The sequence below is a fragment of the Zosterops lateralis genome, assembly GCF_965231275.1.
Source record: "Zosterops lateralis genome assembly, chromosome: Z".
Lineage (NCBI taxonomy): Eukaryota > Metazoa > Chordata > Aves > Passeriformes > Zosteropidae > Zosterops > Zosterops lateralis.
The window spans coordinates 58,083,421-58,227,599 of record NC_139800.1 but is presented as its reverse complement, the minus strand read 5'-3'; the positions used below and the strand labels follow the sequence as shown (position 1 = coordinate 58,227,599).

At 38.4% G+C, this 144,179-nt stretch overlaps 1 protein-coding gene across 1 annotated transcript; it reads right to left on the bottom strand.

Moving 5' to 3' along the window:
• Nucleotides 1-71,232: 71,232 nt before the first annotated feature.
• Nucleotides 71,233-143,688, bottom strand: DTWD2 (DTW domain containing 2; the record flags this gene model as incomplete). The annotated part of the gene is made up of 6 exons (XM_083883606.1): nucleotides 71,233-76,659; nucleotides 78,817-78,945; nucleotides 103,529-103,718; nucleotides 112,977-113,071; nucleotides 118,803-118,893; nucleotides 143,546-143,688. The coding sequence occupies 6 exons, from the start codon at nucleotides 143,686-143,688 to the stop codon at nucleotides 76,489-76,491; spliced, it is 819 nt and encodes a 272-aa protein (XP_083739732.1). The 3' UTR covers nucleotides 71,233-76,488.
• Between the last annotated feature and the right edge of the window lie 491 nt (nucleotides 143,689-144,179).

Sequence of the window (144,179 nt, the reverse complement as noted above, 5' to 3'; positions counted from 1 at the left end):
CACAAAAAGCACTATTCCTGTAACTTGAAACTGATTTTGTTGTCACCTATCTCAGTTTTGCACAGGAACATTCCCAGTAAAGATAGTTGGTTTTTCTGACGCATGAAAGAAGAATCATTATTATATATACCAGCTGAACAAATCAGCTGTTAGACAGTTCTAAGTTGAATCAGCTTTCATGGGAAATGTCTTGAATCACACAGACTTACCTGCATATATTTTATCAATATAAACTGTTAAAACAATTTTCAAGCACTTGCGCTGGTCTACCAATATAGGTAAAAAACATGGCACAATACTGTCGAATGTGCTATGTGAGTTCATTATTTATGCCAGCCAAGGAGTAGCCTCTTTTGGAAATAAACAGTCATTAAGAAGAACTTGTCCATAATTGTCATGCACTCTGCAAAGAGGATATAATAGACTTCAAACACCTTTTCTGGTTTAATCTTCCTTAATATCTCTTGCATTTCTGTAGTAGAAAAGGCAGAACATTGGGGTGAGAAAAATATATATGTAATGTTTTTCTTCAAACAGTTCATAAACTCATTTTCTTGCTCCCTGTATTTGACAAAGTTGCCCAGTTGGCAACCTAAATTCTGGTTTACAGGAAAGGTCAATTAATTACAAGCAGATATTTTATAAAATATAGAACTATCTCATCAAAGGCTCAAGGAAGTTGGAAGCTTAAACATCAGCAAAGCTTACAAAATAAGGCAGTGATACCAATTTTAATCACTATCACAGTAATTTTTCTTCTGAGTATTGACTATTTTGTGGGCCACAAGTAAGATTATAAATTTATAGGTGTTCTGCATTCATTGTAATACTGGTTTTATAGACAGATTAGTAGTCAAACATCTCATCTTCCTCTATTGCATGACTCCTCTCCTGCCAGGCAAACAGTGCAGAGGAGAGAAAGTACGTTGAAAATAATTCTGCAGTCCCTACTGAACCTTAGCAATTCCTCTGAGGTCAGCAATTCCTCTCTGAGGTCAATTCCTCAGTCAGCATACTCCCATGGAATGGGTGTGAACAGGTCTACAAAATTTCAAAATTCAGGATGAATTTTACATCAAGATTAACGCATTTAGAAATAGTGGTTCTCCCCAGACATCATATGTCTGACTTTCAAAACAGCAGGTTTTAAAAATATTCTTTAAATGGTGGCAGAAATATTATTTGATGGTTGTTTATTTTCCAAGTGTAAAGAGTAGGAATCATTTCCTCTATGACAGAAAAGAGGAAAAAAACCCAACCAAACCATGAAGTCACTACAGGGTGCACAAAGAAAATGAGGAAATTTTATTAAATTAATATTTGTAGAAAACTGTGTGTTTATCCAATGATACAAAATAAATGGAGCAGAAGTAGCAACATCAACCTTTGATAAAGTGGACATTAATAAGAATACAAAGTATAAATAAAAGGAGATAAAAACTTGGAAATAGCCCAGAAGGAAATTGCTGAAGTGTCCAGAAGCAACACACCATAACCCTTTCTATATTAAAATACTATATCATACCTGACAACAGACCAAGGAAAGAGAGAATCACAGGAAATGCTTTTTCAGATTTGGTCTTGGTTTTTTGCAATTATCTGTGGCATGTAGGAAACACTTCATGCAAGAATGTGCATCCTGAAATTTAAACTGGGCAAAAGTATAGGAATCATACCTTTATTTAAGCAGAAATCTATGTTTTCCCCTCAACCATGTAAGCACCATTCTAACTCCAGTGTGTAGATCGTATGTCACTGAGCTTTAAAAGTAACCTATATATAGTCTAAAACAGAAAACAATTTGAAGGGCACACCCAAGATAATTAATTTTTCTGCTTGAGAGTCTGAATGTTATTCTAGAGCCATGAACACATAGTGATTAAAGAGTTTGAAAAGAACGTCACTCACCTGGCAGAGCAGTGATGATACCTTTTAAAGGTCTCATCCAAAAGGCCCTGCACTAAGCTTCACACTAATCCTTTCTTCTTTTGAAGTAATCTGAGCTGAACCCACTAAAATGTCAATGAGAAGTCCAAAAAGTGCAGACATATTTTTGAAGGGAAAGCACAACTAAGTCTAAGTAATGTATAAGCTTTTATTTGAATCTCATCTTCATTGTTTTTATAAAATTACTTTTAAAAAGCAGGTGGCCATCTCAGCATTTTATTGACAAAACAGCTATAGTAGTACACAAAGGGAAAAATAAAAGACATAAACCCACACACCTGACCAGAACCTGTGTTGCACTCAGTCAATGGGAATATTGCATAAATTTCAAACACTGAATATAAGATGAAATTAAAAGTTGAAGGCGGGGGCATTCTTCAGCTTTGCTTAATTTCTTCTTGTCTTTAATCTTCTTGTTTAAAAAAATATTAAAAGAAATATCTCTGATAGTAGTAATATTTATATAAATGCAATTACAAGAAAAAAAAAACAGAAATTATTAATATGAAACAGAATGGACAATTAATATCCATTTTGTGCTAAAAGCAGAATCCTCACAGTTCTGAAATGGTCTGGGTTTCCCAAACCAAGTGTTTGTCAACATCCTTAAGTCTTTCTTTGCTCAAGGATGGCTGTGAAAACTTAATTCAAAACGTATCTGACATCTCTTTAAGCCTTCTTCATTAAGTCTATAGCAAAGTTGTGTTTTACGGTGTTTGATGACTTCCATAATTTTTAGGATTCAACTCTTTACCTTAATTCCAACTGGCCAACTGTAAATTTGTCACAAATTATTTTTAATGTCTCATAGTATTTAAAAGAAAATATTAAATAAAGATTCGGCTCAAAATAAGTCTAAAACATACTCACATGGAATGGGTGTGAACAGGTCTACAAAATTTCAATCCAAAATTATTTTCATACCCTAAGTTTTCTAGGCAGTTTCACAAAGTTGGGACATGCTATTTTTCCAATTTTTGTTTTATGTAACAGCTGTGGCCATAGTGGTCAGAAAAACATTCTGAAACATCCACCTCTTCATCGTCTCTCCTGAAATTACTCTCAATTGAATAATCTTCTAAGTAAAAGTGGATCTAATAAAAGGTCTTAGTCATGAATAAAATTTTAATTGTTGCCTAAATTAAACAAAAATATGAGACCAAGCATTGCTGTTCTGTTTCCCAACAGTTGGATCAAACACTTGCTCCAGTTTCCTTGCTTCCTCAGACACTGTACATTCCATACATACCTATGGCAAAACTCTCGTGACTTTATGTCTCAGCAAAACAGAACTGCAAGAGTAGGAGACAGATGAGATGGGTTTTACTACAAAGGATTTTTAAAGTCTATGTTCGAACTTGAAAACAAAAATGGCATGACATTTGAGGGATTTAACCAACATAAATCCCAAGGCAGCAGTTCAGGGCAATGTGTTAATTTGACTGGCAATTTTAAAAGCAGTTAAATGGCAATAAGAATTAAATGCCGTTGAACTGGAAGGAGATAATGGGCCTAAAAGATTCAATATTCTCTGGGGAAGGGGTTGTCCCCCCACTATGTAACACAATAACAATCTTTCAGTTTAAAGGCAGAGAGTGATAGTTCAATTACTTCACACTTTTCTCTTGTACTGTACTAGCTGAAAAGTGATCATTAGAGGATTTGTGGGGTCTGAATTTTGACATCTCTTCTACTGCATGAATAATAGTCTCCATTTTCCTTTTGCAGTATAGCACTAAAGGCCTGAGTATTGCTGCTGATATAAATCAAGTGTGAGCCACACTGGTTTACACTTGCTGAACCCTCATGTTGGTTTTGTAAGAGTTTGATGGCAGGTGGGGCTACAGGGGTAGTTTGTGCGAGAAGCTGCAAGAAGTTTCCCTTATGTCCAACAGAGCCAATAGTGCCAGACAGCTCCAAGATGGGCCCAGCTCCAAGTCTGAGCCCACTAGGAGCATTGGTAGCACCTCCAGAATAACAGAGTTAAGGTGGGGGAAAGGTTACAGCACTTTTGCTTACTGCAATTGCAGCCAGAGAAGAAAGAAGTAAGAAAATGTGAGAAAAACAGCCCTGCCAGCACCAAGGTCAGAAGCAGGGGCAGGGGGTGCTCCAAGCACAGAGATTCCCCTGCAGCCTGTGGTGCAGACCATGGTGAGGCAGTGTGCCCCTGCTGCCCAGGAATGTCCACAGGGGAGCCGAGATCCACCTGCAGCCCAGGGAAGTCCACAGGGATCAATATGGATCCATGGTAGGAAGAGCCCACATTTTAGGAGGTTTGCTGACAGAACTTACGACACCCTGGGGAATCCACACCAGAGCAGTCTGTTCCAGAAGGACTGCAAATTCTGCCAAATACCTTTCCCGAATAGCAAAAAATTTGTACTTGTTGTTCTAAAAAATGTTACTAGTCTAGAAAGCACCAGCAAGAAAAGTGCATTAACAAATTTGTAGGGTTATACTGTGTTAAAAGCATCCAGATTTGAAAAATCAGAGAGTTGCACTGTAGATTCTCTCCTGGGATGCAAAGTAATACAGTACACATATGGATTCCTATCAAGACATGGTTCCTCAGCATAAGCACTCTGGTGTTATATTCTGAGGCATAGACTCCTGAGAATAAGAGCAATGATAGCATCTATAAATCTGCATTCCCAAAGCTGATTGCAGTACTCAAGAGCCTCATCTTCCAGAGATGATACTTCGGAGAATAAGTGAGAAACATAATAGATACTTAAATCAGAGGATATCTCAGCAACATACCTGCTGTCCAAGAAAATGAGGTGTAGCCTTGGTTGGGAAATTTTCTGAGGATATTTTTTGAGTTAAACCTGCTTTGCAAAAATTAATTCTAGATAAAATATAAATGACTTTTCGTGTATCTGTAACTAAATTAAGTTCTTTATAAGTCCAGCCTAGAACACAATGCAAGTTAAAGAATAACTTATTTCCCAATTATGTCCAAGGAAGACAGACAACTTTCAAATATTGCTAAAAATGTTGTTCAATTTCCACAGTGAACATTTGTTTCTTTATTAGGCACCGTTAGAATTATTTCCTCCAGATTACTTGAAAGAAATATCATTTGTGTACCTATTTGGGTTTTTTTGTAAACTAGCTTTAAAGTTTGTTTGATTTTTCTCAGAATGCACTACCACACTCTTAGCATCTGCATAATGTTACTGACATGGGTCCTTTGTGTTTAAATCTCTCCTCCTACTCCCACCTGAGCCTTCCTGAAATGGAAGACATGTTACCTGAAAGATATGTTCCTCACACATCTTTGCAAAACATAGGAAAAAAAAATTCTGCTATTTAAAGGGAGGAGAAAAGAGAAGATGGACAATTTTTGAGTTGGTTTCCTCTTTCCTTAACAGCAATGAACTTCTTAAAACTGCCTGAGCATGGGGTGGGATGGGTACAATTTCTCATGAAGCTCAGCTTCATAAAGTGAGTTCCTCATAGTTCAAATTTTTTAGTGCTCATGGAAACAACTGGTTCTTTCTCTGTATGGGAACAGAGCTCAATGGAAACAGGTAGAAAGAAAAGACTGAATGTCAAACTACAGGTCTTAGACTGTTCCCCCTCAACTTTGCAGCCCAACCCTTTTTTCCAACTCATGTTGTTCCATATTAAGTATACTACAAAGAACTGTTCTGGGCACTGCATACATTTTAAACATTATCCACCAGCCAGGCAAAGGGCATTCAAAGGTTCAACAGCACAAATATACTTAGAAGGAAGGAATTATCTCTTGCCTCCAAGAGAGGGGTGCATCTGTAGGGTATCATACTCTGGAAATAAAAATAGGGTATACTGCAGAGATAATTTTCCAGCAGCACATGAATACTTACCCAATTTATTAAATCAGCTTCAGAATCAGACTTTTTTAATACAATTTTTACAATTGTGCTTTATACTTGACACATACAATCATAGAATGGCCTGGTTTGGAAGAGAAAGATCATCCAGCTCCAACCTCTCCACTGTATGCAATGGGATGCCATCCACTAGGCTCAGGTTTCCCAGGGTCCAACCCAACCTGGCCTTGAACTTACAGGGAGGAGAAATGCACAGTCTCTCTGGGCAAACTGTTCCTGTGCCTCACCACCCTCGCAGTAATGAATTCCTTCCTAACTTCTTATCCAAATCCCTTCTTTAATTTTAAAAAATGTTTCCCCCTGTCCTATCACAATATGCCTTATTAAACTGCCTCTTCCTCTTCCTTTTAAGTCCCCTTTATGTAGAGAAAGACTGCAACAGCTTTCAGTAGAACATCTTCCAAATTGCTGAACATCCCCAGATCTCTCAGCCTGTCCTCACAGCAGTGAGGCTCCAGCCCTCAAATGACCTTGGTGCTCCTCCTCTGGGTTTTGTCCAATGGGCCAATGCCTTTCCTATGTTGAGGACCACTGGGCTGGATGAAGGGTTCCAGGTTCCAGGTGTGTTCTCACCAGAGCAGAGCAGAGGGGCAGAACCCCCTCCCTTGCCCTGCTGCCCCACTGCTTTGGATGAAGTCCAGACTACCATTGTAGGCTGGCTGGCCCTCTTGATCAGCATAGTCTGCTGGTAAAAGACTTTTACGTGTCAGTGAAAAGATATGATCTGCATTAACTTGCATTGCCAGTTTCAGAGTCTACTTCCATTTGAGGAACAAGATTCTTGACACTGCAACTGCAGATCAGTTACTAGACTGTGAAATGTCTTCATAGACAGCGTCTCGACAGCAAAAAATCAAAACCCAAGCAGCTGATTTATTCTATAAGATTACATATACCTATAAAGAAATGACTGATGAAAAGAAGTACAACAAGAGATAAATATTGCATTAAAAAGCAGATGGGACTCAGATTCTTCATGCAAAAATGACAATTCCTTATTCACATAACTAATTTTTATACAGTTTTCACAGACTCCATGTACAACCCTAATTGGCTAGTAGTTTTCTTGCCACTTAATTCAGTAGTTAAAAAGTGCTTTGTGTGTATATGCTAAGACTCTGGTATTTTACTTGGGTGTTCACATTTTTCCTTTGTGGATTCTCATGGGACAGATCTTTTGTTATTAGAGATGCAAACAGTTCTGTTACCAGTCTGTTGTGTTAACTGACTTTTCATTCCTTTGATTCTTTCTTCTGGGAATTTACAGGCTAGCTGGTAATTCAGCAGAGCAAGGTCTGATTTTATTAGGACTTTCTTTTATAATATCTCCACCTTTATGTAACAGATAAACACCCAACACTAGAATGAATGGCTATTAGCCAGAAAATCTGTAAATGATCAGTTAAAAAAAGATGAGAGTCAAAAAGAAACATGAGAACTAGAAGAGGCTATCCAGCACCAGTTTTCTAATGATTTCAATGATTTCCTTCTTTACCAAACAAGAAGCATTGGTAGGAACATACTACAGCTTGAATTCATATGACCTTGGATGCAGCCTTGCTCGTGGAGATTGGTGCGTGCCTGTGCCATGAGAGATGATGTTGGCACTGCGCAGTATGACTGAGCATGGCACTGCAGAGTCTGACAATGGGGAAATAGAGACAAATTGAGCACAATTATCTTGGGTCCTCAAATTAAGCAAAGGACTTTTGACAATACTGAAATACAATTACTTTGATGTCAGTTTGATTTTAGTAAAGTTGCACCCTGAAGCATATAAGTGCCACCTTTACTATGCTTCTCATGCTGATGGAAATCAAATTGTTTCATCAATGAAACAAACTGCAGATTTAAGAAAATAAATGTACACCAGGCTTAAGAGATAGCTATGCACATATTTTAATAAAGATTAAATGGAGAATGACATTCCTTTGGATCAGAAAATAGCTCACATCAATCCCTTTCCGGATCTCAAGCTCCATATTTCAGTGCATGATCCTCTGTCCCCTTCATAAGCAGCCACTGCTGGTCAGTGTTGCAGACAAGACTGTACGTTAAAATGTGCCTTTGATTAGATTGAACCATCTCTGACATTTTTCAATATCATTATTTCAACAAATACCTTCAGGGTTGAACTGCTAAAAACACTCTTTGATTCCATTAACTGAGAAATTACTTACAATCTGTAGAACTTAAAAAATTTCCTAAAAGAATAGAGGGCTTAAGTGCATTTTTAAAGGTTTGGGTTTTTTTTTAAAGTATGCTATACAGCATTCATGTTCCTTTGGATCTTATTAAAACTCACTTTTTCTGAAAACAGGAATTAGCTCCATTTTGCTGTTTCATAAATCAGACATTATACTTTGCCTTCTTCCTGATAATTTAAAGGTTAAAAATAAATAAAAAACCCCCATCATACCTAATATAGGTAATAAAGTAATAGTTCACTTAAACACTTGCATGTATGTGCCATATTTTTAGAGACTAATATTAATAATTACCAGGCAGTAGAATCTTAATGATGTCCAGTAAATAGTTGTATGAGAAACTAGAGAAATAGTAAGGTGGAAGAATTATGATATGAAGAGAACCCATAAACATGTTATTTCACTGAATTCACTGTGACAGAATGACACGTCACCAATATTTTAAGATGTGGTAACATTTAACAATTTATCTGAGTGCTGCCTTTTCTTTCTTAGAAAGTTCCCACTCATCAATTTCTCTAAATACTTGGGGTTTTGTTTTTGTTTCTAAAATCCTCATTGAAACATTTAGAGTATTTAATTTTCATATGGCTGCCTATTTAAAGTCTGAACTTCAGGCAGTCACATTCTTCTTTGATTTAAAGCACAAATGAAACTAGTTTTGATCCCTGACAATCAATGAAACTTTTATAACATCAAATTTCTGCTGTGGAGCTGGCTACTGATAATAGATTTAAGCTTCACAGTCTGCAGTAAACTTAAATTTTGCTTGATATATTTTTTGTTCACAAGCTCACACTAATACTTACAGAAGCCAAATACAACAGAAACACAAACTCTGGCATTCAGCTTTGTTCATTACTGGAAATCTTAAAGAACCTAGTTTTGATCAAATACAACCAGGAAAATTAGCTTTAAAATGTAAATGAATCTTTAATTCACATTTTTAAATCCTTCTATGAATACTGAATTGGTATGAAGGGATGCAGTCCTATTAGTACATCACCCTATTCAGACAAATGGAATATAGGCATTTCAAACACAAGAGTATTATTTTACAGACTATCTTGTGTCATTTATTTATGACAGCTTCTCAACACTGGAAACAACAGAGGACTCCTGGCTGTCGGTTAGCACCACTGTGCATGAATATCCAAAACTAAGCCACACAGCTGGTCATAACCTGATAAAAAAATAAAATTGTTCTGAAGTATAAATGTTATGTTCCCTGGCATCATACACAACTGGGAAAAAAGAAAAAAAAAAGGCAGCTTCTGCTGAAATACTAGCATACTTTATGGAACAGCCTTCCTATTTCTTTGAAGAACATATTTACGCTATTTTTCCTGGATGGAAACAGATTAACAGCGAAGTACTTGCATTTTCCAAAGTGCTATGCCAGTTGCAGCGCTGTAATGAGAAACAGCTGTTTCAGGATGAGTTTTCATAGTCCTGAAATAATATGAATACAAGCATGAATTTGAAAACCATTTTAAAGGAAACTATAACTTTGGCAGAGAAGTTTGTCTCATAAATTGTTTACATTTACATATATTTACGTACATTTATGAATATATTCACTCGAACACCCCAAACTTTATTTTTACTTACAGAGAAACAAAATAATTCTGGTACTTTGATGTTACTGAGTATTTGAAGGATGGTGGTGAAAGTAATACTTTATGTAAGCAATTAATAAACATTAATTTTGAGAGTTGCAGCACATCAAGTTTAGAGGAAAATGTTAACAAAGAAAGCACTAAAAACATGTTTAAAAACCCAAACAAACAAACTTAATCAAATGGTCATTGTAATTTTATTTATGGATTCCTACTATCCTCTGTTGCAAATACATATATGAATGTTAGCTGCTGATATGCACATTAGTGTGTGATAAAAACCATAAAACACTCATTAAATCCACAAAAATTGAGAAGAAATGAAATTTACTTGCCATATCCATTTAGAATTCCATTATTTTTGTAACTCATTAAGAAGCCACACAATTACATGTGCGTTCTGCCTCAAAGATGTTACAGATGTCTGCAACTCTGGAAAAGACAGGGGCTTAGTGAAAAACAAAGACTTCTACCATTTTCCAGAAATTTGACTTTATCTATCAATCAATCCTTTTCCAATTTTCAGTACAAATTATTCTCTTTTTTTTATGTTGACTAGTTAAAATTATTAGTTTTTATTTAATTTAGAGTAAGACATATGTATCCAAACTTTCTTTTCAGCAGTTCTCGTATAAATGCTTCATAATATTTAGTCATTTATAGATGAGATAAATTGCGAAAGGGAAACACTAATTCTGTTTGCTAGTGACATATTTTTGATAGCCTAGGAAAAAAAATTCTCTACAAAGGGTCCAAGGTACAATTGCACCCATTTCCAAAAAAAATTCCTCATGGTTATGCCTTCTCCCTGTCATTTCAAGATTAATAAATGTAGCTGCAATAATTTTTAAAGTATGAGAAAACAGAATAAAAGTTAATATTTCATACAGTGAAAGGAACCTGTAAGTCTCTGTGACTTAGTATTTAGCATCATTTTTGCTACTACTATTTTTGTAAAGACCTGGAGAACAAGACAGGTATGGTGAGCTTACACTCATCCTACCTCTGAGGAGACTGGCCGAAGGTTTTATTAGTCAGCAATACTGACACAATTCTTGTGATGTAATAGCAATAATTTACTGTTTTTAACAAACAGCAGCCTTTGTTCTGAAGGGATTTCTGTCCCCGTTGGCTCTGTGACTTATCAAACAGCCAAGACATCCAATAGTGCTTTAAAATGCACTACTGGACATGCCTGATTGCCAGAAGGTGGATTTTTCCTTATAATATGTAAATCCTCCGCTCACATTTTGTGCCTAGTTATTTCCACATATAACATTTTACATCCTTCTTCACTATACAAGACAGATAGAAAGTGTATCCAAGGAATAGTCTAAGCAATCTCATGAACAATATTTATACTAATGAATACTTTATTAAGCTACTTTTACCCAGCTGTAAAGTTAACTTATAAAACAAATAAAAAAGGTTCTATAATGTATACATAATTTATGGTGAAACATATATCTATTATACTTTTTAAACACCTAGCTTGTACCTCAACACCTTTAAAATTGTAACACCTTCAAAGCAATAAAGTGCTTTGATTCTCATAGACATATCATAGGACTGTAACTAAAGACATCCAGAACAAGCAGCATTTTTGTTTCTCCCAGAGAAACTGCCTACAGACTAACAACTGAAGTGTCACTTCAGTTTAATGTCTGTCTGCTTTCAAGGATTTATGTCTTTCAGAATAAGGTCATGATCTAATATGCCTTTCCTACTGATATTTTTTTTTTCAAGGCAATTTAGGCTGTCTGGAGGTTTGGGGATGTTACAGATTCTCATTTCATAAAAGTGGTAACACTTTAGATAGTATCAAAACACCTGGATTGTTCAATGCCAACACAAAGTTCAAAGTATAAAGATACTGTGTGTTTTATAGATGTGTAGGAATGGCATATTCTCAAAATTCTAAGTAAATAACATTGAAAGGTTAAGAGTAATAAAAGATGGCAAAAGGTTCTCTCATTTAGTGGAAAGTGCACAACTCACTGGATTTCTTCCAGTCCTAACTCTTGCTTGACTGCAGCCATCTATAAAGCAGCTGGGCCTTGCAGCTATACAGTCAACTCTTGCAGACAGTTGTAATCCTCAATATAATTCAATAACAAGACCTTTCACTGTGCACTGGGAATCATTCCTCAAAAAAATGTTTACTTGATAAACTCTAGCTGAGAGACATGTTTATGGTCAGTGATACAACTGCATTTTTATAAAGCTTAATTAATAAAGCAATGTCAAAAAACTTCCTATTGATTATATCTCAATTCAAAGTTGTCAAAAGCGTTAACATTAATAACTATTAAAACACCTGAGGTGTATATTATCCACCTAGCTGTATAGATCGGAAACTTGAGATACAGGCAGGTTGAATGATTTTCCCATCTGTTCTCTATGTGCTCTGGAGCATAACCTAAATATAGACATGTGGAAAAGCTCAAGTAAAATGCTAGCTCCACAAAAAGCAAAATCATTTTTGTTCTTTGATTCAATAGAGACATAATTCTTAATCCTCAATTCACAAGAAATTTCCTGACATTAAAGAAAATCTGGTGACCTTCCCAATTATAACTCCACTGGGTACGAGACAGATGCAACTCAACATACGGTAGTGAATAGGTTGATATAATCTCAGTTTTTTCTATGGCAACATTAAATTTCTGGGGTGAGTGGACATGGAAGAGCTTCAGAACAGACTTAAAAAACTCTTTACAGGATGTGAAAAATTATGAAATGTAGCATGACACAGACAATAGTTCAGGGTGGCACACATCTAGACTGGAATTAATAATTTATAGAACGATCTTTTAGTGTGGTCTAGAATATAAATGAATATGTCCGTGTCATACCTGCACCTATTTTCCTCATTTGCAATAAAATTATGTTTAGTGACTTTGAATTCAGATGCCTCTCTTTCCTGTTTAACCTATTATCTAGGGTAATATAATCCTGTGGAGCACATGGTAAGTCACTTTTCAACCATCAATCATCCCTAAATAGTGCTTTCTCATTTTAAATCAAAAGACTAGAACAGATTTCCCCTTTTCTCCATCTCAGAGACAGCAGCAGTCAATAAAGCCATCCACTCCAGGATTCATAGCTGTCAGAATTTTCATACCATTTACTCTGTATTTCTAAATACAATATTCATATTGGTAGAAAACATGCACCAACCACCTGTAGTAGCATCTAATGGGATTTTAACAAAAGCCTGAATCTTATCCAGGTGCCTGCTAATTGACCTGCAGAGGATGCATTTCGTTGTGTGAAGCCAGGCAGCCCTGTTTAGATAAATCAATAGAGAAAAGAGGATTTGGGAGTTTTTAAGCAGGGGTCAGGGTTAATCTGCAAATGTGTTTTATCCCTTGAAGGATTTATATTAATCTGGTTTTGTCTCTGTTTCCACTGATTCAAAGCTTACATTATAACTGAAAATCTTCTCTCTGGTGCTTTCTTTTTTTTTTTTTTTTTTTTTAATACTCAACTACCTAAATGTGTGCCTGCCAACGAAAGAGCAAGGAGAATCTCCTCGTAAATCTTTAGGTAAAACCCACATACTTTTTAATAAGCAAACAGATACATTTACTGAAGAACAGAAGCCCCTGGCAAAAAAAAAAAAAAATATATTCCTGATTTCATTTCTGTGCTGAGTTGGAATTTTTTTGGTCTGTGTTTGCAGTTTGGTGTTTTCCTTTTTTATTTTCCTTACTAAAACTTTGCCTAATATTCTTCTACAGCAAAGAAAAACCAGAAGCTGTTCTAAAGTAGGGATATACTCCAACAGCACAGTCTTTGACGGTACTCAGGCACATCTCAAAATCCAGGAGAGTGAGACAAAAATCCGGCTGATATCCAGGATTTTGTGGGGTAGAAGAGAATTACTGTTTCAAGATGAACCCCAGTAGAAAGACTATATATTTTAATATCAGATGGTGGCTGTTGCAGTTAGAAATCCCTATTTAAAACCGGGCAGGAGACTATTAAAAATCCTAACTTTCCTAATGAGGTCCTGAAAAGGACCTTACTTCCTCTTGGAGAGTATCTCACTGCCTTACTCTCTGGGAAGTAAGAATGCAGCATCCTTAGCTGCTGGTCCAGGTGCCACAGAAATGCCCTGGGGTACTCCTGTCCTGGGGTAACAGCCACACCACAAAGGCAGATGGCCTCCCAAGCACTGGGACCATGCACAACTACAGCTCCTGAACCCACAGCCTCCTGTGCAAATCACGGGTGGCACTGGTGGCACTCGGAGCAGAAACACTTGAAATCTCTCAACAGCAATAATCTACCATGTACAACAGAGCAGCTTTCATCATCAGCCACATATTTGTGCTTTATTCAGTCTGTTCCAATGCAGTAAAAGATGGCACTCTGCCCCATTTCATCAATTCATACATTTTATAAAGCACAAAATGCCCCAAAATTCCCCAATATATATATATCCATATATATTTTGGATATATCCCTTATTCAAGGCACTGTAATATAACAAGACTTCTGTTGCAAGATAAATGAAGTACCACTGCTCCTTCACTGAACAGTCACCTCAGTTTCACATTATTTCAGTCAGTCATGTCTCCTGCCCATAAGTTGACATTAATGTCTTTCCTTATCATGACATTTATGGTTTCCATTATCTTCTGCAGCACTCTATTGATTTTGAGATCTATAGCTCCTACATGAACTGTCCTTCAGAGCTCTGTCATTACTCCTGCTTGTACAACAGGTACAAGCCCAATGATTCAGGATCAAATACAGCCTAGACATGTGAGGGCTAAAGAAGTGAAGGTACTCCTTTTCCCTCAGGTGAAATCCAGCTTCCTTAAAATTGTAAGAATATTGACATTGTAATGAATAATAAACACACTGACCATCATTATATTGACTTTTTTTTTCTCTCACTCCTAAATACTTCAGGCCTTACAATGGACTCACAAACTAATTTAAAAAATGTTAAAAGCATTAAACTATAAAGCCTCCATATAGGAGTAACGAGAGCAAGAATTAACAGCACAAAAATATGATGGTCACAACTAAAACGGCCCTCTGCCAACCCAAGGCAAGATGGATTTCATTGCTGTCCAGATGAGCAACAGAACTTTGTTAAAGCTGGTTCTGAAGATGGGATTGTGTTCGCTCCTCTCCAGTATCTCTTCTCTTGTATGGTGTTGCTGTTTTACAGCTGAGCTTGGGATCCCTTTGTTGGTGAAGGTGAGTACAACAATAAAGTTCAATACAGAGGATTTCAGTTTAGGCTTCACTGACACCTGACTCCACATACACACAAAAGAAGCCAGTTTTCAGAGAACAGTCTTCTGAAATACTTTGATTAAACCAAAATCTCACAAAATCATAAAAGTATTCTATCTTCCCTTGGTATTGATGGCTAAACTGAAAGCTTACCTATCCAGGCCTGCTTATGATTGGCAAGACTAAACTGGATGACTGGGTGCTCCACAGCAGATCTTTGTACTATCAGCATTCAAGACACCCTGTGGTATGACACTCTGCAGAAACAAGATGAGTTTACAGAATAACAGACAAAGTCTTGATGTCCTAGCATATGGGGTCAGGATTCTTCCTGAATCTTCAGTCTATGTTCCTTTTGTGTATCTTCCCGGTACGTGTATTTCTGCTAAGACTCATCACACTAGATGGATTCTTTTGAAAACAAAAGGCTTCAGTAAGTCCTGAACTCCAGTATGTGGGTGCTTGAAAAATGACCCTGGACATATTGTCTTGGTTTGAAAGACAGGTGTCTGCTAAGGAAGGCAGGAGCCTCCCTTGGAATGGAAAATGCAAACCCCCTCCAAACTATTATAACTCTGAAATTAAGGGGCTATCAGGCAAAAGATATGAGAATGGGAATAACAGTTCCTGTGTAACGAGGCAAACACACAGCACCAGCTCTGGCATTACCAGCAAACAACCCCAGGAGCCCCGTGACCCTTCTCGGCCTGGGGCCCTTTCCTCGGGCGCAGTTCCGGTCACGGCCAGCAGGGGCGCTGGTGGCTCCCGGCGGGCAGGGTGGGGGCGGGGATTCCCCCGCGCCTGCAGGGGGCGCTGTGGGCTCGGGGAGCGCGCGGCAATGGCCGACAGGCTGGGACAGGAAGGGATGGAGGAGAGGCCTCGCCTCACAAACCCCTGGGGCAGTCTGGATGGGCTGATCCCAGTGCCCCAGCAGCAAGCTCTCAGAAGCAGCAGGCTGGGCGGGCAGGACGCCTTGGCAGGCAGGGGGCGCAGGGCACAGCGCAGAGAAAAACTCGGGGTGGTGCCGGAGAAGCAGCGGGGGCAGGGCAGCGGTGACCCGGCTCCCAGCAGGGCAGGGGGAGGTGAGATCAGGATCCCGGGCACCCGAGCGGATGGGGACAGGTCTGGGGTTTTTAGTGAGGTAGGTGTTAATAAGGTCCCGGTTCAGTGGCTGCTCTCACAAGCAGAGGCTCACCCCACAGCACAAGAAGCAGCTCTGGGCTGGGCTCTGGCGGCAGCAGTGAATTCCCTTCCCCCAGCAGCAGTTCTGACTGTCCTCTTCCGAAGCCGAGGGAGAGAGAGCGCTACAGCTGCCCCAGCCCTGTCTTTTGCCAGCCCAGTTCGCATTGTATCCTTGCCCCTCAGAGAGAAACTCCCAAATAACAGAAGTGCAACCAAATGCCCTCCTCCCCTGGGCTTGGTCACTCCTTAAAAGTACCGGTTGTTAATGTTTTGTAACAACTTATGGGGGAAAAAAACTCTATAAGTAAAAAGGAACAAAGGAAGAAAAACCTAACCCCCAACACATATTCCCAAGAAAATTATTTTAGTATGGTGATCTCAGTTATCCTTCTCAAAATATGGTGGTTCAAAATCATTTTCATAACATTTGTCATACAGCCTTAATCCCATAAATTTTTTGGCATCCCATTTGCTCTTATGGCAATTTATCACTGTATTAAAGCACCACCCACTAGCAAGAGGGTTTATTTGGACATGCAGACAGGTAAGATGTCCATTGCCAAGGGCAGCTGAGCTGTACTCAAAATCCTTCCCCAGCCTTCCTCTATTTTGTGCTGTCAGAAAAGAGCTGTGCCTTTAGATGCTCTCATAAATAAGACAGAGAAAAGAAATTGCTTTCTAAATTAGCATAACTGATGATATCTGTGGCCAACAATTAAAGCAGCACCACATATTTGGACCCATTGCAGGACTTTTGAGCCCATTAGCTCCAAGTGTATGCCATAGAGTTATGTACTTCCCCCTTTATTTCAAAAACAGGTCATCAAATTGCAATGTCAGGCCTAAATCTAGGCTTTGTTTCTCTAATAAAATATGAGTTTTTTCCTAAGAGAGCCTAGCGTGGAGAGGCAGCCCTCCTCAGGCTCATTTCCCGTGTGTGGCTGGCAGCGCTCACTGCGGTGCTCCACCGAGAGAAAGGGAATTCTGTCATCATGTTACTGTGCTAATAGTGTCTGCTGGCAAGCACCAGTAGGCTCTCCAGAAATACGACGCAGTGAGATAAAGCTTATACAAACTGAGAGACATAAACATAACCTACTTGTGTTAATCCTGTAAAACCACAAGTATATGACAAGAGGAGGCAGCACTACAGAGTGCTGTGGTCTGTGATTCTCCACTGCAGGCTTTCACTCTGTAGAGAAAAGATATAAATGCAGGTGTTTCTTCTGTTACAAAGACCTCGCTTCCCTGCTCAGGGTAAGGCTTCTTTGTATCTCAATTAGTACCCCTACTAACTAGGCTGGTTAAAACCCACTTTCAACATACACAAAAAATAACACCACATCCATTATGTTAGCGATCAAAGCTATACAAGTTTCTAGATTGTTTCAAAGATCAAAGGCAGTCTGTCAAACTTCATTACCAAAAGAAAAAAGGGACTCTGACTTCAAAAAGCATTGCATTGTCCTTTGTTTCCTCCTGAAAAATAATTTTGAAGATGGTGAACAACCTCAGAGCAATCTAAATTAACAAGCTTTTTGACTGAACCTTTTAGCTCTGGCTGCAGTTTGATCTTCTCATTCTTTTTCCTTTTCCTTTAAGTCTATCTTATGTAGATACTGATTGTTTGTCCCACTGGCTTAATACTGCTACATATTAAGGAATAAAAATTGAAGCACTTCATCAATCTGCAAGTTACCTAAAACTGATCCCACTGCCTCCCCTACTTGTTTTGTCTTGCTCACTGCAAAATTTTCTGCAAAAGGTTATTTGAAAATATCTTTAATTAATTCTTCTATTTCCCTGACTGAAGTGATATCTCCACTCAAATTCACAGAACTAATTATACTAGCAGTGAATAAAAATAGCATCAAGATTAGAACACTTTGATGCTGCTTGAGCTGCAATTCTTACAGATACCTTTTTGGAGAGGAGTTTGGAAAGCATTCACATTCTCCTGACTGCTTTAATATTTTTAAACTATTACATAAGGGAATTTTTAGAGTTTTTATAATTACCCACAAGGCAAAATACTCAGCCAACCACACGATGATACAAAACTGAATACATCTGTTCATATGTAAACACTAACACTAGCAAAACAGTGTAAAGATTTTCCTATACCCAGGGCCCATTTACACTATCAGTGAGGTCTCCATTGAGAGTTCCCACAGCCTCCATCATAAATAAGTTAACAGAGTTAAGTCAACAGCACTAAGGAGCTTACTCATTCTAGTGCAGGATGAAGAATAGGAAGGATCTTCATCCAATTCTCCTTCTCTGCAACTAAGAGTCATCCAGATACCACTGAAGAAGCGTGGCTTTTTTTGGCCTCTGGGATCTAGTTTTACATTCTAGAAACTGTGAAATGGGTGACATAAACAGGTTTTTCTACTACCTTTAAATACTTAGCTAAAATATTTAATGGACAATGTGCCAATTTACCACCTCTTGGACTCTTATCCTCATAGGTGATGATCACTCATCCATCTGAAGTTACCCTCTAGATCTGGTAACATCTCCTTCTTAACATGTTATTCCTATTCCTGTTACTCTGTTGATTAATATCACTGTAAATAAATTCCCAAATTTACTTCAAGGTAACTCCTCAGGCACAGTCGATATTAATGATTTCAAAACTGTAGTGGATAAATATCATCTACACATTTTCATTGAGAAATGTAAATGCTTGTAGACACTTAAGATAAAACTGATGCCCTAGGCAGAGTGTGCTGGACAGACACTGCAGAAATGGAGTCCTCAACCAGCAAAGCCAGTGTCTGAAATGCACTTTATATGTGGTAAAGTGGTACTTAATAACAAATAGGTCCACAAATGCGCAGAGGAGATAAGGAAAACTAGAAAAACATTCACCCAAGCTGTTCCTTTCTCCTTCCTTTTCCTTGAATTTTTTCTTTTACCTAGCATTTAAAATGTCTTATTTTGCACAGGCATAAAAACAGCATTGGTATGAGGAGGGGAAGTCTCTCTCAAGCCACCAGAACTCCCTTCTTTTAGACTACATAGATCATAAATCTGGTTCCTGGCCACTCCATAATATACTTCTTAATGGTTTTTCCCATTCTAATCTCTGAAGTATCATCTAAAATTTGAAAGGCATAAACTAATTAACAAGATTAATAACAAACAGCCAAAATGTGAGACTGCAAACAATGCCTGAAAAGAGATATTTGGTCTATGACCACTTTTTGCCTATTTTAATATCCCTGCCTTTGTTCTTTCTCAAGTTTTCACATGGAGATGGACCCATACATACTTTTTTCTATAGATACATATAGAAAAAGCATATATGCACATAAGAATATATTGAGATGCTACCACATTCATTGAAAAAAATATATATATATACAGATATAAAAATTAAGACTGTTCTCTTCAGGGTTTTCTCTAAGTTCTTCTTGCTTAAAATGTATCTTCTCTGTGTAGGATGGCTGGATGAATTCAAAAATTCACTTTTTTTCCTGATTACATTTTTTAAAGGACATTTCTGAAATAATAATTGTGAGCTGCAAATGTGAGTAGTATGGAGTTCCCAGCAGGCATGGCAGAGTGAGGAGGCAGACTGCAGCACATGGCAGTATCCTGGCTTCCTTCATAAAATGCCCATACCAAACCATGTCAAGAGGGCAAGAAGGTAACCTCTTTGACAGTCAGAACCTGGAAGTCTGCTAGCTGAGACTTCTTGGCATTAATATATTCATAAAGTCAAGACACAATTTTAAACTCTTCACAGCTCTCTTGAGTCCAAACAGTAAAATTTTATCCACTTTTAATGACTTTTAGATTTGCTCCCTCACAAAAAAGCATAGACAGAATCAATAAGAACAGAATAGCAACAAGTGTGGGATTCAATTTCATCTCTGCATACACACACACACACACACATACACTTCTGTCTTAGGAGGTCTGTGATTTGGCCTCAGGAAAAGGAAAGCAAATCCACAATTTAATAATCGACTTCCTCATGTCCACATCGTGAATTTTATTGACAAACCTTGAAAACAACCTGTCCATGAAAAAAAAACATGAAAACTTCTCTCTATAATGGGCAGCATCCAAAAGTCAGGCAGTCTGCAAAAATTTTCCTGCCTCAGCTTGCATAAATAAAGGTCAGCTTCTCCAACAAGGGCGATATGAGGATGCTCTGCAGCAGTTCATTGCTCAGAAAGTCACTTTGAATGCTGGAAGTGACCTTGACACCAAAGCTTTCAAGGTAAGAGCGTAGTTTGTGAAATACAAGAACTAATGGCTTCTTTTTTATATATGTTCCATAAGCAAAGTGGGAAATTCTTTTTCTTGTCCAATTTATTTCTGCCTCCCTTTGCATATAATACTGCTTTGCTCATGGAAAAGGATGAGTGCAATCAACCACGTGAACTAGGTAACTTTAATGATTTTGCAGCGTAGCATGGGCCAATGACTGGCTATGCAATTAGTGAAAGCAGTTCAGTAAGTGCTTAAGATCCATTCATTTGAGAACACGACTTAGACATTTATTTCTCTGTAAGAATATATTTCAGGTTTTTTGAAAAAGTTGCACATAAACCTAGTCTTATGAAATATTCTAAAATAGGATATTTTCTTGATTTAAGATCTAGTTTTGTCCTTCATGCTTGCTTATAAAAGCAACAGAAAGTTAAAGCTGAACAAAGACCAACTTTGGACAGCAATACTCACAAAAACCATCTGCACAAAGGAAGTATTGTTTTTGCTCCCGCTTACCCTATTCCTTTTCTTCATTTTATTTTTTCCCACTCACTTCCCCAGCTAGCTGGCCTGACTGGTAAAAAAAGAAACCTGACTTCATATCTTGTCATCTTTAGGTTTTACAGCAGCTCTTTATGTAAACAATATTCAATTCCCAAACACTTGTAACATTCCTAAGGACCACGGGCATTTTGTATTCATCAACACAGAGCAATGAGCAGAATCCTAAGCTAATGGCCACCTTGCTCATTACACACAAGCTGGCTGAATGTAACAACCTCGTGGGAGCAAATGCTGTTTGCTGCCTGTTAGATAATACATTAAAACACGATTCTAGTTAGTAGAGGACATTCAGATGCCACACAAGGGACACTGTACACCTGCACCAGTGAAATGGTCTCCTATAAAGTACTCACAGTTTTTTTAAATATGGAACTGCTTCAGGAAGAATATTGTTAGTGGTGAAGGCAAAGGAGTAAGTAAGGATTTATAAAGAAATTTCTTTCAAGGTCTGCAACAGAGTTTCAGATCCAGGGCAGAAGCAATTCTGTGACTCACCCAGTGATCACAGTACAACACTTTGGTGCATTTGGCTTTATGCTGTACAGGCAAAAGTTGCCTCCCTTTACTTTCCATTTATGCAGAACAACTTGTGTTGGGTGACAGCTTTCTGTGAGAGAGAAACTCCTTGTGGTCTCTGGGCACAGGAGAAGAAAGCTATTTTTCTCCAAAAATATCTTAAAAACACCAGATGTTTGAATAGGAAATGCTGTAAACAAGGACCTCATCTACTTGGAAAGGCAACTGGGAGCAGCTCATCACAGATGTGTTCTGGATATTCAGAGGTACCACTTGCCATAAAATCTCTTTCTTTTCGTTTTTGGAAAAATATTTCTAATCAATCCCTTAATGTGACTCTTACTAGAAGATCACTGTTTGTCTCTTTCATGACAGTAAATATGGTCCTGTCATGTGACACATATGACCTTTTTTGACAATTAAAATAATGAACCTTGGACTGAAAAATACGTTGAAAATAATTTTAGAGACAAGCCAGTTGGCAGAACACAACCATCAGAAAATATCTCAAAAAATATTTCACCTACCCACACAATCTCCCTATGAGACTGTTCGGGGAAAGATGTTACACATTGGTCCGTAGCTATTTATGCTTGGTCATAAAAGTAGAGTAGTGGGGTTCAACAGACCCTGTGGAAAGATTAGTAGCGGGGGGGAAATAACAAAAGCCAAAGTGAGTTAGTTGGTTGTTGGCAAACTTTGTTGATGGTTACAACTTATAGCTTGTACAAAACTAGGCAGGAAGGACAGGGTGATCTCAGAATAATTCTATATGCTTTAATTTTCATGAAATTCAGCAGTTATTTCACCAATCTAATGTAGCTCATTAACACAAATACATGTCTGCACAGATAAATTTAATATAAAATAAGATGTAGTAATTTTGCTGATCATTTATTTACAGGAAAAATGTGCCTGGTTTAGGTGCCTATTAATTTTTGTTTTCTTCTGCTTGTCTGGGGCATTGCCTTGAACTTGAAGAAATGAATAGTCTGAAGCATCCTGACCAGACTATCAGGGAGATATGACAGGCAAAAAGAGCTGTCATTGAGGGTGTAAAGACAAGAAATGGCATCAAAAATAAAGGCCAAACTTCAAGAGTACTGTTCCTACAAAAACCTTGTTGCAGACTCACATTGGTGACTTTTACATATCAATAGTCAGATTTTGCCCCTAGAGCTGCATTGCTGCAGGAGAAATGCCTGTACTAGAGCAAGTGGTTGGGTTTACATTGTAAGTAGTAGCCTTCCTGCAAATAAAGTTACTACTGAGTTCAGCAGACACTCCAGGCACATCTTCCTTCATACATTAGAGCAGTACTACAGAACTTCATGTAAGATTGTGATAACAGTCTTCAGATTTTCTTTTAAGCCATGAAATACCAATAATTTGTTTTTCAATATTAACAGGTATTTTCTTTATCTGGATCAGGAATAAAATGAATATATAGGTTCTAAAGAAAAAAAAATGCAGATAAGATCTAAAAATGTCTGTAATTTTCTCAACATTATTAGTAAAGTAGTTCACTGTATTCTCATTCATTAAGGTAACCCAGGACTTCTCATTCTAGGGCTCTCTCTGTTGCTTAACATTTTATACATGCTTGAGACTCTGTATATGCTTAGGATGACGTTTCCCCTGTAATTTCTAAAACTTAATTTCAGCTACAGAATAAACAGTCATATTTTCTGAATAGCAAATAATAGTAAAATCCTAATTGCTTTTTCCAAGCAAAAACAAAATAAATTTTGAAAAAAACTATCTAGTAGTGTGCTCAAAGACTGACGTGAGTATACTGCAAAAAGAGGTGAGTTCAAGTTCCCCAGGCAAGCACCACTTTGGCATTTTCTAATCCAGCTTCCCATTCACTTTTCCCTTAATGCCACTATGAGACAGCAAAGTACAAAACACATACACAATGTTTAGCATAGGGTATTTCCCCTTACCGTTTTCTTTAAGCAGAGGTGTATTTATTAGTGAATGGAGACTTGAGGGCTTGGTTAACTCACTGCTGGAGGCCTAAATCTGGATTTGAAGTCTTAATGGACTGCTAGTGTACAGTAAATCCACATGCAAAGGCCAATTTGAAATTCACAGTTACACTTCAGCTTGTGAAGGTAGTACATACAGTGTCTTGGGAGGGCCATATCAACAGCTTCAGTGGGCACAAGGGCAATTTTGGTGGGCTGTTTTCTCATGGGCTCTTTGTCCTGCAGCAGTAGGGGTAGGAAATGGAAGAAAATCTCACTGCCATTTCTTGTTCATTACCTCAAAGGATAAACAAAATAGCAGAACATCTCACACAGTGACAAGCCATGGAAATTAACCTAGTGTTTATGCAGAACATTGAGAAGAAGCAAGTTTTGGCAAGATGAGAGAAAAGAATTTGATATTTGCAAGTGAGTTTGATTTGAGCTCAGAAAAATGTGACATGAGAAAAATGTGGGTCTTTGCACTTGAGGGATGTGAACAACTTCTCAATCCTGTATCACTGGCAAGATTTGATTGAAGGCAATTCGGAGTAGCAGACAGGTAAGGCTAGAGAAACCTTTATCCTGGATCTCTAGGTAAGCCAGACTCCGGAGGCTAATCCACAAAACAGAGCGTGCTCTTTGTCCCCCTGCTTGAATTAAGTGGCTTTTATTTACTGAGCAGAGGCCCTACTTGATCAAACCAACATGTGGTCAAGCAAATTGCTAACATGAAAGGGGGAACTAGCACCCTAATTTTTAATTCTGCCACCCAATCACCTCCAGAGAAAGAGGGATCAGGTCCTGTGAATAGGCTTCATAAATTGGAGGGAGCATGGAAGGAGCTGGCCATGGAGTGGCACCACCATTTGGCAGCACAGGTGCTGTTTATAGCAGAGAGGCACTGGCAGCTCCTTGGCATGCTCCTCATACTACAAGTCTGTGCATGTGCACTGGGCTGCCTTTACAACTGGAGCAAGATGCTAAATCTGTCATTGTCTGTCTCTGACTCGACTCCAAATGCTGTCTGCTGGCAAATGCTGATACACAATGCCTGAATGAGGGCTCTGTGGAGTGTGCACTTGCATGGTACAGTCCACCCATCTCACGTTTCAGATCTGATGAGATTTGGAACAGTCTTTCAGGAGCTATAGGTGTTAGATGAGATAAGTCTCATCAAGCACAGCTGGGAAATCTCCATTTTAGGATCCATATAAGAATTACCAATCAACAACTGTTCAGATTATAGCAAAGGCAGTTTGTTCACGCTCCCTCACACGAAAATATACATATTTCCCAATGCATCCAGGGGACTCCTAAAAATTATAAAAAATAGGAGAAAACCTTTCACAATGGGCTCATTGTGACTGATGTGCTACTAAAGTGTAGAAGATTGAAACTGCATGGCATATTGTGCCATAATATCTGTATCTGGATTTTTCCCTCTTTCAGCAGCTATCAAATATGGTTTTATCTTCTTTTTTTAAAGTAGTTTTTGCTGAGTGAAACTAATACAGTCCCTCTGAAGCTTATGAGGCTTATAAAAAAGGTGCTTTATTTTTTCATTTGTGCGAACACACTTGGGGTTCCTAGAGTTTGTACTCAATCAGTAAAACTGAATGGAAATAAAAATGAAAAATGAAAGATGTAAAGCTTACAGATTTATTTTTATCTTGAGAACCTTCAGGAAGGATTTTTCAGCTTCTATTCTTAATGATACAGCAGTTAAAAGGAGTGATTTTCTCTGTGAGCTTTACACATTCATTAAGCTGTATTGTATATTTTTAGTTGAACTAGTCCTTGTTACTACCTCTGTGAATCACCCCTTCAAAAAAAAAAATCTAGTTGCAAAACAATGCTTGATTTAAACAAAGCAATTAGAAGAGTCAGCAGTCTATATGAGAATAGCTGATTTTATAGTCTATTAAGAGCAAAATCTTTTCCTGCAAAGTCCTGATCTATCTGTTTATAAAATAAGTGTTTTGAAAGAAGGAATTAATTTTAGATTATTTTGTGTGGGCATCCTAAATGCTCAAGTGCAGCCACAGAAGCTCTAATAACAGTTACAATTTTACAACAAAACACAGTTCAACATATGTGCATTTATTGTCCAGATCTTTTTAGGCTGTCAAATAGTTTGCAAACAGTATTCAGCACATCTCTCAAACATCCCAGTACTGTGAGGTGACTGGTGCTGCATTTCTCCTTTTACTGAAATAACAAGGTCAAAATGTTCCATTTTGTGTGAATGCTCAATATAAGACAACTGAAACCTTATTTCAAAAAGTACTTAGTGTTCTGTAGAGCTTCATGTTGAAAGCACAGTTCAAGGAACCTCCTGCAATTTAAAGGTCTCTGTCAAGCACAGGGAACAGATGCCAATCATCTGTGAAAAATATAATCTAGGTCCCCATGGCAAAGGCTGAAATAGCCACATCTATATTGCAGTGCTTCCTGCAAGAGGCTCATTTCCTTCCCTTAGCCAACCTCACCGTATAAGCTGTCTGGATTCTGCAGCAGGGGTCGTATGGCTCCCGCACAAAACAATATATTTAGCTACATACTCTCTGTACATGGGCTCATCTTAATTAAAGCAGCCATTTGAAGTTCTTCCTGCAGCTTATAACTTTTCAGCTTTTCAACTCCTGGTGTGGTCTGGAAAAGGGTGCAGCCTGAAGATTCTTTGTGCCACTTGCCATTGCTTACTGTTCTGCATTGTGGCAGTCTGATGACACACATAAAGGAAGCAACATTTTGACATATACACATCAGTAACTGCAGCAATGGCTGATGTTGCCTATGACTCCTCTTATTCTTCTACAAGCAGCTTCCCCCCTTCTCCTACCATTGTACCACTTGGCACTAGATCACCTCCCTACCCTGGAGCCTTTGGAAGAACTGTGTATTTCTATTTCACCCACTTTTCATAACTCCTTTTCATAACTCTTTTCATAACTCCTACCATGTGTTAACAGTAACAGGACATCAATCTTAAACTAATTTTTTTTCAAACTTCTTTGAGTGTTTGGGTTGAACTAGAAGCGATGATACAAGAAATCACTCCACACATTCTTAGTAAAAATTCTCTTCTATCAAAAAGAGTAATTTAAAAATATTCATATAGACATTACAAGAAAGATGAGAAAAAGAAAGGAGGTGTTTTATTGCTATCATATTCAGTGCACAACTTTCCATTTGGAACACCCTAAACCAGAAGTTACAGCTTGAATGCAGAATTCTGCTTTACGTTACTGCAAAAAAAAAAACACGGGGCCTCTGAAAAAAGAAGTGCCCAAAATGTGAGCAAGCCACTTTGGTGAGCCACAACTCTACAATACCCAAAGCTGTAACTATGGTTGCAACCAGCTGTTGGCTTGATAGCATTTTAAAAAAAACTCTCAGTATTCCTACTGGATTTTCTTCTACAAGGGGCATCTAATGCACATTCTATCATTTTATTTATGTTGCCCTCATTGGTGTAGTATGATGGGACACTGCAGTCATGCCAGAACAGGAGTGCTTTGTTTTAATGTGGACTTGTAACATGGGCTTTTTATCCTATAGTACTGATGGGAATCCTCTCATGTTCTTCAGAGACAGGTGCTTCATTTTATATATGCCCGAAGCTGTGCTTACTATTGGGAAATATGCTTCCTACACGAAAAATCCTGTTGGGACTGGAACAAAGACAAATCAATCATTCCAGAGACTGGAAATGGATGTTGGAAGCAGAGCTGTGTAAAATTATGAATTCCAAGACTGAGCCGATAAATCCAGCCCCCAATTTATTTAGCAAGTCTTTGTATCTCTGGGTTTGCATCATAATTTGGGTTCAAGCCTCCATAGGGTTACTGGAGCAATGTCTCCATGCATAAATAAAAAGCCTCAAAGTGGTTTCTTCTCATGGAGTATTTTCCTCTGACAACATACAGGGGATTTTTTTGTTTGAATTTAAACAAGTTTCCAAATGCATTCCAGGCAATTAGCTGCTTATTAGTGAAAGCATTGCTTTGTGAGTTTCGTGGCAAGTAATTTATTACACAGTAACACAGACAAGATTAGTATGTCTAATACTCAACATCTGTGAAGTAACAGCCCCAAGATAAAAATGGGCCAGTTCATGACAGTGATGCAAAGGAAATGCATGGAAAACATCATGTATATGAAAGCCTGTGGTACAAATCAGCTACCAAAGAGCAAAAAATCTGCTCTCTGAGCACAATGGTCTTCAGAGGTCTTTGGAGTCTCTCCTTTTCTTGTCCTTGGTGAATCTGCAATTACACAAATGAGGATTCCATTTAGAAAGATAATTGTATATGCCTTCTTTCCCACTAGAACCTCAGTGACAATGAATCAACTCTTTATCTACATAATTCCAAATCTTCTTCAAGATCTTCAGTAATTCAATAAAAAGATAGAAGTAGAATTATCAAGAGACTAATCACTATGAGGCCCTGCTCACATTACCTAAGTCCTTTGCTTTCCAGCTGTCCAAATCCCATTGCTCTCTTTTGATTTCCACCATTTCAATTAGACAAGCACACATTTTAGACATTGTGGAGGGTACCTAACATACTAAACCCTGATATACTGAACACCATGAATATAGTACCTCTTGACACCAGTGCCACTCTAGACATTTGCTAAATTGCTCTTAACTTGCCATGTAAGCAAGGAAAAAAAAATCAACTCCAAAAAGTCTATACTTAAACTGGTACTGAGCCACCCCATTATTTCCTGTGCATTTTTAACAAACACCTTCTATAGCTTAAAAAAATAATTACTGAGAGATTTGGAAAAGATATTGCAAAACAGTAGGATTGCAAGAAGACAAATTATTGTTAACAATGACGAAGTTTGCATTAACTGATTAACTATGTTTATGACTTCCAAACACGTAAGATTCTATTACTAACCCTCTGAAATCAGAATTTCTGATGACTTAAAATTCACAGAAATGTTTCATTTTCTAGCCTACCATTGGTAATATGAATAAGCTGTAGCTAGCATAGGAATAAGTGAGATAACTTGGGAAAGTTAAAACTGCTTTTTCTTACGTTTCAAGATAACAAATACAGAAAATGAAATTCTTGTTTAGTATTTGACCATTTTAGTCAAAGTAGGAGAGCAATTTTCTTTACTCCTTGTTTAATAGGAAATGGGAATTTTGAAATCTCTGCTTTTACTGAAACCAATGTGCAGCATCTTCATTATTTAGTCACTGCTGGTTGAGTTAACTCTGGCTAAAGTATGACCGCTATAGAAATTTTTGTGTCTTGTGTTACATGAAACAGAATAGAAAGAAGAAATTGTCAAAAATATTTTTAGCACTTATAATTTGCAAGACCTTAAACTACAGTCAAGCAGAAGGAATTGACAGTGATGTTCAGAGATTATTATACAGATTTTATAGCTTTGCCCTTTATGCTCCTGACTCCAAACAAGATTTCAAACAATACTAAGTAGTGATTAAAGAGGACTACATTTTGTGAGAACATCAAGTAATTACTACACCCAGTTGTCCTAATATTTGAAGTATTGATGTGGTATCCTCTGTCATTTTTGTAGGAGTAGAGGAGTTAACAGCATGAGGTGTTCTTTCTGCTTTGGGTATCAATGCAAATAAAGATTGTTTCAACACACAGCTCACTCCCTTTGAATGAATGACCATTAAATTTTACCTAGCTGACCTCATAAGATGTCTTAAATCAGGGATTTAGTGTCCAACTAAAGCATATTTTATAAACATTCTTTCAGTCTAGAGCCAAGAACAACAGGACAGGGAGTATTATAAAAGAAACACCACTTCCTTTGACAACTTCTCCAAGTGATTCATTCCCCTCTTTCAAAGAGGACACAAATTCCCCTTCCTACTTGAATTTGTCTAACTTTTGGTTCCACACATTTGCTCTTCCTTCTAGTCTGTCTCATGAGGGTTGAGTATTCTGCCTTTCCTTCTCCGGAAGCTGCTGTTTGTTCTCTCTCATTATGTTGATCATTTCTTTGATGATCTAGATGTATTGAGGTAAAGACTCTCACATTAATGCATTTTACATTCCACCCTCCACCACATTCCAAGAGATTTTTGTTATATTGTTCCATATTCCTTAACTCCTTTTTCAGAACCAGACTACAGAACAATACAAACTAGCATACAATACAAAGTGTTCCATAACCAGACATACACTTCCCATTTTCTCCCACTCAAGATGACTCATTTCAGAAAAGCATGTACAGATGTTTTGGGGATGGAATTATTCACTGATAGTTTTTTCTGAGTTCATGTCTTCTGCAATGTTCAGATTTTTTTCAAAACAAGTTCAGTTTGGTTCTTTTTTTTTTCCCCCTTTGGAATAGAGAAATTATCTGAATTTAAATCAAATATGCTGAAATAATACAAAGTAGGGTCATTAAATCAAATTTTTACTCTTCTTACAGTCTTTGTCATCTTGTAGTCAACAATTTCCTTACTGGTTTTGTGGGTTTTTTAACGTAATAAATTCTACCTAACACTTTAATCAGTCCAGTGCATAATTCAACAAATCTACTAGAAATACCACTATTGAAGGTGATTTTATGAGACATCTGCTATCTGACTTTAAACTTATTTAACACACACTTGATTTACTGATATTATTTTAGTGTCCTTTTAAAAATGGAATCTCATTCAATGAATGCCATAGTTTTTATGTGGCTACCTTAAGCAACTGAAATTATAATCTGCTTGAACAAGACCTGTTTCCTGTAGAAAATTGTGATACTTACTACTTTACAGTTTTGTTTAATCTAATCCAGTATCAGGCCTTTTTATTACAGTACCTAAAGCTGAGCACAGTTTAACAAGTTTCCTGTGCTACACTTGTCTGCTTCAAATACCTCTCAGAAGTGTTATAATCTTCCACATTTATTAGATTTTAGGTTAGCAAGAAAGACATCTTAACCACTGGTAATAAGCTGTAGCAAATCATCCAGGCTTTCTGGCTGAAGTGTTTATCTTTAAACATTGTTAATTAATACACTCCTTAGTGGATGAGAATGCAGTATGTCATCCTCATGTGATAGTGGCACATTAGCTAATTCATTTTCACATACAGAAGAGAAATGGTTATGAACACTTGTCTCTTCCCTGCATCATCTTTTTAGCACCTCCATATATAAATGGACTTTGCCATTCTTTGTCTATTACATACAGGAAATTTTAAATATTTTTCTGTTCTTGTCCTTTTTAAACAATTATTCTAGACTCCCTCAAGAGTGTTCTATATAACACTAATTTTTAAAGTTTTTTAGTCATTCATATTCCCCTCTTAGATATTGCTTCGATTGTTCTAGCTGAAAATTTTATTTCTCCAATGAAACAGAACACCTCCATTAAAGCTGTGCTCTTCCTCAAAGACACACTATTGCAGTTTTCCCTCTTCCACATAAAATATAAGATCAAAACTTTTATTCACATTTTTCCATCTAAGTTTTATTTATAGTTGTACTTATCTTTGATAAATAAAGCTTTTTATATCCTAAAATAAATATTTGACTGCTTGGTGTCTTCCCTTTTCCTTACAATAAAAGCAGACAGATAATAGTGATTGATACACAAACTACCAGCCAAATTCCAGTCCAGTTATAACATTATCTTAATCCATCAATTTAGGGCTCTAAATGTGACAAATATATTCATGTTTTATCATTAGAGAAAAACATCATCAGTAATTGTTATAGACTTCAATGACTTCATACAATGACTGTTTTCATCTCTCTTCCAAACTGAAATTTTACAGTAACAAAAAAGTCTCATTTTAAAATATTCAAAGCAGTGTTTGAAGAGTAACTTGTCTTTCTTTTTTTTTTTTTTTATTCTGACTCAAAAATCATTAAATATATCCAGAATTCCAAAATTTAGACTGTAATATTTAACCATAATTATTACAGCTCTACCTTATATTTTTACTGGTATATTGATTACATTTAATCAAGCAAATGGGTTTTATCATAACACCACGTTCCCCTTAGTGTATCTCTAAACTACTCCAAATGTCCTAAGTAGATCTGTAGATTTTAGCCAACAAACTTGACTGGCTTGTAATTCTCAGTACTGACAAATAGTTGCAAACAGGTATTAAGAAAAAAAATTCTTACCAGTTGTATTTACAATTTCTCTTGCTTGTTGTTATGGCATTTTTTATTTCTATTTTTTAATTCATATTTTTCATTAGTTGCAATTAGTCAAAATTTAATAGAAATTTATGAACAATATTTTTCAACAAATTGATTTTATTTCTTTTCATTTAACGAATCGGTTTGCCTCTTAGTCTATGTCAGACTTGCTGCTCTGAAACACTTCCTTCTAAACTATATCATTAAGGTTTTTTCAAATAGTCTCCAGATGAATCTAGATCACTCCAAAATGCAGATCACAATCCCAAGTCTTGAGGAATACTTGTCAGAATGGCTATCCGAACTCCTAAATGTTTCCTACCTTCTCTCTTTCTCAGAAAACAAAGTTGACTACTCTCTCTTCTGCTGTCCTTTGCAATTTCAGGGCTGTCTACAGACAGCAGTGTGCAACTATCATGTAATTTTCTCCTATTTAAATAATTGATTTGATGAAATTTGCTGAACATTCCACAGCCTGGCCTAATTGTGTAGATGTAATTTAAGACTTTCACTGAAGAGAAATTTATAATCCTATGCAAAAAAGCCCTCTTCTGAATTCTCAGGTTTTTAGTGACAAGTCATCATGCATTTCAATATTAATAAGTTTGTTGTTTCATCAGGTGTTTACTTCACTCAGAGGTTAAATCATGGTGCATTTACAAGAATAAATATTCCTAGCCAGGCTGAGCAAATTCTGGTTGTCATTTTTATCACCATAAATCTCTAGCCTATTAATTTAGTCTTAACTATTTAATGTCACTTTAGTACAATTTTATTGTTTTTTCAAGTTACCCATGGCAATATCTCTTTAACCTTTGTTTCTGTGAATACTGCATAGCACAAGAATTTGCATTTCCAAAATAAACATTGTCTCCTACAGCTTCTGGCACAACTTGCTCTTTGCAAACCAGAGCTTTGGTCTGTCTGTGTTTCAGAACAAGGAACACCACAAAAACATCAGGCCACCCATCAGGAGTATATTAAGAGACATCTGCAGGATCCAAGCATGATAAGAGTGTTCAAAGGAATCTTTCTTCCCAGTCACAAACATCAGTCAGAAAGCATGTTTCAACAGGAAAGGCTTCAGTTAAACAGATTTTCTGTAATTAAAGAATTAGTAGGGAAATAATTTTGAGATAAATTACAATATCAGGTTAGACACTATACAGATGCTAAACATAAAGTAGTCCCAACAAATACCTGCTGTTAAGAAGATCACTAAAACTGCTGTGAACACTTGCAGGAAACAAAAGTTATCAGCCAGGCCTGCCTTGTTTTCCAGGGGACTGTGGTGTCCCGAGCATGGCACCCTTCATCCAGGCAAACAGCAAAGTTGAAGCAGTAGTGTCTCTGATATCAGTGAAATTCTGATAGACAAAAACATAAGAGAAGAGATATTTTATTTTGAAAATATCCAGTGAATGACCTTCCTGAAGTCATTCTCCGTTTTCCAAGTAAATTAGTCTATTTATCAAAGTACTATCTGAAATATTGCCATCTCTGAAACTTATTATAAAGGGGGAAAAAACAAAGCATAGAAATGGATACATGGTGGTCCTAATATTTTAAGATTTTTCGGTTTGTCTAAAACATTTGGGTACCACACATCTGTAGTTATCTTTCTACTGGATGCCTCAATCAAACATTTTCTAGAGAAGACAGTAAACATATTTCCACTTTTCAAGGTGAATTTTCATTGCTTTCAAATTACGAATTTCTAAGTGAATCTGATTCTTTTTCACCCTATAAGAAAGAGTCAAACCTGCACATTCATTTCAGTGGCCTTTAAAGAATGCCACTGCAGGAAAATAAATCCTGAGTACTGGTCCTCCTTTGCCTGGGATCTTCTACGCATGTACAAAGTGGATGTGAAGTACTGCCATACTCAGCCAGAGAAAGTGGCCATACAAGCAAAAGCAGGGACAACTTGCAGCCTTTGAAAAAAGGGAACCTAAGTACTGCTGAAACTCTGCAATGGAAAGGAATATTCCTTCCTTCTGGAAAATCTCTACCACTGGGACCATGCTAATGTTACTGCTGATCAGACACGCACTTCAACAATTTTAGCCTACCAGCAGTATTTTGCTCCCCTGCCTTAAAACACTGCACATGTAAGATAAATTTCCCTGCAACTCTAAAGATGTATTTCACCCCCTCATAATTTTATCATTATGTCTTCTTTTTCTTTGTCTTTTCTCATGCATTTTTCCACCTCCCAACAATATCTGAGCAAATTAAAATGGAGTTTGTTTCTGCATAGCATGTTTCTTCTTCTTCCTTGACAGTTGTGCTTTAACCCAGGAAAGATTTTAATCAGACTTCTGAAGCAATAGGCTTAAATATAAGCACACCTTCAAGAGAGGAGCACATCTCTAATGAATTTTGAAAGTAGGCCATAGGTGAAATAAAATACATGAACTTTAAAAAACACCATGCTTCTTAGGTTGGGATGCCACATATATATATACACACTTTAATGTGCATTCTAATACACATTCGTGAAAATACATTCACCTCATCTAAGATTTGAAGTAGGTAATTTATATGTTTCTGTACACAAAAAGAGTCTGAAACACCCACTAGACCTCACTACGATGACAGTTGGGTTTTTTATTTTCAGAGGAACTGATGGGCTATTAGCCAGGGAATAGTGGAGCCTGTAGGCTCTTTTAGTTTACTTTGAAAGTGTGACCTTTGAGTTTTAAGTTTTATGTGTGTACATCTATCTCTCACAAATTAACTTCAATTGTGAAATGGTTTTCCTCTGTGTATACATAGATAATGAATTCTTCCTGTTGCAAAGTGACCTCTAGAGTCTGAGAAGTCAGTTTCATTTCAATTTGTGTCAATGAAATACTTGACAAATTGCTCTATTTAGAGTCACATATATCCTGGATTTCAGTGCTGAGCATTGCTACCTCTCTGACAAAGATAAATCAGCCTGTAAGGTTTGCCCTGTATCTTCGTGTCATGGCTGCAATTACAGATGTGAGTCCAAAGTGTAGTCTCTGAACAAAGTAGGATGCATCATAGTGACACAATATTTACTTCCACAAAGATAGAAGGCATTAAGCAACTTGAAGATTTTAGACAACACTTTAAACAGAACATGAGAACTAATTAAGGAAAACCAAACACTTTACCTATGTAAGTGTATATAGATTTTCTAGGTAAGTGCATAAAGATTTTTTGTGTGGTTTTTTCCCTCTTTAAATAAATACTAGTTAGATTCACTGTCAGCTCCGTTTAGCTTTGAGGCTATTGATTTAAGACTCTCTGTGACATAAAAAGCATTTCTGGAGGAAAGCCATGTCTTGGCTTCTTTTGACTCTGCAGGATTCTCCAGAGGAGGAGCCATAACCCAATCTTCTTTATTAACCAAAAAAACCCACAACAAAAATTGTGTACTGTTGTTCTGAAGGCAAAGCCTTCACCACAGAGATGATGAAATCATGCACATATGATTTGCTCTTCCATATGCTGCACCAATACAAGCCAATGATTCTTGGAGCAGCTGACACTTGTTTCTTTTCTCCTTGCTCCTAAATTATTTCAGCTTCACCTGTTCCTTTCTCAAATTAGCCTCAAATCATTTTTCATTTCTAGGTTTATGCCAACAGTAATAATCGTACCAACTGGTACCTAGACCTGAGATCCGTGTTCAGCTCCTTTCTGAAATAGTGTGTTCTTAATTTCTTTGAATGGAATCAAAGTTTTGAAAAATTACCCAAAAGATTCAAAAAAATAGGTAGTTTCCCTGAGCAGTATATATGCAGTGTACTAGCATATACTATTATGTATCTTAGGACTGAAAAAATTCATAATGTCAGGTTCAAAAAACTGAGTGATCAACCAAAACACAAAAAAAAGTGACTAGATTAATTAGAAGTGGTCTGACTCCAAAATCAACAGTACAACTGTTACAAAGTTGATAAAGCTTCCAAATACTCACAAGTAAAGTGAGTATTCCAAATACTTCCAAAGACACAAGTAAAAACTGGAATATTTCACTGAAAACCTTTTCTCTTTTTAACAATTTTTAGCACGTTAAGTTCTCACTAACTCTAAAGCCATCTACAGATTTTACCTTGACAATATCCATTTAGGTCTTATACACAAATTATTAGTTAAAATGACAGTCAAGGTTCATGTTTTATAACAATTAACTACTTTTGTTCAGTGAGAGAAAGAGGGCAGATACGTTCATGGTTTGCATGCTTCTAACCAAAAGTGAGAAATAAATCTTTTCTGGTGTTTGTGAAGACCTGAGCATGCAGAGTTTGCAATGTAGTGGTATCTAGTCTCCTTGTACTTTTATATTATCAATTTTATTTACTGAGAGAATTTTTGTGGTTTTTTAGAGTCTACTCTTTCTCCTCAGCATCTGTTTTCCCTACAGATTGCTGTTGCTCCACATTTGCAAAACAGTCTTCTCCCGTTCTGCTCTTCAGTGTGAGATAGTGGATTCTAAACTTCCCATTAATGGTATTGAATTCAACTCTCATAAGTCCTTCATTACTGTGTTCAGTAAGGACTGAACACATCTTAAAACTTTAAGTCTCATTGACTGAAGGTTACAAAAATAATTCAGTTCCATCTATCATTTATGATTCAATATGACTAAAAGACATCAACCACAATTCAGAATCTCTCTGACAGTTCCTAATGCAAAAGCCTTAATCAGCTTCTAAAATAATTATCAGTAGACAAGATAAATAAGAATCCCTTGTTATTTATATCCAATCTTTATGTTTGCAAAAGAACATAAAACTTAGATTAGAATTTTCTATGTTTCATTTTAGGGACTGGCATACAGCTATCAGTGAAAAAGTGTCCCTACAGGCTCTGAAGAACTGAGACAAACCAGTGGTGAAATCCGTGTCTTACTTATCTAAAACATATCTTAGAAAACACACATACCTAAACTTCAGTATATTCCAATCCACCTTCTACAAGGACATTTTGAAAAATATGAGTATTATTACAAGTAATATTGCTGATATTATTTTCAGGGGAAAAAAACCCACATACCCTCCACAGAACCCATGTTTTCTGTAAGCACAAGGGTTCACACATACAATCCTCATATATAGCCACCATAAATCAGAGCAGATTTTCATGCAGATTGTGTTAGAAAAGGAAAGGAAGAACAATGGAATTTGATGCCATGCTTGTTTTCATATTTTTAACTGGAGTTTGGATTAAATTTTTTTTAAATTATATTGAAGTAGAGTAAAGAAAATACAAGACGTCATACAGAGTATCACTAATCAAACATAGCCCAGGTAATATGCACCATGTCTTGCTCAATGGGAACTAATTACTATAACATTATCTTTGCAGTGTTTAAACAACCGTTTCATTATATTTTTTTCTACAATGATTAAATTTTCTCATCATTTATAATGCATCATTACATCTGCTTTGTGCACAGATAATGTACAGCATATCTGCTCAGTAAGACTTCACTGCTCTCCTTCATAATTTTAAATAAATCTAATTTGAATCATTTACATAAAGTTTTTTTTTTTTTTAATTGCTAGTTCTTTATTAACACCACATCTTAGGTGTGAATTGACTAGACTTGCCACTTGCAAAAAGCAGGATTTTTTTTGGTTTCAAGGCCTCGGGGAACTACACATGCCAGACATAAATAATAGTAAGATCTAGTAATGAATATTGGTATACTACAGCAGCCCACAGCCAAGCACGGTATGAGTATATGACCATTCTCCTTGTTGCTATGGCATTTTGTGTCAGGGGTACAGTAACAGACAAAAATTAAAATGTTAGTCTTGTGGTTCACAATAATCTTCATGGATATAAAGAACACTTCAGAGAACAACTAAGGAAATGACTTGTTGAAACTCTTTCAAGAAGAATTTTATATTCTCTCCAGTAAAAAGCTACAATGTACCAATTGTTGTACAAGATTGTAACAGCAAAATTTCTGAGTCTGCAGGGGAAAAGCTACTGGTTTGTTGTTTTAAACTAAGAAATAAAAAAGTTCAGCTTATTTCTTTAAAACATTGAGAAGCAATAATTTATATTTTTAATTATTGATGATGCAAGACTTTGTTTCTCTCTGTCATTTATGGTATACTTTTTTTTGCCTTTCCTGGACCTCTTGCTTTATATGTATAAATGTTACATATTCTACTTGTATAACAGAATTCACTGCCAGGGAAGACAGATCCTGAGGATCCTGGCTCCAAAATACACAATTGTGGATTACCAGGAATTTGAAGCTCCATTTCAACTCATAAAGCATTATGAATTTTGGAGGGAAATTTGTAATCAGAGTAAAAGCACTCTTCTGGAGGACATGAGAAAAAAAATACCCATATTCTTTCATCTCTCCACCAGGAAGCTATAAATCTTATAAACATGAAGACTGAATCAAAGCAGGCTTCAGCTTTTAGTGACATTGACATAAATCCAAAAAATCTTTCACTTTTAAGGAGTAAAGATAGTAGTATCCAAAATGGAGATTTGCCCTCACATATTTAATATTTTTATTATTTTAATTAGAATAAATACTAAAATGGGGTGCTGAAGAAGAGGTTAAATTTATTTCCATTCTAATAATTGCACTTTAATTATTTTAGTTCTACAGTGAGCCAAAATTATAACACAAATACTGTTAAATTGATTATTAATGGTTCCAATCAAGATATTCTATTACTCCAAGAAGAATCCAAATAAAGAATGATTTTGTCAGTATAGCTTTGCAAACACTGGTCACTCATAATTATCTTATGACAAAAAACAGTGAACTGGACAAATGATGGAAATATATTAAAGACTTATTTAAAACATCACTGTGATGATGCTAATGATGAACATCTGCAACTGCAACTGTGCAATACCTAATTTTTTCCAAAAGGCATATTGCTGTTGTTTTGTTTGTTTGTTTATCTTTCTTTGCAAAGTCTCCACAGCCTACTTTTCTGTTTCTGGTTTCTCCTTGCTCTACAGGTACTTCACAATGGGAAAATATCTTCCAGTGTTTCTATAGAAACAAATATTTTCTCTTAGAAAAATTAAATATCTTACCTGTTGAGTAAAATATAACTAATCCTCTATCTTCTCCTCAAAGAGAACGTTTGTCTAAAATATTTTTTCAATGGGAATTAAAAAACACCAGCATTATATTAGATATACCCAGTCTATATTAGCTAGACAGCAGTAGAAGTTTTATACTAAATATGAAAGTCCAGCACCATCTGCCAATGATGGGCATTACTCCTCAGCAATATCTCTCTCAGGGAAGATTGCTTCTTTGTCCACAACCAGCTTTTTCTGAAGGCAGAAGTTCTTGAAGTCCTTTTCCTGTATTTATACACAACTATTTCAAAATAAAGAGCTGGCCTGTGAGCAAAGAAATACATGCTCCTTCCCTTTCCTCCTCTGAGAGATCACACTGTTTGAAGTTTTCCAAATAAGCCAAACACACATACACACACACACACACACACACACAAAATTTTAAAAAAAATTAAAAAAAAAAAAATTAAAAAAATAAAATAAAATTTAAAAAAAAAATAAAATAAAAAAAAATAAACACACCACAACTGAAAGGACACAGAAGATTGTAAAGAACATGGGAGAGTAACCTCTTTTTTGAGGTTCAGAACCACTCTGCAGTGGTTCCATGATGAAAGCTTTTAAAATCCTTTCATCAGAAATAATTACAAGTTTCTCTCTTGAAGAGAACATCTATCTTCAAAAAGCTTTACTCCCCAGTACCTGCAGCTGACAGAAAATCAGAGGCAGGAAGAAAGAGTCTTAAGGGCCAAGCAAACCACAGACCTTTCATCTTCTAGATCATGAGACCAGATCCTTCAGAGGTGAACAGCACAGCTCTCTAGACAACTACCCTCTCTTTCTGTGTAAACAAAAGGAGTGACAATGCCCTGGGGCTCACTTAAAACTCTTCAATTGGGCTAATTCTTCCAGTTTTCTCCTTCATTTACCTTGGAACAATTTTATTTCGTTTTAGGCTCAGAAAAGCCCTCCCTCACATCAAAGGGATTAAACGGTGATTCACACACAGACTGTGTGAGCTGATCCTGTGGCAGGGCATCAGGGGCAGGGTATGTCTGTCTTCAAAGGAGAACACATGTTCACTCTACCACAGGCTCCTCTTGGCGACTTGTAGGATTTGTAGATGAGCACTTTTCCCTTTAGTAACAGTAATGCCTACTGCCCTCAGTGAAGCTAGGAAGTCCATGCCAGCTACAGTTTTCTTCCTCATATTTGTTAGAGTTTTTTTTCTTTAAGTCTTCACAGAGCAAGTGGAAAGGAATAGACAAATGACGTGGACAAAAGCTGCCTACATAACAAGGAATCAAATTATGATGAAAAGACATCAGTCAGGAAATTCAGCCGCTCTTAAATTAAGCCAATGAAAGAGATCAGGAACATGTAAATGTAGCATATTGGATGCTATATAATTTTCTAACAGAATTTTGGATCAAAATCATCCCTGCTCAACTAGAACCAGCATTTTATTCAAAGAATGGCTAACAGATAGCTCCTTCATTACTCTGATAAATATCGTGACCCAGGCAAAACTTGCAAGATAGAGAGAGAGAGACAGAGAGATAGAGAGATAGATCCGGAGGTATAATTCAGGCTAAATACTTATGTTCTCCTACTTCACTACCCTAAACTGTGCCAGTTACTTTTTCTGATCACACTTTGGTCCAAATAGCTGAAAAAAATGAAAATTAGAATGTTAAAGATTTGAAGAGTTGAAACCCTTGATTGCCATAGAATAAGTGTATTAATATTTTAAAATGTAATAATTTTAAATTGTAATGTAACAGTAAAGAACCACCTCCGTGGTCCCCCGGGGGGGGGCAGTGAGGGGGGGCTGCTTGGTTGCTGGAGGCCGCCCGCAGCCCCCCCCCTCCCCTTGGGAAAGCCTGCACAGACACCGAAGGGGGCTGTCCTGGCCCCAACCCCCACCGTGGCACCGCCGATGAGGGCAGCCCACTGCTCCTAGCCAGCGCGCAGCCCCCCCCACCTTGGAAGAGCCTGCACCTCCCTCCCAGACCCCGGAGCGGGCTCGCCCACCACTTCGGAGGAGCCTGCAACCCCCGCGAAATGCTAGCTGCCCGCGCCTTCCCACCGTTGCCCCCGTCCCGATGTAGCCCTGCTGACGGGGCAGCCTGTGGCTCCTAGCCCGCGCGGCCATCCTGGACTGCCGCCGGACCACCGGCACGGCTCTGCTGATGGGGCGGCCCACCCCCCCAGCCTGGCCCGCTCCAAAAGGACCCCCTCCCGAGCCGTGGCGGATCACCACCAAGGCGCCACCACTGGTGCCTTCCCCCCCATCGAAACCGCGGGACCCCCGAGGCGCCCCCTCCCCATGTAGCGCGGCCATCTCGCTGCTGCCAGTTGCGAAATAACTCCAGTCCACCATGAGGCTGCTGCAGCCTCTGCCCCCTCCCCCAGGGCAACGCCGTAATACATGTAAATTAAGAATCCCAAAGCATTCTGGGACCCTTTTTAACACCAAAAACCCCCTATAAAGATAAATCTAAGCAAGATTTAAATCCACAAAAAACAATACTAAGCTGTGTATACCCTAGAGTATTAATAGAGCTAATTAATACAATTTTTGTAACTTGCTGTAACCTAAAAATACCAAAAAAAAGGTGAGACTCGGAGGCAAACAAACGAAAATCAGAACTCCTTGGAGACTCCCAATGAGGGAAGAGTTCTCCAGCTCTGCTGAAACTTCCTGCTGCAAAGCTGACCAGGACCCTCCTCCTCAAGGGCGAACCGGGCTGCAAGGTCCCTCAAGCCACCCTTGTAAGAGCTGATTAATAAAGGCATTTTAAGGAGAAAAATATTATCTCCGCCGATTTTTAACATAGCTGTTAATGACCCTTAACAGTGGATGCACTGTATTGTTTTTTTATTTACTTGCAGGTATCCTACAGCTGCTGCTTTGACCTGCAAAGTTTCTGTGAAAGAAAGAAAGATGTAGCCAAATGTACAGACAAAACAACAAATTCAATTTGAATTTGAGGCCAAATTGTAGGGTAGTATGAAGGATAACTGAAATTCATAGAGATTAATTTAATATGCAGAGTCAATAAATATCATAACCACCTTGGCTAAAACTAGAAGCAGTAGAAGTTCAGTTCAAGATAAGTTTTAGGGTATTCAGCTCTACTTTTTCTTGCATACCTGTTAACTCCACATCATGGTGGGCTGATGAAGCCCTGACTTAATCCAATTGCATCCTCTGCCCAAAGGAACATCACAAAATCTCCTGGGTCCTTTTCCATTACCAGCATTCTGTCATGCCTGGTTGTACTACCCCTAGAGCAACTATTTCTCATTTGCTAGGAACAAAACAAAACAAAGAAACAAAAAGAACAGCAACAAAAAAATTGCTTTATCTTTCCTTTCTACATTTAGCATAATGGTATAGAACTGCAGGTATTTGACTGTAAGAGATCCCATTGCACATTGTGGCCTCCTCAGTAGAGACTGCTAGCTAGATGACACAAATAGGGACAGATTAAAGAAATAAAAGAGAGCATCATCATAAAACCTTTTCAAAAAGCTCAAATGATCTGAAAAGAAACTTTCTAGAGCAAGAATGTTTTTAGAATACACAAACCACGAAAGAAAATACTTGATAATGGACTAACGCGTTCTCCATTAAAATGCAATTCTTATTAAATCATTACTTGGTATTGGAAGAAAAGTTTTCCTTCGTGCATATAGTATGGTATTATCTGATGCCAAAATTTAATTACTATCTTTATCAGAAAAAATATTTAGGTGCAACTTATCCTTTTCATTCCCTTGTGGATGAAAAGCAGAACAGCTTCCAACTGAAATTTGTCTCTACATATCTGCTTTTGCACAAAAATGCTTCTCCTTTTCCCACCTATTTTTCTCATGTTCTTTATCTTGCATGATGATAACATTACTATGATTCCTGGAACTTAGCTAGGCCAAGAAGCTTAATCCATTTGGGCAAGGACATGAATTTTGTGTAAATGAACAGGAATTTAGTGGCATTTGGCCCATCAGTGCTCAGAACATTATGGAACACTTCCAAGACTTTACCTGTGAGAGTGACCAAACACTGGAACAGGCTACCCAGAGAGGTGTGGAGCCTCTCTCTCTCTGAGGAAATCCAAAAACCCCCTGGACACAATCCTGTGCCATGTGTTCTGGTTTGACCCTGTTTGAGCAGAGAGATTGGACCAGATAACCTCACGTGGTCCTTCCCAACCCAACCCAACCCAACCCAACCCGATCCATCCAGTGATTTGCTGATTCTATGGAGGGGATAGGTGTAGATGTGTGACTCCATGCAATTTGTCTTTTATCACTCCAAACATTTTCACTGCTGTGAAAACAGAAAGGAGTTCACAGTAATCCCTATTTGGCATTTTGAGGATAGAGCCAGCAGTCCTGCACAAATTAAGTGCCAGATCAGGTGGGCTGGCTGCAAGGTACCAACAGAACATGCACTGCTCTATCTGTGCAGTGACATCTTCCACTACACCCGTTTCCCTTTCCAGTCTGGAGGCAGCAGGAGTGTCCCCAGGTGCTCTGCTCCCATCTCCTCTGTGGCCATGGCTCAGTCAGGGGCAACCCCTTCGACTGTAAAATTCAGCTGTGATTCAGTTTTTTTAAAAATTTAACCTCTGAATCAAGCTTAACCAAGAAACCCGAAGACTTGACAAAATAAAAAACTTGGGCCGGGAAATAAGTCAAGTGTAATTGCAACCAGTCTATTTCTCACCTGGCAGGAATAAGGTAGCAATTCCAAGAGATCTAGCAGATTCAGGACAGGTAAGGCTGCCTCAGAGAGGAGCAGCGGGTGCTGTTCTACAAAGACTTCATCTCTATTTGCAGCCTGTTCTTTGGAGTTACACTAGAATATAATTCAAATACAAAAAATAAAAGAGTAAAATGAATGTTTTATTATTGTTCTGTTCTGCTGAGGAGAACAGAAATAAAAATAGAATTTGGAGCAGAGACAGCAGCACATTATGGTAGCAAGCACACTCATTTCTTTCTGAAACATAATACTATCTGTCAAGATCTTGTCCATAAAGGGTTTCATATGCTGCTGTTCCACTTCCTCACATTCATGCTGAAAAGTTCAGAAATTGTTTTTGAGGGGCTCAAAACCAGAAATCATTCTTTCTATCTAGGTTACCTTAAGAATGAAAAAGGTTAAGAAGCCAAACAAGACAGTAAAAGAAGATGGTACAAAGTGGAAACCTGAAAAGCAATGTGGGTAAAGACAGTATTCACAACACGTATTAGACAGGACCTACCAAAGAGTTTCAGCAGGGGCAGGAATATTCAATTTAGTACAATGAGCTGCATTCATAGCAATTCCCACAGAGAGATGTCAGGAAATAAAACAAACAAAACTTTGCTCTCATGCACCATTTTAAGTGTTACCACACCAAAAACCATCTCCCAGGAAGATTTTCAGACAGAATTCAGGTACTACTTCTGAAAAAGCTAAGTTACTAATGGGAAAGAACTTGTATTTAGATCAGCAAAGCACTCTGCCAATTAGTTATTCTGTGGCCAGACTCTCTCAGGGCTGTGCATGAAAAAACAGCAACCACTGGCTTGTGCTAAGCTTTGCTGTCTGTTCTTCATTGTGACTTATGTGTACAAGTCTTGAGCACTCTGCAGCACACAATGACTACAGATGACCTGTAACACTGACCACAAAACCTTCAGACCTCACAAAGTGACATCCCAAGCACAAATACAGTCCAAGAACTAAGTAGCAGGAGGAAGAAACAAAATTTAGAATATTGTGATGCAGATTTGGTACCATAGACTTTGGGGAAGATCCTTCATGTCTGCCTGGTATCTTTTCCCATGTAGGAAAAGGATGGCTGCTTTCTATCAGTGTACAAGCAATGCAACATCTGGGACTGGGGAAATTAGAACCTTGTTCATGTTGTGCTTTGTTGCAGTGTGCATTTTGGGGGGTTTTCTAAAGTTTGTTGTGGTGGTGCTTAAATTCAATTCCAATTGGGTTCTCACTGCTCCAGTTTGGTTTTATAATTTGTGTTTTATAATTTTGTAATTATTACTATTGTTTAAGATGGCCTCTCCTTCCCTCTCCTTCTCTCCTTCCCTCTCCTTCTCCCCTTCTCCCCTTCCCCCAGACTTTCCCGCCAAAACCTTGGTTGTCCTGGTAACCCTATCCCATAATAGTTGTTTACCACTTTTCTGTTAAGTGTCAATCTTTAAGTTATATAACTTCCCCACCCCCTCATCATGTATTCCTCCTCCCCAAGTTACTTATTATTGGTTCAAAAGTTGTGCATTCCCTCATTATACATTGGCAAAAGGTTGTGATTGGTCCCACGCAATCCCACCCCTGTAACCCACTCAATAAAGAGCCGTGCCATCTCGAGGTCAGCGTCTCTCCTCGGAGCGCTGCCTTGGGAACACGCACCCCTTGGTTGCACATCCTGAGAGTCCCGCCTTTCTATTCTGCGCACTATCCGCACCGTGGTCGAGTTTGCCCACGCCTCTGGCAAAGTGGCCCCCTGGATGTAGTGGCGGCAGGGCTGGCCGGAGCTGCACCATTGGAAAAGCCGAACCACTGCAGTTTGTATAATTTTTGTTATTACATTTCTGTACTGGTTTCATTCCTACCCCCATACCCCACCCCTCCCCCACCCCAGCTTTCCTTAATCACTGCTGTTAACTTCATAATAGGCCTGGCTCCCACCATTGTATGCCCCTTAATAGCCCTGGCCTAGCCCACTGTATAGCATTGTATCTTAGCTGTGAACACACCCCTGGTTCTTGATGGCTCTAGCTGAGCCAGGTGGATTAGCCAAAGCTTCAGGTATCTCCACACCCCCTCTTACCCCTACATGGCCATGTCAAGCCCCTCTCTAACTTTGTCACTCCCCCTCATTTCCACGAGTAACACCCCTGTTCATAAGAGCAGGACAAACCCAAAATCAGGACTCACTCTCACACTCATGCACACACACCCACACTCAAGCCTTGAACACCTAGGCTTTTGCCCTGAATAAACACCTTCTTTACCACCAAATGTGAGTCACTCCTTTCTCCTAAGCAAGTACACTCCTGCCTGGGGTCCTGACCTGCCTAAAACTTCACCTTATCACAACAGAGCTCTGCTGGCCGGTGGGCTGCTCTGGGAACCGTGATAGTGTTTGTCATGTGTTTAAACTTCTCAGGATTCCTGTATTTTAAATAAAAATATAAAGCATAAAATTAAATAAAAATATAAAGCCAGAAGTACCTTGCAGTACAACCATCAGTAGTCCTATTGCATAAAAGAGAATCCTCAGCTACATGGAAAGTATTTGGATTGGATGATATTTTAGATCAAAGAGACTGATGCTGGCAAAACCCTTTTTCAAACAGAAAGTCACTCTACTGCTCAATTAAATTGAGCTCTATTGCCACATTCCTGAAGCTGGACTGGAGCTTCACTGGGACAAATTCTAAAGTTAGGACTATGAGCTATTCAGTCTCATACATTCCTCAAATACCTGCACAAAATCAATGAAGTCATTATGCTGTGGCTTCTCTGTGTGTAAACAAAATAATTGTATGTAGTTTTTCTACCCATCAGAAGCCAGTCACAAGCATCTCAAACTCAGTTACATTCTTTTTTCTTTCCATTCTTTCTGCAGTCTTTAAAAGTATAAATCACAAAATATACATGTTAACAACAAACTAACTAAAACCAGAAAAAGTAAAAAACATTTCAATAAAAATTCCAATGGCCATATTGACACTAAACATTATAGGACACAATAGACTAATTTCATTACTTCCACTTACCACATTTTCAGCTTCATCTACATATACAGAGGCCTCAGCTGTATATTTTTCTTTGAAGCTTTAGGGTGTGGAAAAAGCATGAGTTTTTTTGACTGGTACTCTGTCCACAGTTAAGTTAATTTGTTTTCAACTGAACACATTATAATTTATATTCATTTAATTTCCCCTTTCTCAGTCTCAGGGGAAAAGGAAAAAGCTAGTTGAAAATTTGCATCTGACTGCTCTGACAGCTGCTCTCAGGCAGGTTTTTCAATCTAGCATGATCTACAATTTTTTCTGGTAAGCAAATAAATGTAATGTTGCTTTTCAATTTTTTTAAAGAAGTAGCCCTCTTTGTTTTAAATTAGTTTAAACTGCATGGAAAGGGCCCCGGGGGTCCTGGTCAATGGAAAGTAGAACATGAGCCAGCAGTGTCCTGGTAGCCAGGAAGGACACCTCTGTCCTGGGGAGCGTCAGGGACAGCATCGCCAGCCGGGCAAGGGAGGGGATTGTCCTGCTCTGCTCTGAGGAAGCCTCAGCTCAAGTGCTGGGGACAGTTTTGGGTGCCACAATACAAAAAAGACATTGAGCTGTTACATCTCATACAGCTGTTACAAAAGACATCTGAGTGTCCAAAGCAAGGCCACAAGGATGGTGAAAGGCCTTGAAAGGAAGTCGTGTGAAGAGTGGCTGATGTCACTTGGTCTGTTCACCTGAAGGAGAATGAGAGGAGACCTCATTGCAGTTCTGTAGCTCCCTTGAGAGGGGAAGATGAGGGGCAAGCACTGATCTCTTCTCTGTGGTAACCAGTAACAGATCACAAGAGAATGGCCTGAAGTGGCAGGAAAGGTTTAGTTTGGATACGAGGAAAAGGTTTTTCACCCAAAGGGTTGTTGGGCACTGGAACAGGCTCCCCAGGGAAGTAGTCACAGCACCAGCCTGACAGAATTCAAGAAGCACTTGGACAGTGCTTTCAAGCACTTTACTCTTGGGACTGTACTGTGTAGAACCAGGAGCTGCTTTCAATTATCTTTGTGGGTCCCCTCTAATGCAAGATATTCTATCATTTCCTTCTATGGTGTGTGATATACAAGAAATAACTGAAAACCTCATAACAAATTACTAATGCTGTTATAAAACACATAAATTCATTATAAATTCTGAAGTTTGTACAAGTGTTCCATTTTCTTTCCTATTACCTTGGTTTGAAAGACAGGTGTCTGCTAAGGAAGGCAGGAGTCCCCCTTGCAATGGAAAATGTAAACCCCCTCCAAACTATTATAACTCTGAAATTAAGGGGCTATCAGGCAAAAGATATGAGAATAGGAATAACAGTTCCTGTGTAACGAGGCAAACACACAGCACCAGCTCTGGCATTACCAGCAAACAGCCCCAGGAGCCCCGTGACCCTTCTCGGCCTGGGGCCCTTTCCCCGGGCGCAGTTCCGGTCACGGCCAGCGGGGGCGCTGGTGGCTCCCGGCGGGCAGGGCGGGGGCGGGGATTCCCCCGCGCCTGCAGGGGGCGCTGTGGGCTCGGGGAGCGCGCGGGAATGGCCGACAGGCTGGGATGGGAAGGGATGGAGGAGAGGCCTCGCCTCACAAACCCCTGGGGCAGCCTGGATGGGCTGATCACAGTGCCCCAGCAGCAAGCTCTCAGAAGCAGCAGGCTGGGCGGGCAGGACGCCTTGGCAGGCAGGGGGCGCAGGGCACAGCGCAGAGAAAAACTCGGGGCGGTGTCGGAGAAGCAGCGGGGGCAGGACAGCGGTGACCCGGCTCCCAGCAGGGCAGGGGGAGGTGAGATCAGGATCCCGGGCGCCCGAGCGGATGGGGACAGGTCTGGGGTTTTTAGTGAGGTAGGTGTTAATAAGGTCCCGGTTCAGTGGCTGCTCTCACAAGCAGAGGCTCACCCCACAGCACAAGAAGCAGCTCTGGGCTGGGCTCTGGCGGCAGCAGTGAATTCCCTTCCCCCAGCAGCAGTTCTGACTGTCCTCTTCCGAAGCCGAGGGAGAGAGAGAGCTACAGCTGCCCCAGCCCTGTCTTTTGCCAGCCCAGTTCTCATGGTGTCCTTGCCCCTCAGAGAGAAACTCCAAGATAAGAGAAGTGCAACCAAATGCCCTCCTCCCCTGGGCTTGGTCACTCCTTAAAAGTACCAGTTGTTAATGTTTTTTAACAACTTATGGGGGAAAAAACTCTATAAGTAAAAAGGAACAAAGGAAGAAAAACTTAACCCCCAACACCTATATAATATGATCTAGAGAGTAGAACGTTTTATTGCATAGAAATCTTCTTTTTCTGGATTTTTTTTACTGTCCTGTATACACTTGTGAATTTCTTTACAGATAATTCATTGAGTAGTTAATGCTTAGCTGAGAGATAGATTTGCAGGATTAGTATGTCAAAATCCAAAACTTGAGGATATATTCACATGGTTCTGACCAAAAAAGAATGAAAAAGAAGAAAAAAACACAAAGAAAACTAAAGATTTTTTTTAAAAAAAAAAAAAAACAGCTGTTTGTTCTCATTTTTTGTCCTTTTTTTTCTAAATAGATCTGTTTGAATCTGGTTTTGTCACCATGTTGAAGTTCAAAGATCCATTTGCTTTATTGGTATTGGTATTTGCTTTATTGTTTTCTGTAGTCTTTCTCCTTAAGTTCACATCTATACTGCAGCACAGTATACCACACAAACCTCTCTCACTCTTCCTCTAGTCCTTCCCCAGCATCCCCTCCTTTCTTCACTGGACTTCAGCAGTGTTTCTGAAGGTGGAGACAGGGGGCGGGGCAGAGAACACCACCAAAAGATTAACTAGTGTGCAGGTTCCCAAAAAGTTTGTGATTTGGGGATTTCAACTGGATGTAGTATCTAGATTTCTGATGCATCTCTGTCACTGTCTATCCAGTGAAAATCTTGATGTTTGCTGTAGAATTAATAGCTCTGTGTGCATCTTAAGCAGGGAAGAGCCAAAAACTATCAAGCATCCCAGCATTGCCACGATCCAAATAACATCACAAGCTATAGTATGTCCCTATGAAAAATATTCTCTTCTTGAGATAGCTCCATTTATGACCAGCAAAATGTTTGAATCAGATGTCTGCTTTCAAATGTAGTACTTCTGGTAAGATTTTTGAAAGTGACCTCAGGGAGCAGTTCTGGACAAACAGAGGAATTTTCAATAAAAGTTTACAAGAAGTCTTTTTTAAACTTATCCAATGATGTACTTGATCATTTTATACATTTTTGGTAATGTACAACTCCCTCTTTATGAGCTTCACCTCATGAAGCCAGGAATTTGTCAGGTATTCGTGGATGTTTTTTTTCACTTGAACTTCTCTTGTAAACTGGGACTGGGGAGTCTCAGGTATTTTGGACAACAGAACACAAACTCATGGCAGGTCTGCTCCTTTTCATATCACTGGCAGAGTGCATAAACAAAAATAAAAGCAGGTTTGCTCATTTTCACATCCAATTAACAACAACTCAATGTAGAAGGAGCTAACAATAACAGGGGACTCCCTTCTGTAAGTTGTGAGTCAGTTACAGGTGACATCAGTCAGCAGAGATCAACAGGAGCAAAAGCTAGACCTCGGGTAGAATTGAGTTGCTGGATTCCCTAGTCTGTGCATCTCAAAGGAACCTCACTTCATTTCTTAGAGTGTCTTATTTCCCAAAACAGCAAGTCCCAGCACCAAGCAGGAACAGCCTTAGCTGAAGGACCATCTGGTTGGTCAGTAAGAGCCTTAACAGACCTCTGAGATGAGTGATTAGAAGTCAGCGAGTAAAGAGGAGTGTTATTTATCTACACAAATGGCTAAGTCAAAGCTTTAGGAACACACACAATGACAATTCCTTCACTGTTCATATCCCAGATTGCACAGCCATGTGATGAAGCACCTGCTATGAAATAAAATCCTGCCCTGGACAGGGTCCATGCTCTAAAACAGGTGCTAATGATACTAACTGAGTCACAGTGGAAATCTGAAGTCCTTCAGGGTAGTCATAACACAGAAAATGAGAAAAAAGAAATATACCAAGAAACTATATAATTTATCAGAAATGTATCATGTTTATTCAAAAACTACTTAAACCAAGTTCAAAAAGCAGCACTTAGATCACTGATACCATATACAAACCTTGTTCTATTAGAAATTAGAGGTTGAAGTGAAGTGATTGATTAAATGTCTTATTCTTCCTTCCAGTATTGCAAACACTGGATCATGACACTGTCCTATCTCATCAGTCTGCCCATAATTTGCAATCTTTCTTTGCTTATTCATATCTGCCAGGAAAATAGCTGAAAATTTGGGAGAGAGTGTAAAATCTAAGAGTGTAAAATATGCCAATCAGTGCCAGGAATGCAACACATGAACTCACATGGACACATTGTTAGTTTCTATGTAAATGAATTAAGGCAGAAATATAGAATTTTTTGTTTGGTTTGGTTTGGGATTCTTTGTGCATGATCCATCAAGGGTAAAAAGCAGAATGCTAAATCAGTACAGCAATTCACCCACAGGCTGAGGTCTGAACCTTGTACCTTTGAAATTAACAGAAATTTTTTCACTGACTTCTGTGGTATGATGGTCTACTGTAATATCTGAAGCTTCATAAATGCATGCCAGAAATGCCACAGAGGAGATCAGAAAAGCACCGTAATTACTCAGCATGTACCTCAAGTAAAATACACAGCTGAAATATCAGACATGTTCCAAAGCATCCATATCAAAACCTGATTTTGGAACAGTCCCCTTGAATTGGTCATTTCTCCCCCAGCAACCACATTTTATAACTCTGCATCATCCGTACATCCCAGATTGATAAATATGCTGAAAAGGTCATGTCATGCAGCAGTTGCTGAATGGATACTACAAAAGGCCACAAGTAATAAGTCATGCAGGAAAAATTTACTCACTAATCTTAACACTCTTGAAATCCTTCTTTGCAGAATGGCAAAATTGCTTGCAGGAACCATGGATGCCCCTGCCTAGCTAACACTTTCAGTACCCTCCTTTTCAAAGTAGTCTTCCATGACATACTATTTGATACATTTTCATTGTTGAGTTAGGCCTTTTACAACTACAGAAGAAAAGAGGATGAGAATTTTGCATGGGTACATTTTAGCATGGAAATGATCTGGCTTTTCCAAATATAAGATACATATAAGGTATCACAATTTCTAGTGACTCTCACAACAGTCTCAGCATAGGCAATTTCACAAATAGCATGATTTCTGTTCTGTCAACAGCTTTAATTTGCCTATTTACTTTTCATTACAACTCTGTCACAGCACATTTGATGTCACAAACATAAGCAAACTGGTTTTTTTCCTCTGTTATTTCCCCTTACCTACTACAAATTAAAACCAAAGAGTGATATATCTGTGTGGTGTAAGGATAAGTTCCAGAAATGAGTGCAATATATGTTCTCAAAGCATTTTTGTCTCTTGCAACAAGGCATGGTTATTGGAAACTCATCTTGGATACAGACTGTCTTTTCGACGTAGAAAGCATACTTAGAAACAAAATGTATAGAATATCAGCTTAGCTCACAAGATAAAATTATGTGAATATTTGCTTTCGCAGAACTCATATGGAACTGGTTACTGTTTCACAGGAAACTTTTAAAGATAAATTAAAGTTTGGCTCATCAAATGCAACAAACTAAACCAACAGTAAGCAACCTAGGAAATTAAGTTTCTTTATTATTAATTTTACTGTTGTTTTTTCACTCAGGGGCACAGATCATTTAAAATTATAACCTGTAGTCAAGCTAAAAGAAACCTTCTGATAAAGAGCAGCTTTACCAGAAATATATTCTGCTGCTATAAACTTTCAAATGCAAATGACACGAGACACGAATATCTGGCTGCAATAGTGCCCCCAGGTGACGTCCTTGTTTCAGTCTGCTTCTCTCACGCACCAAAGCTGCAATAGCACAGAAATGGATGGTCTGGAGCAGTTCAGGACTAGTGCCTTGGAGCTAGAGTTCATCCCCTGGAAACTCTGTAATTCACATGCAAATCCCACTGCAGCGCCTAAAAAGAGCAGGCTGTATGGGATGTGAGGATCGGTGCAGATTTGTCTTTCCCAGTCCAGAGGTTTTGATGGGAAATCAGCTTCTGCACAAACCACAGCTGATAGATGCTGCACTGAATCACAGAACGTGTAGGTTGGAAGAGACCTTCAAGATCAAGTCCAACCCAGCCCTAACACCTCAACTAGGTCATGGTATCAAGTGCCACATCCAGTTTCCTTTTAAACACATCCAGGGATGGTGACTCCACCACCTCCCTGGGCAGACTAATCCAGTATTAAATCACTCTTTCTGTGAAAACTTCTTCCTAATATCCAACCTATATTTCCCTTGATGCAGCTTAAAATTGTCAGTTCTGTCAGTTGCTGCCTGGAGAAAGAGACCAACCCCCAGGTGTCTATTACCACCCTTCAGGAAGCTGTAGAGAGTGATAAGGTCACCTCTGAGTCTCCTTTTCTCCAGGCTAAACAGCCCCAACTCCCTCAGCCCTTCTTCATACGGCTTGTTTTCCAAGCCCTTCACCAGCTTTGTTGCCCTCCTCTGGATGGGTTCAAACATCTCAAGGTCCTTCCTAAACTGAGGGGCCAGAACTGGGCACAGCACTCAAGGTGTGGCCTCACCAGTGCCGAGTACAGGGGAAGAATGAGCTCCCTGCTCCTGCTGGCCACACCATTCCTGATCCAGGCTAGGATGCCCTTGGCCCTCTTGGCCACCTGGGCACACTGCTGGCTCATGTTCAGCTGCTGTCACCAGAACCCCCAGGTCCCTTTCCCACTGGCCACACCGTCCCCAGCCTATAACGCTGCAGGGGGTTATTATGGCCAAAGTGCAGGACTCAACACTTGGACTCATTAAACTTCATCTTGTTAGGCTCTGCCCATCCATCCAACCATTCCAGGTCTCTCTGCAGAGCCATCCTATCTTCCAGCAGGTCGACACACACTCCCAGCTTAGTGCTGTCTGCAAATTTACTAATGAAAGATTCAATACCCTCATCCATGTCATCAATGAAAATACTGAACAGAACTGGCCCCAGCACAGTCCCCTGAGGGACACCACTGGTGACTGTCCCCAGCTGGACACAGCACAGTTCACCACCACTCTCTGGGCCCGGCCATCCAGCCAGTTCCTAACCCAGCAAAGAGTGCTCCTGTCCAAGCCCCGGGCTGCCAGCTCATCCAGGAGTATGCTGTGGGAGACAGTGTCAAAAGCCTTGCTGAAGTCCAAACAGAAACATCCACAGCCCTTCCTGCACCCTCCAGGCAGGTCACCTGGTCATAAAAGGAGATCAGGTTGGTCAAACATGACCTACCTCTCCTAAACCCCTGCTGGCTGGGCCTGAGACCCTGGCCATCCTGTAGGTGCTGCATGATGACACTCAGTATAAACTGTTGCATTATCTTGCCAGGTACTGAGGTCAGACTGACTGGTCTATAATCACTGGCATCCTCCTTCCCACCCTTTTTGCGAATGGGTGTCACATTGGCCAGTTTCCAATCTTCCAGAACCTCACCAGTGAGCCAGGACTGATTGTAAATGATGGAGAGTGGCTTTGCAAGCTCATCTGCCAGCTCCCTCATCACCCTGGGATGGATCCCATCTGGACCCATAGATTTATGAGTGTCCAAGCATCTCAGCTGTTCTCTGACTGCCTCCTCTTGGATAATGGAGGGATCATTCTGTTCCCTGACACCATCAATGAACCCAGGAGGACAGTTGTCCTGTGGGCAAGTTGTTCTTCCCACTGAAAACTGAGGCAAAGAAGGCATTAAGCACTTCTGCCTTCTCCTCATCTGCAGTTACTAAGTTCCCTCCCTTATCCAATAGAGAGCAAAGGTTGGCCTTACCTTTCATTTTACCATTAATGTATTTATAGAAACATCTTTTATTATCCTTTACAGAAGTCGCCATTTTGAGTTCAAACTGAGCTTTGGCCTCCCTGATAAATTCTCATCCTGCTGGGACACCACAACAATCTCAGCTAGGCTAAGGAAAAGGAAGGTGATTTGAAGGAGACTTTTTTGGGGTTTTTCCCACTAGACTGGAGAGTGGAGGAAATAAGGGTTGAGCTTAGTGGAGGGGAAGTGTACTGAAGGCAAGTTTCATGAATTGGCTGCAGTATTACACAGGTGCTGTTCTGTACATCTTTAAAAGATGTAACAGATGTAATAGATGTATTTATTATGCTACCAATATTCACCAAGTAGAAAAATACTTTTAAAAGTGTGTTATGAAAAATACTGCAGTGTCAATGACATTTGCTATGCATCCATCCTGTCATTCAAGAACAGAAACATTCCTGCTCCAAGTCACCTCCAAGACTTTGCTGTTGAAAGATGCCTGATTGAGTACTAGAGCTCTCCATGTGTACATTGCTGTTGTTGCATCCATCTCAGTGGACACAACAGTGTGTCACCACTGTGCAAGTATGACAGAAAGAGATCTTACTCCAACATATAAAAGAATTAAACACTTATTCAGTCTTTGTACAGGGACAGGACCTGAAGCTACAAGCACTCAGGACCTTATAGGACAAAAGTCCTTTATCCTATAAGCAGCGGGATATCCATCAAACTGGTGGAAAAGCATGGATTCCATTTTGGAATCACGATTTGGGTTTGTTTCTTTTGGTGCTTGGTTTGTCGGTAAGGTTTGAGGGGAGCAGGGAGAGGTTGTGGTTTTGGTTTGGTTTTTTGAAGGGAGACATTGCTTGTTTTTTTTTTTTTTTTCTTGTGTTGGTTGGTTTGGTCAGTTTGAGTTTAATAGGGAATAAAAGTGTATTTTTCACTTGTAAAACCTGTCATTTAAAAAATTGTGCAGTTGAAGGACTGCCTGCTCTGAACATTTAGTCAAAACTAGGAATCCTCAGCTAGCTGTTGAATCTTAGTAAGAGTGAAAAATGTTTTAAACACCTATGATTCCAGCTGTCTGTGTAATTTCTTTCCATAAAAAGAAGCTGTAGCTTGGCTTTCAACCACTTAACCCAAGCATCTGAAAGAGCCATTTCATCTATAAGATTAACTGGCTGGTTGACAACACCTTCTATTATGAAGCTTCTGCTCAGCAAGGGATAAAATAGCCAGGGGCTACCTCAGGAATTGTGTTTTGATTGCTCCTTACTCACATTACCTTGCAAACTTAATAGATATTTTGGGCCTCTTTATTTATATATAGACTAGATTGTTAGTCATGTGGAAGCTGTGTTGACACCACTTAAACCCAACTGGTGACATTAAAATCACTGCCATTTGGATTTTATTCTGACTACCTGTGGCACTCCAAGTGCAACAAATTTGGATGTTAGCCAAAGAAAGAACCAGAGAAATTAAAACAGGCACTCCACCCTTCAAAACTCAGAATTTATCTAGCAATTTTCAAGTCAGTCAGGAAACACACAGCCATGAAATGGCAAAGTGCACTTTTTTCTAAGCTTTGAATTAATTGTGAATGCCACTGTGCAACAATACTCAGAATTAATGCAAAGGCTGGGAGGGCTGCTTGAGGTGATTGCATAAAAACACACATCCATTAGCACTTTTTTGTTTAGCACAGCGTTAATGGAGTACAGAATTTTGCCATGCAGAGAGGCAGGATCTGCACTGTTAACAGGCTGTTTTTTGCTCTTACTGCTGGGTTTTGCTCCAAATGAAAAGGAGTACTTCAGCTGCCACCTCCTGGCTAATCAACCCTTCTGCAGTGCACCAGTCTGGTTCCCATCTGCCCTCCTCAATCCTGTCAACAGAGACGAAACAGGTTCTCCTTTAATCCTAATCTAAAGGGTTACTTTACTAATTGTATTTTTCACCAGTAGTAAAGACTGAAAAACAACGCTGTGTTTTCTGCCTCGATTTCTGCAGTTTGGATGCAGAGGAAAACACTAGAAACTTGGATGCAACACAGAAGGAAAGGTCCAGTGGAGGGGAGGGTGGGACTGGTAGTGCAGACCCCCAGAAAAGTGTCAATACTGAACTAGGGGGATCTCTGTTCTGCCAAGATCTGCCACATCCTGTAAAGTCTAACCTTCATGGGCAGCTAAAAGGAGAAATCATGGATGGTTTTACCAACACAATGGGGTAAAACTAGTTATTAAATAATGCAGGTTGAATACAGGTTTGTGGTGAGGAAGAGACATACACCTGTTTTCATTTGATTAGTATCATGACCTCAGCCTCCAGGTAAACCAACATACCATAGTCATTCTTATTCTGGAGATAGGTGATCAGAATGAAGTGAATGTCTTTGGGTGACCAGTATATTAGAGCAGAGAAGCTGAAGCCTTTGAAATTCTGCATCTTGTTTACACAGGACTGTGCCCCTAAAGCAGATGTAAACGAAAAGGATTTGGGACCTTTTTGAACAAGAATTTGTAAAGTTGCTGTTTCTACCTATCTATCTGCTGAAACATGAAAACTGAGCTAAAGAGGAAATGCTTAGGATAAATACAGGTATTTTACATTGCTAACTCGGAATTAAACTAAAAGTTGTAGGATCCTACTCATAAAACTGGAATAAATGAGAAAAAATCTGTCCTGCACCTCCAAGATATCATGTTTCAAGCAGCCTTATAGTACAAAAATCAACAGAAACTGAGAACATAATAACAGATCACCCTACTTACACTTGACTATGTTCAACAATGCACGAGTCATAGCCGAACATTTGACCCAAAGAAAGCATCATACTTGGTTAAAAACAGGCCCATTGAGTGTGGAAAGTCACAGGTACAACTCCATATATAACTACAGCCATCAGTAGTATCTAATATCTCCTCAACACAAGTCTTCAGCAGCTTTGGAAGTTCTAGCATAGTGAAAAAAACCCTATCCCACTCTCAGAAAATCCAAATTCCACGGGAAAGGCTGTGGCTGCGTGCTCCATTCAAAACCTTTAATGATGGATGAGAAGGCCAGAGAAGCAGAGCAGTAGACTTAATGCCTGGATTTATAAACAAGAAACACTATTTCATTGTACTGTATTGCACTGACTTGCAGCCAAGACGGACAATACTTACATAAAGACAGCACATTACAGTAAAAACTGTAACTTCAAATGTACAAAAATTGCTTGTGCATTTGAAGTTTCCCTTTTACACTCACAATCGCCCTTCAAATTTTCAGTTGTTGCAGGTTTTTTCTCTTTTCTGAGTTATGATGTTGATTTATCCAGTGGTCTGCATCAGTGTTTGTCTCTGTGTAAAAAGTCTGGGGATCTCTGGCTTAAAAACATGAAGATTATTAAAATATTCTCTCCTGATCCTGATCTTCTTCCTAATATCTTAGACAGTAAGATGGGAAAATCAGCACCAACAATCAATATCAGATGACGAAATTAATAAATCAACATGGCAAGAATCAGAAAAGTAGGCTTAGGAGGTTTATCTGAGAAGATAATGTCACTTACACCAATATCACATGCTCTCAGGTTTCTAACACTAAGTATCAGCCTTTCGTTCCCATCCAGTATTTATTCCCTACTAGTCCACACTCACAGACTCCTTCCTCCTAGTCCTGATACCAATCTCTCAAGAAACCCTTGACTCTCCAATTCCAGAGAACTGAGTTCTTCCTCTAACTACTGCCACCTTTGTCACATGATCTAATAAAGGCAATTTTTTATCCGCAATTTCAAAGTAATTTTCAAAGATGGTGTCTTGTCATAGGTCTTTTGGCCTACACCATGCACTGTGCAGGTTTGCATAGAAGCCACAGTTATTTGCAAAAGACTTTGAAAATATTCTTAATGATATGAACTGTATAATACATTATTTCTTTACAAGCTGTACTAATGCTGTACCCAGTTCCATCACAATATTTCCTAAGTTTAGGGTGTTGTGACAAGGTTCTTATAAAATGTAATTACTATTTTTGAGAAATTAAACAAAACAACAAACCAATTCCCCTCAAATAATTTAGTTCATTTTTGATCAAAACTTGGAAATAAAGGCCAAATTGAACTAACCCCATTATCTATCTCTCTCTCTGCTTCGCTTTGTGTTTCAGTCACTTGTCACTAAGATGAAGCACAGTTTAAAGAAAAAAAGCTTTCCCTTCTGTCTGGGAAAAAAAGGGCTTGTTGTAACAGAATGCTTTTTCATTTGGGGGCTGACCTTGCCTTCATTTCCTTTCACTCTTAATCTGCACATCACTACAGCAATGTTACTAAGGCAGGGAGATAAATATCTGGCTGTTGTAGGAAAATAACATCCAAGAAAATACGGCAATTTATACACAACTGTCAGGACACAAACCTTTGGAGGATTTTCCTTTTCTCCACTAGCTGTACAAGGAATTTACAACATCCTTCATTGATGATCTTGTCACCACCTCCCGAGCTCACAGACAACTGTGGAATGCTTGTTCTTTTTTAGCACTCTTACAATGTAGAAATTTGACACAGGAGGACAGTATTTTACTGAAGTTTCCCAAGAGCACCAATTAGTTTCCTTTCTTTCATCTACACTTGCTTGGCAGGCAGGAGTGACTCTTGGTCACACTGAAGAAGACACATCACTGTTAGGGCTCACAAACACACAAACAGCGCTGTTCTGAAGAAAGCAATGTGAGGAATAAACATGAGCATGTGCTCAAGGAGATGCAATGTAACACAGCTGCAGGGTTAAATATGCACACTGGTAATTTTTCTGCTTCATCATCCTGATCTGATGTTTCATCATTTCATTGTTTGTTTCATCATTCATTTCTTGAGGAATTCACAGCTATGCAACATCAGTCAGAGCCAGATCAAAGATCCACTGCTAGAGGCAACAACTTTTTGGTCTCAGCTTGCTGTGTTTCAGAAATGCAGCTTCTCTGCAAAAGCCAGACAACTGAACTTGAAAATTCATCAAGCTGTTCCTTTCAATTAGTTATCACGACATGCAGAATGGGTTTTAATGCTTCTTAGCATTCTGCACATGTTAGCACTGTTTTGTGAAGATCATTTTGAAGAAGCAATGCTGGAGGGAGGATCAGGTAGGTCACTGTCATTAAAAACACTGTCATTGACTTTTGCCAAAGTGAAATTGCTGATTGTTCATTAATGCACTCATCATCTTTCCATACATTCAAGACCGCTTCAAAACTAGACTTTGAAGCATCCATTCCCTTTGGTCTTGTACTTCTTGCTGAAATCACAGTTAGAAAAAACACACTTATTTAGAATTCTCATTAATAATCTTTAGCAGGAAGAAAGTGTGTCAATTTTATTCCTGACTGATACAATGCCTGTGGGGGTTATGAATGCATACATGTACTGTTTCAAAAACAAGGAAGCTTTGGGATAAAAACAAATTACATTGCAAATCAACCTGCAAAAAAAGTCAAACTAGAACTTTGCATACAAAATAATTCAGAATACTGATAATTAAATGCAGATTGTGATGGGACTCACAAGAATATAGAGCAGGGAAGTAAAAGTTTATGTATGAGTCCTCCATTTCATTATAGGGCAGAGAAGGAACAGTCATCTGCTAGCAAAGTGATAGCACCAAGACTTCTTGTATTTAGCTAGACAACTGAAAAAAAATAGCTTTAGGCTAAGCAGTATCAGTATAAGAGGCGAGAGGATGAATTTTAGGACAAATTTGGGAAAAAATCTTAAAGACTATCATGCATGCCACCTTAGCCAAGCTGAAGTAAGAGGAAAAGAAAGTAATTGGATACAAACATCTGAAGGGAAGAAACATCAAAGGAAGAAGAATCATTTGCTGAAATAGAAAGCTTGCTATGTTGAACAAAAAGATGAAATTAGAATAAGGACATTTAATGCCTTACAACCAAAAATAGCTTGTGTTAAAATACATTAGGATATGGAATATATCACAACAGAACTGAAACTTCATAACAATTTAGAGGTAATAAAAAGACAAGAGGCAGAAAAATACAAGAATTCTGCAGTAGAAATGTGATGTAATGGAAAGTACCAAACAGCAGTGGTTCTAGAGCACTTTTGTCCCCATATTTCTAATTAATAGGACTGACAATGTATTTAAAAATTGTAAACATGTAAATGCTGCATTGGTAATAAGACTAAATAAATATTTGTCTAAAAATGTTGGAAACTTGCCAGGCTATTGAAATAATTTATACACTTTTCCACTTTGTGTAGACATATTGGGAAACATTGGTAAACACAACATGAGAGTATTTACGCAACCTTTTAGAGTAGGAGTTTCAGGCAGTTTTTTCTCACTTTCAGCCTCTACACTGATATCCCAAAGGGAAAGAGTTCCACAGCAACCACAACAGGACTTCAGTTATACAGCACCACACCACCCAGGGTGCACCAGGGTGTCCTATGTGTTTGGATGGAGCTGATTCCCAGTGGATGCCACCCTCCTGTAGTGCTGTGGCAGCACAAGCACTGTACCAGAAGACACTCTCGAGGGTTTTAAATGATCCATAGCTGTTTACATTATTCATTTCATTATTATTAAAATAGTGACAGTCTGACAAAAGCTGCAGATTTTCAGACAGATATGCAGAACCAAGTGGCATAAAGCCTGCAGCCTGGCTGTACACACAATTAAAAATGAACTGGCTACAGAGACAGATGCAGTTCCCCCTGACCTTAACAATGTTGATGTTTACATATGAACCTCCCCACTTGACTGCAGATAAGGAATGACAGACAATACTACAAATTAGTGAAGGTCAACAGAGCAGGAGGCAGCAGTTAGTCAATTACAAAAGCAAACTCTCCACTAAAGCACCAAGTCCTGTGTTTTCTCAGTATAATCAACTGCCTGAGTCATGGGGGTCTAATAAAATTGACCTGTATTTTCTTTATCTAATTGATTGATGCTTAGAATTGCATGAACTTTAGGTGTGATAGAATTTAAGTCTTAATATATGTAGCAAAAGGCAAACATCTAATTAGTCTGTCTTCAGTTCTAATGGTTGATCCCACAATGTGCAGTCCTATCCAACCATGACAAAATTTTCAGTTTGAAGGGTTTAAAAAGACCAAAAAAGTTGTTTACATGCTATGTATGAACTCTACTGGGTCCTAGTAAAGTGACTACAGCCAAATAACTCTTGTGTGAAGAGCAAGGATTGAATTATAAACTAGTAAAAAAAAAAAAAACAAAAAAAAAAAAAAAAAAAAAAAAAACCCACTAACACTTTCCTCAGACAAAATATATTATTTCTGTTAGCGATGAAAAAAATCATTGTTAGTTTTCTTGAAATAGCAAAGTGTCAAAATTTTCCTGATTCATCCCCCAGAAAAAGTAATTCAAAATCTTAAGTAGCCTTACAGATACTTTTTTCCCCCTCAGCTCTATGGATTACCTTACATAACTATTCAGACACTAAAAACGTGTATATAGCTTCAAGATGTTAGGGGTTTTGGGTTTTTTCCCCACACTTTTCCTGCATATGGCCTTCAGAGGAATGGTCTCAGACCTTGCTCCCCACTAATAAGTATCTGCAACAGCTGTTGCTGCTTGGTGGCTCCTCATTTATCCAAGACACTTATGTGTGCATTTTAGTTTAGATCCCACTGCTGAGCTTTAACTGAAATAAAGCTGGACACTGGTTACGGGTAGTGTTTGACACTTGGGTTTTCAGAGGAGACCCATATACCCAAATCTCCCTGCAAGAGCTGGTATGTAACAAAATCAGAACCCAAACCAGAAGATACCTCACAGGTTTCCATCCGTGGCTCAGTGAAAAAAGTAGTTGGACATGAAAGGCCCAGTAGGTTTACTGAAGGCTCTACTTTACTGAAGGCTCTATGACCTTCTTCCCCTCCAACTATCATCACTGAAGTTAGAAAATGGAAAGCAGCTATTATATAATCCAACTATTACATCCAACTATTATATAATTTCCAGAATTAGAAGACAGACATAATTAAAAATTATTATTTAACAAAAAGAGGATAAAATTTGATTTTGTACTTTCTGTGTATAATTCCTTATGCATTCACAATACCAAGGAGTTTCTGCTGTGAACAAAGCACTTCCCTAGGGTTTCCACTAATGCATAATGTTTGAAAATATATTAAAATTAAATTTCATCCAACAGTGCACCACAGAGCATGGCCCCTGTAAAGGCATTTTTCTGATACTAAAAACTATAGAACAAGAGGCTAAAAAAAGTCCATGAAAACTTAAAGCCAAATTTTAGTTTTAATGTACACACAGTTTGGTGACAAAGTACACACACTCTCCTTCTCTTTCTCTAGCTACATGCAATATTTTACAGAAGCACCAAAATTTTTATGCAGATGCAAATACAACATACAACTTAGAAAATCAACTTCCAAATTCATTCAGGTTCCCAGTGTTATATTAGTACTTTCTGTCTCTAAACAACTAACAACATTTTTTCAATGTTCTTTTTTCCTTGGGAAATTTACTATTTTCCTTCCCTCCCAGCTGCACATTTACTGACGCCTCACTAACACATTTTCCTTGAACTGATTTTGCTTCTCAAACATCTCTATGCCCCACAGTGTCATACTGCTTTTTCAGGACTAAACAATGCAATTCTATCACCACAAAAGAGTCGTTGTCTAAGAGGCAAATCTATTTATTTGCTATTTCTCACTTCTTTTACCAACAGGCTACTCATTTGAAAACCAAAATTCCTTTTAATGAAACATGGTATGTTTGTACTAGGCAGAATATTAACAAACACTAAGGCAAATTTTAAAAAAATACAGCTTCACTAATTACTAAATATTAACTGTGTTTTAACTCCTTACCAAGAAGGAATAACATCGGTTTTGCAACACTACAGTCACTTCTGATGCAGTAAAATTTTATTTAAAATAAAATTATGTTCCAAAGAATGCCTTAACATATCCTTCCTCTGGCCATTACAGTCTTTGTCTCATTGTCAAAGAGGCTTTACAAAGATCCAGGAGGAAAATTAGGGAAAGAGAAGTTTGTCTGAAAGAGAAGTCCTGCACACATCCTTTGTGCCCTGCGGTACGTGGGTCCTGCTGCACATCAGCAGGATCAAACATTTCCTGCCACAGTGGGTGTGATCTGCACGGAGCTCACTGAGCTCAGGGAGGCCACTCCAGGAGGGCTTAGGCTTCCTCTGACCACACTGAACAAACAGGACAAGCTCTGCAGGACTTTGGTGAATATTTACACCTCTCTGCCTAAATGCACTGAGCACTGCACACACCAGCTGCATCAGAACACACAGAACACTTGGGCCCCTGCAGAATGCACCAGTTGTGTCCCAATGGAAAAGAGAAGGTTTGATTCCAGCTTGTGTAGAGCTTGTGTCCAACGCTAGAACTTCCTCACTGAGGGAAGCAGACACGGCCCAAAGCCAAGGCCTGCTCTGTGCCAATATACAGATCACCAAGAGACAGAGTTTACATATGACAAAAGAGCACGACCTTCCAAACTCACCCACAGACATCACCTGTAATACACTCCACAAATTTTGAGCTGGCTCTTGTATTTTATAGTCTGGTAAGTGCTTTACAGAAAATTACCCTCTGACAAATTGTCAGTTAACATACATGAAGACGAAAGAGGTCCCAAATGGGAAAATTACTGAGAACTTCCTGAAGAGCAAATTTAAATATATCTGTTTGTACAAAACAGATGCCATGACAGCACCAATTTTGTGTTGCTGTTTTAGTTTAAGATACAATCTTATGAACCAGAAGATATTGTAAACTTACATTGAAATATGAGGTCTTCAGAGCAAAGAAAATGGATCTTTGAAAGCAATGTTAATAGAAAATGGTTAGCACATTCAGGCAAATGAAAGAACTAATTTGCATGCAATTAAACTCCAGAGACTCAGAGAAGTAATTCTCAAGTCTGGCCAATCAAAAGCTAGGCATATAAAAATAAGAGAAATAATATGTTAATTTATTGGTCGGGGGAAACTGGTATTCGCTCTTTTTTAGCAACTAGACAGACAAAGGCCAAAGGAAATATATTTAAATGCAGCCTTTCAGAGAGGTGGTTTGGCATATGCTCTAATTTGGGAAGAGGGCAAGTCAAGAAGGACACGAAAGAGGTTAGAATGTAATTCCTAACATAAAGGAGATCTTGAAAATCAAGGAAAAGACAACAAAGGAATATGAAAGAGTTGCAAAATCTAAGTGCTTCTGAAGGGATCTGCAGCATCTCACATTTTTGTAAAGCATAAACTATATTTGCAATTTATGAGAATTACAATTTTGCTGAGGATAAACTGTGGCCTGAGTGAGAAACCTCTAGCGAGATGCAAACCTGATTTCTGTTTCACAGAGAGACAAAACCTATTAAGAGAACAGGAAAAGGCACCAGTAAAAATACCATTTTTTAATACTGAAATTAGCTTGTTATATTACTGCAGGAACAAGCTTAAAGACTGCTCCACTGAGCATTTGAAGCTAACTGGACAGCTCACTGGGTTGAAAAGCAGAACCACGGGATGTAACCATGTTTACTTTATACTGTAACAGTGTTTAACTGCTGTACATCACAGCTTATGTGCACATCTGACCAGTTACCACATCTCACTCATCAAGACATACTACTACTATACAATGTTTCCTGAAATATTTTTGTCCATATCATTAACTAAAAATCATACAATCATAGAATTATAAAATATGTTGAGCTGGAAGAGACCCATCAGGATCACCAAGTCCAACTTCTGGCCCTGCATGAGATACCCCAACTCAACTGCATACAATTTGAGATTTAAGGACTAAAATATAGCAATCTCTTTTGGGTTAACCAACATTTCTGAAGTTTTATTTGCTGCAGTTGAATCTGACCTCCTATCTGGAATTAATATTTTTAGAGTTAATTAACTGAAAGGAAATCGAAAGCCATAGGGAGCTTGAAGCACAGATAATCTTTCTAAAACTGTCATTACATTTTAGAGCAATCACATCTACTTTCCTGAAATTATGTCATCTTTAATAATCGATGACCCATGTATCACTGCATCATAAATACTGCGCCATTTTTTATTAAAACAGAGTTTTGATTCAAGGAACACTGCAACGTGTCACAACTCCTTTGTGTGTCAGTATGCTCCAAGTGCCATTAAATGCAAAATCTCTGCCATTACTGAGCATCATTAATATATGTTTTGTCAAATTGAGTAGGTTTAATTAAACCTATTATATCCTAGAAGGCATACTGCAAAAGACAATGACAGCATGCAAGAGCTATACACAATTCATCCTATTCATAACAAAAGCTGCCAAGTACAAACTGTCAGCTTGTTTAAAACAGAAAGCTGTTACTTTGGTAATGGAGGGAAATAGTGTTTAGTGGTATTTCAACCAGTTATCTTAGATATGTAGTAGAATAATGTAACTGGGGTATACCTAAAGTTGGAAGGGACCCTTTTAAGGATCATTGGGTCCAAATACCTGGGCTTGCAGGACTACATCAAAAATTAACCACGTACCTGTCGTCCAAACGCCCTTTGAACTCTGTCAGGCTTGTTGACATGATGACTACTTCCCCAAGCAACATATCCCAGTGATTGACCACCCTCTCAGGGAAGGACTTCTTCCTAGACTCCAGCTGGCAGCTTCATTCCTTTTCCTCGTATCTTATCACCGTTATCAGATAGGGGACATCAGCACCTACTGTTCACTGCCCTCTCTGTGGAAGTTGTAAACCACAATGAGATCTCCTGCAGCCTTCCTCAGGCTGAACATTCCATCTCCTCCTTATAAGTCTTGCCTTTGAGACCTTTCACAGTCTCGGTTGCCCTCCTTTGGACACTCTCTAACAACTCAATGTCTTTTTTACATTATGGCACCCAAAGCTGCCCCAGCACTTGAGGTGAGGCTGGCCCAGTGCAGAGCAGAGCAGCACAATCCACAATCCCCTCCCTCATCCAGTTGGCAATGCTGTGCCTGGTGCTGTGCCTGATGCTGTTACTTTACGTACTTGAAGGGTTTTCCTTCCTCAGGCCAAACAACCCTAACTCTCAGCATATCCTCACAGCAGAGGTGTTCCAGGTGTTCAGTAATTTTCACAGCACTCCTCTGGACTCACTCCAACAGTTCCACATACTACTTATGCTCATCTTGGATGCAGTGGCCATGTGTTTCATGGAAGGGTCGCATCTCTCCATGTGCCTGAGGCACTGCCTGCCTTCTCTTGCAGAAACCATGGCCATTGTTGGGAAGGTGACTGCAGAGGTACAAGGCTGGACAGGCTGTTTCCTACACTCCTGAGCTTTATGAGCAGCATAAGCAGAGTAGGTGACTGCAAGGACTGAGTCACAGCAAGTCCTAGGGTGATGCCCTCTGCTTACATGAGCCCAAGGGAGAGAGTGTGGCTTGCAGGAGTGCCTGAGCCCTGTGCTGAGGGTTCTCCCGAGGTCCTAATGGGGAAGGGCTCTGCTGATGGCGATCATCCAGGCTGATGACACATTGTGCTCACTCAGGAGCTCATGAGCTACCTGGCTGCTTGTGGCTCTGCAGAAGAAGCCCCTGGTCAGGGCCTGCTCACATGCTCAGGGAATGGGCAGCTCTGGTGTTAGGAAGGAATTTTGCCCTGAGGCAGATTGGCACTAGTCTCTGGGAGATTTTCACCTTCCTCTGGAGCACTTAGCATGGCCCCTGGGCAATAATTGTGGGTAACTTACTGCCTGCTGCTTTTGCACCACCACACTAGGACTGGTGCCCTGTGTCTGCAGTCAGGAAGGTTTTTTCCCCTTGGGTCATACAGACACTGTATCAGGATTTGATGGCAGGGGGTGTCTCCCTCTGAAGTCCTAATCATGGATTCCTTGCCAGAGCATCTGTGGGCTATTTTGAGTAAAGGTCTGCCCACCATCCACAAAGACACCACGGGTGTCCGAATCCCAACAGAGCCACCATTTTTCAGCTGTCCCTGTACTCCTTAAAGCTGTGGGTTTTGATCTTGTCTTTCCTTGATCTTGTCTTTCTTTCATGTGTATGCTGCTCTGAGCCTGAGAACCTTGTCCTGCAGCTGTGCTGTCAGCAGTGCAACCACATAGTACTGCAATTCTGGGGCAAGTTTGGGAGGAGGAAAGGGAGAATCTGCAGGCATGGCTTCTCTAGTAAGGTGCCCGAAGCTTCCCCCATGTCGGACAGAGTCAGTTCCAGCTGGTTCCAAGATGGACCCACTGCTGGCCAAGACTGAGCCTGTCAGTGATGCTGGCTGGACTTCTGGGATAACATGGCTAAGAAAGGGAAAAGAACTTCTGCAGAAACTATCTAGATATTGCAGTGAAATTTCAAATGCTACTGCATATTATAACACATTTTCAGCTCTGGGATGTTTAAACAAATTTTACATGCTGCAGTGGAGTTCTTATGCCAGTGTGCAATGTCACAGTGGAGGTAAAGCAGAAGGAAAAAGCACAGTCTCCAGCCATACATTCCTCAGGGAGGCCTGCAACACACACACATTGCTGCAGCATGAACTCCACCCCTTACCAAACAGCACTAATGAAACAAACAAATAGAAATGGCACAACCAATCCATTAACTTCTCAAAAACTCCTTTTAAGCATAAGAAGCACGTTAGCAGGGTTTAGCACCACAGTGAAAATGCAGAAATTAAGAAACCTCTTTAAACTCTTCAAAGGTTCTCAGATAGAAGTCATTATGCTCTGTATAACTCAAGCATCCACTGGCTGCATTCACAAGGCATATTTGCACAACAAATATATTTATTTAATGAATATGGAAATTAAAACATAACAGTTGGCATTTACTATGCATTCATTACATGAACTACCATAGATCATTTTAAAAAGATGTTTCTGTTAAAGCTTGCTTGTGTTGCTGCTCAGATTGTTTACTCAAAGAAATTTAACTCTTCAGGAAGCAGAGCAACATAGAGTGGAGTACCTGCTTCTTCACTAGGGCTTCCATAGCCATCTGTAAAATTTTGTCTCTCTTTTGAAAACCAGTTCAGCTTGCCTGAGAACTGGAGCCTGCTGCTATGTTAAACAACGGTGACCCTCCACTTGGTTCCATTTTAAAACAGAGCACTTGTGACAGTTTCAGAAGTGATATACACAAATCCTGTTTGGGGTTCAAGCCAACTGCACCCTGGTTATCCTACAGGACACAACTTATTAATACTTAAACATAAGCATTAAGAGTATCATGCATTTTACATAGAATGCTTTGGTTCCAACATGATTTCTTCATTGAGTCATTGGCCAGCAAAGCACTTCCTTCCATCTTACCTGAATTATTCATGAGACATGCCCCTGTAGAAATCATCAACTTAACTAGAAGAATCACTCAGCAGAATACCCCTGTCATATTTTATTTTTTCCCCTTTATTAAGTTCCATTGTTAATCAAAAGCACTGCATTTTTCCCCCAAGAAAGAAGCAGTGTATGAAGAATTTATTCATGATCATGGATTACCTGCCACAGATCAGGAATAGAACCTTAGACTGGAAGATGGGTAATCTGTTGGGCAGATGATAAATTTCCTAAGAATTAATGAAGAAATACAAATAGGTAGATATTAGTAACATTTTGATATAAATGGAATTTGGTATAAGTAACTACTTGCCAAACATCTACTTTTAGGAAGTAGCAATGGTCTCAAAATAAAGGCACTAATATGATTGTAACTTTAGATGAAACTTGTAAAGGAAATGAAAATCACCTGTTCATATTGAATAGACACAATTTATACAATTACTTCAGGAGGATGATATTTCGTCATGAAAGCTCGAAATGTACTTAGTGTGCAACTAGGTTTCCATCTTCAGAATGGAGACAGAATATACTCAGTATTTTACAGGCAAAAACCCCCATGAACTAAAAATCTACTAACTGTAAAACTTGCAGTGAATTTAATCCAAATCACTAGAATTTAATCCAAAACTTCACAAAGGAAAAGTTCATATCTCTGAAAAGGGCAGCACAAGACCTTTTAAAAAAATAATTTATTTCAATGGAATATAAAGATGAAGACTGAATCAGTTCTCTAAAATGTTATCAAATTCACATTACAATTTTTTTTCTGATTTCAAGGTGCTAGGAAGAGCAGATGCAAATTAAAAGTCAGAAACTCTCTCATTCTGTAATTCATACAACTCTCCACATCTAATTCAATTCCTCTAGCAATTTGCCCTGTGCTTCTCTGAATTTTAGAACTACCTTTAAAAACAGAACCAGAAATACTCAATTCCCTTTCCCCCAACTTTATTATCACTTTGACTTAGTACCATCTTCTCCTATACAGATTATGAAAACAACAACAATAATTTAGAGCAATTTAGGTCTGAGGTCAACAATAATGACAGGTAAGTGAATGTTGCTTGCTTGCTTATTAAGCACACTTACATTTTTCTTGATGTCCTTAAAAACTTTAGAGGACATATCCTAAAGAAGAGGCTGCATCCATGCACACATTCACTTCTAAAGCAGTGACATGGAGCATTATGGTTTTCAGCTACACTATAGTCATGCCCCTTTCCCCCATCTTTGAAGTGATACATGCCTCTAGAGATGGAAAGAACTATTTTTCTATTCTCTGGGACAGGAGGGTGGTGATTTTCCTTGCATCTTGAAAAGAGCATATAAGCAAGAGGCTCCTGTTAGAAGCTCCTAAGTAAAGTGTAAAATCTGGCCCTTAAAAGTTTGCTTTCATATTTTTTCCTTTATTATTTCATTATTTATTATCAGACAAAACTGATGTTTTATTTTATTATCAGACAAAACTGATATTTTATTTTTTCCATTTTGGATAAATCCCTAATAAACAGTAACTGCAACAGAAACCAATGTTCACATTTCTCATACCAAAAGCACATAATGCACCAACAGTACCAGAACGGCTCTGCAAAATATCATCTGAGATTCCACAGTGACAACAGGGTCAAAAGGAAACATGACTGCTGTCTTAATAGAGAGGCAGGGAGGATTTAGTTTTGCAGGCAGAGGTGTGGGTTCAGCCTGCTCGGCTAAAGAAACTCGCACTGATCACAGCGAGGCAAGTGCTCCCCAGAGGGGAGTTGTCTGTCTGGCAGGAGACAGGTGAACAAAGCCAAGAGAATGATAATCTCACAACAGTTTCAAGATAACTGAAGTACATATTTTTATCTACCACAAATGCCTGCTCGAAGAACTGAAAGAAAATGTCTTTGGATAAGGCATAGGTTACAGACCATAACTGTTCAATGTTTTTGGGAAATGCCTGACTACCAGAACCTTTCTAATCCATTCTTGATACATTTCAGAATGAAACAGAATGACGAGTAAGATTCCAGGTACAGCTCTATTCAACTCCCATGAAAAAAAACATCAAAAAAGCAATGCAGGCACTACTCTATGGAATTTCATTTGCCGTGAAAAAAAAAAAAATCACATAATCTTTCTAAGGAAAATTATACAAATGAACTTCTCATCTAAACTTAGTATTCCCCACAATACTGACTCCACACTTGGCATACACCAGCACATCCAGCACTCACTGAAGACATCCTATCTAATCCCTGGAAAAAACAGAGAACTTGATTTTGGATGAACTTAAAATCCCTTAGAGGACTACTTCAAATATAATGAAGGACCATAAGCTGAAACATTAATATAGAACAGTATAATTTTTTCCTCATTACCTTCTGCTGGTAATTATGGAAAAAAAATCAAGCATAATGTATGTGACCTCAATTCTGCAAATGCTTAATCACGACAAGTATATGACCCATTTTTCAGTATATGCACCTTAAAATATCTTTTAAAAGAACATATAAAAATTCCACTAGAAATTTATTATTACTTTTATCTACACACACAAACACACATATATATACATACATATATATGTATGAGTCAGCAATAAAAGGAAAACAGGTGACTAGAAGCAAGACTTTTGTTTCATAGAAATTTAATTTTCCTTTTAAAATGTATTTTTAAATGGTGATAAGCTTCTAAACAAAACATGCATTTTGTAAATACATTATCTATATTTCCATTCCTGTATGTAAGCAGCAAATGGTTTATATGTTATTAATTTGCAAAATATTTTTTGTTGTTCTCTTCCACTAACACCTAAAGTTGGTATGTCTTCATGTACTTTAAGTATTTGGTATATACTCCTTGATATCTCTATTGAGAGCTAATCTTAGCATACAAGTCCAAAAGAATCTTCCTGTTACAGCTACTGAGGTTCTCAGTTATTGCTTCCATGGTCCCATAGATGCAGCTATTCTTTTGCTGCTTAGTGATAGAAGTATCCTCTCACATACAGAAGTAGTTAGCATCTTTTAGGAAATACAAAGGGATTCAAAGAAATATTTAGTAAATATTAAACCACTAAACCACTGCAGCTAACCTAGGATATACTTCACCAACAGGACGATCCTGGTATTATGTGGAACACCAAGTTACAGTGACAAGTACCAAACTTTACAGCAGACATACCCTAGCAACAGAAACAACTTTACCCAAGTCTCTGTACTTGTTTTGGCTGTGGTAGAGTTAATTTCCTTCAGTGACTAATACGGGCCTGTGTCTTGGATTTGTGCTGAACACAGGGTTGATAACACAGAGATGTTTTTGTTATTGCTGAGCTGGGCTTACACAGAGCCAAGGCCTTTGCCGCTGTCCATGCTGCCACCCTGGTGAGGGAGTTGAGGATGCCTGGGAGGCTCGGAGGAGACACAGCCAGGACAGGTGACCCCTACTGGGCAAAGGGATATTCCAGGCCGCATGGCATCCTAACTTAAAGTTAGTGGAAGAAGGAAGAAAGGGAGGTTCAGAATGATGCCATTTGTCTCTCGAGTCATTGTTTCACATGATGGGGCCCTGCTCTCCTGGAGATGGCTGAATACCTGCCCATGGGAAGCAGTGAAATAGTCTTTATTTTGCTTTGCTATTGTGCACAACTTTTGCCTTCCCTATTTAACGATCTTTTCCTCAACACATGAGTTTTCTTACTTTTACCCTTCCAGTTCTCTTCCTGATCCTGCTGGTGGGGGAGTGAACAAGAAGCAGCCTGGGGCTTGGCTGCTGGCTCAGGTTAAACCACAATAGTCTTTTATCCTACTTAAAACACAGACTCTTCTCTCCTCTTTATTTTCCTCTGTTATCTGTCCCTATGAGACAAAAGTAGCAGCTCTCAGGGCTGGGAATCTGAAAGGACTGAATTGGAATACAAGGAACAAACTTCGTAACCAAGATATGGAAGTCCCTAAAGTTTAAGTTTTGTAGAACAGAGATAAGAAATGGCTGCATAAGAACAGAAATAGTTCTGTTGTTTTGGTTTTCATTTTGTTTTGTTTTTTAACTTGATTATAGGATTTGGGGAAGGAGAAACAGTAGGTGAGAAACAGAATGGTTATCTCATTGCACCTACTAGGGCATGGAGCTGGAGATGCAGCACTTTGGTGGTGTTTCGTACAGTGTGGGAAGATGTGCATGTTTGTGTGACAACAAACAGAAGTCAGCTACCACTTCAGAAAGAGAGCTCTGAAACTGAAATACTTGAGAAATTGCCACAGCAATTAAGTCTTCATCCAGGTTTCAATGGATAACAAAAGAATCCTTTTTCTTCAAATAACATATGCAAAGCCACATCTCTTCATTAACTGATTGAATGGTGTTAAAAAGACACAAAAAAAGGACTAGGATTTGTAATATCAGCACATGTGAACAAATTCAGTTCTGTAGAGATGCAGTGGAACATACACAGTAAATTAGATATTTTATTGCTTTGAGGCAGAAACAAATATGTAATTTACGTGCATTCATGTATATAGACATAAAACACACAAACATCAAGAGAAAAGCATGAACTACTATCTCTTTTTAAAAGTCCAGTTACTAATTAAATTTCAGAACAAGCAGGGAAGTTGTAGAAAATAATGCAGCATAAGCAATTTTTTATCTAATGTAGCAGTTGAGAATAAAATCCTTGGTCTTAAAATAATTTTTGCCTCTTTTGAAGTCAGTTGAAAAATTTCCTTTTTATCTCATGAAAAACTAATAAAAGAGTAATTTATTGGTAGTATGGGGTTATGAGGCAGCGAAAGTAGAATCTTGAAGAAAAATACATTTATGTTTGTCCTAAGCATCTCTTTAATATGAAAGCTTTCTAAACAAAAGGGGAGGTGTGGTTTGTGTTCTAATTTTAAAACATTTCCATCTTTGTCTTTTTTTCCTAGACTTAGTCCTACAGACAATGAAATATGGTGAATTAACAGTGCTCACCTTTGAAAAATACTTGAATCTGTTCAAAAGCCTGTTATCCATGCCACCAGTTTCCCAACATATGACACTGGGGCGCATAGAAAGCATATTTCATTTTGATAGCAATATTTGGAAGTACAAAATGGGCAAAGACAAAGAAAAAAACATGAGAAGCAAACACATTCCTTCCTTTTTAATCAATATCTTGTTAGACTAGTGGGTTTCACTTATTAATTTTATGGTAAGGGAAAAATGAAACAGATTTACCATCACAGCAAAGTAAAATTGCAAATTAAATTCATTCTAATGAAATGGCTTACTAAGAGTGCTACTTCATCACACACAGTTTCTGTCAAGAGAGTTTGGACTTCAGAGTATTAATTTCTTTGAGGTAATGTATTTATCGGCAAATTCTGAATCCAAAAGGCCTGAAAAAACTTTCTAAATTCTTCCTCTTACACTGTGCATATTTTTAAAATCGTGCAAGTTCTACCTAAAAAGTATTGTGGTTTGTGTTTAATAGCTTCAAACAAATCTGAAACAGAACTTCATGTGGCTGCTGTGCTGCACCTAAATGTTCACTACATTATAGCTGAGCTGGGACATACAAAAAACTCAAAAAAAAAAAAAAAAAAGCCTGTAGATTTGCAATGCATTGTTTTTAATTTCTTTAGTAACTGTTGCATATTAATTGATCTAGTATTGTACAACAGAGGAAATTAGAAATTAAAGGCTTTCATGCATCCAGCATGAGATCCTACAAAATCCTGTTATCCACAGGAGCAAAATTAAAAGAACAAGATGAATCAACAAAGCTAAAAAGTGCTTATTATAAGCTGTGGAGAATTTGTCCTTTCCTGAAAAACATGAGACTGCATGCACAAAAGTATTTAATGTAGGATTATAACTCAATTAAGGCAACTATTTCTCTGATCCTGTAATTCTAAGGCATTTTGCAGATGGCTATGAATCCCAGGCTGTAATTTCTTTCTGTTCTCTATAATATAAACTCACATATTATGTAAAGACACACTTAATCTTTTACCAAGGAAATTAAACTTCACAATGTAGGTCAAAAGATACATTGCTGTTTGAGATGGATTTAAAATAAGGTAAATTAAATTAACATATTCAACATTAAATGTGAACAGCATCCATATATGTAAATATGACACTAACAATAAAGCTTAATTGATACCCATGTTTCCTGAAGGAATTATTGACCATGTCCCAGGGCACAGGGAGGGAAGATTACCAGCCCAGCAGGAGCCACATCAACCCTGGAACGGGACACAGCATCACACACAAGGCTGTGCACACAAATCGCACAAGACTGTAACTCCAGACTCCAAGCCAGCCTGGCAATTGGTGTGCTACAGGAATAAACATGCCCTTTCTCTGCTCCAGTGTGAACAAAAGTGCATCTACACTATCATTAATCATATGAGGCTGGTTTGCTTCAGATTTGTCAAAACTAATTTGGCTTTGCTGAATTTAGTGACAGATACAGGATTTATCTAGACTGGGAGAAGAGAAAAAGGTTATATAAGCTATAGCCAGACAAATTATATTGTTTACCCATGCCTAAACAAAAGGTCACTATTAGCTCAGAGTTAACTAAAATTTCTTAGCTAATCTCTGACCTAATTTTGACCTCTTTTATTAATTGCAGGAAAGCTTTCAGTAAAATACTGGTTAGTTGTGCTTATACTACCCCTCACCCCGTCCCCACACCACTTCTGTAGTTTCTTGTCTTACAGATCATAAATTTAGGACAAAATATCTTATATCTTTTTCTAAGACTAATTAGTACCCAGTTAGCTTCATATTGTTACCTAAAGTGGAACTGACAGTAAAGACAAACATTACACATATTAACTTCTTAAATGCAGGACGGGTTTATGTAGAAGAGAGTATTATCAGAACCTTTACTTCACTTTACTTTTCCCTGCAGATCATAAAATATTATAAAATATTATTTAAAAGCCTGTAAAGTACCCAATTCTTCTGCTTCTAGCAATTCCAATTAGAAAGAAGTACAGTTTTGTCACTGTTAGAAGTGAAAAACTAAACACATGAAGTCTAGAGGATCTATAATTATGTTAGTTGGTTGTAACCAGACATAATCATTTGTCATTCCATCATACTTTATACAGAGCGGTTTACACTGGGCTTGTTTAATTCTTTCAGTAGCAAAAGAATGTCAGAGTATGGGTATGATGTATTTATATTCATGAGATCTCCCCATCTGTGGAAGACTAGTTCTGCTCAAGTAAACAAAGCACCTGAGTTATAATTCCAAAAATCACTTTTTCTGTTTTTCTTTTTGTAAGTCAGAATTGTTCAGTTTCTCTAAAAAACATATGCATATTTAAAAATTAAGTCTAAGAGAAACTAAACTCGACTGCATTGTAAAATATATGTAAATTTACAAAAAGGAGTTCTAATAATATAAGAAATAAAAATCTCCAAGTTAGAAAGAACTGTCCAAATAACATTCCTTATTCTCATCTGAACTAAAGGATATAAGGAATTATGGTTTGAAAGCCTACTGTAGATACTGAAGCTAAAAAGCTCAGTAGAAATTCAACATAATTCTAACTGCTGAAGCCTTACCATTCCATCACATCCATATTCTTATTTCTTGTCTTTTTGTACTCATAAAAGCCTCTCCAAAATAAATTCATCCAGTCATACTGAGGATCATATCTGATATCCAAGTGATAACACAAGTCTAAACTATGTTCAGTTTTCTTCCTCTTCTCTACAGGAAATAGAGTGCTCCTCCATCACCTGAACAGAGGCACCTGGCTTATTGTATACATGAAAAAGCTTGTCCATTACTGTCTGTCACACTGGTAGATAAAGTGTTGCCTAAGAAGTGCCTAAAAGTTGTTTTATTACAGTATAGTCAACTGGTTGGATCAAATCCAGATTCATATTCATTTTCTAGCTGCAAATAAATCCTGCTGTACAGTCAGTACAGTTTTCTTATATTTTAACATTATTCACCAGAAGCTCCATTCTTCTGAGTTTGCGTTTATTCTTTGGCATGGGTTTGTCATATAATCCATTTTTGAGAAGATGCTCCTTGCTGTGATGGATCTGGGCACCATGCTGAAGTTGGAAAGAGCATAAAGCTTGAAGTGGATGAAGTATAGTCTGCAGAAACATGAAGGGGTTGGGGACAAAAAAACCCCCAAGCTTTTAGTAAGGTATTTTAGAGACATCAATTATTACATTTTTTTAAATTCAATGACTACTTAAAAATGGTAATAAAATACAATTTGGATGATAAATATTGTTAAAATATAACCTTTGGAAACACAAAGGGTGCAGCTGAATAGAAGATATACTGAAAAGAGCCACAGAGCAGTCCTACACCACCTATGTGGTGCCATCCCTCACTCCCTTCTTGGACCACTCAATCATGACTTCAGCCCCAGCCACATTACTGTAAGTTATGTCTTTGACTTGACCTTAGCAATGGACTACAATCAATTACTGTGGCTTGCTCAACAAGCTGCAATAAAATAAGTCACAATAACTAAGCTGTTTGTGCTGTCACAAATATCCCTTGAGGCAGGGTTTTAGAAAGAGAAAAGGGACTCATGATTAAGGCAGCTGGACTGCTATCCTGGAGATTCAACTGTGTCCATGCTTCTGCTCAGAGGTATTGTGTAGGATTAATGAAGCCACACAAACCAAATTTATCTCAAGTGGTTCCTAATTGTAGATCTTCATTTTCAGGTTGCCTGGCTGAGTCATGGGGGGCCCATGTCCAGATGTGTAAAGCAATCACATATGTAACTGCAGTCAGCAGGAGCTGAGATTCTACTGAGAAAAATATGACTCTTAAAAGCACACAGGAAAATCAAGTGGTATACTGGGTATCAATCCAAATGCACATTTTTAATTTCCATGGCTCTCAATTTCAGTTCACCACCTTATATGCTGGGAATGGCACTCACTTCAGAGAGGGTACAAAAAAATGCATGAATGTAGCTCTTGCTACTGCAATGCTTAGAGAAAACAGTAATTTTGTCTTTGGAAAGCATTCTGGGCCAATTCTCAGTGATAAGGGTGAATCAAAATATAGGACTGGTAACTACAGACATTAACTAAACATTCTCTGTAAGACAGAAGTCCTAGTAAACGAAAAATATGTTGTCCTGGCACAACAAAGAAAAAGGTAAATATAAAATCCCACACATATATACAAGTGTCTTGAAAACAGTCTTTACATGGAGTTCCAATTTCTGAGCCATATTTTTCTGCGTGTCCACACACTTTGTCCAAGTCTGGGTTTAAATCCAATTCATTTAATATTCAGGTGTGTCTAGTGTCACAGAGGCAGACACAGAGATGGCATACTATATATTATGCCAGCTGCAGGAGCAATTTTTGACCCAGGGACCTTTTTTAGTAGGCAGATATTGAGTATGAAAATATTAATTAGCTGATGGAGAGTGGTATGAATACCACAGGGTGAAGACTAGCTGGTAGTGGATACATGGATGAGCTTTAAATCTCTTTTCACAGATCATTCACTACTACATTCTGGGCACACAATTGAATTGCAGACTTAAATCTGTGGTGTAAAAATAGTTACAGATGTTTTTCAGAGGGCTTATTAAATTGATATTGCTAATGTCAGTAACAAAAGATCAAAAGGACATTTTCTTACTGACCTCTTCCATCACAGACTAGTGGGATCACAATTTACAAGGAAAGGCTAATGTCCAATTAGTATTCTCTGACCTGGGATAAACTTAAACTCAAGAACTATTAAGTCCCAAATTCCTCCAGTGACACATAAGAGTTGTGAGCTGGCTGGTAGGCAGACATAACCCAGTGGGTTACATTCCATGGCTGAAGAGTGCAGAAGATCAGGGGACCTGGCTTTAAAAAGCATTTAATCTTCAAGATAGCTGTAAGGGGGTATTCAGATCATCTCTGCTGTCTAGTTTTTGGAGAAAACAATTTACTTCTTTCCATGCAGTAACACTCTTCCTGTCACAAAATTAATTAGGTTTTTGAGAGTCAAAATTAATTAGTTAGGTTTTTGAGAGTGTTGTGTTCACTTTTGGAGAACAACATGAAAGAGTCACAGTAATCTGAATACAGTACAGTTAATAAACGAAAAATGGTTTCCATTGCCGCATTCGTGTTTTAGTTTGCTACAAGTTTTGTTATGCAACAAAACTATTATAAATATCATTAAGATTTTAACTGACAAATTTTACATTAATAGCTAAGTACTTTTGCTGCCCCTCTACCATTCATAAAAGAAAAGCTCAGGTATTTAAATTTACGTACCTCTTGTATACTCTTATTTTTTTCCATGATGGAAAGAGCAACAGCTGCACATTCAAGAGTAGACAGACAGGTGTTTGTTGGTTGTGTACGAATTACATATTGACTTGAAATACTGGGTTTTAACTGCACCTGAAAAATAGCGAACTCTAGTAAAATAAACAGGTCAGGATATCATCAAGATACCTATTCTCTACACTAAGCAAAAAACATCCCCTTTCTCTCTGTGTTCACTTGTCTTCTTTCCTTTTAGCTGTTTTGTCTCCCAGTAGCCAATGACATGCTACTGTTTGGTGTAACGCGTGTGAGTCACCATCACAAACAAAACCTGCACATTTGTTACTGTATGAACATGCAAGGAAAGGAAATACAATTTTTTGTTAGAGAAAGACTAAGTGAAATTTTAGCAACTGATTTCAATTGCCATAGATATGCTGTAACAAAAATAGAATTATTCACTTATGCTTTTTTTTAATTGAACACTCTAAACACACACACAGTCCCATGCAAGGTATAATGGCGATATAGTCATTAACACTTTATACCTTGGCAAAATATTATTTGTCAAGGTTCTGAAGGTAAGACTTCTAGAAACTACATTTATTCATACAGTGCATTAGGTCACAGATTAGAACTATTTGCTTAACAAAATCATGTCTGAAAATAATTTACTGGCTCTGCCTCAAGTGATAAATGCTTTATCTTGCAAATTAAAGGTTTTTAAGAAAAGGAAATTTCGTTCAAACAACAGTTCCAAAACCTTTACCAGGTTTTTAAACAGTGGTTGAAACAACACAGAATTTATAGTACTTGACTGTCTGTGAAAATTCAGGTATTATTCCTTTATTCCTAAGATTTTCACTTCCACATATATCTAAAATGCAATCTGCAAAGCACTGTTTTAGTGACATTGTCAGTATTCTTAACCAAAATTTCTCAGTTCCTTTTCCAAAAACATTGTAGTGCAGTACAAAAACACCAGATTAATCCTTATAAAAGAGTAAATTAATTTTCTTTTTTTTTAATCCATCCTATCAATTCTCTTTTATTTTTCCTCTTCGTGAAAAAATGAGTGAGTGATCCCCATGGCCATAATATTGCTCCCATTTTGCCTGCCAGAAGTCTTGCACCATTCTTTATTTTATTCAGTACTTTCCTCCTTCACTTTTCTCATTTTTCCTTTTATTTGAAATATTTAATTTTCCTTCATCTCTCTTACATGCAGTTACCCATTCTCTAGTGTTCAAGGTATCTCATTTATAAAAGAAAAACTCCAGATTGCTGAAGAGACATAAATGAGTAGAGATGAAATTCCACTGCCTTATCTATCCCAATTCAATGAAAATTAAAAATAATTTTATTTTTTTAAAAGGCAACAAGAAATAAGCAAAAGGCATTCAAGAAGGGCCAAGCAAGTTAGCTATGAAAACTCAATTTACTCAAATATAGGAAAAACAGAAAAATTAAGCCTTTCACAGTTACCTTCTTCAATTTGGTACAGAAAAACCAGAAGAGAATAAAATTAGTTAGGAGAAAAAAATGTAGAATTTAGACATCAGTTTATGCAATGAAAGGAAAAAGAAGACAGTATTTTCATTTGTTACCCCCCAAGGTTTTCTTTGGGTTTATGCCTTCTTTCTCTGATAATGTAGAGATCTTCATCACGAAAGAGTAGGAAGCCTAATTATTTGAAGTATACAGAAATCTATGCTGGAAGTGGCTTACGGTCCCTACTTAGAAATTCCAAAATAGGTATCAAAAAAGAGGTAAATTCAGTCCATCACTTCTTCAACATGTGTCCTGAGGACCAAAGTGGAATATATTCACACTTTTTCTCAACAGCTGACAGCCATATTCTTCATGGAGTATCTCTCCAGAGGCTGAAACCACCTGATGCAGTACCAGCAGGCCCACTGGCTTGCAGTACCAAGGCCCTCCTTGGACAGCACCTTAAGGCTTTTTTCCCTAGGAGTTGGGAATAGTTCTGTCTGCTGGTTTCTGGACTTCATTCCTTGAGCCTCATGCTGAAAAAACATTTGAGATAATCAACATTCCAAAAAAAGAAAACTTATTGCAACACAACTTCTATAAAGAAAAGGGGCCTGCACTCTGCAACAAAACCATAGAGCTAACACATGTGTAACTGTACCTCTCAAACAACTGACAATGCACAAAAGTGCAACTTTCTAGTACTTATAGCAACAGCACCAGCAATGAAGTCTCTTCTTGCATGAGAAGAAAGAGAAAGGATGGAAACGAGTGTCCCCATTCATTTTTCTGAAAAATTACATATTCACTGGGATAAGATTAAAATACCAGAGAAAGCGGTGGAGATCAGAGGAAGAATACCTGATCAAGACAGCTGCTGGCTACAGTTTGTCTCTTAGTCTTTTTCAGCATGCATTTTACCCTACTCTTTAAAGCAGCACAGAATCTAAATAAATGATCCCGAGTCACCTGAAATACAGTCAGGGTAGTCTTTGTCTACTGGAAATTGGACAGACTCACCAAAGTTCTCATCTGAAACTAGGTAGATTTGCTGAACTAATAAAACACACAATACCCACACAGAGCATAAACTTAATGGTAAAACAAAGCAGAAACAATACAGAAACCAAAACAAATTAGTATAGTTAATAAATATTTCAGACACAGGAAGAAATCTTCTTGGAAAGAAGATGCCAAGATAAGAGAAATATTTATTTGTCCTCAGACTTGACTGGGTAGGAAGATGACTTCTTTCATTTTTCACCAAGAGGTCTAAACTTGCATTGCCATTGCAACAATCTCACCCGAGTTTCTGCATGACCTGTATGGATTAATTCCTTATCTGTCACCTTTGTATCTCAAATCCAGCTGAACAAGTTTAGTCCAGATTTACAGAAATGTTCATGTACAGTTAAACAAAATCACAATCTACCTCTTACACTAGACTTCAAAATCTCAGAATGAGAATACACAAATATGCTGTTTAAGTACATTTCAAAACAACAATTACAATATTTCAAAAGCACTTCTCCATAAAATGATAGATACCACAATACAATAATTTGGGTTTGTTTCAAAGTAATTTGCAAATCATACACACACTTTGGAATAAAATCAGTTTCTAACAAAATACAGAAATGACAAGTTGAAAAAGCAGCAGCCAGTTTAATACTACTCACCAAAATAACATAAGAAAGAAGAGGGAAACCATCTCAACCAACTGAAACTACAGAGAACTCTAGATAAACTGAATGCAATTACTGACTGGAATTCAGCCAAGACACCAAAATCAGTGTATCTATTCTGTATAAGTGCTAAGGAGTTTGGGGACTTTGTTTCCAAGTCATTAGAAGTATGAAGCAAGACATAAAATAAAGTTTTGTTTCTATCTGCAACTCAAGATTCCTGTTTCCAAAAGCCTGAATTTCAGCAATTCTCACAAACTGTTACACCAACTTAACACTGACTGATCTGCCAAAGCACAGTTCCCTTAGCAAATGCTACAGCCTTTGAGCACTTAAAAAGGACTTGAACCACAATAAAAATTGTGATCCTTCAGTGTTTCCTGGGGCAGAGTTTTCTTCCTGAGCCTTCCTTGGACATACTCCAGACAACTGAACCCCAGCTGATTTTGTTCAGCTGTTCAAAACTGATGGGAGGAAAAGCGTTGCCTTGATGGGGTCAAAGATCTGCTGTTTGAAATTCTAAAAATTTAAGTTAGTAAAGATAAAAAATTAATTTCTGCTTTTATTTTAAATAATAGAACTGGAGGTCTAGCAGAAAGCTCTAAGTTCTCTCCTGAGTCCTCTCCTTAATATCACTTACCTTTTTTATGCCAATTTCTTCATCATTGCTCTTACCAGCTTTACTATCACCAGCTTTACTCTCCAAACAGAACCCAACATTATGCAAAATTATACCTGGAAAACAATGTATCACCAAGAACTCAAAAAAGTTAGTACATCTGTCTCACAGGGCACACTAAACAATTATTGCCTGTTCTGTTTTCTGCAATAACACTACAGGCATCTCAAAACAGAAAGAGCCATAATGTATTTTTCTGCAGCTTCTATGAAAAACTTAAGATCCCTTCCCCTTTATGTTGACAGTATCTTGAAAATCTGAATGTCAGATTGGGAATTAATTTGCTTAACCTTTCAAGAATGAAGGAAGAAAGCACCATCTGTCTTCCTCCTTAACATAGGCATTAGTTACTGGTCATATATTTACTTTCATTAATAAATACCTCTCACAAAAAAATTCAGCAATTTCTTTAACTCAAAAGGCACAAAAAAATCTAAGAAGGAGCACAAGCACATCCTCTATCTTGCCCATGCTTCTAGAAGCTATGAAAAAATTGCTTTTAAGGTGCTGGACAGTAAGAGCATTCTCTAGAAGCTACTGCAAAAACAACTTCAGGCAGAAGACAGACATGAGAAGATCTTTCACTCAGTATCCAGTTTGCACAAGCACCTTTTACCTGTAAGCCAAAACAGTTTTCTGTATCTTACAGAAATTTCATGCAGTTAAGTAAAATTACTTTTCTGCCAGAGAAGACAGGCTGAGTAGATTTAGTCTCAGCATGCTACTGAAATTTAAATCAAGAATATAAATAAGTTATCTTGTTCAAAACCTTGGCTTTAATTTAAAGTGACATCTTAAGAGCACTCTCTTTCTAAAATACTGGAGGGAATAAATGCCATGCAACTGTCATAAAAGAACACCCTGAAAAAGTAGATATCTGTCACAAAACCCTTGGTCCATGAGGGTATGACTTTAAAGACTTTGATGATGGGAAAAAGGGAAACATAAAACCTATTTTTGAAAAAATGTAAAGCAGAAGATCTAGGGATCTACAGAGAAGTCTCTTCTCTGTGCCAGGCAAACTTATGAAGCAGATTCTCCTGGCAACCATGCTAAGGCACATGGAAAACAAAGAGGTGATTGAAAGAGGCAGCATGGCTTTACAGAGAGGATATCATGCCTTAGGTGATGGAGCTACAGCACTGGTGGATAAGGGCAGAGCATTTGACATTGTCTACCTGTACTTACACAAAGCTTTGGACACTGGTTCACATGATATCCTTGTCTCTAAATTGGAGAGACAGGGCTTTGATGGATGGACCACTTGGTGGATAAACAACTGCCTGGATGGCTGCATGGAAAGAGTTGTGGGAAACAGCTCCCTGTCCACATGTGGCCACCACCTGTGGCCAATGGTGTCCCTTGGGGTCAGTACTGGGGCCAATACTGTTCAACACCTGTGTTGGGGAAGAGCAGCCTCAGCCAGCTCCCTGATCACAGCAGGGACATGCTGGAGGAAAGGGATGCCAGCCAGAGGGACCTTGGACGGGCTTGAAAAGTGGGTCTGTGTGAATATCAAGGTCCTACACTCAGGTCATGGTGATCCCAGACACACCCACAGGTTGGGCAGAGAAAATTGGGAGCAGCCCTGTGGACCAGCTGGGAATGATGGCTGATGTAAAACCCCACATGAGCCAGCACTGTGTGCTCACTGCCCCTCTGCTCAGCTTTGGTGAGACCCCCACCTGCAGGCCTCTGTCCAGCTCTGGGGTCCCGAACATGAGAAGGACATGGAACCCTTGGAGCAAGTCCAGAGGAGCAACATGATGTCAATGAAGGGACTGGAGCATGTCCTCTACAAAGCCAGGCCAAGAGAGTTGGGGCTGTTCAGCTTGGAGAAGGGAAGGCTGTGTGGAGACCTCATGGCAACCTTGCAGGATCTGAAGGGGTCTGCAGGGAAGCTGGAGAGGGACTCTTCATCAGGAACTGTAAGGACAGGACAAGGAGTAATGGGTACAAACTGAAAGAGGGAAAATTCAGGTTAGATTTTAGGAAGAAATTTTTACTGCGACAGTGGTGGTACACTGGAATGGGTTGCCTAAGAAGATTATGGATGCCCCAAGCCTGGAGTCTCAAGGCAAGTTTGGATAAGGCCTTGAGATACCTGGTCTAGTGGGAGGTAACGCCACCCTTGGCAGGGCATATGTAAGGTTCCTTCCAACCCTGAACATTCTATGATTCTATGTCTTTTGACTGAATATTTAGGTGTATCCATGTGAAACTGTGAAATAAGTCACAGATTATATTGTGGCTTTCAGGTAAACCTGAAGTAATCTGTTCATTTTCTAGGAAATGACAACACATTTAGCACATTGTCTTTGACAGTTTCCCAGGAAATTTCTCACTAGGCACCCCATAAATGCTTTTTCTCAGGCCATTTATGATGTCAGGTTAGACTCCAGAGTCTAATCACTACAACCAGCCTCAGGACATCTCACTGCTGCTGTGGTGAAAACTGTGGTAAATATATAATATTCTGTCTGTAAAAGAAATGTAATTGCTTCTGCTGCCTCTGTGGCTGTGTGCAGATTCTCCTGACAAACACTCTGTTCAACCTTTACAGAAGAACAGTGAATTCAGAGTTACTGATTAGCTTTTTTGCAGGTCAAAACCAGAAGCCTTCTTACACTCTTACAAACCACATCTGCATAAGAATAGTGTCCAGATTTTCTTTAATCAAGTATGTTTGTTCATGTATGAAAATACATTAAACCTCTATGTGCTTTCAGGAACGCACTTTGCTTCTGAAACCAAAACAATTTAAAAACCGTATTTCATTGCTGTGAGCTACTATGTTATAAACAGTCCAGGAGAGCTTCTTACAGAATGACTACATGCTCATAATCCAAACCTAACCTTACACAATGTCTCTTTGTTCCATGACTATGTCAAACAACAACTATTTTTAAAAACATCACTTCCATTACATTTCTCTTCCATATAAACAACTTCAAAATGTAATTTGGCATATAGAAAAAAATATTTGGGAATGCCATAAGTACATTCTGTGAAAAAATAGGTTTTAGTGTTTCCAGATATTCTGAGCTTTCTTTTAAAACACCTTTTTCAGTAAGTATAATTTAGATTGTACAGAGGACTTCTCTACTGTGTTCCTTGCTTCTTACTTAGATATAGTTGATTGACAAGAAAATAAATTGCAAAAGGAATGTATCCTTCACAGACAGAAACTCTTACATAACATTCCTACAGAATTTAAAAAAAAAACCCTAAAAAACCCCAAAAGACCAAAAAAAAACAAAGCAAAAGAAAAGAAAATCGAGAAACTAAAACCGTCAAAAACATATATATGGACTTGATCCACACCACCCTTGGCAGACTGAGTTTTTAGAGTGCTCCTGCAGTGCTTCAGCCAAATTTGTTGGGCTGGGTAAGGAGGCAAGGAACATAAAAAGGAAATATCACCTTCAAAGAGCAAATCAGAAAAAACACAAAGCTTTTATGATCACACATGGTAACATTACATTTTTTACATATAAAAAATTACAGTAAGTAAACCAGGACAGAAAAAAAACCCTGTAAACATAAAACATTACTGATACTATAATTTATCTGGAGAAGACAAGTTTCTTACATAGCAAACTTCCCACTTCCTAATTTAGCTCATGATAAAATGGAGAATTTGATACATAAACATGAAAGTTCCATTTATTAAATAGTTGAAAGAATTGCAAACTTAAGACATATTAAAAACAAAAAACAACAACCAAAATAGATATCTCACTTTTCCAAATACATCTGTAATCTAATCTACACATCTGCATTGAACATCTTTGCATAGTATTGTGTACAAAGTTAAAAGAAAATTCAGTTCCAAAGCCCAATTCTTCTTGCAGGAAAACGTCATAATTTAAACTTGCACCATAGTACCATGTACACCGATGGTTGAGAAAGTCCAGCAACTACCTGATCATTCATTAGGCTACATATTTCTTTCTTTAATGCACTATGAAATCAAAAGTCTAAACAAAAACACAAAACCACAAAATGACAGTGACCCCCTAAACACATAATTTCTTCTACAAAGCTATTGACAACAGGCCCTTGTATTCTCTGCTTTTGCAACAGTTTCTGAAGTGTGTTCACCAGAGATCCCACATTCCAGTTCTTGTAAGAACTCAAAATTTTGGCATCTTCTCAAGGATGCTAAGAAAATTCAACAATTTAGTACTTTCCGCTTCTTGCACAGTCAAACTAAATTGTTTTGTCTTTTGATTGTTAAATAAGATAGCTGAAATACCTGCAAAATTCAGTAGTTTAGAAACAGTAAATGTTTCTGAAAGTTACTTCTGATGCTTATGTTCATCTTCATGCTTTGAATCCTACATTGAAGAATCATGCAATGTTTAAGGGCTGAAGGGACCTGAAAGTTTGTGTAGTCCCAAATACCCCTGCAATGGGAAGTGTCAGCTCTCTCAAGACCAGGTATCTCAAGGCCTTATCCAAACTTGCCTTGAGACTCCAGGCTTGGGGCATCCATAATCTTCTTAGGCAACCCATTCCAGTGTACCACCACTGTCGCAGTAAAAATTTCTTCCTAAAATCTAACCTGAATTTTCCCTCTTTCAGTTTGTACCCATTACTCCTTGTCCTGTCCTTACAGTTCCTGATGAAGAGTCCCTCTCCAGCTTCCCTGCAGACCCCTTCAGATCCTGCAAGGTTGCCATGAGGTCTCCACACAGCCTTCCCTTCTCCAGGCTGAACAGCCCCAACTCTCTTGGCCTGGCTTTGTAGGGGACATGCTCCAGTCTCTTCATTGACATCATGTTGCTCCTCTGGACTTGCTCCAAGGGTTCCATGTCCTTCTAATGTTGAGGACCCCAGAGCTGGACAGAGCCCTGCAGGTGGGGGTCTCACCAAAGCTGAGCAGAGGGGCAGAATCCCCTCCCTCACCTTGCTGCCCACACTGCTTTTGGTGCAGCCCAGGACACATTTGGCTTTGTGGCCTGTGAGCATACACTGCAGGCTCATATGGAGTTTTCCACCAACCATCACTCCCAACTCATCCACAGGGCTGTTCCCAATAATTTCTCCTCCCAACCTGGATTTGGGTGTGTCTGGGATCACCATGACTTGAGTGTAGGACCTTGCATTGTACTTTGTTGAACTTCTTGATATTCACACAGACCCACTTTTCAAGCCTGTCCAAGTCCAAGGTCCTTCTGGCTGGCATCCCTTTCCTCCAGCATGTCCCTGCTGTGATCAGGGAGCTGGCTGAGGCTGCTCTTCCCCAACAAAGGTGTTGAACAGTATTGGCCCTAGTACTGACCCCAGGGGATATGTATAATCCTCTTTATTTCTTGTATGAATATTTACAAGCAGAAGAAGAAAAAAAAAAAAAAAAACCCCAAACCAAAAAACCCCAAAAAAACCCCCAAAAAACCAACTACCAACCAGGACGCCTAGCTATCCTTAAAGGATGCAAAATAGATCAGTCTTCAGTTAAAACAGGTAACTGAAATAAAGTCAAGTGCCAACAAGCTCTAGTTCTAACCTAAAAGGAACAGGTTTAGTTCCTGTAAAAGAACACAGCATGAGACAGATTCAAATGTCAAAAAAACTAAGAGCTAACAGACAGTAAAAACGTAAGGAAAGGAAAATCCTCACAGGTAAGACATTACAGAAGATAGGGCTGACCTAGTAATATCTAGACTACGTATTCTGCAAAAAATAATTGAAATATCATCTAGTTATAGTCTCAGTTTCTGAAATTGCATGATCTGACCTGTAACTAACGAAAGAAATAATTTAATACTGCCATTAGGTTATGGAAAAATAATTATATTAAGTACAAGTCAAATAGGGTATTCATGCAACTTCATAAAATGACTATGCATTTCCAGTTAATTTTCAGGCATTGTAATTTTTTTGTATTTAGAAAAGAAAAAAAATCTAGAAATTATTTCTGGTAATATCTCTCTTCCTCTGCTTACACATAAAAAATTAATGTCAGCCAACAGTTCAATATTTTATGCAGCACTATTCTTTTAATAATTAATAAAACAGGAGAGTGCTGCAAGTAAATTCAGTCAGTGAGCAGAGTATGAATGTAGAGAATGGGGTCATGAAATGAAAGAAGAAAAATTAATTACACATATTGCCACAGCCATTTAACTATACCTCCAAATATCAGAAAATTGAAAATGAAAACTAAATACTTCAGTGTCAAAGTGTAGCATCAATGCATTGATACTGTTCTTTGGAACATACTAATTATTTTTGCTTTGTGTAATTTCTTGTTTTCTTGCTGTAGGTGAATAGCAGTAGGCACTGCTATTCACAGTGGACAGGGGAAAAGCAGGGGAAGAAGCTCCTGAGAATAATTTTGGCAAGAGCAGAAGGGAACATGAAAAGAAAGAGTAAGAGAATAAAAAAGTTTTCAATTAATCTAGCTATTTGAAAGCAAATTCTATCAAAATTAAATATATTTTGAATTTACTTTTTACAAAATGTTCATATCCCATGAGAATATCAGCATGGGTACAAGGGTATAAAATTTGCAAATGCTCCTGAACTGTCCTAGCACCTGGATATTCAGATTTAAAAAAAAAAAAAAAAAAAAAAAAAAAAAAAAAAAAAAAAAAAAAAAAAAGCTTCTACCCAAGTGTGAGGAGCCAATGAGTTTTGTTATGCCTCGACAATGACTGTTAGAGGCCTGTGGGGGGAAAGGTTGTACATGTGCCGTGTCCAGGAGGCAGCTAGGAGAAGATGGAGAGAAGCCTCGTCTCTGCGGAGACTTTGCCTGGCAAATATTTCATGTCTCACATGAGATAGGCAGTCAGCAGGGGAACACTGAAGACACTGTACCCCAGAGACGCTCTCCAGTCAGATGGGAAGAAGTCTCCAGCAGTGGACTGCAGTGGGACTTTTGACTGGGCCAGTGGTCTCCTGTCAGCAGGCAGACTTTGGGAGGAGCCACAGGCATAAAAAGTAACTGCACCAGAAGCTCGGGGGGGGCTGTTCTATCCTTGCCTTTTGACTTTTTGGGGGCTTTTTGAACTGGTCTTTTGAGTGTAGGCTTCTGGCCTAGGGCTGTGGTTTTGCTTCTGAGGCTTGGTAATTCAAGCGGCTTTTTTGAGACTTGCTTGTCAAAACTTGCTTTTGACTCAGGGCTTTTTGAGTCTTAGGCTTTTGCTGTCGCCCCAGCCTGCCTTTTGGCTCTCCTGCCCTTGCTGGCTCTTGCTGGCTCTCATGTCTGTCCTGCCTCTCTGTGTCCCTGACCAATGCCTACTTCATCTCTGCGTCCATGCCTGAGCCACCTGTGTCCAATGCAGCTTGCCTCCGGGTCTGACCATCACCCCGATCCTCACCGTGACCCTGTCCAGGCTTCTGCACCTTCTGCCTGAGCGCCCCTCACCTTGGGTCTGATCACCCATCACTACAGGAGCTGTGCACAGGCAGGCAGCATGCACAGCCCCTGTCTCATGGACACCAACAGCACTCCCAGCCTCCAGTGGGAATGCCTGCTTTTCCTCTCTGTCTCCTCTCCCTCTATCCCATTTTTCTTCCTCTTTGTCTTCTTCAGCCCTCTTTGGTAGAGTAACTCCATTTTATCTTGCTCTTTTGTTACCAATAAACAGTTCCCAGATACGTTTATCTCATTTGGCTTAATTTCGTTCCTGACCATCATTATTAAAACAAATCCTCGCAGATCCCCACAATGGAACATGACACCAAGAATAAAGAAGTATACACTTCTGACATCTGTCAAATCATCTTTCAGTCACAAAGAAAATGCCACTGTATTGAGAGATAATAAATACATACTTATGTCCAGAAAAATGTCAACAACCAATGTCATTTAAATTAACCTAAATGTCAGAAGGATAGAATGTTGTTGATTTCTCAGCATATCTCAACTGTGCCTGCAATCTTGACCCAAAATAATTCCCAGTTCTCTCCCTTTGATCTCAGTTTTATCAAACAGCAATTTCTGACAGTCCTAGCATAAAACATTTTGTTGTCTAGAGTTGGAAATATTTTTTTAATGTTTTGGTTGTAATAAGACAGCAGCTAAAAACTGAACACATCAAACATTTCACGATATGTAACAGCTGTTAATGATTATGTTTATCTTACAAGTCATCTTACACAGGATAGGTTATTAGCTACTCACTTAATGAAAACAAGTTTTTTTGCTACACCAAAAATTGTACAATTGGAAAAAAGCAATATAATGCACAAACAAAAATGTACTATCAAGGCTCACAGAGCTTCCTTCATTCTAAGTCTAACTGGGCTGTCCTGTGGGATTATAAGTAAAATCACCAGTGTCATTCACATATAGATAAGAACAAACCAGTGAAAATGCAGTATTTTATATATGCATGGTGCATAGCTGAGGAAATTAAATTATGCATTAATTTTGTATTGATAGTTCTGGTATTGTTGCAAGTTGAATTAGTGACAGAAGACCCTCCAGCCAACTACAATTTAGTGTCCTATGCCCTTTGACACTTTTGCATTTCATCATATCTACCATACAATTTGCTTTAAACCAGGTGGCATTTTATGACTTCCTGTCTAGCACGTAACCTTTGAGGGAAAGCCCATGAGGGAAAGTCCACTCCTTCCTAGTTTGACAGTCCCTGGGCCTGGACAGGAAGACCGGGGTGTCACCAAGGGATTTCAGGGGCGAAAGTTTTCCCTTTGGCAGTGAAATAAATGAGAGATGGGAACAATTTGGTGACCCAAAAAGGAAGAACTTTAACAAGAGGCAAAAAAACAAACAGCAAGGCGATCTCAGTATAGCATTCGCCAGGAAAGGGTCTGGGCCAGGGTGTAACAGTAACTTTTATAAGGCAGGTAGGGGTGGAGCTTAATGGGAAGTAGTCAATAGGAAGTGGGGATTAGGAATATGCAAATTAATGTGGCAAAATTAAACCAATCAGGGAACAGAAACCAGGAACATGCTAGAACACAACCTTATATAAACAAACCAATTTACATAACAACTTCCCAAAAGACAACTCTTCTCACCATAACTTAACAGGAGGTTTCCCAAAGCTTCAAACTAAAGATTTCTCCTAGCTCTCTCTTAGGGCCTCCCAGCCCAATTCCCACACCTAGTAACTCCAGTAGCACCACTTCAATTGAAAAGCAGGTGGACCCCTGGAGGAATGGAGTTTTTAAACTTCTTCTTTTATTTAAAAAAAAAAAAAGAGTGACAAGACTTTGTACCTTGCTTTCCATACTCCATGAGCAATTCCCTTCTTTATTTCTTAGTGCTCAGTGAGGTCCTGAGAATAGCTGGAACAACCCTTCACTGATTCCTACAGAAGAGGATTAAGAATGCTCTCCCAAATAATCCCTATGATGACAGAGTTTCAAGCAAGCTGCTTGATAATACTACTCTCAGGCATCCCATACCATCTGTGAACCCATGCTCACCTAGCAGATGCAACACAGAAACCACAAATACAATTCAGTAAGTGCTACTCACTTTGCACAGCATGAAGTTTTGACAAGAGCAACAAGGTAAATTGGCAAAGAATTCTTAAAGCAGATGTTGATGTGACTGACTTTGGCTAAAGATCAAAACTCTGGAATCTCAAAGCCTAGCTTGTGTTGACAACTACTCAGGCATATTACAAGATGGTCAGTGAACAACTGAAAAGAAACAGAAATGCCTAAGTGTTTCATAAATATTTAATCACACCATCTTCCAAACTGTAACAGATTTGGGCCACATTTTTCAGAAGCTGAGAATAAGAAAAGCTCCCCTGCCTGACAAATTGCCAAAGTTCTCTTCCACTGACTGGAATTCTAGATAGCATATAATCTTGACATTTCAAATTTATAGGGCCTTTTCAAAAGACAGCACATCAACTATGAAGTGGCAGCAGTGCTTTTAATTAATACCCATTTATGAGGTCAAAGACCACAGTTTCTTGTCATCAGTAACACCTTTTGTACATTTTTCCTTTGTATTGAAGACAGTGAAGCATTTTGAGGGGGGTTTTATAGTACTATGGAATCTTAATTTAACAGTAGGTGTTCTTAACAACCTGATTATATTGTTTGCAAATAGAAGTATGTTTAGTAGACTGTACCCATCTTATGCACAGAGAGAGAATGTCACAAAAAGGTCAGACAAAAGGGAGTAAACAAACTCAGCAAGAATGACCCTTTGACAAATGCAGTGCTGAATAAGGACATTTGTGTGGTACCTTGAAACTTCGCAGTTTGTTGCCACAAACAAGTTCATAAATCACCCTGAAGGTCTTGCCTCTAAACCATTATGTTTACCTTAAACAGGCAGCAAATGTACAACCTATTTTAACAGATTTATGATGATGCATTTTACCACAGGATTCTTAGGATCTCATATAAATATAAGCAAACAGCTTAAAAATGTTTTAGAAAGAAAGCATAGGGTAGCATTTACCACACCTACTACCAGATCACTTTTTTTTCTAGTTCATTTCAAGCCTATCAAACTGTGTAATGAAAAATACCTAAATTCAATTAGAAAAATGGGAGAAACTGAATTTAAGAAAATGTTTAACTACTCTGGGCAAAATCTGGCTAGGATACTTGAGCTGAAAGCCCATCATACATATGAAAGCATAAAAACCTCATGAGTTTTTATTTATTTATTTTCATAGAATCATAGAATAGTTTAATTGGAAGGGACTTTATAAGGGTCATTTAGTCCAGCCTCCCTCCACTTGGCCTTGTTGAACTTCATAAGGCTTTCACAGGTCCACTTCTTGAGCTTGTTCAGGTCTCTCTGAACGACAGCCAACCCTTCAAGAGTGTCAACCCACCACTCAGATTGGAGTCATCAGCAAATGTGCTGTGGGTGCACTTGAATCCTTTGCCTGTGTCATTACTGACAATACTAAATAACACTGCTCCCAGTAGAGACCACTGAGGGCACCACTTGCAACTGTTTCCATTGGAACACTGAGCAATTGACCCTCACTGAGCCACTACCCTCTGGATGCGACTGTTCACCTGCTTCCTCATCCATCAAACAGTCTACCATCTCTCTCGAATTTAGAGAAAAGGATGTTGTGGGGGGCCCTGTCAAAAGCTCTAGAGGAGTCCAGATAGATGACACCTGTAGCCCTTTCCTTGTGCACTGATGCAGTCCCTCCATATCGGAAGGGGCTGGAACTAGATGATTTTTAAGGTCCCTTCCAACCCAAACAACTTATGGTTCTACAATTTGCAAGAGAAATTTTTGTATACAATACAGAAGACTTTGAACTAAATGCCAAGGCAGTAAAAAGCATGTAAAGTGGGCTGCAGTGAACTCAGGTACAAATAAATTCTGGAGAGGGTATCCAAGAGACTGGACAGATTGCTGGCTGGAACATTCCAGGCACATGCAGGGAAAAGGGCAGGTTGGGCCTTGCCTTTGGTGAGGCAATGCCCTGCACCACACATCCCACCCTGGTCCTGTATCCCAGTCCTACAATGGCTGCCAGTCCCTGGCACGACCAAGGCAATACTCCACACCTGCCCTTGGAGCCCCAGTCTTGCCTAAGAGTGCCCAGATGAGGGAAGTCCTGTCTGGGGAAAGGGCACAGGAAAGCCAAAGGTTAGTTTAGCCAGGACATGAGGCAAGCGCAGATCTTGACTCTGCTTCCTGTTGGACTTCCTATCAGCTGAACACCATGGAGACTCCGAGTGTTTATTCTTTTCTACAGCTTTTCTGTCTTTCTCCCTTTCTTCTTCTATTTCTTCTTCCTGTAGTTTTGAGAAACTTAAAATCAGATGGGCATAGAGCCTGCTAAGTTGAATGGGGCATCAAGTTAATGCTTTGTGAAGTGTTTTATGTTGATAATACGTTGCCTTAAACTTTTGCAGAGTTCTCTGCTTCTCTGAAGTTGCCATTAAAGCTTTTTTTGTTGTTTGACTGCTTGAGGATATCTTGTCAGCATTCCTCCCATGCTCCAAGTACATTAAAAACTGTGAGCCCTTTTAAGAGGCTTGTCAAGCCTCTGTTCTGGGCCTTTACAGGTATTACTTTACATGTGATGGAAGAAAATCTACAAAGACTGCACATTAAGAGAGTCTTGCATAAAGTTAATCTGTCATCATACTTGATTACTATTACTAAACAGAAGGTCAACAAATTGGAATCTCAGTTCCAATTAAATATTAAAAGAATTTCTGTACTGGACCAATAAATAGTTTTTCAATTTGTATTACTACAAGAAGTGTTCTAGGTGTACTTGGTGCAAAGATTTCAAAGTAGAAAAAAAATCTCACCATCAACAGTACTGCCTAAGTGCATGACAATTTCACAATTCAAAATCTGGTTCAGGATTTGAAATATCATCTTCTGTGTATGAAAAGTTCAAAATGTACACAGATAATGTGGTTAGATGCCTGAGTTCTCTTCTAGCTGTTTGTGAATTTTTGTGCACTTTTTTTTAGTAGGGGGTCTCTGTGCCTGAAAGGGACAGCAAGCATGCATTCAAGCCAGCAGGTGTACATGTAGCTCTTGAGCACTGAATTGAGGTTTTCATCAAATTTATTACTACAATCCCAAAATCTCATTGCTGACAAGTAAACTGCCCAGGTAAAAAAAAAAAAATTAAAAATACTGAATTTAGAGATTAAAAAATCTCTTATTTTAATTAAGAGATTAAAAAAATTACATGCTTTCATTAACATTTATCTACAGTGAATTTCCTGCAGATAAATGTGCTGTATTAATGTCCAGTTACTTAACTTCACAGTCCTTATGCAACTCTCCGCAGAGTTATCACTACCACTTTCAATAATTTAATGTCCTGATGACATTTTGTCACTTAACTAGTATACCTGCAGTATTACTTCAGAATATGCTGAACAACATGGATCCACTAACAATTTCTCATAAAATAAAACAACAATCACTATGAAAACAGGCCAGTTACTGATGCCTTCTTTAGCCTTTTTTATAAAAGACTGTTTCTTCTTACAACACTTAGCTCTATTGAGAGTATTTAGTGAGGGATCTGCAAAAAGTGACCTCTGCACACTGCTTCAGTCAACTTGCTTCTGAAGGAGCCATGAAGCAGGCAGATAAACAGCTTCAGTAAACTTGTAAGATGTGTCACCTGTCTTCAACAGTTGCACTGAGCTAGACCAATACTGCATATATATCCCTGGATCTCCTAATCTTAACCTTAATGAGATTTTCAACTAAATTATTTGGTACAGGTATTACTGCAGTATACCTAGATACATGAAAGGATAAGCAGAAACACAGCCAGCAATACACAATACTCATGCAATAATCAGGGACTGTGATAATCTTGAACTGTGATGTTAAGACTTTCTGAGTCTTCACTGTTGACTGGGTAAGAAGGCATTGACACATGACTATTCTCAGAAAACGGACAATTCTAGAGCTGAACATAAATTTTGTGGCCAAAAAAAAATCATTCTGGATACTTTATCCTTATTTCAAGAACTTCCTTTGCATCAATTATCCCAGAAGTTTAGAGCATTGGAGGAACAACATTTCCTCCTCAGAAAAGTCATGCATGACCTTATATACACATCATGCATCAACACACAGGAGAGTAGCACCCTTCTGATGCAGATAAATGAACAGATCAACAGGTGAATAGATCAACAAAATTATAATTACAACTTTAAATTACATGACCTTCACTAAAAATGCTTCTATAGAAAGCCTGTTTTGCATCAGTTGAAATAATTTCTGACTGCTAAAGGTTGCTTTTCTACAAGGGTTACTGCAAATAGATGCTCTTGATATTGATAAAAAACCCAAGCCTCCAAATCTCTAAACGATCACTAAAAGGATGGTATAGGCAGTGTTTGTCAAAACCTCTTAATAACAATCAAAGTCTACACATACATTCTTGCAATTTCTGGATGTTTCTGCCATATATTCTCAATATGGTATTTGGAACTCTAAATTTTCTTGCAGGACAAGAAATATACCAAACATTTTCAACAGTTAAAACAGTAGTTACAGTAAGTCAGATTTACTGATGATTCCCTGATCTCAAAGCCACCTCTTACTTTTTAAAAGTTCAAGCAAGACTGAAGACAGACCTGGTAAACTCTTTAAAAGTGACATCTTGGGCTACAAGAAAGCTGGTTAGAAAATAAATTCCACCTCAGGGAAGGAAGGGTGAAGGGGAGAGAGGAAGAACAAGAGAGATCCCAAGCATAATCTTAAGTTGGATATCAAAATAACAACTTGCCTGAGAACCAGTGCTTGATAATACAAGCATACATTCACAAATGCTCATGACTAGTCAAGCAGATTTAAACATACAGTGCAAGCTGAACTCAACACTAAAGCTCAAAGGTTAAGAATTAGCTGTAAGGAACCAGATTTCAGCTGATGATACCAATTTTCCTGTAACAAAGAAAGTACAAAGAAAACAAAATAGATGTGTCAGAAATTGTGAAGGCATGATGAGAAAAGAAAATAAGTTATTGAATATATGAATAACAGCAATGCTGTGATGAACGCATAAGTTATTGAATATATGAATAACAGCAATGCTGTGATGAATGCATAAATAGGATGATTTGTTGGCACAATGCTGCTGACATTATTATGCCCATTAAGTAGCAGAGGAGTGAATCAACAAGGAATTAGAAAGTCACAATAAGTAATCTGAGCCCACTCATGCACAAGCCAACACGCCATTCAGACTAACAGTGAGTTAAGGCAGAAACAAGAAGTTAAACAATCTGTGCAAATGGAAGCATTAAAACTAGAACACTAGCTTCACGAAAATATTCTATAGTCTTCTGAGATATTTACAAAGTATTTTGTTGCTAGAAAATGTCAAGGCATTACAGATTATTAGGTTAAAATGTTACACATAACAACATAGGAAGAAATGCATAAAAATTAACAGTGAACTACGCTTTATGCTCCATTCCTGACTCTGTAAAATCAATTTTTTTCAACTGTTAGCTAGATTGATGCTGATGTCTCAGCTTCAAATTAGAAGGAAATACAGTTTTCATGCACCATTCCACATTCACTTGAAACTATTTACTGGTACCTGAATATGAGAATACAAATTCTTCTCCCCACTCTCAAAATTCTGAAAATAAAATGTGATGACACTGAGGTGGTGAGAGCTGCTCCAGAACCTGGGCAGGGACAGTCAGTCTCCTTGGCATCAGCATGGCACGGTGCAGCTCCCAGGGCCACTGCTCCCAGCGCCACTGCTCCTCAGTCTCACCATGCACATGAATATGCCTTGTTCTTGACACAGAACTCCTCTCCTCTGAGGAGGGGGCACATGGGCACCAGAAAAAAAACAGCATCCAAGAGATGCAAAACCTCTGCTGAGCCCTGAATCACAGCCAGTGAACGTGAAGGGCACTGAGCCACCCCCAGGGCTGAGTCACTACCAGCAGGGCAGACAAGGCGAGGGGAGGACACTACTGTCCTCTCCCCAGGGATGAGCCGATGAGATGCCAGATGAGCAGGGACAGATGCATGCCAGCAAGAACTCATGGACGTGGCCTCACACAGAAAGAAGCACAGTACCCTGGGATAAGCATAGCTCTTGGAGGTCCAGGGGGTGGGCAAACACATACAACAAACAAGAGATTCAAAGCCTTCATCTAAAAGATGACCAACCTCCCCTCCAGTGGGCACAGGGCTCAGTGCAAAGTTTGTGAAAGCCTCAGAACAATCACTTGCTTCCTCAGTTTCCATGACATTTAGCCCTGGAACCCAGCCCTCCCTCAATGCCACAGCAAGACAACCTCAAGAGCGGGAAAGAAGGGAGAGAAGGAGCTGCAGGCCAGGGACAGGGACCCTCTTATGCTGATCTGGCTGCACGTTGGGCAGCCACAAGACCAGGAAGATGGCAAAAATAATAAATAAGTAAGCCACACTATCGAAAAAGTGCCAGTAAATTTTTGCACTTTATTTCCCATCCCTTCCAAAAAACGGCCAACAAAGCCAACAACCATGTAGCACTTTACAATATTTTTAAGGTATGGATACTCATTTTCTACAATTCAGAATAAGCATGATGACCTGAAGATTTTCACTAGGTTTTTTGAAAACAAAAACACTATCAGGTGATAGAAATAATTCATTCAGGTTTGGGATAGCAGATTCCTGGATCTGTAACAGTGATCCAGAAATACTTATCCATAAATAAAAATTATTTCTGTATTACCTACTTCCAATAAAACAGTAAGCACTTGGGATAGATTGCCACTTTTTACATATGTGGTTTTCAGGTTAACTTTTTCAATTCTTGCTTGATACTGAAGGAGTAGAAGGCCAGAAGTGGGGGTTTAGTCATCTCTTCCCACTATGCTGTGCTAATCCCCTTATAAACAGAAGCAGATTCTCCCACAGTGGCCTGTGATTGCTTCACACAATACAGTACCACATGAACTGTGCCAAATGGCTAGTTCTTCTCTCAAACTAATTGCATCAACTTCTCCAAGGTTACTGAATACCTTCTCTGTGACACCTCTGCAACAGCAGCTGCTGCATGAAAGCCTGAGTTGTGGCTATGCAAAACATCCTGGGATAATGTGCTTCTCCAGAAGGTGCCAGTTCATGAAGTACCCTACTTAATCAATGTAATAATAATATTAAAGACTATTAAAGTCATATGATGAGCAGCTGAAAGAACTGGGAGTGTTTAGCCTGGAGAAGAGGCAGCTCAGGGGAGATCTTACCATTCTTTACAACTCCCTGAGAGGAGATTGTAGCCAAGTGGGGCTTGGTTTCTTCTCCTACACAATTAAACACAAGACAAGAAGACAGAGTTTTAAGCTGCTCTAGGGGAGGTTTAAGCTAAACATTAGGAGGAATTTTTTTACAGGAAGGGTGATTGGACAGTGGAATGGGCTGCTCAGAGAGGTAGTGGAGTCACTGTCCCTGAAGGTGAAAAGACTTTATGAAAATACTGGATGTGGTGCTTGGTATCAGTGCCACCAAATTGACAAGGTGGTGTTCTGTTCTAGGGTGGACTTGATGACCTCAAAGGTCTTTTCCAATCTAGCTAATTCTGTAAAGTCATCTTAAGCCCAGTGCCTCATACATTTTTGCTATAAACTTTGTCCAGGCTCATGCTTTGTAATCTATGAAAAAAAAAATCCAGACAAGAAGAATGATTCTGGATCAAGACATAAATTTACATCTTTCTGATACAGTTAAATATGTTAGATAAATATATATGTATTTCCTCTGAGGCTTTCTGAAAGAGCACAATTTAAATTTCTTTTAACATTTTAACATGAGAAAAATGCTCTGATGACTGAGCTCTTAATTAAAAGAGCCTTTATTGGAGACCTTAAGATTTTAATACTAATTTAAAACAACAGCGAAGTTTATTAAAATATCCCACAGTATCTTGAAAATCATTCAATAGAGCAATTTCTATTACCCAAAATCAGCAAAGCTGTAAAGTAATACAATTGCAAATTCCTTTCAATGCCTCCAATCTATTGTGTCTTTGTAGTACATCTTGCAATTGAGAACTGCTAACCTCCTCATTACTAAAACAGCTCTTTTCTACCTCCGGAATATTGATTAAAAGCTCAAATCACCATTTATTGAATAATTCTAGTTTCTTTTTATACGAGAGTTAATGCCCACAGGCATCACATCCTCTTCCCCTTTAATATCCCCTCTTTATAGCTGTTGTCATATCCACCTCATTCTCTCTCTCGGGCCAAAACCCACGCTCTTGAATTTCAAATATAGGGATATTCTACTTACTTTCATCTCAAAAAATTGCAACCCCAAAACAAAGTTTCAAGACATGATCAGCAAAAACTCTTTTTAAATAGAGAACCATTTACAGAGTACTTAAATATGAAGTATGAAAACAAGAAATAATGTAGAAACAGTAAAAAGCCAAAAATCCTACTGTGTTGGCCATGATGGCTCATTGAGAAAGATGAAACAGAACACTGTCACAGGGTGAACAAAGTTTAGTCCATAACAGTGCTGGTGTTTACTTGCAGACAGTTTTGTAACTTTCTCCCACATTACTGCTAATTTTAACCATTTTGTTCTAGGGGGTTGCATAGGTACCTCAAGCTCATTTTAACACAAAATGACCAAACTTAGTCTAACATGCAGGTTTGTACACAGCACTCCAACACAGTGTTTGCACTGCTCTGCACTTAGCTGGTGTCTTCACACAGTCTTACCTGTCTCACAGTTGACTGCTTACAGCTACAGCACAAGTTCTGACAGCACAAATAAAACTAAAATAACAGTCAAATCACTAAATGTCAGCCAAGTCACACTTCAACGTGGGAGAACATTTTTTTCTGCAGGAAGCTATTTTTGCATTTAGGAACTCAACAATGTCATCATAACACATCCATAGTGATTTCAATAATAGAAAGTATTAAGTAGCATATAAAATAAAAATCAAACTAAATATTGATTTTAGCTCTGCTGTATTTACCAGACGGGTGAAATCATCTACCATAGTTTAAGAAAAAATACTTTTATTAACTTAATACTTCAAGAATCACTGTATTAGCAATTTATTCTAAGAATTCCAACCCTTTAAAATAAGAGCAGCACTGCAACTCCAATAAAAAACAAGGGTAAGGATGGCAGAATATACCTTCCCTTGAAAAAAAGGGCCAGATAATTTTGTGGTGTGGTTTTGGGTTTTGCCAGTTCTCTGCATGCATCTGTTCTTTGTTTTATACTGTTTTGATACAAGTTACAATGGTTTGTCCCATATACCCCGTGTTAAACCCTTCTTGGTTTCTCCCGAGTGATTGTCCAGTGTCAATCACAATTATGGGTCCTGTCCATCGCTTTACAGTCTCGCCCTGAAGTCTGGAAAATTCTAGTGAGGATGTCGAGGGATTGGCAGGGTCCCTGTTCTCCCCTACCCCCTTTAATGTATTGATTGGTTCTATTGATTGTCATGTATGTTCTGGGTCACTTCCCCCAACTTGTGGATTGGTTCCAAGCCGTCCCCTTCCCGTTTCCCCACCCCGATACTTAAGGTGCTGTACAAGAGAGAAAACTCTTTTGTGGGTTCCCTCCCTGGGTGTGAACAAGTCCGTAAGGGCTAATAAACCCCAGTTGAATTCCTCACAAGAGTCCTCTCCTCTTCTTTGCCATTGCTCATGCTTCTGCCAAAGGCAAGAACCCACAGGATCGGGGATGTATCTCAGCATACGGAACCAGATCTTTCACTGTGAGTTCAGTGCCAGAGTTGGCCAGAAATGGGACACGGGTTCCTGAAAAATGCACCACACCCCCACGAGATAAGTAGAGTATTGATTAATAGCTCCAACTGTTAAAGACTGCAATCGATGCAATACAGAATTCAAGTATGCACAAAGAAGCAAATCTTGTAAGAATGTTTTTTATATTCCTGCTGTCTACTGTTTTTCTCTAGACCTTGAAGTATGATCCTTTGCATCACTGTTTCATAAATCAATGCCTCTGAACTTTCTCAAAAAGGAAGTCTGGGACTCACCCCGGAGTCAAACCATATCTAGTCGTTCACTTCTGCAACATCTCACACCCTGTACAGAGGTGCCCACTTGCAGGAAGGGAGGGCAGTACTCAGTTATCAACTTCCATCCAGAAAACTATCTCCCTTGGCTGTCATGTCTTCACATGTTTTTATCCATGTTCACGTACAGAGGTTTATAATTTAACATCCTATACCAACATTTGCTCCTACAGCTAGGAAATTTTGTACAAAACATCTTAACATACAGAAAACAGTTATGGATAAATTATGTGTCTATAAAACCACATGTAGATATGATTTATATCTAATCTCTCTGGTGTAATAACCTCCTACGGTAGCAACACATTTGTAAATATGAAATGGCTTTTTATTTCTTGTAGTGCATATACATTTTAATATCTTAGTGAAATCTAATGCAAGAGTAAAATAAATCTAAAGTAAAGTAACAAAATGAGTATTATGGATTTTTTGAAATATATATTAATTATTTTCATATTTATTAATTTTGTTTCATGCATCATAGTCAATACTACTGCTCAATTTTCCAAGAGCTTTTTCGTGTAGTATCTTAGTATATTTTCATTACATTATTTTTTACTTGTTCTATCACTTCAAAGTCTTTATCAGTTCCAATTTGCCTTAGGCAGGATTTAATAATTTTAAAAGCATTACTTGTACGTAAAATAATTCATGTTTGCTGCCAATTATTTTAATAAAATAAACATTTTAAAAGCCTCAGGGATACTAATTACGATCCAATGATGAAAGGAATTCTTTTTCCACTAGTAAAACTGCTAGTATTAATACTTCTTCTGAACTACACTTTCAGTAATGTCTCTGAATAAAAATGGGAGTTTTGTCAAAAAATTACATGTAGCCAAACAATCCTAGTCTGATGAAAATACTTAAGATATAGACACAAAATTATTGTGCATACAGTCAAATGGACAGTATTTGTCACATGTTACCTGAGACAGAGTTTTCTATATGGAGACCACACATGAGAAGAATGTGACCCTTTCCTAAGAGGCTACAAAATTCAACTTCCAGCTTTCCTATTTCTACAATGTAAAATACTTACGCAGGGGAAAAGAAATGCTTATTTTAATCAAGAAGTGTTTATTTCAATCTGTGTATCCTAACATCTACACAAATTAGTTTTCAAAATTCCAAAACAATGATTCATTATAAGTTACATATACTAGCTCAAAAACAGAAAAATTATTTCAAGAAAGAGGAAACTCTCAATATTTACAATCATCTTTCTTACAATCTTACAGATTTCTTAAACAATTGCTCAAGCTGTCTTTCTCATTAGCTGGTTACATCCTCAGAAAACCACTCCCATCTGAGTGATCAGAAGCAAGCATCTATTAGACAAATTTAGAACTTTTATTTTACAATTTATAACTCACCTGCTTGGGAAGGCGGAAGAGAGAATTTTTGTAAAATATATCTTTAGCCTGACTCCATGTTCCATCAATGATGATCATAACAGGTGGACTAGAAGACATCACTGCTACTTCTTCCAAATTGGTTGCTTCAGCTCCAGGATACAAAATTAGAGTATTGGGATTTCTGCACACAGTTGCTAATTCAGGATACCTTCAAAGCACAGAAACACAAAATTAAATTAATTATTGAACGTTCTCATGTCATACACATTCTTTCAGACATTAGCTTCCACTTATCTCCACAAAATTTCACTAAAAATGTCCCTTTCTCATCTCTCACTTTCTTCTTCCAACACATCAGAAGCTGTTGGTTTTCCCCCAGCTTCTAAGTGTAAACAATTAAAAAAAACACAAAAGTAATCAATGAAAACTAAATAAAGTAATATATCATATCTTTTCCACTGCTTAATCACTATTCTAATGTATACTGAAGCCAAAGACATTTTAATCATTTAACAAAATTAAATATATGTATTCTAGAAAACTGTGTTCACTTGGCATAAAATTACTGCAATTATCCCATTTTTAAACTTCTATAATAGAGAATATTAGCAATTCATGGTCCATACCTACAGAACACTTTTGAAAATGTTGTAATTTCCATTGTTTTTTTGGGTTTTAAAATTATGACTTACACTAACCACTACAGTTATAGTTCCCATATTTTTACACTTTCTTCTTCCTTCCTGTTGGCTTCTACATTTGTCAATGGTATCACAGGAGTAACTACTGTCTATGAAGTGTACAGTTAATGCACATGGAAATTCCTCAAGTTTTTGCAGGACACCACTGTCTTAGTCTATAAAAATCTGTGAAAAACATTGTCCCAAGCCTAAACTAGTCTGGCCTCGAACACTTCAGAGTTGGGCAGCCACAGCTTCTGTAGTCAACTTGTTTCCATGCCTCACCCCCAAAAGGGTTCAGAATTTATTCCTAGTATCTAATCTAATCTTTCAGTTTAAAGCCATTTCCCTTGTCCTAGACCTTGCACAAGTCCTTCTCATCCCCTCTTTCTTGAAACCCCATTTAGGTACTGAGAGGCTTCAATAAATCTCCCTTGGAGCCTTCTTTCTCCAGACTGAACAATTCTGACTCTCAGCCTTTCCTGTAAGAGATGTGTCCAGCCCTCTGATCATCTTCACAGCCTTCCTCTTTCCAACATATCCATATCTTTTCTGTGTTAAGGGCTCCAGAGGTGGACACAGTACTCCAAATAGGGTCTCACCAGAGAGGAGTAGTCAAGTAGACTGGTAGGGGAGAACCCAAGGAAAGTCTAGTCCCATAACAATGACTGCATTATTTGTCTGGAACTCATTTCAGCAGTATTATCACATAGTCTTTAGAATCACCTCAATCGGAAAGGTCATTATTTTCATTTTTGCCTTGAGAACCTTGAGTCTTCAAAGAGAAAACTATCCTGAGAGATCTTAAATCATTAATACTCTTAGGAGATTAAAAAAAAATGCATTCTTAAAACTAATCCAAACCCATATTGATTATGAAGCACTTTAAGTTCATATTATGAATGCCAAAACCGACGTTTTAGTCTTCAAAATACAATTCACTTGAAAACAGTGGTTTTCAATGCATACTCATCCAAGGATCATGGAATCATCACTAAATCATAGAATGCCTTAGGTTGGAAGGCACCTTAAACATCATCCCAATTCCAACATGCTAGCCACAAGCTGGAACACCTTCCACTAGACCAAGCTCCTCAGAGCCCCATCCAACCTGGTCTGGAACATATCCAGAGACAGGGCCTCCACAGCTTCTCTGGGCAATCTGTCTCAGTGCTTCACCACCTTCAAAGTAAAGAATTTCTTCTTAATATTTAATCTAAACCTGCTTTCTTTCAGTTTGAATCCATTCCCCCTTATTCCATCACTAAATAAGTAGTCTCCCTCTATCCATCTAGTAGGCTCCCTTCCGGTACTAGAAGGCTGCAATTAGCCCATCTATTTTCCAGGATGAATAATCTCAACTCTCCTAGTCTTTCCATCCCTTTAATTCCCACCAAGGATTACCTCCATGACCTCCCCAACACCAGACACTTAAGACTTGGCTGAACAAGTTTAGCCATCTTGTCTAGACAATGTTTTTGCTAAAAAAAGTTTGGACCAGATGATCCTTGAAGTCCCTCTTCAGGCTGGTATCCTGTAATTCCATAGTACATCTGTAATGAATATCGATAGGCAATTATGACCTTTAGTTGCTCTTTTCCTCAAAACAGAATGACTTCAAGTAATTGAAGGAATATCCTCTCTAAAGAAGACTGTGATGAACAAAATTCCTTTATACAGACACCATGACATTTCCAATACTTTCATTGGCATTTTGCAATACTTGTAGACTTGCAGACTTCAGAAAATGTTGGAATTCCCAAGACAAAGTAATCTGTATCATTTACAGTTGTAGTAATTTACTTCAGTCCAGGTAAGATTCTTACTGCAATAATGAAAAGTAAGATCGGTCTGAAGATAATAAATTTCTCTTTCTATAAATACATCAATACAATTTTTTTTAAATCTGCTTGACATGGCCAGCAGCTAATGTAAAGCTCAAACAGATTACACAATTTAAAAGTTAGGCTGTAAAATACAATTCTGGTCTTGAGCTCCATAAGAGCAATAGTTGCAATACTTGCTTCTCTTATAAATCCATTTTAATTTTAGTATGCAGCAGGTATTGCAGGCCTTTATAATCCATTTAGTATGACAACAATCTCTGCTAAGCAGAACTATTCAGATGTTTCATTCACATCTAAATATCCAATCTCATTATTGTACTTAAGTAGTATTTCATTATTTCCAGGATGCAAGCTCTTGAAATGTGTAATTTAAACATAATCCCATTTTTGTACATAAACATTTTCATGACACATGTACTCAGCTCCTCTCAAACTCTCTAAGTGTTTTTAATTCAACATGGATCCAGTGTGAAAGGCAAGCATTCAAAATTTAAAAGTACAACACCACCATTTATTAGCAAACAATACTACTAATAAAGAACAGATGCTAATGTATTATGTTTTGAGAACCATCAGGCTCTTTCTACAAAAAAAAGCATCTGTTCTTTATTTAAATGAATACTTCTAAGTTTTTCTTATCATTTTTACTATTTCACCTTAGTTATAAGCAGGCGCCTTTGCCTCTCTTCAGTACTTAGAACTGCTTGGAAGACTGCAGACTGTCATAATTCCTATAATGTAATTATTCCCATCAGGTAATAAAATGGATCAAAATAAAGGTAACTGTCCTCTGTCATTTCCACATTCAGAAAAAGGCCCTTAGTATCAAGACTGAAGCATAAGAGACACGTAGCAAGAGTGCATCTGTTTTATCTACTTTTTTATCATGTATCTACTTTTCTTTCATGTAAAGTATAATCTTTAAGAACAGAAACATTAACACAAGAATCATCATAGAATTGTTTACATTGGAAAGGACCTCAAAGACAATCAAGTCCAACTGGACACTTAACATTGCCAAGTCCACCACTAAACCATATCCCCAAACTCACTATCTACAGGTCTTTTAAATACCTCCTGGGATGGTGACTCAACCACTTTCCTGGGCAGCCTGTTCCACTACCTGACAGTCCTTTTGGTGAAGAAATTTTCCAATCTAAACCTCTCATTGAAGCGCATCATTAAGATTTATTTCTTCTTGTTTTGTCTGTTGCTTGATAGTACACAGAAGAAACCAACATCCACCTCTCTATAACCTCTTTTCAGGTAGTTGTAGAGAGTGAGGTCTTCCCATATGTGACATATGCTGTGTTGGGTTCATATCAAGGTTTTGGCAGAGAGTGAGTAAGCTGCAAGAGTTATGTCTTTCCTGTGACTATGCCCAGAAAGGCACTGCAGCCTCTGGAGAGCACACACACTGAGGGATAGGAAAAGTGTGAGGAGGAAGGACTGGCAGAAAGGAATTGCTATGAATTGACTGCAAAGCTGAAGTCTATAGTATTCAAAGAAAAAATAGCCAGAGAAAATGTTATCTAAATTATATTGAGAAATCTGAAATTTGATATGGTAAAGTACAGTTTCAGATGGAAATCAGCACATGATCCGTTAGCCAGAACTAATTACTTTCACACACAGAATGAACAAAAGCTGTGACAGGCTGATGATCTCTGCCTATATCTAGTCATTCTTGATTGAGGTACGGGGCAAAAATGTGTAAATTTTGTTTGATAGCATAATGATACCAAACGTACACAAAGCACAGAAAAAAACTCACAAAACGAGTCACCTGAATAAAGAACTACAACCTGTAAATAGTCTTACAGTATTTGCTAAGTGGTAAAACTTGGTTAGTTGCTATTTGACATAGTAAGAATTCTTTGTGAACAAGCACTAGAAAGTGACATATCTGTTGTATATAATTACCTTAACCAGCTTTATAAAATCAACAGAAATAAGTTGCACTTCATTACTTTGAAAGTGAAGCTACACATTTTTCCAAGTGGTCCATTTAATTTCTGATCTATACTGAACTGCAAGTGGGATGGCAAATATACTGAAATTTCATAGAATCATAGAATATGCTGAATTGCAGGGACCCATGAGGATCATTGACTCAATTCCTGTTCCTGTTCAGGACACCCCAAGAGTCACACCATGTGCCTGAGAGTATTGAGCAAATGCTTACTGAACTCAGACAGGCTTGGTGCTGTGACCGCTTCCTTTGTGAATCTGTTCTGGCACCCAACCACCCTTAGGCTGAAAAACCTTATCCTGGTATCTAACCTAAACATCCCCTGGGACAACTTCAGGCCACTCCCTTGGGTCCTGTTGCTGGTCACAAGAAAGAAGAGATCAGTGTCTGCCCCTCCTCTTTCCCTCACAAGAAGTTGTAACTGCAGTGAGGTCTCCCCTGTCTCCATTTATCCAGGCTGAACAGATCAAGCGACTTCACCTGCTCCTTGTACAGCTTTCCCTCAAGGCTGTTCATCATGCTCATTGCTCTCCTTTGGACATGCTCTAACAGCTCAACATCATTTATATTGTGGTGTCCAAAACCACACACAATATGCAAAGTGAGGGTGCCCCAGCTCAGAGCAAAGCAGGACAATCCCCTCCCTTGCCCATTTGGCGATGCTGTCCCTGATGCACCCCAGGACATGGTGGCCCTTCTGGCTGCCAGGGCACTGCTGGCTCATGTTCAACTCACCAGCAACCAGGACCCCAAGAAACCTTTCCACGGTGCTGCTCCCCAGCATCTCATTCTCCAGTACATACATAGAGCCAGAGTTATCCCATCCCAGGTGCAGAATCCAGCACTTTGCGTAGTTTGATTTCAGAAAGCAATGCAGATAAATTTGTAATTGTCCCCACATTGTCCTAAATAACAGTGGTGGATGGATGTAGAAATATTTGCATCTGTTGTTTTGTAAGTGTTGCTTTATTAGAATCTATAATTTTTATCATAGCATCCAGAATCACCAAAGTGTGAATATTTGCAACGAGGGAAGGCTTGAGCATTAGATTACCTTTTCAGAAAAGTAAAATAAAGGCAAAATCACCCCATCCAAATAGTCAAAACAATTTAAAATGAAACTTAAAAACTATAGCAACAAGGTTGTTTATAAAACTCTGGTATCAAAATAATTCAGATTTTTTGACAGGTTAGACAGATTAGATACAGTTGTGATCTCTATTCAGTATATGCCCAAAATCACTGCTGAGTGGATCAGTATTATTACACAAAAACAATTGCCTACAAAAATTTTTAGTAGCTTAAAAAGAGCATTAATCCAATAAATTGTATTTTATTCATGCACAAGAGACTATATCTGGCTTTGCCCTAACATTTCCGTAGAGAATAGCAAATATACTGCTCAAATATACTGCAGTTGTTAGATACAAGTCTACAAACAATGCAGGGAAAAGACATGAGCACTTTTCTTTGCCCACACTGCTACACTCCACTTTTTTGACTTTCTGTATCTTTATAGAGAGCATTTTAATAGACGTCCTTCAAATAAATGTAAATGCTTTTGTAATTGCAGTTTCAGAAAACCATACTGCACAGTGTATATCCACCATATATATTATACCTTAACTACCTATTCAGGAATAAGTAATCGTTTAATTGAATTGAGACAACAAATGCCCTAGCAACCCCTCTGTTCTCCCCCATGCTTTTGTATATTTCAACTCCCCTTGCTCACCATATCACATATACTAACAATAACATTCAATTTTCATTGAAGGAAAGAAAACAGTAAATATTAACAACTCACAAAAATGTTTTTTTTACAATACCACCATGCTCTGAGTACTCATGCCAAAATGTTCACTTCTAGCTTAATCATTTTAGTACATCAAAGAAATCTCAGTATGAGACATTAATGTAATCAATACCAAAAAAAGGGTCAGAGTTAAAGTCTTTGAGTATTCGGGGTAAAAAAATCCAGATAACCAATGGAACTGATGTTTGATTTGAGAAATGCCATCTGATAAGGCAAGTCACCATGGAAACACCTCATATTTGCAGGAGAATTAAAATGCCAGATTACAGAAAGTATAGAGAATACTAGGAAAAATCACATATTAGCTCTTTAAAAACTGCATTAAGTCCTTCTCATCTTTACCATTATTGTGTCAATTATATGTTGAAGATATCAAGTTCTGGGAAGACTTTCCAAGGTTGGTTCTTTAGCTTTTCTGCAATATAGGCACACCAAGAATAAGATAAATGTAATCTATACAATTTGTGTGTCAGTTTTCAACTACATGAAAAAAGTGTACCCAAGAAGGAACTGAGTAGAGGAAATTGTAAACAAAACAAAAACAAAAAAGTGCTTTATGTTTACTCTTTTATCAAAACACCAAAAAAAGTTAAAATCCTGATTTCCAGTCTTACTGTCATAACCACTGGAAATCTAAATCTTACACTTTCATTCCGGTCATGCCCAGTTATTCTGGAGCTCCTTATAAAATCCCTTTGTTCTCCTCATACATTTTGCATGCTGTTTACAAACCATAGGAAAAATAACCGAGATATAGCTGGACAGCAAATTTGCTTTCCCCTTCAAGCAATGGGAACTAAGAGCTACTCAGATGAGAAGGTATGAACACTTCCCCTTAACAGCAGACTTCTGCCAGCTATGTATTCACAGCTGGGGGTGTGGTAGGCCACTGCCAGAGCTGCTGCGATGGAAACTTCCAAAGAAAATCAGCTGCTGCATATGGCTTACTTTTCACTCAAATCTGTAGTGACAATTACTTATGCTCACAGAAGTTGTCTTGAACTGTTCTAAGTTTTCAGAGCTGTTGCCAAGAGCTGCTGGATCCCTCAATAATACAAATATTTCTACTACCATTCTATTATGACTATTTACAAGAGTATGGGCAACCATCCAAGTTATCACTTGGCCAGGTCTGCTGCATGGTAGGGTTCTACATGTATGCAGAGAAAGAATGTGTGCACCACATCATGCTTCCATCTGCAGGCACTGTCCACATGCAAGGTCAATGACAGCAGAGATATTGAGTTACACTGGTTTATACCCTTTCAAACCACACACTTCTGGTGGCAGCAGCAAAGGACAGAAACAGTATCAGACAACATCAACAAAAAGCAAAGGTATGGCCTTAATGTGCTTCAAAACAATGATACTTCTAAAATATATCCACAAGCATTCTGTAATCATTTATTTCTTCAAATAGAGACATTTCTTCAAAACAAAGACACAAGTCTTACCCCAACAAGGAGCAAGGTTAAGTTGCCTGTACAGTAGGTACCAAACTGCTTACAGACAGCATGGCTTTTAAGAAATACAGAAAACAAACAAGTCCTGTTTAGTTTAATGTGTTATAAAATATAAGATGAAGCACTGAAATTTGTGAGGCTTTAGAAGTCTCATTAGAAGAGACTTTCACCCTAAAATAGAAGATCAGGGACCAGTACAGCCCTTCCCATTTACAGTAAACACTGAGATGTTTCTTCAAGTCTGCAAAATGCCTGTTCCTTTTTTTTCACAAGGAAGGAATATTGCTTAAAACATAGACAGAATGCATTTATAGCTAGGAAATAACACATTGCAAAGCTGGAAAATAACTCTTTTCCATCACTCTTCCTTTCTCTTCCCAAGAAGGTGGGCATAAAGTCAATGACTGAGCACTCTCAATTTCAACAGCCTCACATCCACAGGCACACTGCAGATGCTGAAAGTTTCGAGTTTTAACCCCACACCTGGGTAAGACAAACCACCAAAATTCATATGAACCTAATATGTTTCTTGAAATCACCATGTTTGTTTCTATCACTACCTCCAGTGTGGTTTGCAGCAAAAAAAATCTAACAGAATTTGAGGCTGAGATCTACGAGAGGTTTTGACCTAAAAAGGATTCTCTAGTTTAGAGAAACACTTCTGAATTCAAACCGGAAGCAACTTTAATACTGTAATCATCAATTCTAAAAGAATTCAAAGATTTACTAGGTGCAGACATGCATTGACAGATACACATACCTGATGTGTATCAGTTTGAAAACTTGCTTCATTTTCAGGTTTAACATGAAGGGAGTAAAATTTCCCTGTAGCCTAGAACCTTCCAGATAACTATCCTAGAACCTTTCAGATAAATATTAGAGTTTTTATCATATTAGACTGAAAGAAAAGTAATGTATTTTTAATGTTTTCTAGTTAAAATACAGGCAGCACAAAGATTTGTAATCCTCATTCTGTATTACCTTCCAACATTTTTGTACACTGAACTCTACTGAGAATTTCCTCTAAGAATTCACCTCAATTTGAGAACTAATTTCCTTTGTAAGTATTCGTGATTTCTGAAAATGTATGTGGTTAAACTTCACCGACATTTGTACCAAGACCTGGTTTCTAAAGTTTCGCTTCATCTAATGAAGATTAAAGATGCTATATGGGAAAGCAATCTTTTCCAAGAATATTAGAAAAAAAAAATTAAAAGTTCTGAAAGCCATGCTTTCTTATGATTAATTTTAAGAGGGAGAAGAAAGTGATATATTTTTTTCAGATTTTAAGAGTTTCTCACCACAAGGCTGATTTCTCATTTTACACACTTAAGTAAAAACTATTAGTTTTACTTCCCTGACACCAAATGGTAAGTCAGGTAAGGCAAATCAAGAAAGAACAAAACAGAATAGCAAGACAGACCTAGTATTAGCAAAGAACAGAACTGAAAACAGTTAAGAGTTTGAAAGTAGCCATCTGAAGACTCCAAGAGCACAGAATTGAGAATATAACCTCAGGGAAGAATATCAAGTGTTTCTGACTACCTTTGGAAATCAGAAGCTTATATCAAAAGTGAGTGTGCACTTGAAATAAAAATTAAGAACACTGTTGACTATTAAAAAGACACTGAAAGATATATTCCTATAATTTACAGAGAACCAAAAAATGGACGGGCAATCCTTCTCACCTGTCTTCATTAAAACGTCGACCAACCAAAATTTTACATTTTTCTGGAGGGAGACAAGCTGCCAGCAAAGGTACCGTTCTTAACACTCGACTTTCCTGTAAAAAAAGAAAAGTTACTTTTGAACAAAATCAAGAAAGGCTTCAATGAATTGTTAATGTTTTCATTTCCTGTCAAATTCTGTTGGCTACAGATAGAGAAAACATTTAGGAGGTAACAAGACAAAAAATCTTCAGGAAAAACAAAATCTTGATGCTTCAAATTATATTGTTTTGATTGACAGTATTGAGCTTAGTCTCAACTAATCTATGATTACCATCATAAATCTGAACAAGGCTATCAGTATAGAAAGCAGTAACCAAACTTCAGAGAAAATCACAGAATAATAAACAGTGGGCAAAAAAAAGCACCAGCATTAACGTAATAGTATCAGGATCAGTAGAAATCTAAGGTAGGGCTCAATTTCCACAAACAGATGATTTTTTAAAAAAAAGTATGGGCTGCATGAGAACAGAGAGTGTGAAACACAAACATTCTGCTGTCACTTCATTTCCGAGTAGCCTGGACAATGACACCTACACTGCCACAAAGACCCTGTCTCCTGCCATTCAGGCTGTGGTGACCAAGCACTTGTATACATCTTTGTGCCACAAATGAGGAAGGTGACCACCATGCCTGGCTGGGGAGCAGGGGCTCTTCATTTCTCAAAGAGCACTAAAGAGAGCTGTGTTGAAGCAAGGCATCAGAAAATAGTGGAAGAAGGAAATAATGGCAGCTGAAGCAAACCTCAAACAGAGCATTTCTGTGCTTCATTTAGCAGAGCTCACAATTAACTTTCGTCTAGACAATGATTAGTACAATTTGAGATCAGTTTGTGAGATGTCAAATTTTGTTTTCCCATCAAGGAAGCAAAGGCATAGTTTCATCTTGCACTTAGTGAAGACAGCAAGCCAACACCAAAAATGGAAGTTTCAGTTTCTTTATTTCTCATAAGATGAACAAAAGAAGGTTATTAGCTAAATCTAGCAGGAGGTAAGACACTAGATCTCAGGTAAGATCACAAAAGCCCTAAACCCAGTAAAATAAATTAGTTCATACAATATTCTCATCCTGAATGTGTCAGGATTCAGATAATGAACATCCAAACATCAGTCCCTAAACCACCAGATTAATTAATGAAACCGAGAGGTAGGGGGGTAAGGTTTGGTCTGCCTTTTGATTTAAGAGCCATATCTCAACAACACAGTATTTGTGAACACATGAGGCCTGATTAACTCATTCTTGCCATATGTTTACTTCCACAAATATCAATGTGCAGCTGCCTGCACTCTCACACTGTCTTGCTACCAAAGTATAGTTAAAATAGTTTTGTGAAGACTTATTACTGTTGCCTAAAACTTTTATTAATTTTGCTTTTTCTGAACCTTATCTACTGATCCTCTAAAAATAAAACATCATGGAGTTGAAGGTGTAGTTGTCCTGCTACATCCACCACCATTTTTCAAGGCAGCAGCAGCATGAGGTCTCCAAGGGACAGGTGATGATCAAAGTAACTTGGGAGTGAAGTGCCAGCAATGGGAGAGACAAGTATTCTTCAAACTGCCATCAATTTCTTCTACCTCAGCAAAGCAGAATACGCCATCGACAGTGGTACCATATTATTTGTCTTCATTTTATCATAATTAAACAATATTCCAATTCAGTAGTTGGAGGCCTCCCTTCTTCATAATAATTTAAGAAGTGGTAATAAAGGAACGGGAAGAAAATCAACTATTTGTCTCTGATAAGCAAAACCAAAAGAGCTGTCATCAGTCAGGAGAAAGTTATTAAACTGCTCTCTCTAATGTTATATCCTTACTTGAAAATTACCTGTCATATCAAAGAAATACATTATCTTACCAACACAGGAAACAGATTTTTCCAATTAAAAAAAAAAAATGGAAGCTAAAGCATAAAATGCAAAGCTGAAAGGAATTGAGAAAAGGCTGGCCTCCTGGTGCCCACCAGCCACTCTCCATTCTCAGTGGAATGGGGTCGGGAAATAAGATGTAAATGAACTTGTGGGTTGAAAAGGCCATGGGCAGACACAAAGGAAAATAAATATATTTTATTCTCCATTTCCCATCAGCAAGTGCAGCCACTTCCTGGGAAATAAGGCCTCAGCACATGTAGAAGTTCCTACACAAGCCTCAATGACAGATGCCATTTGCCGCCCAATTTCCCCAGCTCTTACTGCGTTGTCATATGGTATGGAATATCCCCCTGGTCAGCCAGGCTTAGCTGTTCTGGCTACACGCCCTGCAACCTCTTGCCCATCCCCATGCTACTGGCCTTTGAAGGCAGTCTTTCAGGCATGGCCTTGATGCTGTGTGAGCACTGCTAAGCAGTAGTCCAAATACTGGAGGCACAGATCTCTGAGAGCTGCAGCATAAAAAGCTAACTTCCTGCCAGACTCAAGGCAATTTACTTTTGCATTGTGGTTATTTTGTTTTCTGGGAATTTGTGGTAATTTTGGTTACCAGAGCATTATCTATCTAACGAAACAACAGTTCAAACTAATACAAATATTTATTAAAGCCAACTGGTATATATTTCCTTCATGTTTGCTTATGAATTTTTAGGGCAAGCAGAAAGAATTTCCCTCTCACATTTCTTACTGTTCACTAAGAAATACTACATGGAAGAGGTATTATAATGACCAATTCAAAGAAAATGACTGGCTTTAGATTAATATACAGAATCATTAAATAAACAGTCTAAATTTTCTTCTCAGATAGTTAACATGGAAAATTCTTACAGGAAGAAAGGCAGGAAACAAGAAATTTAAACAGACACCTCTGCTATGCTTTGGGGTTCTGTCCCAAGTTACACACATCACTCAGGTTTTGAAAAGTACATAATAGCCTACATCCTACTTGCAATCACTTCAAGAATAATCGAAGGCAAAGGTAGGACAAAAAAGGGGTTTTTACAGGTACACCTAGCTATGCCACTGACCTATGGATCACAACAGCATGCATGAAAAAGGAAAAACGACAAAATTATTTTATCTGCATATATATATATATATATATATATATTTACCTATATGCAAAGAAGAAAAATATATCAGACTGAGCAAATAACTCCACTACCTTTGCACTAGTCTGAATGCTAGGTTTCTATATTTTTAGTTTTTAAATTATACTCATGATGAGCAATGGTACAATAACACTGAGAACAAGTACTTACACCTTGACACAGAATGCCATATTATCCTTGGATTCCTTCACAAATAAAAATCTATATAATTCACGTAGCTATTATGCAAAATGGAAGTCTGACAGTACGATTTCTCACATGTGATCCACTGTTCTACAATAAGTGATTCGTCTCCCCTTCACAATACCTGATACATTCACAGGTCTACCTGGCAGCTTGGCCTCTGGATAACATAAATGTGAAGACATTAGTCACACTAATCAGAGCACAAGAAACGTTTTTCCTGACTTTCTACATTACTATTTTGTCTCAGTATCAGTCTCATTAGCATCATGTGACCACAGTTGAAGGCTTACTTCAATGGACTGCAGACTTCCAAGGCCAGCAATGAAGCACATGGGGGACGACAGTTATGACTGACGTGCAGCACGGGAAAGACATTCTCTACCTGGTTAGTTTAATGGGATATTTTTGAAATGGACTGTTAGAGTGTATCTGTAATGCAAGGGCAGACTGAAGGATCAGATACAGTCCAGAAGGCTCATTTGCCTTCAAGAGTGATTGTGTTTTGAGTATGAGCAGCTACAAGCAAAGGGAACAACTTACCTTCGTCACATATGCCTCTACAGTTATGCAATTGAAGACACCACCTGTGACCAACTAAGATAACATCTCCAAAGATTATTGTGTACGTGTATGATGTTCTTAGCTTCCCACCATTTAATAAGACTTATCTCTTATAAGCCAAGGGCCCTCATGTAGTTGGATAGTTACCATAGTTGTCTTCCAATGATAATTTATTGTATGAATTATTATTACATAATATGGAGTAATGGAAAAACTTGCATTCCATTGTAACAGACAGATGTTGTGATTGCTAAATAATAAAAAATTGTAGATAGCCTTCCAGACAGACACAGGAATGGTGTATTAAATCTAGAAAAATCTGCAAACTTTTTCTAATATCTTCCACCATGAAACAAGAAATTCAAAACAATTAAAATGCCAATTCAGTATCTCTGGCATATTTTTAAACTTATTTTTTCCAGCAAGTGACTTCAGCATATATTTAGGCACTTTTGAAATAAGAAGTAATGGAAGAATATTCCTATTATACACAGTCCATTAAAAATCAGTTTTCCCTTTCAGGGCCCAAATATGTCATGGCTTCTGTTTTATTTCCCTGCAAGAGAATACTTGTTTTAAATTGGATTTTTTTGTATTTGGCTTAAATTCCTCCAGGAAATTACTCTTTGCATGTTGATTGAGCAACTGTGTAATATCAAGCAAACAGCTGGACCAAGAGAGTAGTTTTCTGAATTCCACAGTGTAATTCGCAGACACACCATCTACCCAGACCTGTGTAACTGTGGTACAATTTCTAAATGCCTTATGATCCACATCCATAGGACACTGTCAACCAAAGAGAAAAACATCAATGTATGTTTTCCTATTGGTAAACCAAAACATTCTGTTCTGAAGCTGAACTGTAGTTTTTCATAGGGGAAACAGCTAAGGTCATCACTAAGATAAATAGTCTAATTCATATTTTTAACAGAATACTGACATCAATAAAAAATCACTGCTTTAATCAATACATTTCTCCAGGGCTCAACTCTAAGCACCTCTGTGAGAGACTGTTCATAGAATCACAGAATACTCGGAATGGACCCATGAGGATCATTGAGTCCATCTCCTGGCCTTGCACAGGATACCTCACAAATCATACTACGTGCCATTATGTTACTTAATGTTATTTAATAATAATGTTATTTCATGCTTAAATTTTGTACAAAGGCAAGTAGATTTCAGTTCTGGTAGGACTATACAGTTGAGACACCTTGCACGCATGGAATTACAGAAAAAAGGTGTTATTTCAGAAGATAATCCAAAAGAACTGAACAACAAATACAGCAACTCAAATGAAATGGCATTTAGTCACAAAGTTTAAAAAGAAAAATCATTATATGATTGCCCTGGTTTTGGTGGGGATATAATTAATTTTTTCCTAGTAGCTGATAAAACGTTGTTTTTTGGATCCAGGATGAGAATAATGTTGATTGCAACATTGAAAACATCAGTGTGTTAAGTAGTGTTTACCCTAAGCCAAGGACTTTTCAAGTGTCTCACACTTGAGGCCAGTGAGGACCTGCATAAGAAATCTTGAGGGAGCATGTCCAGGTCAGATGACTCAAACCGGCTAAATACAGATATTTCACACAGAATATCATGCCCAATATTTAAACTGGGGATGGCCAGGACCTGCCAATTGCTGCTCAGGGATGGATTGGGCACCAGCAGATGGTGAACATTGTATCATGCATTGCTTGCTATTATTATTAATATTAGTAGTTTTAGTACTACTACTACTACTACTACTATATTTCACTTTGTTTAATTTATTAAACTGTTCTTATCTCTCTCACAGAAAGCTTTACCTTTTCTCCCTCTGCTTCTCATTCCCATCCCATCTGGCAGAGGGGCAAGTACTGCAGTACTATGTGGTACTCACTGACGACTGGGGTCGAAGCATGACAATGAGCTGACAGCACGGATGTTTCCTCCTGCCTACTATTTGTTGCATTAAGATTTGAGCTCAAGTCCCACAGTCACCACAGCCTTACTCACCTCTGCTGGATGCTGAATAATATACAAGCAGGTGGAGACCTTTAGTGGATGTACAGGCAGGAAAGGACACAGACACACCTTCTGAGGACGGCTACATGGCAAAAGAGAGTGAGAGAACAATAAAAACAATCAGCAGTTTGTGAAGGAAAATATAAATCCATTGCACGCATACATATCGCATTCTTTAATAACTTCCCCTAACCACAATGTATTAAACCTCATACAATTTTCTGTTTGAAACTCTTTTCACTTCTAAAAATAAAGAGGCAAGACTTTCATTGAAACAGCACTTTGAGAACAGTGTTCAGATACTTTCTGTGGTTTGGTTAGGGTTAAAGCACTCTAAAAATTCTGTCACCTTCAAGATGAACAGCTTACTAGCATCCATATCCTTATTAGACATGTCTGTTACTGCTTTCCTAACAAGTTAGTGTCAACAATATGACAAGCTATAATAGAACATACAATATTTACAATTTATATAATATTTATAATGATTGATTAGAATATAACATTTTAGAAGTATACACACATGAAACCCCAGACATGCTCTAATATTTTTTAATTCCATCTATGTTGAAATATGTAGCAGACCTATAGAATGAAAACAGAAAAATCCCTATCAGGAACATCTAATCTAAGTCCAAAAAAAAATTTTTTTTTAAAAATCTTTGGTTCACTGTCTTGAGCTGCTGAAATGATTAGCTGAAGAACAATATCTAAAGAAATTATCTTATGCTTAGTATGAAACTGATGTGCTGAATGATCAAGAATAAACAGAAGCAAAGAAGTAAGTTTGAAGTTGTTCCCAGAGAAATTGAACTGTCACTCCAGAATTCATTCTAGAACACATATTCATGTGCATGGATACAGGTCACTCTAGCTCCTCACGTACATTATTCAACTACTTAGAAAAATGAAGAATTTCTTAATAGTGAAATTACTACATGTATTCATCAATTAAAATCACACCATCTCTGCAAATAAAACTCTATATGCTTAAAAAATACAAAGCTGGTATTTTCAGCAGTGAAAGGGACTTGGAGGAGAATTTCACCTGCACTCTCTTCGTAACCTTTACTGTTAACATTTCATACACAAGAGAGATAGTAAGCAATGATTCACTGCAGCAGATGTGATTCAAATAAGTGAATTCTGAAGACAGGTTCAGATTAAATTCATGATGAGCCTGACTGAGAATGAATTTGCCTTTTCACAAGAGCACACACCCAGACAGATAAACTAAGTAATCTTACAGTGATCCACACCAGTACAACTGTTTCCCATTCAAACATTAATATTTAATAGTAAATGGCAGCATTATAAAAAGGCAGTAAGAACTGATAAGCTCCTCTTTATCAGTTGACAGCCTGTGCTGATTTAAAACCTGTACTTCAAGACCCAACTACTGAGGCACAGAGACTATTCCCTTCTCCACAGGACATACAATTAAAGGTTACCTAACACCAGCCTAAAGCCAAAGTAAGGATGTGGGGAATGTTGATGCAAGACAAGGAATTGGTTCTTCTCAAAATAAGCACTAGGAAAAACTAATGTTAAATATTTAGACTAAAAAGCTCACAGACAATAAACCAGCCTAATGACAAACTGGAAATTATTCTGATACACTCTTCTGGTGTACTGTTCCAGTAGCCTGCTGTCCGGCTTTCCTTTTAGTACTTGGCATTTTCCTGCCACTAATGCTGCAAAAATTTGGCACATTCTGTTTGTATTAATGGCCAGGGTTTGGGCCTAAAATTAAGCACTCAGTAACCTGACTATTCAGTGGGCTCCCCAAGGGACCTTCAATGTGAATGAACTGAAAACAACTGAAAACAACCTGGGCTGTTCTCCAGTGCAATACCTTTGCCTTTTTCTCAAACATTCTCATATGTGAGCAATTTAAACAGAAGTTTCTGTTTTGACAGATTTGTTGCTAGAAGCAACAAATACTGCAGAGGCTGTTGGTTGCCTGATTGTTGGTGTCCTGATTGTTAAGTCAAAGTTCATCCTCTTTTTGATCACCAGGTATATCAGAAAATCAGGTGTGTGTACAAAGTGTGATTCCTTGGTCTCTCCTCAATAGCCCGTTCACTCCAACAGCTGGTTTCACTTACAAGATAAGTTGTTAAAGTTCTCCCCATTATGACATTTTCTGCTGAAGGGAGAGGAAAGCATGAAAATCCACTAAAGCAAGCTGTTCCAAAACAGTTAGCTGTTGACTTCAATCCCATGAGCTACACTTTCATTACCTCCTGTAAGCACACAGAAAGAGCTTCCAGCAATTTCTGACCTCAGGGTGTTTAATTATAACAAATTCCACTAGCTATAACTTACTTACTTTCAAGTCTCCCTTTGGTATACACTTTTTTGTATTTTCCACAGTGGGTTGGATTTTTCACAGATAGTTTTTTAAGCTTTGTTAATCTCACTAGAAAAAAAAATAAGCAAACCCAAATAAAAAGAAGGAAATTACCTGGAAAGTAAGTATTTTCAAATAGCTGGAAAATAAATTCTGCCTATAATTTGATCTGTAGGGAGCAGAGCACAGACTAGGACAAATAAAGAATTTCCTCATATAATTTTATTACTTACATATGCATATACATCACTTAACTTTAAGCACCCAATTAGGTACCTAATTATGTTGAATACATGCTTTTACAACCCCATCCTGAGGGCACAAGATTCACTTCTGTAATTTTACTTTGGAACCTAACAGTTATTTGTGAGACAAAAAAACCTCAACATTATTCCTTCATGAAACCAACATTACCTAGCAGCCTACATCTGTGGGACAGGAAGCACTGCAGAACAAACCAAGTTCTGTTCCACCCCCACAAAAGCTGCTTTTGCTCTGAGAAAGGCCACCTAGCCTGAAAAGGCATTTGGTCTTTTTCTTTTGTTTAAAGTTGCTGTTTTAGTCTCGCCCTACATACACAGCTAATGTTACGGAAGAGAAGGAGCAGCACCAGGAACTTCTTTAACACTGAACATCAGCTTTCTCATTTCTGGAAGTCAAAGTAGCAATCAGCTCTAGTCATGAGCAGTAGTGTTCAGAATATCAAGCGAAGGGTTTGTGGGTGGGGATTAGGATTTTAAGGAGGATAATTTTTGTTGTATTATTCCCCCGTATGCAATTTCAGTACAATTCAAAGCTACCCAAGTGGATTCTTCCTTGTTTTTCAATACAGCTTTTCTAATCTAAAAACTCATGAGGAAGTAACTCACCACAATGGAATGACTAAAAGAAAAAGAAATAATCATTCCATATCTTGCAAGAGTGTTCCAGATGAAAAACACAGCCACGCACATGTATTGACTTCATAGCTTTCTTTCCATTATTTGTATCTAAATTAATGATACTCAGAATAACATTAAGTCTATCTTCCAGCAGAACTGAATCTGGACAGTGGACTATGGTGTCAGGTTTAGTGCAATTCTTGTTTCTGGGCAGAGATACTCTAAAAGTAAATATGCTGTAGCCTGGAAAATAGTGAGCTAATTCTGAAACTCTTTCCAACTGTCTATATTATTTTACTGCAAATACATCCTCACTTGCTTCAGAACTGAATTTTATCTTGCTACATTTCCAAAATCTTTCTCTGAGAACAAGCATCATTCTGTGAATGCAAGTGAGTATACTCATACACCCATACTCAGAAAACTACAGGTAGGTTATTCAAGAATTTAAACCCAAAGCAAGCAAAAACTAACAAAGTTAGTTTTATGTTCAGCATTTGTAGAAATTTGTATGGAAATATACAGAGATTGAGAGTGCCAAACACAGTTCTAGAAACAATGCTTCCAATATTAAAATAAGGCAGAAGATGACGATTTTTAACTACTAACACTTGTAGCAACATATTCATGTCACAACACATACTTCCAATGTCAGGGCCCAGACTATATTTTCAAAAAAACATGCCTGCCAAAACAGAAATGGCTGCTTCAAGTAAATTAGATTTCTCTACTGTTTTTGTCAAAACACCAAGGTCTTCAAGGCCAAAACACACCTGAGAAATCTGCAGAAAAACCATAAAGTTACCATATGTTTGTTTTATACTAATGCTTTTATGCATGTTTTATACTGACACAAATCCATTACACCCATGCGTTAAAACAACATTCAGGAATTTTACAAAGCTGTGTGTGGGAAGTTTAAAAGGAGAAGCCCATTTATTTCTAAAAGTTTGAAAACTAATGTTATTTTTTTGCTACATTTATGTTAAACTAAAAATTGATTTAAGATGACATTTTGCATTGTCCACCTTAAGCACTATACCTATAGAGGGAACATAAAAGAAAAAGTGGATTATACATAGATAAGTAGACCTTATGTATAGATATGTATAAAGTTATGCATATGCTTTCAATAAATACTCCTGTGAAAACAGCGGCTTTAATGCCAGGCAGTTCTCAAAAATGCAGATCAGTTGAAAAGCGTTACTAAGAAAGGATGAAATAATTAAACACAGAACATTATTACGACACTACACAAACCTCTGGTGTGCATTCTGAGTGCTGGAGAGGCCCGATCAAAACCTGGGGTAATTTTTCATGTCATTGGCACTGTCTAGGTTTCGTCTAGGCTTATTTTGGATATTCTTTACTTAAGCAAAATTTAAAGCCTTAGTTTTAATAGGGTTTCCTGAGAAAAATCAGGCATAGAAGGTTACTCCAACTTTACTGCATTACACTTCCCATTTCTTCCTCCCATCTCTTTCAAAAGACTTAGAAACTCACTGGTCGTGAGGCATAAAAATTTAAAATTAAATCCTTACAAATTTCATTAGGAGTCAATAGCGACATAAAACACAGTATCAGAAACACAGGTGAAGGGAGAATCAAGAACAATAATAAAACACTTCCTCTTCCATTTGATAATCTGTGTAACACCAGCTTCCTGGCAAAGAAAGAAGGAAACAAAACATAACAAACAAACAAAAAAGGCATACTGCTGAAGTTTTGTTTCCCACAAGAAGTTACAAATAAATAAAACAGGTGTATGGGTTGGTTTTGTTTTGGTATTTTAGCCTTTTAATGGTGCAACCAGTAAATTTAATGGAACATATCTTTGTTCCCTGAGTAAAAACATTCACTTAAATATGTGTGCACAGGAGAAACACCTAATACAAATCACAGTGAAAACCTTCTTTTCAAAGAAAAGATTACACACAATAATGGGAAAAAACTTGTTTCCATGCTACCCAACAATATGAATCATCTATTTTGCAACAAAGTGCAACAAAAATGCACTATGTAAAGAAAATTTAGTTATCATGTACAAAAGGTTTGTAACCTTTTCAACACAATAAAGACAGCAACTTTAAGCAATAGAACACAGAAATAAACTAACTCAGCTGACGTGAAATCTAGAATACTTGTTCTAATTCATATAATAATTTCTACCACAGCTATCCTAGAAAAGCTGTGGAGTCATTTGGTGTCTCTCCATTTTGCAGATCATTTTCCAACGCGTATCAAATGTGCACTGTGCCAAACACCTTGAGCCCCTAAGTTTGACTATCAGGGCTCCATACACCACTATCAGCTTCCTCATTTTACTGCTCCAGAGTGCCAGCCAAAAAAAAGGTATCCTCCTAGAAACACTCATTTAGACCAACAGTATCAGTGGATCAACAGCAAAATTACCTGAGTTGGAAAAGATTTTCAAGATCATCTCATTCCAACTCCCTTGACATGGTTAGGGGCACCTTCCAGTAGATCAAGTTGCTCAAAGCCCTGTTCTGGCGCTGAACACTCCCAGAGATGGGTCACCCACAGCTCCTCTGGGATAATTGTTCCAGTGCCTTGCTACCCTTAGAGCAAAGAATTTATTCCTAAGATCTAATTTAAACCTTATTTTATCTCTTTTAACTTATAGATCTAGCTCCTTTTATACTTTAAACCTGTAATGTATTCTGGTACATGTTCCAAAACTTTTCTGACTAGTTTCAAGAAAAGCCACTGAAGTACTAAATATTAAATTAATTAAAATATGCCAGATTAAATTTAGCATTTTGTACCAGAAGACATTTAAGGCAGCACTGCAAATTTCCAAACCAACAAGATCACAAAATCAAACAATTAAAGAGAAGTTACCATTGTATTCAACAAGTTCATTTCCAGAGCACTTTTCTGATAGTTGTACGGCTGATAAAACATAGCATCTGTTCTCCTTGCCATGAGGTACCATCAACACAGCAAACTTGGTCACAGTATAAAGAGGCATGATATGTAACAGCGGCATTCAAAAAGCAATGCAGTATTTTTAGACAAATACTGCCTTTGAACTGACCTGGTATCCCACTGGAACTAACAGACTCAAGGGATGCAGCAGTAGGAGAAGGCAATGGGATGGAGTCAGAGATGTTTCAGAGAAAAAATACAGAAGGGGGACAGGGAGACAGAGTCACCCACCTGCCTCTCAACAAAGCACGCACTACTAGTGAGCAGCGAGGAGATCACAGAACTATTTCCTAGCACTCAGATTTCTTGGCACCAACTCTCAGTAGTTCTCCTGCTCCCTCCTACATGGTATGGTACATGATACATCTCTTTTTCTGTTTTCCACTCTAACTACAGCCTCTTGTGCAAAACCGTGATTTTCTATCATAGTCTATCAATTTGAAAACTTTGCTTTCTTGTAAATTCAAAACAATGTTGGGCCTCTGGCCAGAGCACTGGACAGAAAAGAAAAACCTGAACAAAAAATAAGGTAGTTAATTCACAGAGTCATCAAGGAATACCAGTAGAGACTAAGGACAAAAAGAAACAAGTATTTACATCTGTTTCATGAACAGTTACGTTGTATCACATAATGGGTAGGGGAGAAATTTACAGCAATAAAAAAGATGTCCATTGTCAAAAGTTACTAAGGCATGAAGATACGCTTTTTAGTTCAGAAAATCACAAAACCACTATTCCTATCAGCCATAAATATCACTCTACAGGTGCCTTGTATTTATGATGATCCCTAGGCACCTGTTATTCATTGTTTAGCTCTCCACCACAGAACCTGATGTCTGACCCATTTGCTCTGAGTATGGTTTGCTGACACAATTCACTATTAAAAAAAAAGGAAGCAATAGACCATTATCCAGCTCCTACAGTCAGCAGGAGACCATAAAGCTCAGCAAGGTAAGTATTGAAAACTAGACTAGAGATTGTATGTGGTTCCATTTTAACATTTATTTTCAGAGGAACCCAATATATTCCAGGAATTATATTCTGAGCTCTTACTGGAAAAAAAAAAAAAAAAAAAAAAAAAGGCAACAAACCTATCTCAAAAACAGCTGAGTTTTCAGCTGTTGATAGCCAGCTACTAGAATTGGGATTTACATCACCAACTCATTTCTTCTTCAGCACCAAACAACTATCAGCTTGTAATGACTTTCAGTCGAAGTTCAACTGGTGTGGTAGATTTACGACTAAAAAGGCAACTTTCCAGAAGTAAGGGACAGGAGCAGTCACCTAGCTCATAACAAGCTCTCAGTTTTCATTAAGGAAAACCTTCCTATTTTTTTGAAAAATTATGTCAGTTAGTGCAGTTCTCCAAAAATTAGGCAAATAAACATACATACATACATACATATATTTCTCTTTAGAAAATGCATATCTGTAAAAATATCCAAAATTATTAAAGGAATTTTTTCTTCCAAGTATCTAATAGCTTATGTATCATTACAAAAACTTCTATTATTTTGTAGCACCATATTTTTCAGTGTTTTTCAACACTAAGTAAATAGTACAAGAAATGTTTAACCTCATCATCAGGATGATGAGTAGCAGCACATATCCAAGACACAGTATCTAGAGAATTACCAATTATGGGTGAAGTGGCTTTTATGGAGAAGTCTGTAGCACTACAGTGACATGTAATTATACTGGAAGAATTTTAAATTAATTTGGACATTTTCTTTAGACTTTGACACTACGATAGGAAGCAACAGGCTATCCAACAAAATTAGTAGATTCTTTAGTACAGCACGCCATCTTTAATAAGTAATCTTTTGCATATTTCTATGCTGAATGTATACAGACAAAAATCAATATATTTCAAAAATGTGGACAAAGGCAGCATGAATCTTATTGAAGGCTTTTAAGTTGTGCTGTGTTCTCAGGTGTCCATTTCCCAAGGCAAATAAGCTTTCTGCCTGACCAATTAAATCACAAATAAAGGACAAACAAGTTCATTTGGGGATTTTTTTTTCAGCCTGGAATGTTCATCACAGCTTTACAAGCCTAATCAAAACATATCCAATACAACAAATATCTTCTAGTGCTTTAAAAGAGAAAAGATAGGAAGAGGAAAAGAACAAAATATCCACACTGTATCATTTTCTGAACTTATTACAGGGAAAAATACTTTGGCAGGCAGCTTTCCTTGTAAATAACTTAAATTAACAAATCAATAGGAGAACGTTCTTTCAACAGCTTAACTGTTTACATTAAAGTTGGCTGTGGTTTCCACTGGAACTAATAGGAGTAAATAAATAAAATAGCATTTAGCTTATGCAGCACTGCAGGCATTAGAGAAAGGCCAGGAAAGCCAAAAACTAATGAGCCTGAGATTGTTGACATTTTCATGCATCTTGGCTCTACTGTCTGGCAAAATACCTGGCACCCTGACAAGCTTGATGCCAGACAGCTAACAGAGCTTTAAATTTGTTGAAGAAGGTGAAGCAGTAATGGCATTTAAAGTGTGTCATTAAGACATTAAGAAGTTAAGCTCAAGCCTTACACTGCCATCTAATAATTCCCAATCTGTTTCACAAGTTTAGATGCAAAGAAAAGACTAAGCAGAAAAACTGTGTAACCAAAACATCTAATGAAAAACTCCAGAAATTCCCAGGGAATAGAGGAACCCACCAATCCAAGTAAGAAAAAGAAGCAGAGAAAAAGAAAATCCAACAATACAGCACCAGCATCTTGGGCCTGCTAGGCTTGATAGTCCCTTGTGCACCTGCACAAAGAACCTCTCCACAGATGACACTCAGAATCTGCGGCTGACTCCTCCTCTTTTTCTCAATCGAGTAGCTTGGTGTGAGGGAACACAGGTTCTTTATCACTCATGTATAATAAAGGCTCATAATTAACACTGCAGTGAGACAGGGAAACTGAGATTAAGACACTGCTAACAGCAGCCACTGACAGTACATTTCGGGTGCAGTGAGGTGTTCAAACAGCAACCGAAGTAAATGAAGTCTATAAATCTCAAGTTAAATTCACCTAAAATATCCCTGCACTGTTGTTTTGTTATTGTTTGTCATTGCTTGTTGTTTCTTGATCAAAAAAGGATGTTATAACTTATCATTAAGGGTAACATTGCAAAACTCTAAGCAGGCAAGAATAAAAACTTCTAACACCAAATTTCTATGTAGAGTTTTTTTCAGTTTTAAGTTTTAATAAAATGAGCAACAGTGTCTTTAAAAAACACTGACCAAATTTCAATAAAACTGCCCTTTCTATCACCACAAAAGCAAGAGGTCTTTTCATATTTGAATTTAGGTTTCCTGTGCAACTTCATTATATAGTGCTTTAAACATAGAACCTAATGAAATGTATACTTTATTTTTTAATAACAAAAGTAAGTCTGAATCCCAGTTTGAAACAAGCAGAAAATAAAAAGGGAGTTAAATTAAAAGCTCACTTCTGTACCAAATGAAGTCAAGGGAATTCTGTCATTGATTTTTAATGAAAGCAGGTTCAGCACCCACACATATTTCAGAAGTTAAAAGAGCTAAGTCCTTGTGTCTCTCAATCCACAAAACAATGCTATACTCTGTCACTTCCAGCCAAGAATTTAACCTTTATTCCTTTCAAAAATTAAAAAAACCCCCTACCCTATTAAATGAAGGTACTGTTATAATTTATTACGGTAAAACAGAACACACAACAGAACCTCCTTTCTAAATAATATTTAGCATTAACACAGAAGTAGATAATGTCTATCAGACAAAACTCCTTTAAAGAATATACACTCCTGTTAAAAGAAAGATTCTGTCGTTTATCTTCAACTGAATGCAAGCAAAAATACAGTTAATGGTGCTTCATATGATGAATAAATTGTATTATGAAAATGGTTAAATATTAAATAGAATCTTAATTAAAGTATTCTAGAATAATCTTCATTACTGCCATAGATGGTAGAAGAATGGAGTTGTTTTTTATACACAAAGAAAACTTCAGTATAGTTCAACATTATAAAACCATACAAAAAAGTCCGTGTGCAGACAATGTTCTCTTCTGACCTCCTGAGGCCACTCCACTGTAAGAGCACTTTAAAGGCTACACTGCACTCTAGTGTCTCTTTCCTGAATAGCAGCCTTTCAAATATACTGATTCCGATCTAGCATCAATCTTATTAAAAGCAATCAGTTTCCCGGTATAATACAACAATACGATGTATTTTTAAAACACTGTACCTGTTATTTAACAGTAAAAAGTTATTTCTTTTAAATAAGTTGATTTTTAAAATAAGTTGAATTCAGAACATTTATTTTATTCAACAAAGCATCAAATTCATTAAGCCATTTTAAAGCTTTTTCCGGATACTGGAAAATGCTGCTTTTAAGGTAAACAATCAATTCAGCACATGTGCTTTTTAATGCTTAATATAGCAGTCACCGCATCAAACCTCAGAACTACACTGATTTTTACCACTCAAGGTGCTTTGACAGCTTCATGTCCCAGGAAAAAATACCCCACAATAATACTTTCTTTCAAATAAGAAAGTTAAAGGTCTACTGCACAGATGAAGCTTTCTTGTGTATCTTGAAAACACTAGTTTTATTACTAATATATTTAGCAAGCATACTTACAGAAGTTAACAAAAAACAAGGTTAGACTGCACTTAAGAACTTCATTAAGAGATTGACAGGAATAAGAAGGATCACAACAGTTCATAGTTAATTTTGCATTTATAAAAGTATTATGGCTTGGTCTAAGAAGCCACTAGTATCAACTGAAATGGAGCACAGTAGTACAAAGCTATGAACAGACTCATAAAATAATTCAGAATTGGACAGCTTTCAACTCAAAGCAGGCATAATTTTGAAGGCCTTGAGCCAACTGATCTTAGCAGACAACCAGCTCTAGCATGTAACCACTCTCAAAAAGCATAATCCGTTTTTTGTGAAGCTGAAACACAGCTACACTCTGATTGAAACAGACAGGACGGGGCCTTTTCTCCCACCAGGAGATGCTACTGGCCCACGCTTACCCTGCTGCTCACGTCTGCTGCAGAGTGTGTCCCTTGCAGGCCAGTATGCAGACTGACAGTGATATCGGGGCTAGTTTAGCCCTGGGCACTGAGCTTCGAATGTACTGAATTTTGTGAGGTTCCTCATGACTAGAAAGCTGTCAGTGGCGCTCTGAATGGCAGCTCTAACCTCCTGCAGTACAGCAATTGCCCTCTACGCCTGGCTGTCACCTGCCAGCCGGCTGTGCATGCCCTCCACCCCACCCACGGGGGCACTGGGAGCACGTTCAATGGCTCTGCCCGCGGCACAAACCTCCACAAAGACTCTCCTACTCTGAACTGTCGACTGCTTGAGCTCAACAGCCCAGGAGGCTCTCTTTATTTTGTTTATTTTGTAGGTCCATTCCCTAGTCTGTATCTTCCCAGCCTGACTTTTGTAGAAAGCTCTCTAACACTCTCTTAATATCATTTTGCTCACACAAACGTGGCCACCCCTTAATCCAGAACCTGCAGCCATGGTTGGATACTCTTGAATCCGTTAACCAGTCTGTCAAAGAAGGTGGGTGTGCTGCTCTTCCATCTGTCCCCTACCTGCATTTGTTTTAGTGGTACCTGATTTCATTAGTGCTCTGATAGTGCCCTGACTAAATTTCTCCCTGATCCCACTCCCAACAGTTACAAAATCTGCATTTGCCAACATGAACAGAATACAAAATGAAAGCAGTGGCTCAGAACAGAATTATATTTAGAATAATCAAGTTTATTAATAGAGTTTGATAGATTATATCCACTGTACTCTTAGAAACGTCAAAGATATTACTAAAGCAGTTTTGAAGACTTTAGCTCCAAGATATTTGGGCGCCTAATTTTCTTTAAAACTACTTGAGTTTAAAGCACATATTCATCAGCATCTCTGTTCATTTTGTAAGGCATGAACCAGCTATAGGTGTAAACTAGGCTTGTTGAACACTAGGGGTTATTTTTTAACCTACTTGGAGCTGAAATACTCTAAAAGGCACTGAAAATCAACTTAAATCACTGTATTAGCTGCCTGCTTTTCATGCATTAGGGTTTTTTAAAGAACTTTGATGCTCAAGGAGAATTTGACTTAGGTCTCCAGAAGAATCAACACAATCGGAATTCATTGATCTTTCTCTGGTATTTTAATGAAGAAATTTCTGTGCTGGCTAACAGCTGGCCTGGATGACTCACAGTTATAAATAATCATAATTTTTAAACTGAAACATAACTAATTATATAACTCCACCAGTCTAGGCCATTGGGGACACAGGAAACTCTTGGCCAGTTAGCCAGGTGGCAACTAATTCAGCCAATCTAACCATGCAGACTTTCCAAACTACATAAGGAGAACAGCACTCCATGAAAGTTGTCTATTGCCGCGTGAACACTGAGTGTTGTGTTGTCACATCCATCTCTACTGTGGCTAATTTCCTGTTGGACAGTACAATTAACAAGCCCTTCTGGTAAAGACAAAACAAATTTAACATTTAAGCTCTAATGATTTTACAGCCTCACAACTTCATTTGTTGAAAATTCTAACAAAGAGAATTTCTAAAGTTTCTAACCAACAATTCTAAAAAACCAAGGGCAGGGGTCACGTGGGAAGGAGGCTTATTCCTAAATTGCTTAAGTGTAATATTGAGTTCAAAAATACCAGGAAAAACAAGTTCCATACATTATAAAACTGAATTGGACCACTGCTGTTATTTCATACACATAGCAAATCATAAGAACTTCTACATCACCATTTTTTGGATAATCCTTTTTTATAAAATACCACCGACTTGGTCTACCATTTTCAGCTGTTAAGAATATAACCCATTGTTAACAAAACCAGCCTTATCTCTAATTAACTTTTCCAGCAGTAGATTTCTTCAGACTGTTTGGCATCCTTAACTAATGCATAAACTCTAGGTGCTTTTTAGATAAGGAGCGTTTTCCTTCCACTATCTGACATAAACATCAAAATATTGAATTCCTGAACACTTCATACTCATTCCAATTAAACCCACTTATTCTCTCCCTAGTGTACAATTTGCTTAGTTTCAATTTCATTAAACTGAACTTTTGGAACAAATAGAAATGCTAAACAGAAATACTGGCAAGAATGCCAATGCCATGATACCATAAGAAAATAAAAGTATTTTATGATAAATATTGTAAGGTTGTATAAACTGATATTGTCAATTCACATAAAAGTATGCATTAAAAGGCACTTCTTCCAAATGTAGGATGCATGCATACTCAATCCTATTTAATATTTCTGGCCTTTTGGACAAAGTTGACTGATTGACTAAAAAAAGGAAAAATGAAAAAAGGAAAAAACACTCCAAATTTTGTATTATCAATTATTAATATTTAAAAACTAATGAAAACATGTAGAAAGAAATAAAGATAAGCTTCTGTTTCAACCAAGGAAGAAGGTTGGAGTGATGCACCTGAAATGACAGGAAAGCTTTTTTAAAAGCAAAACTAAAAAATTAAGGAAAATGTTTAAAAAAACAAACAAACAAACAAACAACAGGTTGTTGGGAAAGATGGGACAAGAAGGACTTATTGATATGATTGTATACTAAGAAATACTGCAGATGTAAAACCTGTGAGTGAAATAGAAATGAAAACCAGTTTTGAGATGTAGGCATGAGAAGCAGGAAAACGGTGATTAGCTGAAGATGGGCTGAAGGACAGGAAAACAAAAGGACTTTCCAACACTTTGGAATGTTGCCTTTCCACTCTGCCAAAGGCATCAGGGAAAAAACAGATAAGAAAAGTAGTCTTTAGAGTTTAGAATATAAAATGACATGGTAATACAGTAGTTCTTAGAGGCTGCATGCAAAGTTTGTAGGTTTTGTATCCTGCACGGGTTGGTCACTGTAAATTAGAATATTCAACACAAAAAAAGATACAATGTATTGTAACAAGGTGATTGGTCTCTTCTCTTCTCTTGCTCTTCTCTTGCTTCTCCCCTCTCTTCCCCTCTCTCTCTTGTTCCTGCTTTTTCCCCACGCTTTTTCTGCCCTCTTTTCCCCTACTCTTACCCCATTTCTACCCCTTAGATCTACCCTCTCTCTCTCTCCCCGTTCTCTCTTTAGGGCTTTGCTTCAGCCCAGGTTGGTGGCTGAAAGCAGGTCCTCTTTACCCACAACCCTTGTAATAAAGCCACATGTTTCTAGAATATCTCAGGTCTGCCAAGTTCCTTGTCCCCACCGTCCACAGATGTTACTACAACAGGTGACTGAAAAGAATCTGACTGAATTAAGATCAATTAGTCAGAGGACGCTCAGACAGGCTCTAAAGTACTCTCCATTATAAAAATCTCAGGGATATGTCAGGGCTGACTCTCCTCAAAACAGATAGCACTACTGCTGCTGAAATTTACCTATGCCAATATCAGACTTAAGGCCCAGAAATTACATGAAAAATCACTGGATTTGCTTTACATAAACCAACTCTTATTTGGGTATACAGATAACAGTCTTCAGCTACTTTTGTATACCCCACAGAATGGAAAGTAAAATCCATCTTTTTTTAGGTTTTTGCTTTGTGCTATGTTTACAAAAATTGAAAGCAAATCTAGAAGAATAACCATTTTCAGAATTTTCAGTATTCCTTACAATTAAACTGGGAAGGCTAGATCAATGTTGAAACATTTTTGACCTCTTTTACAATACACTACCATTGCCACGGAAAAGGCGTACTTGGCGCAACTACAGAATAGAAGCCAATCAAAGGTACCACATTGTTTTAATTAACAAGATTATTCTCTGCAGCAGTTCTTGTCTTTAGATGTGCTATTAGCCTATAGTTATCCACAGCCATCCTGACATATTCTTTTTCTTTTTTTTTAATGCCAAGAGATCAAAAAGTATGTTAACTGAGTTCAGCTGAAGCCCAAAAGAAGCAGCCTAAAAAGATCCCTACTCATTAATCTGATCACAATATAGTAAGAAATTAATAAATGCCTTTGAAATTTACTGCAGCAGAAATAAGTAACAGTGAAGTCACAAAATACTTAATTCACCAACAGCTCTGGCACCACTCATTATTGGTGATACGGACCAAAGAAACAGCAGCATGAGAAACTACTACATATACAGTAACTGCTAAACACAGAAAAAAAAATTGTTTATTTTTAAATAACAAAAATAAATTATAAAAAATAACAAAAAAACCATACAGTGTTTAGCTTGATATTTATAATTCTAGCCAACAGAAGATACAGAATTTAGTGAGCAAACTACAATCATTTAAAGCAATATTACCAGAAGCATGCTAAAATTATAAAAGCCACTGAACTTCCAATCTAATACTTGATAATTTTTCCACTTACCTTTAGGTATTCTTCTTAAAATGTGGTACAGGTTATACATATACTAGTTGATCAATTTCAAATAAGTTACATCTTAATCTCTAGTTGGAAAATTCTGCATCTTTTTTACTATCAAGTATACAATTTCAGGACACCCTCTTAACATTCCTCAAATCTCCTTGAGCATCTTCTACTGAAAATAAATAAAAACTTAAAAGACATTTGTGCCTATCAAGCAAAAAGGGTAATTCTTGAGTGGAAGAGACTTTCAGTTTGTACACTCCTGCTTTTCACTCCCTCAGCCCTATATAAAATTTCCTAGCCTCTTCAGAAGAGCGGACGTATTATGGCATAAACATCTCTGCTTCTGCAGGGGCAGGAAAATCAGCACAACCACCTTATGCTGAAATACATTTTCAGTTTGTAAAATAACTTTCTGCTGTTGCAAAAATAGGCACTTATTGTTAAAATATTCTGCATTCTGCTGTAAAACCATTCAGAAATGTTCTTAATGTGTTCAAGCATAAAACTCAAAACAATAATTTGTTCTGTGGTCTTGTGGCTGGATTCTCTGCTTGCCAGTGAAGTATGACCAACTCCAAGATGGAGCAGGAGGCCACTAGCACCTTCCTGCTTAAGAACTGAACTCACCTTTTAGCTTTCTAAGTGCAGTGCTTCTGATCTCAGTGTGAACACACATTTCCCAAGCTGGCTAAGACAGAATAAATGAAGTAACAAAAAAATATGGTCACAGCAACAGAGTCCTTCTTGCTTCAAGGTTGACAAAGCCCTGGAGGAGGGTCAGAAACCTGACTGATACACAGATCTCTCTTACCCCCTCAGCTGCCTATATACCTACACTAATGGAAACAGAAACAGATCTGCATGTCTACCCTTATGTATCCCCTACCCATATAAAAATCTCTGAATGTTGGGAATAAACACATTATATTCACAGTAAGGAGGTAAGAAATCTTTGACAAATACTTCTAGCTATTTTTTGAAGTAATACAACCTATAGGTGAGAAGATCTCAAATGTTTTATCAGGCTTTTCTACATTAAAATTAGCTTACAAAAGCCTCATTCCAGTTAAGGAGATGATGTCCCCTGTCCGGATGGCACTTTGGAAAATGTATGCAAGCAATTACTGGATCAACACATGGATACAACAGAATTGCAAAGGCACCATATTTTTTGAAAAGTAATAAATGAAAAAGTTACAAGAAAGAAAATTCAGTTCCATAGGCTAAAAATCTATTAAGAGATAAGTAATTTCTGATTCCTTCAGCTATACTGCAACACAGAGAACAACTTACCCGCTCTTCTATTAAAAGTAACAGCTGAAAAAATCTCCTTTAAAAAACCTAGTTCCTCTCTCCAGTACTTCCCTTCTAGGCAATCCCCTCTTCCCTAGCCTCAGACTGGAGTTGTGCCACTTACAGAGTCCTTCTATAAAAATCAAAAATCAAATATGAGACTTAATTTCATCAACATAATCACTTTTCACACATGCTCTGTTAGACATATCTGCAAAATACTACTACTTACCAAAACAGTTTTGTAAGCAAACACTAAAGCTGCAGACACTCTAGAGATAACCATATAAACTATACTATGTAGCATCTTCATAACATAACCTTTGACTGTAATTAAGAACTGGAAGGCCAGATCCATGCTTAAGAAAGATTACTATCTCTAGTGGTTTCTGCTTCATCTCAGAACTAAATTTTATTACCAGCTACTTGTGCTCTTTTGACAGATCTCATATTGTCTCTTTACTATCTGTGGTGGGTTGACCCTGGATAGGTCCCACATGCCCACCAAAGCCTCTAGCACTTCCCTCCTAGCCAAAAAGGGGAGAATATATAATGAAAGGCTCGTGGGATGAGACAAGGACAGGGAGAAATTATTCTCTAACTACCACAGCAGGCAAAGACCCAATTTATGGAAATGGGTTTAATTTATTATTAATCATAGTAGAATAACAAGAACAAAACACAAATCCTAAAAACACCTTCCCCTCACCAGTCCTTTCTTCCCAGGCTCAACTTCACACTCATTTCTCTACCCACCCTTCCCCAGCAGTGTTGTCAGTTCATCACACTCTGTCTCTGCTACTCCTTTCTCTGCAAGGGGAGGACTCCTCACAGTTCTCCCGATCCAGTGTCCCTTCCTACACGACACAGTCCTTGACTAACTTCTCCAACATAACTCCTTCCCCTGGCTGCAGTTTTTCACGAACTGGAACCAGTGAGGGTCTCTTCCACGGAGTCTCAAGTCCCACCAACAATCCTGCTCCCACACAGGTTTCTTGCCCTACAGGTCCACAGGTCCTGCCAGAAGTCTACTCCAGCCATGCTTCTCACAGGATCACAGGCTCCTTTGCCCTGCTGTGGGGTTCTTCAAGAGCTGCAAACGGAGTTCTGCTCCGACTCAGGTCTCCAGGGGCTGTGGGTGGACAGCCTGCCTCACAGTGGTCTTCACCATGAACTGCAGAGTAACCACAGCAGTGCTGCCACCATTGCTCAGCCTTGCCATGCAGTGGATCACTCTTGGAGCATTCTTGCACGGTTAAGGGAGCTGGTTGACACTATTACAACCAGTTATTACTTTGATGATCTCCAGATAACAAGCGAGGTTGCTGAAAGGTGACATTTGCTTTCATTCAAATGTCACTCCTCTCTGCAAGAAGATCCAGGAAAGTAAAGGTCAGTCAACCTAACATCAACCCCTTGGAAGACAGTAGAAAAAATCCTCATGGAAACCATTTCTAAACAAATAAACAAACAAAAAAAAGGTGTTGAGAGTAGTCAGATGGATCTTCAGAGGGAAAATCCCATTTGAACAATAGGCCCTCTATAGTGAGGTGCCTACCTTGTGGATGAAAGCAGATGTTCACCTCAGCTTTGGTAATTCTTCTCACAGTGTCTTACCCTCCTAGACAAGCTGATAAAGTACCACCTGGATAAACTGACAGTGAAAAGAACTGGCACAAGAGCCAGGTCCTGAGGGCATGACCAGTGGCATAAAATCCACCTGAAGGCAAGCTGCTAGTGGAGTAGTCCACACACTGATACTGGGGCTAACACCATTTAACCTCTCCATCACTGACCTGTATGCTCACAGCTTATAGGAGTGGCTAGTACATGGCAGTGTGGCCATCCAAAGGTGTCACTGATGATAAATGAACTCTTTCAAGAAAAAGTTCAGAAAAAACTGTAGGAAGTTACCATGGCTATCACAAAGGAAGCTGGACTTAACACAAAGGGGACTGGAGGGTGGCCTTTGCTTTAGATAAACTGCTCTGTGGATCAACTGTTTGTGTAAACAGCCTCCACTAAGAAAATCAATAGAGGCTACTATCTTCCTGACACAGCCAGACCAGCATGGAAGAAGTATTTACATGGCTTAACATAGTAAAAAAAGCTGAACAAACACAAAATCAACTTCAAAAATAGTGGTGGGTTTGAGTTGGGTTCAACCCACACATGCCCATATGGTAACATAAGGACAGACAGCACACATGCAGAAGAACCCTATCTGGGAATATTGGCCTCTGGCAGGACAGACTTTTACAGGCTAGAGAAATGGGCTGGAAGGAACCTCATGAAGTTTCAACATAGGTAAATGCAAAGTCCTTCATGAGAGGAAGAACAGCCACGTGCACCAACACACCCTTTGGAACCAAAGAGCTAGCTGGAAAACAGCTCTGTTGAGAAGGAACTGGCAGAGAGGCTAATCATGAGCCAAAAAACTATCCTTGCCCTTGACACAAAGACCATCAACAGCAAACTGGGCTGCGTTTAATTCACTGCCTGGAGGTCAAGAGAAGTGACCCTTCCTCTCTATTCAGCACTACTAAGGACAAGTCTGCAGTGTTGGGTCTAGATCTGGGCTTCCCAGAACACAACAAGCTTACTGGAGGTCCAGCACACAGCTTAAAATTACTAGGGGACTGGAGCTTTTTGTATGAGAAGAGACAGAGAACTTGGACCCTTTGTCCTGGAAAAGAGAAGGCTACAAAGGGTGTTATCCCTCCCTATAAATGACTGTATAAATGTGTATAAACGACTGATGGGAGGGAATGAAGACGAAGCCAGGCTCTCCTCAACAGCACCTATCAGAGCAAGAGTGCAAGTCAAACACAGGAAGAAATTCGCAAAGTGATTGTGGAGTCTCTGTCCTTGGAGATATTCAAAACCCAGCTGGACACAAACCGTGGCAACCTGCTCTAGCTGATTCTGCTTCAGCACAGGTCTGGACCCAAGATGAGGTCCCTGCCAACCTCACCCATTCTGTATGTAAAATTCTGTGATGTGAGAACAGTGACATGACAGTGACCAGGCTACAGCCCCAGCTGAGGGCTGTCAGATTGTGAGGGTGGTAATTGACAATTATGTCCTCATAGGAAACAGCTATTTGTCTTCACACAGCAACAACAAAAACATGCTAACTGGAAAAAAATATCCCCAAGTACAAGTAATAAAAGGCTATAAAGCTATTTTCTTGCAACAGGCATTGCTAAAAGACTTCATGTATGCTTATTTCATTTTCTGTGATTGCTACTTAAACTTTGAAAATTCATCTTTGCACCTAAATTTATAACAGTGTGCTATAAAGCAACTGCATATATTTATTGTGCTGAAGAAAGCCCACATTGCTTCTTCAGATTCATTCTTTATATGACATAACAGAATTATTAACAAATATGTGACACTTATGTAAGAACATTGCTTTTTTTCCTCAAAATATGAAGTGGCACCATGTCATCACAAGTCATCATTGATTTATCAATGCTATCAAGAGCCCTCACAGCACTCAAATTCACTGTAATTATTTTAGTTATAGGCAAAGAGAATATTTATATTAAAAGATTAATATTATTCCTTCTCTTGCCCCACCCTTGAAATACATATACAGCAGTACAGCATATATAATAGCAGAACTGAGAAAACAGCAGTTGTTGTTAACCTAACTTTACAACATAAACCTGTCCTGCAAATATAGAGGACTGTTATCAGTGGGTATTTGTGATGGCCTACAAGAGACCTAGAAATGTCCAGAGATGACAAATAATACTCACAGTTTAAAGTCATAATTTCTCCTGAAAATATTACCCAGAAGTTCTCCTATAACAATGGAATTTTCCATATGTACAGTCAAGATCTGTGGCAAGAAGTCAATTGCAGCTTCATGGCTCTTGAACTACCAAAAGGCTTTTTCCCTAAGAGAACACCATGTATCTAGAAAACAATGAAATCTGACCCACAGAAGAACACAATTTCAAAATGTTAAATTGCTATCAGTGTCACACTACAAAATCAAATTGTTGCCCTACATTACTTCAGTTGTGGGGCCTGCTCCTTTTGTTTTTCAAGCTAACAGCAAACTTGGAAACTACATTACACCTATTCTATTTAAATGTTTGGGTGTGGGGCTTTAACTTCTGAAAGCAAGTAAATACTTAAGTTAGCTATGAAAGCATTAAGAAGTTATCGATTCAAAGTTTATCACCACAACTTTTTGGTTTTGGCAGACAATGTATTAAATTCTCTCCTCAAGAATAAAACAATCAACTGCACATACCTCATGTGCATCATTTGCTTGCCATCTCAAACAACAACCATAAGCAGGGGTCATTTTACACTTTTTTTTTTTTTAACTGGCACTTACAAACAAAAAAAAACTTCAAAATGTAAAATTGTGTTACATTATTTCATTCAGATTCTCCATCATAAGCTCTTTCAAATGCAATATTTTCCCCACCATCATCACAGGCAATAGGAAGTCTCAAACACGTTACACATAGAAACATCCTGCTCCTTCAGGACACTCAAGTGACATTCACATTATCCAAAAAGAAAACTTATCTACCTTACTCCCACGTTTCTATTTCACATCTTGACAGACTGAGCACTTGTTACCAAATTGACAATTAGCTGTCTTGACATCTAAAAAAAAAATCAGAACCCAAAGCCAGGTACCCTGAGGAATCACCAAACAATGCTAAAGAGAATCCATTCTTTCGTGCCTTCGCACTGAATTCAGACCTGAATCACATTCATGAAGGTATCTGAAACGAGAGGGCTAAAAGTCAAAGGGTGATCAATTAGGGATGATAGTCTGAACAATGTACCTTGCTCAACACATGCTGGGCTTGCAAGAGGAACCAAGGCCACTGCTTCCAACAGCAAGATGAAAAGAACATGAGGCCAGCGGATAAGAAAGAAACTGTCTGCTTGAGGTAGTGATAAGAAAGACTGTTATGACCAAGGCCAGCCTTGCAGCTCCAACTGTGACCAAGAAGCCAGTGAGGAAGTACAAGACGACAGGGTAAAAAGTTCAAACGAGAGGAAGACTTGTTTACTTCATCATGAAGACCACCGACGACCACCAGAGGGCATTGGGCAGGCACAAAAGACTGGTAAGCTCATTTTAATACAATGTGAGCATAAGTGGGGTTAGGTGATAAATATGCACAGACAACGTAATGCATATATAATATCTTAGAGAATAAGTAGAGAAAGGTAACTCTTTGGAGTTGCGCATACCTTTGGGAAAGATCCCGCATCATGCCGGTGCTGACAAAATACATACCGAGTTGTCAACTAACTCTTAACAGTTGTGGAGTCTTTTTTTCTGCAAATCATACCTTACAAGAAAAATCTGGAGTTCAGAAAATTGAGGAAGTCAATTAAATATACCTGGCTCCAACCAACATGGTACTGTTAATGGTACTGTCGCTTCCCATGAGGGCCCCTAAGTTACTGCCTTACCCACTTCAACTCCAAGTCATGCCACAGAATGTCATGATCAATGAAAATCATAATTTAGCTATAATCCTAAAGAATAGCTTGGACAGGATACACTGCAAAAAGCACTGAATGTACAATTTAGTCTTGCACTGTCACCACCACAAAAAAACAAAAACAAAAAGAGCACTTTCCTTTTTTCTTAAAAAGTAGTTCCATGGTCTTTTCATCTTCCTTGGTTTCTCTGCCCTCACATTTCTTTTAGTGTCTGTGCCCATTGTTCCCATGCCCCTCACAAGGAGATTCATCCACAGCTCTTTAGGAAGCTGATGTTTTAATACTCTACATAGTAATGAAGAGCTGAATAAATACTTTGCATCACACTTACTATGAAAGAAAACAGAGAGAAACCTATTTTAGAAACCATTTTTGTATGTGACTCATCAGAGAATCTGTTCAAAATTGAGGGAACTAATGTAGATATTGTGAAACACACTAACAAAATAAACAATAATGGCAGTACTCTATAGGCATTTTAAACTCAACATTAAAAAGCCCAGTAAGGAATGTGGGTTAACTCTCACTCAGCCAATTCCTTGCCATGTCAGGACCAGAAGTGATAAGCAGCAAACAAATACTTAAAAAAAAACAACCCACCCACTTTCAACAAAGACGACTGCTGATGTGAACAGAAACTACAAATAAAAACATAGTTAGTAGACCCTTACAAAAATACATGGTTTATATGAAAAGAATTGGCATGGCTTTAGCAAAAGGAAACCCTACTTTTCAGAACTATTTAAGATCTCTGAAAGAGTCAATAAATACAAGGGTGAGAGTGTTGTAGTTGACAAAAATCAACTTCGGCTTTCCAAAAGACTTCCAAAAGGTTACCAGGAAACTAAGCAGCCACAGAATGAGGAAAGGTCCTTATAAATATAAACATAAACACATAATCGTAAGTATAAATCTCTGGTTGGCTTGTTCACACCTGGAATACTATCTGTAAAGGAGGAAGGTGGAAGCCACAGACAAAATAAACTAAAAGGTAATTCCTCCCTACTGTGGTTTGTAGGCTTGTGATGTGTCCTTGCTAGCCAGATACATGCTGATACATGGAATTTACATGGTCTAGGGGGGACTGGAGAAATTCATATCCAAAAAGCCCCCTACATTTACTGCAGAATATTAGATACAAAACCACATCCAGCTCAAGAAGTTTTCTGAGCTGTAAGTCATTGGAGAAAAAGAAGGCAGCAAAAGGCAAGTGTCACTCACCTGCTTGGTTTTCATCTTTGAGCATCAACTAATCAGCTAATGACTACTTTTTCTAACAGTGAACACTTACAATTACTATGACTTGCAGGATATGTACTTTTTATTACAACTCACAAACAGGAAACTCACCAGCAATAAGCTTCTGAACTCTGATGCTTGAAAGAGAACTACACTGTTAGCAAAATTACATGCCTTTCCACTTCTTTCACCAATGATCATGAACAGATGAATCACTGAGAAGTGTGTATTCCTTGGCAGTTATGAACAAACTTTCAGTTCAGGAACCTGCACTCGCTTTACTTAAAGGACGTACCTACATAAGCATAAAATCAGTTTGTGAGGTATTACTGCAAGACCGTAAGTCACTGCCTGCTTCAAACAGATACCTGAATTCACAAGTTGCATTAACCAGTGCTTGAACAGATTTCAAATTTAGCTGTAAAGCAGTTAGGTAGAGACTAGTTTCTCATTTTCTTTTGACAAAGCACCAAAGACTGCCCAGCCACACTTGAAGCCTCATGTGCCTCACTGCATGGCACTGAGGGGACACATCTTCCTCTTCCCCTTTGCTTTTCACAGGTAAGCATACAGGGAAAAGGTGCAGCACTCTCTTTGGGTTGACCCTCTAGGTATTGCCCACCACATTTACCCACTCCTTGGACAAGGGAAATAATTCATGTGATGTTATTGCTACACAAGAGGCGCGTACAGGCCTTTAGGACATGACAGCTCCAGGACAAGAGGCAACAGGCAGAAACAGACGAACACGAAGTTCCACCTGAACATGAGGAAGAACATCTCGACTGTGTCTGGAACAGACTGTCCACACAAGTTGCGGGGTCTGGGGAACCGTCACGGGGGTACTGAAGACCCCCCGGGGCTAACCCTTTGCCGTGAGCTTTGGGACGGCGCTGCTGGAGCGGGAGGCGGGACCAGGTGACCCGTGCGGTCCCTCCCGGCCCGACCCGCTCATGGCTGTGCGATGCCACAGGCGCTGGAGGGCGCACCGGGCCAGCGAGCCCCCGCTCACACGGATCGCTCCGGCGGGTGTCCCTGAGGAGGCTCCGTCCCGCCGAGCCGCCGACCCGCGCCCGCCCGGGGCCTGGGCGCCGCCTCACGGGAGCGGGGAGCGCCCACCGGCCCCGCGGAACCTCCGCGGCCCCACGCCCGCGTCACCTGCAGCGCCCGCACACGGGCCGCCTCTCGCAGAGCTCCACCGGCAGCTCCCACAGCCCCTCGAAGCCCTCGCCCTCGCCCTCCCCGCCCGGGGCCGTGGCCGGGCCGGGATCCGCCCCGCCGCCGCCGCCGCTCCCCTCCATGTCCGCGCCGGCGTGGGGAGAGCGGGGCCGCCGGCCGCCAGGGGGCGCCATCGGGCAGGACAGCGCGGGCCCCGCTCACGTGAGGAGACGGTACCGCCCCTTCCCGGGACTCGCCCAATGGGAACGCGCGAAGCGCCGGCGGAGCCCCGCCCACTGAGGCAGTGCCCGCGCTAGCCGCTCACGCTGCGCGACCGGCAGGGGGCGCTGTCCGCGCAGAGCCGTGGGGCCTCCGGGCGGTGCCGGGACCGGGCTGGGACAGGACCGGGACCGGGTGGGCCCGTCCCGCCGAGAATGGGACCCGGGGAGCCCTGCCCGCCTCCCCACCGCCCTCAGCTCACGGGCACCGGCCCTTCGAGAGAGGCCGGCAAACAGCCCGGGCTGTAGCTGAAGAGCCCCGCCTCGCGCAGGCAGCAGCTCCCAGTGCTGCTAGTGACACTCGGGTGGGAGATCCAACTTTTGATACTGTTTTTTTTTTTTTAATCACAAACTTC